This window comes from Harpia harpyja, chromosome Z, assembly GCF_026419915.1.
Source record: "Harpia harpyja isolate bHarHar1 chromosome Z, bHarHar1 primary haplotype, whole genome shotgun sequence".
In the NCBI taxonomy this organism is placed as follows: domain Eukaryota; kingdom Metazoa; phylum Chordata; class Aves; order Accipitriformes; family Accipitridae; genus Harpia; species Harpia harpyja.
The window spans coordinates 68,067,638-68,211,816 of record NC_068969.1 but is presented as its reverse complement, the minus strand read 5'-3'; the positions used below and the strand labels follow the sequence as shown (position 1 = coordinate 68,211,816).

At 40.5% G+C, this 144,179-nt stretch overlaps 2 protein-coding genes and 2 long non-coding RNA genes across 12 annotated transcripts in view; 3 read left to right on the top strand and 1 right to left on the bottom strand.

The window, feature by feature from the left end:
- Window positions 1-61,501: 61,501 nt before the first annotated feature.
- On the bottom strand, window positions 61,502-72,942 carry LOC128137493 (uncharacterized). Its single transcript, XR_008233702.1, has 3 exons — window positions 72,675-72,942; window positions 70,545-70,654; window positions 61,502-62,788 (listed from the first exon to the last, which is right to left on the bottom strand). It is a non-coding gene; the product is annotated as an uncharacterized LOC128137493 (long non-coding RNA).
- SPIN1 (spindlin 1) lies at window positions 72,869-128,746 on the top strand. 9 transcript variants are annotated; one of them, XM_052778479.1, is made up of 7 exons: window positions 73,026-73,116; window positions 73,361-73,578; window positions 106,083-106,308; window positions 115,314-115,362; window positions 120,730-120,983; window positions 121,939-122,172; window positions 125,028-128,746. In XM_052778479.1, exons 3-7 carry the CDS (start codon window positions 106,257-106,259, stop codon window positions 125,225-125,227), a joined length of 789 nt encoding a protein of 262 aa, XP_052634439.1. In that variant the 5' UTR covers window positions 73,026-73,116; window positions 73,361-73,578; window positions 106,083-106,256; the 3' UTR covers window positions 125,228-128,746. The 9 variants fall into 9 exon arrangements, with proteins under 9 accessions (XP_052634445.1, XP_052634442.1, XP_052634439.1 ...); XM_052778485.1 differs by lacking the exons at window positions 73,026-73,116; window positions 73,361-73,578 and adding an exon at window positions 72,869-72,888; XM_052778482.1 differs by lacking the exon at window positions 73,361-73,578 and having other exon boundaries at window positions 73,014-73,116.
- A 2,486-nt stretch (window positions 128,747-131,232) lies between these two features.
- On the top strand, window positions 131,233-137,785 carry LOC128137494 (uncharacterized). Its single transcript, XR_008233703.1, has 2 exons — window positions 131,233-133,076; window positions 133,546-137,785. It is a non-coding gene; the product is annotated as an uncharacterized LOC128137494 (long non-coding RNA).
- Window positions 137,786-142,652: 4,867 nt separating this feature from the next.
- NXNL2 (nucleoredoxin like 2) overlaps window positions 142,653-144,179 on the top strand; it is a 9,981-nt gene continuing 8,454 nt past the window's right edge. Inside the window, exon 1 of the mRNA XM_052778489.1 lies at window positions 142,653-143,044. Coding sequence (XP_052634449.1) covers window positions 142,743-143,044 — 302 coding nt within the window. The 5' untranslated portion in view covers window positions 142,653-142,742. The remainder of the gene's footprint in view (window positions 143,045-144,179) is intronic.

The following is a 144,179-nucleotide window of genomic DNA, read 5'->3' as shown; positions in this document are numbered from 1 at the left end:
CCAGACCATAGTAGATGTGCAAATATAGAACAAAAATCCTCTGTGCTGGGGAAACTACAGATTTAAAATCCCCCAGACAGACTGGAGATCACAAGGACTTAACGGAACTATAACTTTATGCCCTCCTCTATGGAGGGCATAATTGCAACCTAACAGCTCTCCTTTGAGAATTAAAAGCTTGCTTCTGGTATCACCACCATCCAATCAGTAGGAATAATGAACAAAAATGGAAAATAGTATCCTTAAGACAGGACAGATTCAGCATTTACAAGCTCTCAAAACGAAAGGCGCTGTTTTCAAGGAAAATGTTGACGAAGTTCTTTACACTTTGCAGGCATTGGTTGCAACCAAACTGACACCTTTCCCTAACCCAGAGGAAAGCTCACAGTTTACTTTGGCTGCCAGAAAGAAGTTCCTGACATTTTCAGACAATGGATGGCAGCAGAGGGTAGCGAGGAGCTTTCCTGGGCAATGACAGATCAGGGTAAACCAGGAAGATCAAACCTCCAAAAAACAGCATGCCTTTTGCTGCTGGCTGGCTGCCGTTAGAATCCACATCTTATCTATCCTCAGACTGTGCTATATGTTCAACAAGGCTGAAACAAAATACAAAATAGGGGAGGACCACAATCCAAAGAAATCAAACAAAATAGATATTATCTTGCTGCAGGAAGACTCAATGATTTCATTCCTTCTAGGAAAAGGAAAATACCTTGCTGTAAGAAAGTAAAAAGAGTTCCAATTTGTTGTCAGCAACTGATTATGAAACAGTAAAATGTAATCCTAACAGCTTAGTAACTAAACAGCTACTTAAAAAACTGCTTACCTTCTTAAACAAATCCTTGTGTAAAAAACAGTGTAAGTAAGTGGTGAGCTAAGACTGCAGCAAACTTTGTTACAGGGTTGGGTTTTTTTTCAACAAACGTGGATTTTGAATAAAATATTGGTCTTTGTGGGTGTAAAAGTATATTGCTTTTTGGACTGAGCAGGCCAGAAGGCTGCCCTCCCGAGCGTGAGTCAGACTACAGCTATTCCGAAGTTATCATAGCTTCTAACTGAGGAAAAGCTTCACATAACTGTGAGTTTCAGAAACTTGGTTATGCCATATATCAGACCCTATTTACAGTTTGACTGCTCTTTGTAAGGTTTTTTTATTACTATCCGTGTTGTTCCCTTCAGACAAAGTATAATCATAGACGACAATTGGCAGCCAGCTGCTCTGTAGGGCTCCACTTAAATCTGGCCTAGTGACCCTGGTCAGCTTTGCTTCAGGTCTGTATAGTCACATTTATTATCTCTTCTTCCTTGTTTTGTGGGATTGGTCAGCCCGATGACTCAGAAATTAACACACACCCATGCTCCACCCCTTTTCTCACTGTGAAAGGCTTTTCTATAAGCTTTCTGGTTCCTGCTCATGGCTATGAAAAAGTTATTTTTTTTACACTGGAAAAATGAAGTAGAAATAGTTTCCTCTTAGTATTTTGAACCTTGTAACTAAGGCTGTTCTTACTACCATGATAATTAGCAGAATCTCTCAGGAGTTGGATTTAACCTCAGTTAGCTACAGTTAAGGCTGAAACAATTGCTTCTTTTTACTATAATTCTGTGTCGCAATAACTGCCTTTATAGTAACGCATGCTTTTAAAAATGAACTTGTAGCTACAAACTATTTTGTTCTCAGCAAGTGAGTGCATTCGTAGCTTAGCTACTTCTGTTTTTTAAAGAAAACTTGTATTTCTAATATGCCTGACCTCCATTGTAGGTGGTTTCTTATCATGCTGGCAGCACTGTGGGTCCACTGATGTTAGTGACAATGAGAACAACAGATCAAGTCTACAGGAGACAATGTGGTGGGTTGACTTTGACTGACTGCCAGACTCCCACCCAACCATTCTCTCGCTCCCCCTCCTCAACAGGAAGGGGGACAAAATAAGATTAAAAAGCCCATGAGTTGAGATAAGGACAGAGAGAACGCTCACCAATTACCAACACAGGCAGAACAGACTCGACTTCGGGAAAATTAATTTTATTTATTGCCAGTTAAAAATAAGAGTAGGATAGCAAGAAATAAAAACAAAACTAAAAACACCTTCCCCTACCTCCCCCTTCTTCTCACTCTCATCTTCACTCCTTCATTCCTGACTCCTCTACTCCTACACATACACGCACACCCCCCAAGTGGTGTAGGGGGTGGGGAATAGGGGTTGTGGACTGTTCATAATGCTTTGTCTCTGCCAATCCTTCCTCCCCACACTCTTCCTTTGGTCCACCGTGAGGTCCCTCCCACGGGATACAGTCCTTCACAAACTTCTCCAACATGGGTCCTTCCCACGGGCTGCAGTTCTTAAAGAACTGCTCCAGCATGGGTCCCTTCCACAGGGTGCAGTCCTTCAGGCACAGACTGCTCCAGCGTGGGTCCCCCGCGGGATCACAAGTCCTGCCAGAAAACCCACTCCAGCGTGGGCTCCTCTCTCCATGGGGCCACAGGTCCTGCCAGGAGCCTGCTCCAGTGTGGTCTCTCCACAGGCTGCAGCTTCCTTCAGGGCATGTCCATTTGCTGCAGTGTGGGGTCCTCCATGGGCTGCAGTGTGAATACCTGCTCCAGTGTGGTCCTCCACGAGCTGCAGGGGGACAACCTGCTCCACCATGGTCTTCCCCAGGGGCTGCAGGGGAATCTCTGCTCCAGTGCCTGGAGCACCTCCTCCCCCTCCTTTTTCACTGGCCTTGTTGTCTGCAGGGCTGTTCCTCTCACGTTCTCACTTCTCTCTCTCACAGCTGCTGTGCATCATTTTTTACTCTTTCTTAAAAATGTTATCACAGAGGTGCCACAAGTGTTGTTGACGGGCTTAGCTTTAGGCAGCTGTGGGTCCATTTTGGACCCAGCTGGAGCTCAGTGTGCAACACAGGGGCAGCCCCTGGTCTCCTCTCACAAAGGCCACCCCTGCAGCCTCCCTGCTGCCAACACCTTGCCACGTAAACCCAATAGAGACAGTATCTAACTGCATTATTCTTGTTTCAGCCACTGAAACCACCAGGTGCTACCAAAGTTACTCTAGGGTAGTTCTTTAAAATAATCAGAATAGCTAAGGACTTAGCCTAACTTTTTACTACATAAAATCTAGTGGCAAGTTTCTTAATTTCTCTGATAATAGTGTGTATCCCTGAAATATCAAACATCAGAAGGATGTTAATGACTTCTTAAGGCAAAGTCATTAAAATCAATATAACAGTATAGCAAGGGGGTTGGTTTGATATCTGAAAAAAAGTCTTTTACTGAAAGTGCTTTTATACAGTCTATCAGCTATGTGATATTTCTTCAGCTTTCAGATTTCCCTTATATTTCCTTTATATCATTAGGGTGTAAAGGAGATTGATACATCAGGCCAGTTTTAATCTTCAAAAGAAAACTATACTAAAGTGAAATTGACCAACAATACACATTGCCAATGGCTAGCTTTTATTTGGTCTCTGTCATTACTACTGTGTATTTGAAGTTAGTTCTTAATAATCTTGTCTGAAATCAGCTGTGAGGAGCTGATGCCATTCTGATAGCACTGATGGCTGTAGTTCTCCATTGTATTAGTCACTAAGGTCCAGCTTATTGGGCTTGAGAGCCCCTTGAAGAAGAGGAAAGAAGCTGAAACCAAAAGGGGGCAACAACTTTCATCCCTATTTCATGCCTTCGGTGTTCTTATGCTCCTTTGTCCCTCTGGTGCAAAAATAAAAAGGGGGATCTCATCTTCACCCAGGATTGTTCACGTGATTTCAGGGCCTGGATCACATCAGGCAGCTTTCCTGCTTATTTCACAGGATTTTTCCGTTTTCCCTGCTTGTTCAGCATCCATGATGCTCATCTCCCAGTTCTTCTACCTGAACTGTTGTTCAGGTGTATATCTGCACCCTGGTTGTGCAACTGTATCACAAGTTGGCATTGGTCTCTCTGTGGTTTAATATTATTTACGTATTGATGCTTCACGGCGTTAAAAAATGCTCACAGGTTGTTATCAGTTATGTTATTAGCAATATTACATTGTTACAAAATGCTTACATATTGTTGTCACTTACACCATTTTGGTGTGTTTATGCCTAGGTTCAAGGCATGCAAATACTAATTACACTCTATTTAGTGTAATTCTGCTTTATGGGAAGCAGCAGTCCTCTGCTTTCACTACAATTTATTTCATATTAAACATTTGGCTTCCTTGCATTTAAAAATCAACAAAGGCAAAAGACCTCTGTTTCCTGATTTCCACATGAATTTGACTCTTAGAGATAATGAAACTTTGAACATAGGAGTATACCAGAGAAACACTGTCAGGCACTTGTGCTGTTATTGTTAAATGGGGATCTTTAACTGCAATAGCATCTTGCTGTGTTGAAGCCCTTGTTCATGCCTCAAGGCCATCCAAAATACTAGTGTTTCATTTATTGGCAGTTGTTATTATGCAGTGTAAAGCACTATAAACAGCAGATCCAAGTGGTATAATACAGCATAGTGATTCTTTCTGCAGGGCCTTCCCCAGTAACTATTTTTCAACTCCCATTATTTTTAGATATGATCTGTATTCACTTGTGTTCACAGCAGACAAGAAGTTCCCACCATGCATGTTTATTTTAACAGCACCTTGACTAGTCTCTGTAATAGCCAGGACATTTCAAAACAAAGTCTTCTACTGGAAGTGTTTTAACACAGTCTACCAGCTATGTGATATTCCTTTGGCTTTTATATTTCCTTTATATTTCCTTTATATTATTAGGGTGTATAGGAGATGAATACCTCATCGGCATTACCATTTCTCATTATTCAGATGGAAATGATGTTATCCGATACAACTGAATTCTGATTTCAACTGCAAATGTATAATAAAGACTTATATATATATAATTATTAGGACTGATTAGCTTCAGCATTTCCACCATTACAATTGACCTGGCTTGTAAACATTAAAGTATTATTTATGTATTTATTTATTTATTTTTATATACCCATAGCCAGCATCTTGTCTTGAAACTGAAAGTACCTGGCAATTTCTTTATTGTACTGTTTGAAAAACAGCCACCAACGCTTTCCAGCTGTAGCTTGAGAGATGCCTCAACTGTAGAGGTATCTACAGTCACAAGTAACTTCTGAGCATCTAAATCTGAAGGCCTCTCAGAAATTCAAGCAATTGATCCATGCATATAAGGATCATGACACAAATTTCAGGCCATCCCCACCAAAGTCCTGTTCCACATGACAAAAGTACACTAAGAAATACAGGAAAGTTAATGGTCAGATCCAGGTGACAGGTTGTCCCTATTCAGTCAAGATGTTGTCATTCTGCAGAGGCTGCACAGTGTGGAAAATGGCTAATCTCATGCATCCTTAGTTGTCTTACTTCCAAAAGAAGGGTGGAGATGCTGAAGGTTTGTGAGATGGGAAATAACTTTCCATCATTCTCTTAAAACACCTGGAGCATGGGATTCGATGCTTGTACCCATGTTTCTGCTTTCATTGGGGAACAGTTCTAGGCAGCAGCTGCTTGCTGCCCAGCAAGTAATAAATATGACAGTCTCTGGTGATCACAGGTAAAAAATACAGGTAAATAAAAGCTTGTAGGTTATTCATCTGATCATGAAAAATATCTTCAAAATGGTTCAAATGACAGAATTTGTGTTGTCACTGCAAACTGTTGGCAGACCTGAATGCTGATTTACCCAGGTTTCCAAGGCTTTTATATTTCACCAGAAAGCAAGCAATGTCAAAACCCCTTATGCCTGAACTACTCCTCCCTAATGCAATAAGTTCTGTAGGAACATGGAAACTATAACCACTGAATTTAGCCTAATGTGCCTAAATCTGGGGGTGGAGTTGTGATTATATGTCATAGTACACAAAGCATCTTATTTTGTAAGTCTGTTTATCAACTGCATGTGATATGTGGTCTTCTAAAATAGCTGCATTTTTTACTATGAGCAACTGCCTCTACCACTAAAGTGTTAAGCATTATGATTGGCATATTACAGCAGAAACCGTGAGATAACAACACAAGCCCATAATACGTTGGCAAGCAATTGGCTGATGGGTCAGGCTCAAAGAATTTTAGTAAATGGGGTTACATCAGGCTGGTGGCCAGTCACTAGTGGGGTTCCCCAGGGCTCAATTTTAGGGCCAGTGCTCTTTAATGTTTTTATAAATGATCTGGATGTAGGAGTCAAACGTACATTAAGTAAGTTTGCCAATGATACTAAATTAGAAGTAGCTGTGTACTCCCTCGAAGGTAGAGAGGCCTTACAGAGAGACCTGGATAGACTAGGGAACTGGGCAATCACCAACTGTATGAAATTTAACAAGAGCAACTGCTGGATTCTGCACCTGGGATGAGGTAATCCTGCCTATACATACAAACTGGGGGGCAAGAGGCTTGAGAGCAGCCCTGCAGAAAGAGATCTGGGGGTTTGGGTTGATGGCAAGTTGAATATGAGTCAACAGTGTGTCCTGGCAGCCAAAAGGGCCAGCCGTGTCCTGGGGTGCATCAAGCACAGCACAGCTAGCCAGTCGAGGGAGGAGGTTGCCCCACTCCACACTGCGCTGCTGCGGTCCCACCTCGAGTCTTGTGTGCAGTTGTGGGCACCTCAATGTAAGAAGGACATCAAACTATTAGAGTATGACCAGAGGAGGGTGACCGAGATGATGAAAGGTCTCGAGGGCAAGACTTACAAGAAGCAGCTGGGGTCACTGGGTTTGCTCAGCTTGGAGAAGAGAAGGCTGAGGGGTGACCTCATGGCAGTCTGCAGCTGCCTCAAGGGGAGCAGCGGAGGAGGAGGCGCTGATCTCCTCTCTCTGGTGACCAGCAATAGGACACAAGGAGTTGGAACGAAGCTGTGTCAGGGGAAGTTCAGACTGGACATTAGGAAAAGGTTCTTCAATGAGACACTGGAACAGGCTCCCCAGGGAAGTGATCATGGCACCAAGCCTATCAGAGCATCTGTGTCTGGATGACACACTTAGTCATACGGTTTAGTGCTAAGTAGTCCTGTGAAGAGCAGGGAGTTGGACTCAGTGATCCTTATGCATCCCTTCCAACTCAGGATATGCTGTGATTCTAGGATTCTATAACCTTCTCATGGGTTGTTCAAATTTAAACCCTGGAAGACTGATACTTCTTTTCAAACTCAATCTTGATTTTGAAAAAGGAGGATGTGACTTGACTCTTACCAATTTAAGCTCCCTTAAATTTGGCCTTATGTTTATCACTATTGCAATCACTACTGTTTCAGAAAAGACATTGGTCAATACCACGCTGCTGTGTTTAAATATGTTTCTACCTACAGATCAACAGCTTCTTACAAAAAGCCTGAGAAAGCTGCTGCAGATGATAAAAGCCACCAAAATGCAGGTGAGAAATCTTTTGAACTGATAGGTGAGAGCAGCATTAGTTTTAATGAGTAATCTCCTGCTGCTCAAGCCAAAGCTCTATTGTTATCCAAAGAAGAATCCTCCAATCTGTATTGCTAGGAGATAAATTTGAACAGGATGGAATAATTGTTATTATTTCATGACAACCTAATACAGTGCATCAACTCATTTCTATTGCAAATTTTGGTCCCACATCAAGCCTGAGGGTTCCATTAAGAGGTGGCTGAATTTTTTCAGAAGAATATTTCTCGAAGAAGTGGTTTTTCAGCTAAAATACTTTTTTTCCACAGGAAAAAAGAGATCACTTGAGGTGAATTTTTTTTTGGATGATTACCTATGGAAACTACACTTCTGCCACTAGTCTGTATCCTTGTTTACATGTCCATCTGTGTACCTTGTTACCCCAAATAAGTTTTGGAGCTGCTGGCTTATAAAAGTTAAATTATTATTTAAATTAAAAAACTACAGTTCCTAAAAATTCTGTGAAAGGTACAGTTGGAAAGAGCATAAAAAATTTACTAGTACTCATTAGCCCAAATAAGAAGACTACACCACATTAAAGAACAAAGAATGCACAGGGACCAGTCTCCTGTCCCGACAATGAGAGAAACTCCAGTCAGAGCTCCTACTTATCTGCATGTGCAAACAAAAGACACACATCCATTCATCAGACACCATTCTTTTAAGTAGTAACAAAAATGCCTATTTTTTTGTATTAGATTATTTTAAAGTACATAAAAGCTTATTTTCATTTTTGGTTGAAAAAATCCAACTTTCCGTCTTTTTTACCAATAAAGAGAAAAAATGTTGAAGGATAGGAGCATAAAAGACTATGGGGTTTGTTTCTGATGCTTTTATCAAAAATAATTTCATTTTTATGAAGTAGATAGTTCTTATTTGTACTGTCAGAACTGTACTTGCAGATTTTGTTTCTGTGTTTCTTACGAATACTGAGACATATAATGAGCTTATGTTTCTGCAGTTAACAAAGGGCCTTAATACAGCCAACGTAAAGACTAATTTAGTTCTCATAGGATTAATTAGGCTGATTTGAAGGAGCAGCAAATTGTGTTTTGTTTAACTTAGATTGCTGAAATGAGGCTAATAATATAAATGAGGATTCTCTTCACTAACTAATTTATTTACTTACGTGGGGAAAAATAAAAAATTACAGAAGAGGAAAAAAATGAAGTTCAAATAACTACAACCTCTTTGTCAAGCAGTGAAGAGTTTGCATTGTAAATACATACAAATTCAGTATAGTGAAGTAACACCAGTTCTGTGTCATGAATTTATGCCCTAATTTTGTTTCTGTCACATCACTCTAGGTTCCATTCCTCCTGGTTTAGCCAGTTTTGTGTGTATGGGTCAAACATTTTGGTCAAAATAAAAGCACAAAGAGAAAACAACAAATGGAGAAAAAAGGAAAAAAAACAAAAGCAAAGTACATCAAGGGAAAGAGAGCTAGAAAGAAGGTTTCTACAGGTGAGAGCAAATATCCAATTTGGATGAGATGCCTGTTACCTAGAAGGTACTTAACACTTTGGCTGTTAGGTCAGCCAAATAAACTCTGCCAAAGTTTGTCCCTGGCATTGATAGAGTCCTCCAGTATACGCCTTTGGCTACAAATACTGCTTGAAAGAACCACACTCTTGATGAGCTGGCAAGCTTCCAAAATGCTGGACAACCTCTCAAAGCACAGTTCTAGGAAGTGATTTTTAAGAGGTTATTTATTGTTATAGTAATCTTCCTGCCTATGTCTAGTTAAAACAGTCTACTCTTTTGATCACATGTTGATCCTCCAAGCCATGCCATTGCTCCTCGGTATGCCACTGTTCTTTGCTAAATGCTCCTCCTTACCTTACCCTGTCTTTTGTACCTTGGTTGCTCACACTCCTTGTGGACTGTTTAGATCTACAAATCACTCACACAGAATGTCAGGAAGTGAGAAAAATAACAGAAATAAATGGAGGGAAAAGTTCCTGGGGAAATTGGAAGCTGATTTACCATTTCTTTAATTTGAGATTACTTGGAACATGAAAGGCAGATACAATGACAATTTTCTGCAGAGTAAGAAGACATCAAATGATGTCTGCATTTGCATCTTTGCATTTGTGTAAAGCTATGGTTTAAGTTGAAACTACAAGAGGTCTCAAAGGGAGTAAGTCTCCTGCCCAAATTCTCTCCCCCAAATTCAATACAAATCTGTTCAGAGCTAGATATGTAGATACTGAGTTTTACTGGCCAATGGTCACAGATCCAGAGGAAGCAGAACCTTGAGAAAAATCTTAGAGAGTGAACAGATCAGCCAGTAAATTAAATAAGCTTTGGAAGAGCAACCTCCTCCCAGCATTTAATTCCTCTCATATTCAGAGAAAGAGACTTTAGATAATATTTGTAAATAGATAATTTTGTATCAAAGACACCTTACTGTGTTTTCAGTCTCTGACATCATTTTCCCCCATACTTGTGAGGACTTGAATATCTGACCAGCCACTTTGGTCAAAAGGGATTGTACAGCGGTTAGGATCACCATCCATTTTCAGTTCCTGAGCAAGTATCATTTTCTACATTTTCCATTTACACTGACATATTTTGACATGGATCACATTCTATGTGTTGCCTCTGAAAACTTCAAGGCAAATGTTTATTCATCTTGAAAACGTAGGCACGTTATCAGTTTCCAAATTCTGCCATCTAGTGTACTGCAATATATTTGGAGCAACTGCTGATAGAGATAGTTACTACAGGTTTGTCCTTGTTGTAGGTCTCCAGTCCCAGACTGCTGACAATAATGGGACTGATAAAACTCCCACTGACTACAGTGGTGCAGGATTCAGTACTAGCTGAAGATGTTAGATTGATTTAATATTTGCAAACTTAGTGTGAAATTTTACTTGCCACCTGAAATTTTGAAATTCTCTTTAATCCTTGAACTGTATGACAGACAGCTATAATCCTGATATATCACTTATGTATCAGTAGTCATCAGCTGTATTTAGCTCTTTTTACTTCTGTTCACACTGATCTTTACAGTCACATTTCATCCACGAATTAGAAAATAAAAAAAGAAGGAATGCATGTGCATACACTGCTATTGCTTTTCAGAAAACAGTCATGATCTCCAGTTGTTTCACAGGAAGAGCCGCAGACCCTTCCCTGTCTGGGAGCATGACTAATCAGGGAAGAATTCTCAGGAATTAAGTGGGATTATGTTGGTGTCCTGGTTTCAGCTGGGATAGAGTTAACTGTCTTCCTAGTAGCTGGTACAGTGCTATGTTTTGAGTTCAGAGCGAAGAATGTTGATAACACTGATGTTTTCAGTTGTTGCTCAGTAGTGTTTAGACTAATGTCAAGGATTTTTCAGCTTCTCATGCCCAGCCAGTAAGAAAGCTGGAGGGGCACAAGAAGTTGGCACAGGACACAGCCAGGGCACCTGACCCAAACTGGCCAACGGTGTATTCCATACCATGTGACGTCCCATCCAGTACAGAAACGGGGAAGTGGGGGGCAGGGATTCGCCGCTCGGGGGACTGGCTGGGTGTCGGTCGGCGGGTGGTGAGCAATTGCACTGCGTATCATTTGTACATTCCAATCCTTTCATTATTGCTGTTGTCATTTTATTAGTGTTATCATTATCATTATTAGTTTCTTCTTTTCTGTTCTATTAAACCGTTCTTATCTCAACCCACGGGTTTTGCTTCTTCTCCCGATTTTCTCCCCCATCCCACTGGGTGGGGGGGAGTGAGTGAGCGGCTGCGTGGTGTTTAGTTGCTGGCTGGGGTTAAACCACGACAGTCCTTTTTGGCGCCCAACGTGGGGCACGAAGGGTTGAGATAACGACAAACCTGACCAGAGCTTGTTAAAACAAATTTGTTATAAGCATTCATTATATCGGTCTAATAGTTGCTGGTCATTATGTTGATTTATGTGTTCTTAGAGTTGTCGCTCTGGTTTTTAAAGTTCTGTTATGTATCACCTCGCTTGCTGTATGTAGTCCCTCTTCTGCTGCTTATCATCCGTGGGAGGTGGATTAAGGTTTTCGCTTTGATGTATTGTATAACACTGGTTTATGGTATGATAAAGTCGTCGGCTGTGGGATTAATCCGGTACTTGCACCCAGCATTGTCACCTTTATACTGTGGAAGCCATCTGTGGGAAACTATTAATAATTATACCATTTACCTTTCCTCCTTGGAAAACCAGTCTATGGGTGGGATACCTTTCTTCCCCTCTCCTTTCTCCTTCAGTCCAGTTACAAAGGTGTTTGAGAATTTTGAAAAATTTGAATACTCTTGGGATGTTGGGACCAGCACGGTCCTAGCCCTACTGCTAGGAATTAGCATGCTTCTGAATGTGGTTCAGCTCTCATTTAAGGTTAAACAACTATTTAAGAAAATCACCCAGAGATCTGCCCCAAGGCTGGATAATTATGAGTGGCAGGGTGTGTGGGGTAGTATGGGCAAGTACCTAGAAAAGTGGGCACCTCCAGTGTTTTGGAAATTCACCCCTGAACAAGTGCAGAATCCAGAAGAACTAGTAAAATATTTGGAAAAGGTATGCTGTCACCCCGGCAGCTCCAGAGAGATACAAATTACTGCAACGTGCTGGGGCCTGGCCCATGCCTATCGAGCCCTGTTCGACACCACTCAGTACCCTCAAGGGGAAGAGAAGGTCTCTGGACCTAACAACAAAACGATGAGCACTGTGGCTATCCAAACCTCAGCGACAGGCACTGCAGCCCCTCCAGCCTCGGCAATGAGCACGGCAGCTACCCAAACCTCGGCAACGGGCACTGAGGTCCCTCCAGCCCCAGCAACGAGCACAGCAGCTACCCAAACCTTGGCAACAGACACTGCGGTTATCCAAGACCCGGCGAGCGGTACTGCAACTGAACCAGTGGACCAACCTGCACCAGTATCAGTTGCCCCCGTACAGAAAAAGAAATATACAAAAAAATCAGTTCGCTTAGCGAAGGATGAAGGCGAACCAGGGTCATCACGGGAACAGGAGGAAGAGGCAGAACCAGAGGTAATAACCCGGTCCCTATCCTTGAGTGAGCTGCGGGATATGCGAAAAGATTTTGGCCGCCGTATAGGTGAGCATATTATCACCTGGCTCCTCCGATGCTGGGACAATGGGGCTAATAGCTTGGAATTAGAAGGTAGGGAAGCCAAGCAGCTGGGATCGCTTGCCAGGGAAGGTGGCATTGACAAGGCAATTGGAAAAGGGACACAAGCCATCAGCCTCTGGAGGCGACTCCTGTCAAGTGTGAAGGAAAGGTACCCCTTTAAGGAAGATGTTATATGTCAATCAAGCAAGTGGACAACCATGGAAAAAGGTATCCAATATCTGAGGGAATTAGCTGTGCTAGAGACAATTCATCATGATCCGGACAACCCACAATTACCCAAAGATCCAGACGAAGTCCAATGCACACGACCCATGTGGCGGAAGTTTGTACGGAGCGCACCATCGTCCTATGCCAACTCACTGGCAATAATGACCTGGAAAGACGAAGAGGCACCGACAGTGGATGAAGTGGCTCGCCAACTCCGTCAATACGAAGAGAATCTCTCCTCCTCCCTACAAGCCTGCATTTCGGCTGTGGAGAAGCTGTCCGAGGATTTCCAGCAATTCAAAGAGGAGATGTCCTGTTGCCCACCTGTAAGGACCAATGTCTCAGCTATTAGGAGTGAGCGCTCCTCTGCCCAAGAGAAAGAATATAGAAGGTACACACCGCGAGGTGCCCTGTGGTTTTACTTATGTGATCATGGAGAGGACATGAGGAAATGGGATGGAAAACCTACCTCGGTCCTAAATGCACGGGTACGTGAGCTGCGAGGAAAAAACACCACAAAAGGGGATTCTACCAGGAAAAATGCCGCTCCGGTTTCCAAACAGAGTAGAAGGGCTGATCTTATTTCTGATCCTCTTGAAGGGACTTCTGAGCCAATTTTACGAGAAGTGAATACTGGATACTCTGACCAGAATTAGAGGGGCCCTGCCTCCAGCCAGGTGGAGGAAAGGGATAACCGGGTCTATTGGACTGTGTGGATTCGATGGCCTGGCACGTTAGACCCACAGGAGTATAAGGCTCTAGTAGACACCGGCGCACAGTGTACTTTAATGCCATCAAGTTATGAAGGGGCAGAACCCATTTCTATTTCTGGTGTGACAGGGGGATCCCAAGAGTTAACTGTATTGGAAGCTGAAGTAAGCCTAACTGGGAATGAATGGCAGAAACACCCCATTGTGACTGGTCCAGAGGCTCCGTGCATCCTTGGCATAGACTATCTCAGGAGAGGGTATTTTAAGGACCCAAAGGGGTATCGATGGGCTTTTGGTATAGCTGCCTTGGAGACGGAGGGCACGGAACAGCTGTCTACCCTGCCTGGTCTCTCTCAAGACCCTTCGATTGTGGGGTTGCTGAGGGTTGAAGAACAACAAGTACCAATTGCTACCACGACGGTGCACCGGCGGCAATATCGCACCAACCGAGACTCTCTGATTCCCATCCACAAGTTGATTCGCCAACTGGAGAGCCAAGGAGTGATCAGCAAAACTCGCTCACCTTTTAATAGTCCCATATGGCCCGTGCGAAAGTCTAATGGGGAGTGGAGACTAACAGTTGACTATCGCGGCCTGAATGAAGTTACGCCACCGCTGAGTGCTGCCGTTCCAGATATGCTAGAACTTCAATACGAACTAGAGTCAAAGGCAGCCAAGTGGTATGCTACAATTGACATTGCTAATGCGTTTTTCTCAATCCCTCTGGCAGCAGAGTGTCGTCCACAATTTGCCTTTACTTGGAGGGGTGTCCAGTACACTTGGAATCGACTGCCCCAGGGGTGGAAACACAGCCCCACCATTTGCCATGGACTAATCCAGACTGCACTGGAAAAAGGTGAAGCTCCGGAACACCTGCAATACATTGATGACATCATCGTATGGGGCAACACGGCAGAAGAAGTCTTTGAGAAAGGGAAGAAAATAATCCAAATCCTTCTGAAAGCCGGTTTTGCCATAAAAGAAGGTAAGGTCAAGGGACCTGCACGGGAGATCCAGTTTTTAGGAATAAAATGGCAAGATGGGCGTCGTCAGATCCCAATGGATGTGATTAACAAAATAGCAGCTATGTCTCCACCAACTAATAAAAAGGAAACACAGGCCTTCTTAGGTGTCGTGGGGTTTTGGAGAATGCATATTCCAAATTACAGTCTGATTATAAGCCCTCTCTATCAAGTGACCCGAAAGAAGAATGATTTTCAATGGGGCCCTGAGCAACAACAAGCCTTTGAACAAATTAAACGGGAGATTGTTCACGCAGTAGCCCTTGGACCAGTCCGGACAGGACAAGATGTTAAAAATGTGCTCTATACTGCAGCTGGGGAGAATGGCCCTACCTGGAGCCTCTGGCAGAAAGCACCTGGGGAGACCCGAGGCCGACCCCTGGGGTTTTGGAGTCGGGGATACAGAGGATCCGAGGCTCGCTATACTCCAACTGAAAAGGAGATATTGGCAGCATATGAAGGAGTTCAAGCTGCCTCAGAAGTTGTTGGTACTGAAACACAGCTCCTCTTAGCACCCCGACTGCCAGTGCTGGGCTGGATGTTCAAAGGGAGGGTCTCCTCTACACATCACGCGACTGATGCCACGTGGAGTAAGTGGATTGCACTGATCACACAACGGGCTCGCATAGGAAACCCCAGTCGCCCAGGAATTTTGGAAGTGATCACGGACTGGCCAGAAGGCAAAGATTTTGGAATGTCGCCAGAGGAGGAGGTGGCACGTGCTGAAGAGGCCCCGCTGTATAATAAACTGCCAGACAATGAGAGGCAATATGCCCTGTTCACTGACGGATCCTGTCGCATCGTGGGAAAGCATCGGAGGTGGAAAGCTGCCGTATGGAGTCCTACACGACAAGTTGCAGAAACTGCTGAAGGAGAAGGTGAATCGAGTCAGTTTGCAGAGGTGAAAGCCATCCAGCTAGCATTAGATATTGCTGAAAGAGAAAAGTGGCCAGTGCTCTATCTCTATACTGACTCATGGATGGTGGCAAATGCCCTGTGGGGGTGGCTACAGCAATGGAAGCAGAGCAACTGGCAGCGCAGAGGTAAACCCATCTGGGCTGCCGCACTGTGGCAAGATATTGCATCCCGGCTAGAGAATCTGGTTGTAAAAGTACGTCATGTAGATGCTCACATACCCAAGAGTCAGGCCACTGAAGAACATCAAAACAACCAACAGGTGGATCAGGCTGCCAAGATTGAAGTGGCTCAGGTGGACCTGGACTGGCAACATAAGGGTGAGCTATTTATGGCTCGGTGGGCCCATGATGCTTCAGGCCATCAGGGAAGAGATGCAACATATAGATGGGCTCGTGACCGAGGGGTGGACTTGACCATGGACACTATTGTACAGGTTATCCATGAATGTGAAACATGTGCTGCAATTAAGCAAGCCAAGCGGTTAAAGCCCCTGTGGTATGGAGGGCGATGGCTGAAATATAAATATGGAGAAGCCTGGCAGATTGACTATATCACACTCCCACAAACTCGCCAAGGCAAGCGCTATGTGCTCACGATGGTGGAAGCAACCACTGGATGGCTGGAAACATATTCTGTGCCCCATGCCACCGCCCGGAACACTATCCTGGGCCTAGAAAAGCAAGTCTTGTGGCGACATGGCACCCCAGAACGAATTGAGTCAGACAACGGGACTCATTTCCGAAACAACCTCATAGACACCTGGGCCAAAGAGCATGGCATTGAGTGGGTGTATCATATCCCCTATCATGCACCAGCCTCTGGGAAAATTGAGTGATACAATGGACTGTTAAAGACTACATTGAGAGCAATGGGGGGTGGAACTTTCAAACATTGGGATACACATTTAGCAAAAGCCACCTGGTTAGTCAACACCACAGGATCTGCCAATCGGGGTGGCCCTGCCCAGTCGGAATTTTTACATACTGTAGAAGGGGATAAAGTCCCTGTAGTGCACATAAAAAATATGTTAGGGAAGACAGTCTGGGTTACTCCTGCCTCAGGCAAAGGTAAACCCATTCGTGGGATTGCTTTTGCTCAAGGGCCTGGGTGCACTTGGTGGGTGATGCGAAAAGATGGGGAAGTCCGATGTGTGCCTCAAGGGGATTTAATTTTAGGTGAGAACAGCCAGAATTAAACTGTATATTAGTTGCTATATAACCCTGCTACTGTATATTATCCTTACTATAATTATGTGCTATATCCATAGTACTATAGTAAGAATCACTTAGATCAAGCAAGAAAAGAACTGTGATAAAACTGAGCAAAGCGCAGTAGTGATGGAACCAGAACTGACTCCAGCATGCAACAATCCAACGGTGCACACCATCCTCCTGCTGCGCCAAATGTCACCTGCTTGTCACACTGCACTGAAGCCCAATTCTGCTCTACCGACTGAGAGGACTTTGCACCATCCCTCCTGCCCAGAAAGACTGGTATGACAGATGGAGCCCAGAGTCGGAAACTAAATGAACTCAATGAACATTTTATGAACATGACCCATGAACTAAAGGAATGATATCTCTGTGTGTGTATACATATATATATATATATCATTGCTCATATGTCTTAAAGGGATGGAAAAGTGATGATTGATCAGGATGTAACTAAAGGTATGGGAACTGTGCATGACGTCAATGGTATAGAATAAGGGGTGGATACTGTCCTGGTTTCAGCTGGGATAGAGTTAACTGTCTTCCTAGTAGCTGGTACAGTGCTATGTTTTGAGTTCAGAGCGAAGAATGTTGATAACACTGATGTTTTCAGTTGTTGCTCAGTAGTGTTTAGACTAATGTCAAGGATTTTTCAGCTTCTCATGCCCAGCCAGTAAGAAAGCTGGAGGGGCACAAGAAGTTGGCACAGGACACAGCCAGGGCACCTGACCCAAACTGGCCAACGGTGTATTCCATACCATGTGACGTCCCATCCAGTACAGAAACGGGGAAGTGGGGGGCAGGGATTCGCCGCTCGGGGGACTGGCTGGGTGTCGGTCGGCGGGTGGTGAGCAATTGCACTGCGTATCATTTGTACATTCCAATCCTTTCATTATTGCTGTTGTCATTTTATTAGTGTTATCATTATCATTATTAGTTTCTTCTTTTCTGTTCTATTAAACCGTTCTTATCTCAACCCACGGGTTTTGCTTCTTCTCCCGATTTTCTCCCCCATCCCACTGGGTGGGGGGGAGTGAGTGAGCGGCTGCGTGGTGTTTAGTTGCTGGCTGGGGTTAAACCACGACAGTTGGGCTCTCATCTCTCCCCACCCCCCACAGAAAATGACCATGAAACAAAACATCCTTTCCAGAAGTCTCTCACCTTCCTCTTCTCAGCCATCCCTGTCTTAAAATAAAAATCCTCCTCTTTCTCAACAGATGTTGTCAGTTTGGGACAGGGATTTGGTACAAAGTGGAGCTATGTAGTTTGAAAACCCCAAACTGAGATTTATGGATTCATGGTAATAACTTCACCATGTTCTTGTTTCCATTTAAAGCCCAGTTTTCCAGGCTCTGTCTAATTCAAGTTTTCTGTTTAAAGGCAAGATTTCCAGGCTTCCTCTAATCCAAATGCATTTGTCCTAGAACCATTCCCAAACTAGAGTGGCCAGTGTTTTGTCCATGAAACCCTCTTCCTTGGCTCACAGTGACAGAAAGCCATCTCCACTGTGGACAAGATGCGAGGCACCATGTTGCTCAGTATTGTCACCCATGAATCAACCAAACTCTAAAAAAAACCCCTCAGCCCGCAGAAAACCCCACTGGGGTGTACAGGAATTATGCACTCTCTTTGGAATCTCAGATCCCCTGCTGGCCTCCACTTAGTTCGCAGCTCTCTTTCTGAGGCTCCCAGATGCGGTGCCAGAGCAGCAGAGTGCATAGAGAAAGAGCTCAGCTCTTTGTTTTGCATATTTTTAGCAAACACTTTCATGCAGACCCCACTGTGTCTGTGTTTTCCTTCCTGTTTTATTTTTTGTGTAACGAACAGCAACATGGCACTCACTCACACACTAAAAAATCAGAATTAATTAATCACCAATTAGGCTGACTCACTGAACAAAGCAAGCCACAGGCTTCACCTAGTGAGTCCTGCACCTAATCTTCTAATAAGCTGTGTTTTCATGTCTTCAGGTGATGTGTGATTTCTCATATTTGTTGCAGTGTTTAATTATATGTCCTGTTAAAAAAGCAGTTCCTGCATGAACTTTCCTGATATCATCTGATAGCCACTGGATCTCATTACACCTTCACCTCCAAAATGGAAGAGCTTTCTGGCATAGCTGCAGTTGTGAGAGTCAGTGGCACTCTTGTCCTCTGAGGTTTCTTTGTTCAAAGGACTGCAGCATTCCTGCAAAGGCATTTGTTGCTGAATGTTGCTGCCATGCTCTTGCAGAAGTGACACTGTATTTCCTTGTATTTGCATGACTAATTAAATTTACACACAGAAGACGTGTAGGAGGAAAAATTACTGTTGTGTGTAAGTAACTTTGCCTCTGCCTAATGAGATCATTTTTCAATCAGGTATGCTCCTCAAGTATCCTGGGTGCCTGTTGCCATTATATCCATTTGTAGTTTTACTTTTCAAGGTTGCAAATTTTCCTACTTTTGCTGTAATGAGACACAGCCTTTACTGCTGCTATCTGTGAAGAGGCTGTTCCACAGAGGCATGTTGATTGCTGACACTACACACTGGCTTTTCCTTGCAGTGTTCTCCTGTTCTTCTTTCATAAACCTGGATCGTTTCTATGCCAAGCAACTCAGAGCGATATGTTACTGGTACAACTTTGTCTGCCTCTCTCATTGCTTTTCAGCTTTTCTTCCTTTAGTTCTCCAGCACCCTCTTTCAGAATTTGAGCTTTATCAGTGCGATAATCTCATACATCACAAAAAGCATATACTTTTCTGATGGTGCACAGTCTCTCTGGGCTACTTTCCAAGCACCACTGTTCTTTATCTTATAAAAGTCACAGACAATTTATAAATGAAAGACATGAGAAAAATATATAAATGGATATGAACAATTAGCAAATCTATGTATTTATTCAAGACACTACTAATGTCTCTGAGTCAAGGGTCAGGCTTGTTTAATAGGCAATTTTTACTTCTCTTCGGGTTTTTCCATATAGCTAAAGGATGGAAAGTGAAATAATTTTCCAGCTAACAAATGACTACTACTAACAAGACCTTCTCATAAAAGTAAGCAGAAGATAAAAGAAACATTTAAACAGACTTCTGAGCTTGGACAGTTCCTTGCATGCTAATTATTAATTAGCCAAATTTAGTGTAGTGATTTCTAGAATATGTTAATTTTTTAAAAGAATGCTCATTAATTCTGTGTGAGATCATGAACGTGCTGTGTGTGTATGCTCTTCATTACTGTATGCTCCACATGGGAAACACAGCTGATTTTTCTAGTCTTCATTTCTTTTTTTTTTGTTTTCCAGGTTGTGCTGCTACTCAGGGGAGTAGAGACCCAGTGTAAAAATGAAGAATCATTAAGCATGAAGATCCTCTCCCACAACAAGGATGCTGTAAGCGCAGGTTGTCCTCCAGCTGGGACAACTGATTTAATGGCATAAGGTCACCTAGCAACTAAGTCACCAGGCAAGCAGGGGTGTGGATCAAGTCACCCCACGCACACTGTGTTGTGCCCGTGTAGACACCAGGTAAAATGAGGGCTGTCTGCAGAGCTCAGGCGTCTGTCCACGATGCATTTGAGAGGGAACGTGAGTCAGAGCTGAAAAGTCTTCAGCTTACTGGCTGGTTTACAAGTAATCTATATTTAACTGCTCCCAATCTAGTAAGTAAAAGGCAATTGTCTTTGTAAAGGTCTGTAAATCCTATTTCAGCAATGGAACCTATGCCTGGGGCATGGTCTTGGAAAGACAAGAGTGGAAATCATGAGAATTACATTGATGGCAGAATACTAAGCTGGGAGAAAAATTCTATGAGAGACAGCACTACCTTCAGACAAAAGGATTAAGGGTCATCCTGTACTAATTCGGCACTTGAAATGCTTGCTAAGAGGTCCAAACAAAGGCAAGGTGTAATATGAGAATGCTCTACAGAGGTGAAAGCATGCGCTATCTCACTCAAGAGTCTCTAACAAGGAAAAATCAAACAGGTCACTTGCACCAACACATTAACATTCTAGTATTTCTACTCAGGGGCCTGTATTCCCATCGTACTGCTGAGGGAGTTGGCCAAGCTGGAACTGGCATCTCCTTTTCCTCTTTTATGGGCCTCATATATGGATACAAGGGCTTCCACCTCTTTAGTGTCCTGTCTTGACAAGACAGAGAAAGTGGTCTCCTTTTCTTCCTAATACTTCCCAGCTCATTAGGAACTCTTGGGACTGAAGTAAACTGGAATTGTTCCAGGAACTTAAATTCTCTTCTTTGCCAAAGATTAAACAACTTTTTTAAGGATCACTGAATCATCATGAATACAAATAAATCAATCTTTCTCTGACATCTTTATATTGAAGGATAATGGCACACTGTCAAAACAATATCAGATTAAAAAAATAAACTCTTGGAGCAATAAGAATCTGAAGGAACAGTGTATCAGGGAAGAAAATTCATGTGTTCTGCTCATGTTCTCATCATCCTGCAGTTAGTAGCCATCTCATGTGTCACACAGAGGGACAAGGACAATTCACTCACATTGAAAAGAACAGTCTTATAATAGGCAGATTATTTAAATAAATAACTTTCCAGGGCTTGATAGCCCTGTCCTCAAGCACAAATATCTATCCATGAAGACAAAAATAACTAAGTAGGATACTCCTATTCATGTATGCACAGGCTTTACTCAGCAATGGTATTCTTGAACAAAATGGGTAGTTATCAGAATTTCTGCTCCACTTCCTTTCAATATTAATCCTTCTTCAATCTCCAGATGCACACCACACTTGAAACAAGCTGCTGCCATAGAAAGTCAACAATCTCAGTGTACCTTGATTTTCCCACCTATAAAATAGGTATAAATTTAAAGCTTCATTAAAAATATTAAATCATGTTGACAAACATTGATAGTTGTCAATATACATGAAGTCCATAGCCATGTGAATTTATACGTATGCTGAATATGAGTATAAATTTTCTTTCCCTTCTTTCTTTACATTTAATCTTCTTTCCCTTTTTCTTCTACCATTGAATGCAAATAGTGAAATCCTGGCCTTATTAAAATTTTTGGCAAAATTCCCAAGTCTGAAATGGAGCGAGGATTTTACTCAGTAAATCTGGTTGACTGCTTTATGTATTTTAATAGTATTATATCGTATCATCTTTTATTTCTTGTGTTGTTTTCGTGCTATACACCTCTATAAAAGCTTGTATTTGAATTAACTAGCATGCAACTGTGAGCATGTGTTTATAGAAAAAAACTCTGAATGTTATTTTGCCAGGTTTAAAATAGAGTACTTGTGAGCTGCAGTCCTTTGTGCTCCTGATGGATATTCAAAAGCATCTGAAATGTCTTTTGATTTCTCACAACAATTCGAAACGTCTATTACTTTCAGCGTATTTCATACAAAATGTCCTCAGCATTTTCCAGCTAAATTCTGTGCCTTACTTTCATTTATGAGGATGACTCTTTTGTTAGGTCTTTTCAACTTCTCTACAATCCCAAGACATGCTTTGATCACTTTGGAGTTAGTAACAGGTATACTCAAACTCTTCTCATGTAAAAGAACAGGCATGGTAGTAACTAAAGCTAAAGAAAAGTCAGCACAAAAGCATTGGTAGAGTTATTCTGTTCAAAAGCATGTATATACCACATAAAAGGCAGAGCAGCAGTAGGATCAGTGAAGCAAACAGGAACAATTTAAAATTTTAAACAGGTTTTAAAAAGAGAAAGATGTTATTGGATCAAAGAACAGGTAGTTCAGATTAGCTTGTCTCTTACTTAATAAACTTAGAGATGGGCCTCCTTCTAGCCTAATTTTTCCATTCTTCTCACTAGAAGGACATGGAGAAACAAACATATTTTCACAGTTTTAGTCCACCTACAAATGGATTCTCAGAACTAGTAATGTTTGATACGGGGTTTTATGCCAAGCTGAGCTGTGTACTTAAAGCATCTTCCGTTAGAGCTATGTGACCAACCGCCACCATCCTCCCAAGGAAAGAGACATAGTGAATTCAGGGCTTTTAGTCATGCTTTTATCTCTATTTGACAGGTGAGGAAAGGGGAATAGAGTTTATATTTTATCAACGTGTTCAAGAACTCTTTCACACACACACATATATATATATATTCAAAGAGACAGTTACAAGTAACCCAGACAAACAAACAAACAAACCTATTTTGCAATATGGCCTGGCAAGTGATAAGATTGTCATGATCCCTAGATCCCTTGCACATTCATTTCACAGTGATAAGCCAGCTGCCAAGTAGGTCTAGATGATCTTCATCTTTCTTGCATGCCAAGGTATTCCATAAAGCCAGAAGCGTTAAACTCTCAGCCATTATTTTCACCATGGCGTTTCACACAGTCTTTTGAGTATCCTGTACTTGGGCAATGGAGGCAACTAGAAGAAAAAGACCATGTCTTTGAATTGGGCTGGGAATCGATCCTACAGGAAAACAGTGCAGACATTGAACAATTCCTCCTGATATGCTGTTGCTGAGGAAACATTGCATGCCGCTCTGTACTAGCTGGAGTTTCCTAAGTACTAATCGTGTCTAGGTATACTGGCATGCTGTGGTTTAGCTGAAAGATAGTGAGGTTTTCAATATGGTGAGACTGTTCCATCACCTACCAAGAAGAGTTGCCCAACTAACCAGCTAATACAACAGGGATGGAGAATAGGAGGTGGAGTTTCCCATCCCTATTCAATGGGATCTTCCCTCCAGGAGGGGCTTGAACTGTTTAGTAAATTGAGATGGACCCTGCCATCTACTTAAAGCTACACAGTTTTGTGCTTTAGTTTTGTTGTACCTCACATTTGAGATCCATCTTCACTAGAACAAAGCACTGCTTGACTCATTGCTCTAATGAGCTCAAACTTCCCTTCCCAATAGTCATGTATTTATTCTGTAGGTTTCTAAGAAAGCGAATAACTGGAAGAACTGCATGTTGTGAAATCTAACTGCCATGGATACATTCTAAAAAATAATTATTGGTACAACTGTGGCTGGCCATTTGATCCCACTCTAAAATGCTCTTTTAAGGAAAAGTTTTATTGTCAGAACCAACCATAATACCCTGATACTGAAGTTTAGTGGAGGAATCCAATTCTTTCCCATGCTACGAGGCACTGTGTAACATATGAACAAAACTTTGCCATTCCTGACTATCTGAACCGCTTTTTTCTTGTTCTGTACTTAGAGGGGAAAAAAAATCCAAGTAGTATTTGATATAGGAATATTTTACCCTACCTCATTTACTGTGCTGCTTTAGCTGCTCTGTGGCATGTCCTCCACAAAAAATGATCTGATTTCATTCATAAGAGGACTGAATTTTTATTTTCTTTTATTAATAACTTCAGAGAAAAAGATGTTTAACTTTCTGCTAAACTTTACGATTTATTATAAATTCATTCCATTTAACACCCATTCTTTTTCTAAGCAATTTGATTTTAAGAGTATATGTATATGTGTGTATATACATGTGTCTCTGGTGGATTTCCAGATTTAATGAGTGTATATTAAGACTAGAATAACATTTGAATGAAGGATTGGCAGTTTAGTCTTTATGCTGCATGTTTTTGCAGAACAAATCTGGCTTCAAGTGGTAAATGTTGCTTCTCTTCAAACTTAATGATGGTATTGTCTTCAACCATTCCTGCTGGCTGATGTTCTGAGGGGAAGGAATATATTCAGGTTCTTTTCTTCTGTTCCTTTCCCCTCCAAACTAATGTTTGTGCAAAAAATTACAAGGATTTTCATTTTTATATTAGGCCCTCCCTTTTTTTAAACAGCTGTCTGTCTTTCCAGCATGTTAATTGAACTACCATTTAGAAGACATATAAAAGACGAGAATAAAATATAATTTCTTCTGGCATTCGAGGCCTGTGATATATCCATTCCTGATTAAGTCAATGGTAGTACTGAGACAAGGGGAGTCAAAAGAATCTCAGTAGACATAATAAAGGGGGATGAGAGATGATGTTTAGTGCTTACATTGTTGAAATTAGCTGAGGCAGAGACAGTCTTTGATAAGAAGAGCTGGTCCCAAGGACCAGCCAATGAGGTAGAGACAGTTCCTGATAAGAAGCAGCAGCAGGCCCCAAGAGCCAGCTAAGACCGGTCTTGCAGCTTGGTTGAATACCAAGAAACCACTGAGCCTGCGCAAGAAAAAAGGTTACTAGCGGTGACAAAGAGGGGTCATCTATCTTCATCTCTGCGACCACCAGATGACCACCATAAAGAGGCACCGCGCAAGCGCAGTTGAGAGGAGACTATGGCAATGACCTCTCAGAGCTAAATTTAATATGAAGCGGGGATAGGTCATGCATATGTATAGGCATATTGTGAATATGTAACACTTGACTATATAAACTTGAGACAAACTGCCGAGTCGGGCGCCCACGACTTTGGTGGGACTACCCCCTGTGCTGCCAGCGCTGAATGAACATACCTACTTTACAATCTCACTGATTGTGGAGTCTGTTTCCGCACGTCAGTACCACACAGCACAGTGAGACAAGGCAACTTTTTGATTCAATTTCAGTGTCTGTTTTGAATAATTTGTTCAAGATGGGAATTATTTCAAGGCTGTCGAATAAAACTTGCTGGAAATACTTCATGATGATGTATACTTTTGTAGTCAAGGCATAATACCTGTAGATATTCCTGAGTGAATCATGGTGAAGGCTGTCAAATATTTAAACAAACAAATCCCCTTCCACATATTACAAGGAATAGGGGCAGGGGAGGCTCACAAAAGTTCTCTTCAGTGACAAGCCTGACAGTGGAAATCTGCCTGACAATCGCCTAGAGTGGAAACCAGCCTGATCTTTCTTGTCTGTCCCTTTACGATGTCCTTCATGCCATTTCAGAATGGTCTAAAATACTCTGCAGTAACACTTTGTCAGATAGTTAAAATCACTTGCATCACTTTTCTCTAGTGTTACAACAGTAAAGTTTTTCCCTATTTTTCAAAATGCTTTTCACTGAACTGTAGAAAATTTGGCTGGGAGAAAACTTGACGCTGTACCTACCTTGTTCTTGGCAGATGCATTTTTCTTTTGCAACCTTCTTCAGTGTTTATGTGATTCCACCACCTTCTTAAAAAACTTATTCCTGTGCTTACCTATATTTAAGTTTTTGCTAGTCTCCAAATGATACCTCATCTGCTGCAGTCTAAATTAATTACATCTTGTTTTTTCTACAGTGGTCACATAGATTCGATTGTTTTACCCCTCACTGCAGCAGGCTTCTGCATATTGGAAGATTGTTAAGTCTCCCTGTCTTCACACCTTTAAACTAAATACACTCAGCTCCCTAAAAATCCTGTTTTCTGGACCTCATATCCCTTAATTTCCAGGAATTTTCTCTCGGTTGGTCAGTTCCCCTGATTTATGGTATTGGTAGCATGTTTTAGCAAAAAAAAAAAAAAGCATACTGTTAAAAGAGGATACTGTCACGACCCAGACTGGAAAGACCAGGGAGTGGTGTTTAATTCAAAATTCCCTCAAGCTAAATTAAGGTGAAACCGACACCAAATGGTCAGTTAAAGGTTTTATTTATGACAGACGCAAACTGAACTGGGGAGGCGTGGTAGTAGGTAGCAGGGTTTCTCACAACAGAAATTGGCATAAGATTACTTCTGTAAACTGTGCAACCCAGGGTAACCATCTACATCAATTCAGGGAATAAAGAGATCCCTACCGTTGAGTCACGAGGTTCAGAGCAGACCCCCTTGCTTTCTAGACTCCTCCTCAGAGAAGGGCCTGGGGGTGGCTGGATCCTCTCTTAGTCTCAGACTTGGTCAACGGTTTGTATCTTGAAACGTATGAGGTGTAGGGATTGTGGAAAAGGAAAAGGAAAGAGAGAAGAAGACAGAGAGAGAAAGGAAGAGAGAAAGATTTCACCGGTCCTGGGTCCAGCGTTGGTTCAGTCAGCCGAGGTGTCCAGTCAGCTGAGGGATCCAGTCCCGGTGGGCTTGCGCGCCCAGGGCTTCAGTTTGCGTCTTTTTATCATCCTTGCCCCTCCTTCAGGCGGGCACCTGAACTCGTCAGGTTAATGAGCATTTTGTGAGCCTTTGGGCTTGGGGGTTGTTTGTGGAGTAACTTCTTCCTGCAGACACGGCCATTCTTAGATCTTTGTATCAGAACAGCGTATCAGAACAGCATATCAGAACAGGGAGCTGTGCAACCTCCAGCACGCTTTCCCCCTCCTGTTGCTGATGTCTGACCTGATGGGCTTTTCACCTTGGTTCCTTGCTGTGCAGGGTTTGTCTTTAAGCAGAACTTGCCCCACCACAATGTTTGGGACATTAACTGTTTCAGTCTCTCACAGATACTTTTTTAGTTAATTGATTAAAAAGGGGTGCTGTCTGGAAAAAAAAATATAGAACATATGAACTTAATGCTACAATCCATAAATTTGAATACATTTGAAATATGAATATTTGGAGATGAGATAACCAGTAAAAAGAAGTTTGTTAATTTAGTACTTCGCTGTCTTCACTACTTTTAAGACTTTTTCAATAGTCCATAACATATTCATCTTTAGAAGTGTTTGCTAAACATACATTTCATTTCATAGGTAGATCTTTAATTAGATTTAGCTCCCCATTGAGATCACTGATAATAGACTATTATAATTTATAATGATCATTTATGGTTTGGGGTTTTCCTTTCAAATTACTCCTCCTCACACAGATTTTTGTCAGTTTGGGGAGGCTTCTACTGTCACAGTAGGGCAAAGCTTTTGTTACTTCTCAGCTAGCTACAGAGAGAGATGTCCTGTCTAACCTTCTGCTCCCTTCAAAGAGTACTTACCAAATCATGTTACTGCTTATGTGAGCCTGAAGAGAGAATATCAAAAATTATTCCTGTCCTAGATCATATCAACTTTTTCAAAAAAACCCCAAATCCCACCACAACTAACTTAGCCATGGGACAGACATGCCGCTATACAGGAAAATCAGCAGCCCTGTGGCATTTAGAGGTCCTGTCATCTTGACAAGAACATTGGTAAGAAACCTCTGATCTTTGGTCATCCCAACTTTTATAAAAGGCTCCTAGTTACTAAGAATCAGTACAAGATAGTAGCCTTCAACCTGCTAAGGCTTATTATTTGTGATGCGAGAATGCTGAGCACCATTAAAATGGGCCACAAGATCAGAAAATGAGGGGAAAAAATAGGATAGCATGAACATATAACCTCTGCCAAAGATGTTTTCTGGACTGTAACAAGTTCTTCTCTGATGTAAGATGAGATAAGAACAATCGAATCTGAAGTCAGTGGTACATAAAATTTTAACATTTTCATTAGATTTTTTTTTAAGAAAGAGATGAAGTGTTTTGTTTTTTAATTTCTTCAGCCTCATATGTGTTCAGAGGATTTTGCAGACAAAGAATAAAAAAGTGACCCAAAGTCTACAGACCTGGATTTCAGTCTGACAGCCATGAGACCACAGAATCCTGGAATCATAGCATATCTTGAGTTGGAAGGGATGCATAAGGATCACTGAGTCCAACTCCCTGCTCTTCACAGGACTACTTAGCACTAAACCGTATGACTGTGTCATCCAGACACTCCTTGAAGATGCTCTGACAGGCTTGGTGCCATGATCACTTCCCTGGGGAGCCTGTTCCAGTGTCTCATTGAAGAACCTTTTCCTAATGTCCAGTCTGAACTTCCCCTGACACAGCTTCGTTCCAACTCCTTGTGTCCTATTGCTGGTCACCAGAGAGAGGAGATCAGCGCCTCCTCCTCCGCTGCTCCCCTTGAGGCAGCTGCAGACTGCCATGAGGTCACCCCTCAGCCTTCTCTTCTCCAAGCTGAGCAAACCCAGTGACCCCAGCTGCTTCTTGTAAGTCTTGCCCTCGAGACCTTTCATCATCTCGGTCACCCTCCTCTGGTCATACTCTAATAGTTTGATGTCCTTCTTACATTGAGGTGCCCACAACTGCACACAAGACTCGAGGTGGGACCGCAGCAGCGCAGTGTGGAGTGGGGCAACCTCCTCCCTCGACTGGCTAGCTGTGCTGTGCTTGATGCACCCCAGGACACGGCTGGCCCTTTTGGCTGCCAGGACACACTGTTGACTCATATTCAACTTGCCATCAACCCAAACCCCCAGATCTCTTTCTGCAGGGCTGCTCTCAAGCCTCTTGCCCCCCAGTTTGTATGTATAGGCAGGATTACCTCATCCCAGGTGCAGAATCCAGCAGTTGCTCTTGTTAAATTTCATACAGTTGGTGATTGCCCAGTTCCCTAGTCTATCCAGGTCTCTCTGTAAGGCCTCTCTACCTTCGAGGGAGTACACAGCTACTTCTAATTTAGTATCATTGGCAAACTTACTTAATGTACGTTTGACTCCTACATCCAGATCATTTATAAAAACATTAAAGAGCACTGGCCCTAAAATTGAGCCCTGGGGAACCCCACTAGTGACTGGCCACCAGCCTGATGTAACCCCATTTACTTGATCTAGGTTTACACCCAAAAATATAGCTCCAATAAAACAAGGCTATCTGTGACCAGTATTGGGAGTCAAAATACACTTCATCTGCATAAACCTGTATCTTTTTCTTACCACCAGAAGCCCAGTGTGCTCAAGCGTTTGGTCTTCATGGACAAAAATGCTCCATTTTGTTCCTTACAACTTTCCCAGGAAAATTATGTAAGTAAGTTCTCACCTTCTGCAGATATGATAGGAAGGCCCCTGAGCCTCTGACTTTCATCCTTATATCACAGAGATTCAACCCTGATACTGCACGAGTGAATGGAATGACTCTCCTCTACTCCAGCAGTATAAAATCAAAAAAGGTGGTGCTTTATTCTGCAGCCACATTACCTCCAACCAGAGGCAGAGACTCCTGCTTCAGTCTTCTCATTCCCTAGGAAGCTAAGAAAATGCACTTTGCCTTTCTGGCCCTTTGGCAAGACCATTCAAACTGGAATTTACATTTATATATCTACGTAAGCATTAAGACATAACTAACCTGTCCATCATCCTAAGCTGCACTTAGCTTTGCTCATTATTTCTGTTGAATTTCCTATCTTGTTTCTCAAGAGTTAGAAATGGAATGAAACAGAGCTTTGCTTCCAACATGCTTGACTGGAGCAGGAAAAGCAGTATGTGGCACAGAGAGTGTGCAATATGAATAGCTGAATTTTGCAAATTAATCTTCAGATGTGGTTTTCATTTTCATGGAAAGGTGAATGTATTAGTAATAATGTAGGAGAAGGCTGCCATAGCAATGGAGGAAAGAAATCGACAAGTTTTAGCCCTGAATAACAGAATATTATGTTCACAGAATCAGCTATGATTTCATGGACGTCTTATAGTCTGACGCTATGAAGCGTATCATTATTCTATCATTTTTGCCTGTCAGTTGTTTAAATATATTCAAACTACACTGCAAAGTAAATTTCTCAACACCAGATATGCATTATGTAAGCATCCTGCTCACATAAACATATCCTATGCAGAATAAAGAAAAGTCACATGGTAAGTAGTCTATTTTTAGAGAAAAGTTGGTCCTTCAGCTGGAAAAGAGACCGGGACGTTGAGACTTCTTGGATGTGTACATTTCTGAATGTAACTTACTTGATAAAGCTGGGTTGTTCATCCTGCCTTTGATGTCACGCATCTATCTGTAAAACCAAAAGACTTACTACCTTGCATACCTGTGAGAAAACTGTATTTATGGACTCTTTTAAAACACATACTTTCTAAAATATACAAGATAAAATTATATATACCGAATAACAATAACATATTCCAAATCAAACCTGGTCTAAGTAGATACTCAAAATACAGGACAAAAGAAAACTATAGAGTACATCTCTACTAAGTCTGGCTGGGATGGAGTTAACTTTCCTCATAGCAGCCCATATAGTGCTGTGCTTTGCATTTGTGGCTGGAACAGTATTGACAACACAGCAGTCTTTTGGCTATTGCTGAGCACTGCTTGCACAGCATCAAGGCTTTTTCTCCAACAGCCCTCACTACCACCAAAGGCAAGTAGGCTGGGGGTGGGCAAGAATTTGGGAGGGGACAGAGCCAGGACAGCCGACCCCAACTGACCAAAGATATTCTGTACCATGCAATGCTGTGTTCAGCAATAAAAGCTGGTGAAAAGGAGAAGGAGGGGGTGACATTTGTGGTTGTGGTGCTGGTCTTCCAAAGAAACCACTACACGTGGTGAGGCCTTGCTTCCCAGGGGATGGATAGACATCTGCCTGCCGATGGTTAAGTAGAGAATACGTTCCTCTTATTGCTTTGTTTCCATGAGCAGCTTTGGCTTTTCTAGTTAAACAGCCTTTATCTCAGCCCACAAGCTCTTCCATCTTATTTTCTCCTGCTTTCCTGTTGAGGAGGGGGAGTGAGAGAGCAGCTCGGTGGGCATCCGGCAGCTAGCCAAGGTCAATCCACCAGAGTGTATTACCATTTGATCCCATTTATCCTTTTTCTGCACTTCTTGGAAGAGAGATGGTATTCGTAACTCTTAACACTAATGTTGTATTAAAAAACTAGTGTACCATGCTGAACACAATACCATTGGGAGAACAAACTTAGGATAAAGGAGCAAGAGATTTGATACATAGATTATCACATCACCTTAACGGCTATTTATTTTCTGGGTCATTAAAGTAATTATACATTAGTAGCAGTCCTTGACAGTTTTCAAGGTAGGAGGATGGGAATGTAGTAGAACAGGATTTATTTGAAAGTTTCTGAATCTTTCACTTTGAACAATGAATTAATTTGAACTGACAAAATATAAACATAAGTTTTGCAGTAAAGGCAAATCCTACCATCTTGATGGATTTCAGTATGATTGTAAAATCTGTTCCCAGGTAATTATGTATGTAGGTTCTTAATTTACTGTTGCTGAAATATGTATGACTTGACCTAAATATAATTGCACAACAGTAATAGTATTTAGATTAGATTAGACCATGCAGTATTGATGTGTTTGGTAAGTTAAATACGCAAGTAAATCAATATTTCAACATTGTATACTTTTCCTTTACATGATGTTTTTTTAAGTGCAACAGTAGAAAACATCAAAACCAGGTACTTTTGTATTGAGAATTATATAATTTCCTAGAATCTTGCCAGAAGCAGCTATATTTTAGATTTTTTTTATATATTATTTGCAACATTAAAAAGAGAAGTGATGGTGATAATGAGATTGTCCATTATTTCCAAAATAGATATAATTGCACCTAAGTAGAGGTGACTATATCTTGGAGCAAATAGTTGCAAATTATGCATATCAACTTCACAATTATGTTAAATGTATAAAAGCTAATTAACAATCTATTCATTACAGATAAACAAGACTAATCCAATCCAAGAAAAAGGTATGTCTAGTTTTGTGACCATCTTGCATTCCTCTCTTAAGCATCCTACCTGGAGTGAACTGATCATAATTAGGTCAAGATACTTAATGTTTTTTGCAGTGCTACATGCTCTTACAAATATTTGCTCTGGGATGCAAGCATTTGTTCTTTCCTTTAAATTCAGCATAGTGTAATAGAAGACATGATGGTGAATGTATATTTATCCAAAATATTGACCAAAAAGCTCTTTTTTTCATTCTTCACTTCATGCAGTTTTGGAGTTAAATGAACCAGATGCAGAACTGATGTCATAGAATCATAGAATCATAGAATCATTTCAGTTGGAAAAGACCTTCAAGATCATCGAGTCCAACCATTAACCATGCCCCCTAAACCATGCCCTGGAGTACCCTGTCCACTCGCTTTTTGAATACCTCCAGGGATGGTGACTCAACCACTTCCCTGGGCAGCTTGTTCCAATGCCTGACAACCCTTTCAGTAAAGAAATTTTTCCTAATATCTAACCTAAATCTCCCTTGCCTCAACTTGAGGCCATTTCCTCTTGTCCTATCTCCAGACACCTGACAGAAGAGACCAACACCCACCTCACTACAAACCCCCTTTAGGTAGTTGTAGAGAGCGATAAGATCTCCCCTCAGCCTCCTCTTTTCTAGACTGAACAACCCCAGATCCCTCAGCCACTCCTCATAAGACTTGTGCTCCAGGCCCCTCACCAACTTGGTTGCTCTCCTCTGGACACGCTCTAGCAGCTCAATATCTTTCCTGTAGTGAGGGGCCCAAAACTGAACACAGTACTCGAGGTGCAACCTCACCAGTGCTGAGTACAGGGGAACAATCACCTCCCTGCTCCTGCTGGCCACGCTATTTCTGATACAGGCCAGGATGCCGTTGGCCTTCTTGGCCACCTGGGCACACTGCTGGCTCATATTCAGCTGGCTGTCGACCAGCACCCCCAGTCTTTTTCCACCAGGCAGCTTTCCAGCCACTCTACGCCAAGCCTCTAGCATTGCATGGGGTTGTTGTGACCTAAGTGCAGGACCTGGCACCGAGCCTTGTTGAACCTCATACAATTGGCCTCGGCCCATCGATCCAGCCTGTCCAGTTCCCCCCGTAGAGCCTTCCCACCCTCAAGCAGATCAACACTCCCACCCAACTTGCTGTTGTCTGCAAACTCAGTGAGGGTGCACTCAATCCCCTCGTCCAGATCACTGATAAAGATATCAAACAAAACTGGCCCCAGTACTGAGCCCTGGGAACACCACTTGTGACCCACCGCCAACTGGATTTCACCCCATTCACCACTACCCTCTGGGCTCGGCCATCCAGCCAGTTTTTCACCCAGTGAATAGTGCACTTATCCAGGCCACGAGACACCAGCTTCTCAAGGAGTATGCCATGAGAGACAGTGTCAAAGGCCTTGCTGAAGTCTAGGAAAATAACATCGACAGCCTTTCCCTCATCCACTAGGCGGGTCACCTGGTCATAGAAGGAGATCAGGTTGGTCAAGCAGGACCTGCCTTTCGTAAACCCATGTTGACTGGGCCTGATCCCCCTCTTATCCTGGACTTGCCATGTGAGTGCTTTCAAGACAAACCGTTCCATAATCTTCCCCGGTACCGAGGTCAGGCTGACAGGCCTGTAGTTCCCCGGATCCTCCCTCCAACCCTTCTTATAAATGGGCGTCACATTGGCAAGCCTCCAGTCCTCTGGGACCTTCCCTGTTGACCAGGAACGCTGATAGATGATAGAGAGTGGCTTGGCAAGGACCTCTGCCAGTTCCCTCAGTACTCTTGGATGGATCCCATCAGGTCCCGTAGATTTGTGAGTGTCCAGATGGCGTAGTAGGTCCTTAACTAATTCCTCCTGGATTAAGGGGGGTATGTTATGCTCTTCATCCTTACCTTCCAGCTCATGGGGTAGAGTACCCTGAGGATGACTGGACTCACTACTAAAGACTGAGGCAAAGAAGGCATTAAGTACCTCGGCCTTTTCCTCATCACTGGTTGCTACATTCCCTTCTGTATCCATTAAAGGAAAGATATTCTCCTTGGGATTCTTTTTACTGTTAACATATTTGTAAAAACATTTTTTGTTGTCCCTTACGATAGCGGCCAGATTTAGTTCTAGCTGAGCTTTTGCCTTTCTAATTTTCTCTCTGTATGATCTAACAAGACCCCTGTACTCCTCCCAAGTTGCCTGCCCTTTCCTCCAGAGATGGTAAACTCTCCTTTTTTTCTTAAGTCCTAGCAAAAGCTCCCCATTCAGCTAGGCCGGTCGTTTTCCTCGGCGGTTTGACTTGCGGCACATGGGAATAGCCTGGTCCTGAGCCACTGAGATATCCTTTTTAAAGAATGTCCATCCCTCCTGGACCCCTTTGCCCTTCAGGACCGTCTCCCAAGGGACTCTCTCAACCAGTGCCTTGAAGAGGCCAAAGTTAGCCCTCCAGAATTCCATAGTGGTAGTTTTGCTGACCACCTTCTTTGCCTCACCAAGAATTGAAAATTCTCATTTCATGGTCACTAAGCCCAAGACGGCCTCCGACCATCACACCTCCCACCAATCCTTCCCTGTTCGTAAACAGTAGATCTAGCAAGGCTCCTCCCCTGGTTGGCTCACCCACCAGCTGTGTCAAGAAGTTATCTTCCACACACTCCAGGAACCTCCTAGATTGTTTACTCACTGCTGTGTTGTATTTCCAGCAGATGTCTGGAAACTTAAAGTCCCCCACAAGGACAAGGGCACACGATTCTGAGACTACTGCCAGCCACTTGTAGAATGATTCATCCGTCTCTTCAACCTGGTCGGGCGGTCTATAACAGACTCCCAGCACAATATCTGTCTTATTGGCTTTCCCTCTCATCCTCACCCATAAGCACTCAAAAAGAGCGGTCCAACCATTTTTTTTTCTTCTTATACCCCCCTTTCCAGTATGCTGATCCAAATAAAAAAATCCCATTTTGTATTTTGTACAGATACGTTTTCAATGGAAAGGCAGCTCCAACTCACCACACAACTTCATTGTCACTAGAGACAACACAGTGTAATCAGTAGGAGTGCATATCAAAAGGGCAAAAGAAGGCAGGACCAGTTGGCAACAGCACAGCTTCAGCTTAATTTGAACCAGTCATGAAGCATCCCCAGAGAATGAAAGACGTGAATAGGATACTTCCCACTCTTTTTTAAATTCCTTTCAAGCTCAGATTAATTTTTGACTGCCTACCAAAGCCTATAGACTTGTCATGTCTACTGAGTTTACAGATAGTGCCTGGACATCCTGAGTGCAGGAGTTCCCGTGATTCCACTAGTCATGAACCATGGCTGTTGTGCAAGCACTTTACAGGCCTTTGGGCTCTTCCTGAGAAAATGGAGTATGAGCTGAATCCAAACACCTCTCCAGTCCTCCTCGCTGCATTTTCACAAAGTTACTGAAATTATTACTTTTCTTTATAGGTTTCTTTATCATGTTATCATTAGACAACTGTTGTATCCAAAAATGGAATTCAAGTAGCAGTATTGAGACCTTGTTTTTTCACATAAACCCTACTTGTCAGACCTGCCTGTATTATAGGTAGATTGTTCCTTAGAATTACTCCTATCTTGATGGTTGATTCACAAAATTAACTCTCCAAGATTCAATAGCAGTGCATGATCCTACAATTATTTTACTTTGAAAAAGAGGCACAAAAAATAACTGTGAACTGACCCAATTATTTCTCATTAACCCATTTATTTCCATAAACCAGTTCTCTATTCGAAGTTGTGAAGATTACTTTTCTGCAACATACAAATTTGTTGACTACATTAAAACTTGCAATTTTGCAAACTGAAAGTTATTAAATTCCTAAAAGACATGTTCATATAAAAGTTGCATTACTTTGAAAAGGAGGTAGGGGTACAGGATTCCAGCCATAGAAATAGCATATCTTCTTGCTATTGGGGTAAAAATGCACTAAACCTTGCCAGACATTCGTGTGTCAGTTTGATGTGTCCAACAATGAGGTGATGAGGATATTTTTGCAACGAGTGCTATTCTGACTCAATTAATGATGCTGTCTTGTGCCAACACCTACTTTTGAGAAAATATTTGCAAGATGAAGCTTTGATTTGCTCTTGATGGGAAGGGATTGAATTCTACTGTTAACTGATAAAGTATCCTATTAACTACATAGTATAGATTACAAATTATATGTAACTGATGTAAGTTTAGGAGATAGAAGTGTTTGAGGACTTTGTTTTTAAAGCTGTCTCCAAAGATATGATCTCTCATCTATAATTTAGAATCATAGAGTCATTTAGGTTGGAAAAGACCCTTAAGATCATGGACTCCAACCATCAACCTAACACTGCCAAGTCCACCACTAAACCATGTCCCTAAGCGCCACATCTACACGTCTTTTAAACACCTCCAGGGATAGTGACACCACCACTTCCCTCGGCAGCCCGTTCCAATGCCTGACAACCCTTTCAGTAAAGAAATTTTTCCTAATATCCAATCTGAACCGCCCCTGGCACAACTTGAGGCCATTTCCTCTTGTCCTATCACTAGTTACTTGATAGAAGAGACCAGCACCTACCTCACTACAGCCTCCTTTCAGGTAGTTGTAGAGAGCAATAAGGTCTCCCCTCAGCCTCCTTTTCTCCAGACTAAGCAACCCCAGTTCCCTCAGCCGCTCCTCATAAGACTTGTTCTCTAGACCCTTCACCAGCTTCATTGCTCTTCTTTGGATGTTATCTAGCACCTCAATATCTTTCTTGTAGTGAGGGGCCCAAAACTGAACACAGTACTCGAGGTGCAACCTCACCAGTGCTGAGTACAGGGGAACAATCACCTCCCTGCTCCTGCTGGCCACGCTATTTCTGATACAGGCCAGGATGCCGTTGGCCTTCTTGGCCACCTGGGCACACTGCTGGCTCATATTCAGCTGGCTGTCGACCAGCACCCCCAGTCTTTTTCCACCAGGCAGCTTTCCAGCCACTCTACGCCAAGCCTCTAGCATTGCATGGGGTTGTTGTGACCTAAGTGCAGGACCTGGCACCGAGCCTTGTTGAACCTCATACAATTGGCCTCGGCCCATCGATCCAGCCTGTCCAGTTCCCCCCGTAGAGCCTTCCCACCCTCAAGCAGATCAACACTCCCACCCAACTTGCTGTTGTCTGCAAACTCAGTGAGGGTGCACTCAATCCCCTCGTCCAGATCACTGATAAAGATATCAAACAAAACTGGCCCCAGTACTGAGCCCTGGGAACACCACTTGTGACTGGCTGCCAGCTGGATTTAACTCCATTCACCACAACTTTTTGGGCCTGGCCATCCAGCCAGTTTTTTACCCAGGGAAGAGTACACCCACCCAAGCCATGAGCAGCCAGTTTCTCCAGGAGAATGCTGTGGGAAACAGTGTCAGAGGCTTTACTAAAGTCCAGGTAAACAAAATCCACAGCCTTTCCATTGTCCACTAAGCAGGTCACCTTGTCATTGAAGGAGATCTCATTAGTCATTTAGTTTGTTCTTGCCAAGTCAAAGTTCTCTCTTGCTGTAACTGTGAGTTCTAGGATGGTTAAGGCACCTAAAAAATCACCTCAGCTTATTTCACAGGTATTAGTATATTTGTTATATACATGTATTTATATGTAGGTGAACTACATAGCTATGATACAAAGATTATATACTATCATCAGATGTATCAGTTCATGTTAGATAATACAAGATATCTATTTCTAATGTGCTGTGAAGTTCAGCAAAACTTTAGACTGTATAGCTATAGTTTGTCTTTATTTAGGCTAATTGGAAGTAGGAGGGGCAGAAGATACTGGAGAGGAAAAAAAAAAAAGAGAAGTGACCTGAGATTTTCCGAAAACAAGAGTCAGAAGGCAACTTCAATATAAAAAAAAAAAAGAAAAAAAATGTTTGCCTTACACAGATTATTAACTTGCTATTAATGTCCACTTACATTATACAGTTTAGATAATTTTACGTTAATAATAAACAGATAAAAGGTATTGGGATGATGCTTCTCTTTCACTGAACTCTGTTCTTGCAGAGGTTTTCATCTGCAAATGCCCCAAGTTTTCTTTAGAATTTATTCTTGCAATTTAAGTATACCCAGTGGAGTTTCCTCCCCAATAGGCTGACTCACTGTCACAGAATCACAGAATAATTCAGGCTAGAAGAGTCCCCAAGGTAAGTTCACAATCTTAAAGGTACAATTTTAAGTGTTGAGTTTATATATTTATTTCACATTGTATATAGTAAAAGGCTTTCTACTGCTGTTATATGTGACTTTTATATGTTTTCATAGCAGCTAATGATTCTTTATTTACACACTGTTCCTCAGATGTGAAGTAAAAAAAAAATATAGTTTATGTAGGGTAGCCTTCTTAAACTGCTATAAGTCTCACCCTATGTCCAACAATCAGTAGGAAATTACTAAAACTTTTTGTTAGTTAGCTTAAAATTAGATATTACCAAGAAAAAAATGTTAACTTTTAATTTTGTTTATTTCTGATGCACAAACATGTGATATTCCCAACTGTAATGTGACTGTTTAACTGATAAGTTTTATTGAACAATCAGCATATTTCATACCATCTCACAATTAGATTAATGGCTGTGGATCCACCTGTAAACATCAGATAATATGAATATGAAGTGAACAAACTCAAAATTTTTGCATTATTTCATCTGAAATCACTTCAGGAATGATTCAAACCAGCCCACAATTCAAGATTTCTTAGCACAAATCTTGAATTAATAGTTGTCAAAAACTTTCAGCTGCTCACATTATGGACAAATTCAGTTAATGTAAGTCACAAAGTATTTCTTTTTTATCTTTCTAACAGGAATCTGATACTAGCAGGGGGGAAAAAAACAACAAAAAAAACCCCAAAAACCCAAACAAAAAAAAAATGGGGAGGCTGTGGTGTGAAAGAGGAAGAGAATCTAAATAATCCCAGGTCTATGATGTCTCGTATCACTTTCACAGTCAAGAATGCAAGCATATCCTGGAAGCTGATGACAACACATACAGCATATGAGTCTATTAATTCATTTCTGATCAGGACTGCAATTCAAATGTTAGCTCTGTAGCAACGTACAGTATAACACACAGTTGCGTGAAGATCAGTCCTTCTAAGACCATACCCTCATGAGACTGGCATGCCCATATGACAGTCACATGTCTGTTGGGGATACCAACAGACTAGCCAACCAGCTTAACTATGTCCTAAATTTTTTCTGTAGCAACTAATGTAACAAATTGAATGTGAGACAGTAGAGTAGGTGATTTTTATTTTAAACAAAACTGATTTCACTCAGTTATTTTTATCCTTTCATACTCAATTTTCATACTCAAAAGCCACAGGATGTGTACATCCATCCAGTTAGTCTGGCCAAAGTTTCTTGTGTGTAACCCAGAAGAAAAGGGATGGTTGCTCTCAAGTCCTTCTCATGTATCCTGGGTTACCATGTGTCCCGGTTTCAGCTGGGATAGAGTTAATTTTCTTCTTACAGTACAGTGTACCTAGTTGCTGGCTGAGCTTAAAGCAGAACACCGTAACTGATAATAAGCAAGTGGTTTTCAGACATGCTTTTGGTACCTACCCACTAGGATATGAAAAAATTAGATGTTCTTACCTCTTCACCCCATCTCATCTGCTGTGAGTCAGTCGGCCACCTTGCCAATGTACTTATTTTTTGTCTTGTTTGTCCGGGATTCTTAACACTCCAGCTCTGCTCTTCATCTTCCTTCCATCTTTTCTCAATGGCTTCAGTCTGTCTTTGTTTTCCTGATCTTGAGAAATGTTTCTACCACGTGCTTTGATCTTGATGACCTGCTTCTCTAGGTGCTATTGATACTTACCATTTTCCTAACCTTTCTTCAGCCATTTCTTCTTGTGCTTTCACAAAATTATGTTCACACTTTATTCATACAAATGTTAATATTCCTAATGAAAAGTCCTATACTCTCAAACAGCTTCTAGAGGATACACCAAACCACACTTTTTATGAGTAAGGGACTCCTTCTCCTGCAGAATATGGACTCATCACATCTAAGGAAGAAATCTAGTCAACTACTTTTAAACCAGGAAGATTCACGTCCACAAAAAATATTTTCTTAGTCTAGGTTATATCTAATATACATATTCATACCACTCCCTCTGATTCTGAGTTTTGTAGAGCTTAAAGAAAGACCAGTCACAGGTTTTCATAGTTCCAATAAAGGTACATTGCATAAGGTCTGGGTGACTTTAGAGGACCAAAGCTGGTTTTGACAGTCCAAAGAACTACTGGTAGAAGTAGTCTAGTAGGACATTAGAGCTGAGGCTGAATTCCATCTGAAACTTCATCCCAAATATTTTGGACTGTGTCTTTAAAGCAACTAGAACCATCTGTAAGCTGTATAAGTGCTAATTTAGCAGCAATTCAGACTGCTAGAGTCTAGATTACTAGTCTCTGTTCTGATGACATCTGTTTTTCTTGTTCCATCAAATAGTTCATAGTGAGTCCTAAAAATTATCTTAAGTATTTTCACTCATGAGCCAGATTACCATAACACAGCAGACAAAATCTGCTATTATTCATTAATGGAACCACTCTTTCAACCAATCACTAATAAATTGTTCATTACACCATCTAACAGTGAGTATTTCATTTCTAGATTCAATTAATTCAGCAAAGAATAAATAAGAAACAACCATTTATGGCAAATCCTCCTTTTGTTTTCATTGTAAAGACAGTAAAAAAGTGAGACCTGCCCTACATTTATGTCACTAGTAGTATCATAGTTCATTGTTACTCAGAATGAATCTTTACTCATATAAAGACTTAATTCAGAGTCGAGACACTGTGCTGTATACCTCAGGGTCCGGAGAGAAAAATAATTATTTCCATAGAATGCAATCAGTTCAAAAATCACCTGACACACTTGGTTGCAGAAGATTCAAAGGAAAATTATTTTTGCCTCAGATTTTCAAAATGGACTGCTGGTTGTAAATGGCAATGTATGATACTAATTCAGTGATTTATTCAAATATTCCTGGAGCTTATTCACTACAGATGCAAATTAGATTGACACATGCTTCAGTAGAATTTCCTTAACTGAAACACACTGAACAGCCACACTGAGTCCATTCATGTATTTCCTGTGAGTCCTGAGGAATGGCATCAGACGAGACCCTCAGATTTGTTCAAAAAATGCCATGTGGAGCAAATGATAAGCCACTTACCAAGTTTAGGATTCAGTCATAAGAATAAAAAGGTACACGTACAGTAAAAGTGGCTCTTACAGATGGTTTTTATTCATGACTCCCATAACTTGACAAGCTTCTCCACAGTTTGGAGTCTTATCATCTGAATTACAGGTGGAGATAGAGCTTACAGGCAAGCTAAAGAGCTTTTGGTTGCTCTCATCTGTATGCCAAAAGAGCTCATGCAAGAGACTGGCAAGATGCAGACTAAGCACAAGGGGCATTTTCATACTCCTTTGCCATAGCCATATGTCCTGAAGGAGAACATGACAGCTAAAGATCTTAAAGACATGCAGTCACTATAAAAGCAATTTGCTTTTATAGTCATACTTATCTCCCTTTAAATGTTGCCCTCCTAAGAGGCAATTAAAGTAGTTCATTAAGAAATTCAGGTCTTTTGGTGGTGGTGGTTTTATTAATAGATGCTGCTTCATGAATCTTGGAAAACTGAAATCAGACTTGCCTGCTTTGCTTCCTCAGGCTCTAGTAACACCTTATTGCTGTAAAAGAGCACTGTAAAAGAACATAAAAGCAAAGAGAAATAACAAAAACTTTCTTGTATGAAAGTGCTCTTGTCATAAAGCCTTTGTAGTAGATTAAGTTTTGAGAAATCCATTGCTGCTTTTTCTTGTTTTCTTTTCCTCTCTGTTCATTCCTTGGGCTACTTAAGGGCTCTGGGGATCCTCTGCAAGTTCTCTGCCTGGGGTGGACTTTTATCCACAGAATCAATTTTTAAGACAGTAGTATCAGGGACATTTTTTGTTCTGCCATTTCTTGGAAATCACCCAAATACATCTATAAGATTGTTGATTTCCATAGTGTTACAGTTGTGTGAGGTGAACAAAAAACACTGTGGTTTTCAATATTACAGCTGTGACAACTTAGTACTATTTTGTTTCACACAAGGGGAATATGATTCTCTCAGGTTTTCTTTGTAACAAATGTCTGTGTGAACCAGCAATAAAATTTCAGCTGTTCCTAATCAGACAGGACTTCCTTCATTCTTGACCCAAATTTTCCAGACCCACAAAACTACTATTTTCCTCTGTTGTTGCAAGTAACAAACATTTGAGGTGTTAATTTCAAATCCTTAAAAAAATAATGCCTGTATCATGAGTCATGGAAAAACATGTCTCACTGCAAACAAGAAAAAAACTTTTTCATTGAAGACAAGATTTACCCCTTAAAGTATGATTGCTTGAACTCTGTATTGGAGACCTAGCTAGTATTAGAGAAAAGCACAGAGGGACTAGTTAATGTGGGCAGGGGGAATCAGCGCCTGATCTTGCTTTCAGGAAAAACGTCCAAAGTCAACAAGAGTTTCTTGCAGCAAGCATATAGTATTGGTCCGCATAAAATTACAGCGCCCAATCCTCCACCATTTTCTTTACTGTTCATACCAAGCCTCCACCAATGGTTCCCCCCTTCCTCCTTCTTCTAACACCATCATATCTATTTTGTAAGATTGATTCCAAACTATTTTTATTGCAGTATCACAAACCTGCTTTCTGCAACACTGAAGTATTTAATAGTGTGATATTAGTTTAACAATGTTAGCTATATTACATATTTTAATTCCTGCATACTCTGGTTGTATAAGCAAAAAGGTAAAGCGTGCAAACTTTCAGCCTCTTTGCTTTACAAGAGTTTTCAAATTTGGTGACGGGTACACTGGAAGTCTGTGGCACCCACTTTTTGTTCCTCATCAGTAAATTCCCTGTTTAAACTTGTCATGCACCTCCTAACACACTTTACATTGGATGGTTCTTGGTTTTACATTAATCTTATTGTAATAAGACGGCACACAGAACTGCTCTTCTTTTACTTCACCTTCTGAATCACTTTAAGTAGTAGTCCTGGTTATCGAGACAGCAAATCCATGTGAATACCCATTTATTCATGGAAATGGATCTGCTAATTACTATGCTTCCAAAGGTGCTTCTTTGATTGTGCTCTTCAGTTTGTCTTTTTTATACAGAAAAGTATTTGATTTTTCAAAGTAGACATAAATATTAATAGCTTCTGTTTATTACCACCTGGCCTAATTTCCTCATAACACTACCCAAGTTACAAGAAACAGCAAACAGAGGGTGGAGTGGTTGTAGAATAAAACACTAAAGCCATAGTAATTTTGTTTTGTATCTATCAATCAACAACATTTTGCTTAAGCATACAGGTCATTGGCTGCATTGTTTCCACTCCCTCTTTTTTTTTTTCTCATCCCATTTAATCAGCAATACAAATAACTATAGATTCAATCAGGTCCTTGATTATTGTTGATAGAAAGCTCTGAAAAAGTCACACCACCATGTAAAACAAGGGCATGTCTTACACCGCAAATATCAAAGTCATGGTACTGTAGACACAAAATTTAGTCAGGAAAGACTTTAAAAAGACTTTTAAAAAGTTTTATCTGGTTTGCTCTATAGTAAAAACTTCTAAACTGTACTGCATCTAAACTAATAGTGTCAATTTTATCATTTGAAAACCAAACTTTTAAACATCCAACAATACCTAATTATAAAGCTTATGTCCTTTGCTGGTTTCAGTTTTGGTAAGAGAGAGGAAAAGAGAGAGACCCACAGCTGTCCATCTAAGAACCGTTAAGGATACAGTAAGTTACCACTCCTAATTAACAATACAGATTTGCAAAATCGGTTCTCTGTACAGGGAACATGAGAAGGCAGACGAGAGGCAGCTGTAGGCTCTTTTGGCCCCATCCTCAGGCTGCCAGACATTTCACAGACAAAATCAGTAATTCTTAATGTCAAGGCATGGAAGAATGTAGTGACAACCACATCTCCAAAGAGGTTATTTTTTCATTAAAGATCTCTGGAGCATAAACTCTATCCACCCCCAGATTTAGAAGACTACTTCCTAGGCAAGCCACTTGAAAAGACAGCAAAGGCATTGTGTATGGCCATTGTAAATCTGTTCCCAGTGTTTAAATACACAGCAGATGCACTTTGTAGACCATTCTACAGTTCTTGTTCAGTTGTCATCCAGACCGCTGGAGATATGAAAATATAGCTGGCTTCCTCCTGCCCATCTACACAGAGTTGCACTGCAAAAGAATCCAGGGTACGCAGAAGGATCCCCTCAGGTTTCATTCAGTTGGGATGTAGCCTGGACCCAGTGAAATGCTTTAAGGTTCCCCCATCTGGATGTACTCAGTGCCCTTCAAATCTATTCACTCACATCCTTTAAGTGATATCCTTCTCCAGCATCAGTCACACCTGCTTATTTGATGCTTGAAAGATTTTTATCCATTAACCCTGTGCGTATGTGTATGTGTGTCTGTATGTAAAAAGTGTTTCTTTTCAGGTTGATACTCAAGAGACATTACAATCCAGTTTTACTACCAGCATACGTCCTTCTTTTCTGTAAGATAATAGGTGTATCATGTTATACTGAGCATAACAAAGAAGCAAATGCATGTTACCTCTTGATTGTATTCATGGGAGAGTCCAGTTTAATCCTCTTAATTATTTCTGGACAAGATATTTGGTACACATTAGCTAATTATAGTGTAGATAAGTGTAGATAACAGCTCCTGTCTTTTTACTCTTTTTTTTAACATTAGCACTGTTCTGACTTTACTAGAAAATTGGAGAGTGACATTCCCCTGACATTTCTTGATTTATAGGGAAATAGTGTTTCTCTCCCATAAGTTTATATGAGCAGTTTTCAAAATTTGTTTAGGAAAGCTCAGAATTGTCTCCACGGAGAAGGATGCTCAGGCCTGAAGCAGGATGAAGAGATTAAAGAACCTGGATTTTCTTAACAGGACCACAGAAAAAATTAGGTTGGAAGGGACCTCTGAAGGTCATGTAGACCAATTACCTGCTCAAAGCAGAGCTAACTTCAGAGTTAGATGGGGTTGCTCAGGGACTTGTTCAGCTACGTTTTGAAAATCTCTGAAGATGGGAATTCCACACTATCTCTGGGCAGCTCATTCCAGGACCTGGCCCCTTGCACCAGGAGCAAGTTGTTCTTTATATCCAGCCAGAATTTTCACTGCTGTATTTATGGCTGCTGCCTCCTGTCCTGTTGCTGTGCACCTCTGAGAAGTGTTTGACTGGTTAAAGCTACAGCATGCCCATCCACTTTGAAGAAAATGCTTACTGGGATGTAAAGCACAAGTTTAGATATCATGTAATTAAAACAATGCATATACAGATGGCAAAAAAAAGACCACACTTGTGAAGGAAAAGAGTAAGTGCCCTGTAAATCATGTTGAATTTATCTCACCTGTGTCACATCCCAAGGTTGGAGTGACTCAGGTTCATGGATTTCCTTTGTCAGAATTAAGGTGAAAACGACACCAGGGGAGTTCAAACAACAATGAACATTTATTCAACCAAGCTAACCTTGCCCAAGTACAAGTGAACTTATCAATATGAACCTTGCATCATGTCATTAAGCCGCCATTTGGAAAGAGAAGGGAGCTGTAGAAAAAGAAGCAGGAAAAGGAACATGACACTGTGTCAGTGAACTGTACAACACGTGCTAACCATATGTAAGCCTTACTTATCTGGGGATCAATTCAAAGAATATAAGGAGATCCCTCCCATTGAGTCGCGACGTTCAGAGCAGACGCCCTTGCTTTCTAGACTCCTTCTCAGAGGAGCCCAGGAGTGGCTGGATCCACTCCTAGTCCCAGACTTGGTCAACAGTTTATGTTTAAAAGGTTGAGATGTAGGGACTGTGGGGAAAAAGAGAGAGAGAGAGGAAGAAAGAGAGAAGAGAAGGATTTCACCAGTCCTGGGTCCAGTGTTGGTCCAGCCAGTCTAAAGATCCAGTTGCATGCTAAGAACTCGCCCTTCCTTCTTTTATACCTAAAGGGTCCGCCCCCATAGGCGGGAGTTTGCCACCATTGAGCAAGCACAGTGTGAGCTCAGGAGTGTTCCAGAAATGAGTCGGTGGTCTTGACATGCGCAGTTCACGTTCCTGGGATTCTCTGGAAATTGGTCGGTGGGCTTGGGAGGTCATCAGGGAGTTGCTTCTCTCTCCCTGCAGGCATGACTGCTATCTGGACTTTCCTTCAGGTGCATTCGTTGTGCTTCTTCTCATGGTCACTTAAGATAAGGAATTGTGGCTTTGGAGAAGCGCGGTCCCACCCGCCATGGTGCCTTCTCCTCCAGCCACATTCTCCTGTTCACACAACTCCAGCGCTTTTACAGAGGCCGTCTTCTCCACCAAAGTTCTTTAATGAATGTTTGAGACATTGGCTATAATTTTTCAGCCCATCACAGCCTGCCAAAAGCGACTCTTCATAATATAGTTGTTCTCACATATTTTGCATTTCCATTATGATCAGCTAAATCAAGTTTTCAAGAAGCTGGTTACACTGTGATAGGCACATATTGGTATAAAAAATTTGACAACTCATCAGAGGCCTTATCTAAAGCACATGGATATCATGTGGCTAGATTATGTGATCTACCTCTGCCTCTGGTGAAATGAGTCTTTAACCACATCCCTTTTGTGCTCAGTAAGCACCCCCTTTTTAACACTGTTTTTGGTTAGACAAGTTTTATTAACTATCATGCTAGAACATGTATTTCTGTGCAATTTCACTTAATGGAGGAGCCTTAAGAGAGCTGTGTTCCAGTCAAGCAAGTAACAGACATCCTCATAAGAGAGGCGCCCAATTTATTTACTTACAGCCTTGCTTCCTCTTATGTTCTTCCAGTTTCCAACGTTCCCGTTGCTACATAGATCTCTATATAGGAAATAATACTGCAACACTGGCAGCAAAGCTCAAAATGAGACCTTATAGGAAGGAAAGGTGGTTTTATTTTACAGTAAAATTGATTTCACCCACACTGTCATAACCACATACTCACAAGCACCAAGAAGTGTGTATCCAAGAGGCCTGTCAAGCATCAGATGCCACTAAGTGTGCAGCCAGGTGTCTTTCCAGGATTCAGACTTCCTCAATGATGGAAGGGACAAGGTACGCAAACTATCGATCCTCAACATTTCTCCTAGGTCCCTTTCTAGGTGACTGGTGAAATGCTGATTTTGGACGTACCTTTTTTTTCCTCTTAGGAGATGATAATGGTTAGTCCCTTTATCTTGTCCCACCTCTCTGAATCACTGGGATTTACCAACTGTCTTTTGACTCCCAATCTGCGTGCCCTGCGAAGATGCACACAGGCTTCATAGGATCTTGATGATCTCCTAATCTAGGTGTCATCAACATATTCCATGCCTGCATCTTCTCTGCTGCTGTTCGTTGCCCTGGTGCTTCCACATCCAGACATTCCCATTAATACCATCCTAAACCTTTCTATTACATTTCTCTACATCTACCTAATCAAAGAGTCATTTGTCAAGACTTTTCAGCAGTGGTGTTAGTTCACACAGTTGCTGGCCCCAAACTTCTCCAGTATGTATGTATGCATGCATGCATGCTCATCTGTGCGTAACCTGCAGCAGTCCTAACGCTATTCACAAACTGCTGTGCAAATACTGTGTATGAGGTGGTGAGAAGGTGAAAACAACCTGCAAAGGGAGAGGGAGCAATAGCAAAAGCCCTACTGCTGACAAACATGCAGATGTGACCTAAATCCCCATTTGGCATTCCCTCCTCCCACTCAGGGTGGGTGTTGATGTTGCTACTTGGCCAGTCCATGTTACTTGTCTCCTCTGATTCATTAGTTGTCTACACAAGAAAGATTTATTTTCTGTCTACCTGATATAAAAGATACCTTTGGATTCTCTGGAACCACAGGTAGAAAATTTCAAGGATCACCTTCCTCACTCCTTCTACAGTATACAACTACGTCTTAAAACCTATAATATTCAGATACTATCCTGTTGCAAAGACTGATGATTTCTGCAAGCAGTTAAGACTTCATTGCATGGTAAGTTTTTTTGTGGGTTAATTCTAAACATCTCCTAACAGCAGGAACTTATAATTTATTTTGCTTTCCTAATGAAAACAAATCCACTCCAGATCAAATATTAATAGTAACAATTTGCCTCAGTATTTTTCAAACAATTTTCTTTCTGTAGTATCTTTGCTGGGAGGCTGGTTAGCTTATTTCAGATTCATTTGATTCATTAAAAAGTCAAGCCAGAACTGTTTGAGGCAACTTTCTTGTATTTTTCAATATTGATTTAATTTCCATGGGCTATTATTTATTCTTCCCAATGATCACCTGATTTCAGATTATATACTTTTTTATCACTGTAGAAGAGAGTTAAAATAAAACTTTCACAAAAAAATTTGAAGTGAAATACTAGTTCTGCTTAGACAGAAGTACGTTTTCCTCAATGAAACACTTAAATGAAAATCCTTCCGGTTTGTTTAAAACATGATAAATTGTTTTGTAACCACCTGTATTATAGGGTCTGCAGGGTGTAGAAAATAGTATAAAAGAGTAAACTAATCAACTCTGTGTCATGAGATGTGTGCCCAGATTACAAATTCATGTTAGAGCTGAAACTGCACACTGAAGTCTTGTTGATCATTGGTCAGTACAGGCCAAAAATATATGTTCACAGAAGACTGTGAGAAAATGCATTTTAGAGCCATCCACTTACCTGTGAGATGTTCATGTGAATTTTTATTTAAAAAATATACAGTACATGGAAACATTTAAGATGTTTAAAATGCAAAGGTAACCCATGAGAAGAATGGAAGAAACTGTTGATCTGCAATTATAATGAACACTAGATACTATCACTTGAAGTTTGGGGTGAACATTAACAATCTGCTTTCTTGAATTGAAACCTAAATGCTAGTTATATTTCTCCTTTGAATTAAGAAAGAAAGAAAAGATTTAACATACGGGTGCTGAGAATCTCCACATCAAGATTTACAACGTGATCTTTATATTGCATATTAACTGTATATCAGAAATATATGTTGTCTGGCTGCTATGTGTTGGCTCCAGACTGTGGAAAAGTGCTCAGACTGACTACTCCAATAGTGTTATTAAATATAAACAGACTGAAAAGACTTATTTTTAGACTGTAGATTACAGAATTTCATTACATGAATAGTCAATATGTGTGGTAGTCTAGTTAAGTCTGGCACAAGAAGCATGGGAAAACCTTAACAGTCTTCACTAGACACTTATGTCCACAAGAATATTCAGTCACAGTAACAGGTTGTCATGGTTTAACCCCAGTCAGCAACTAAGCACCACACAGCCGCTCGCTCCCCACCCCATTTCTGTTACTGCATCTACCAACATAACAGGGAGTTGGAGGAGAAACCAAACCAGATGAACTTTTAAGTTCTTTTGAGAAATCAAACAGAAATAGCACACATCAAGCTAAGAACATTTATTTACTCTAAATTTAACTGAATTGTACTAATCAACATAAAAAACTAGAAAAAAAACAATGCTCTGCTCCAAGGGTCCGGCAAACATTAGCAAGGGATACAGTCGAAGTGAGTGCCAGTAGTGAATATCTGCAGTGAAATTTTAGATCATGCATATAGAAAGAAACATGTCAAAATCCACTATTTTTATTAAATTTAGTTAGGGATTTTTAGTCCCCTTGTGTGAATGTTTGCTCCCAAGTTTGTTTTCAAAGGTATTTTTTTTAATCTCCCCACAAGAAAAAGATGAAGTCACAAAGGATAGTTATTTTGAGACAAATACACTACTATTAAACAGGTATCTCCTTCCTTCATTGATCAGTTCAATGTTGATGAACAGTGTTTTTTCAGTTTAACCTACACTGTTTCCACAAAGACATACGATGGATGAAATGGAGTGTATCACATTCCGCTAGGTGCATATATAGAATTCCTATACTTTGAATGGTTCAGCTGTGGAAGGCACCTATTGAAATGATTGTGAAGATCTGCAGGCAAGTCTTTTATCCATTGTTCTGGTGCAATCTGGTTCCATTTGTTGTACAGTCTTTGGGAAGCCTGGCCCTGATGAGTCCCATTGGGCTGTGGGGAAATGGGGTTTATGTGACATCCAAACCTTCTTTAAATATATTTAATGAATTCTCATAGAATTTTCAAAACAGAGTGGTATGAAATAACTGTACGAGTTATCACTTCATATTGTATTAATTCTATATAGGGGTTTTTTTCTTTTTCTTGCAGTGCTCAGCCTCTCAGACTGTATTTTCTCTGTGTTGCCCTTATTTTGTGAATTCCTTTTAAGGTTGTGTTGCAAGTGCAGCTGTGTATAAAGTAATTGAGGCTTTTATGCAAGCATATGCTTTAGACAGTTGCTGGGTTTATGAAGGCGGATGTGTTAAAGTGTGAGTTTAAGTGCACCTAGTAATCCACAGGTTGCTATTTCTTTTTATGTTCATCATCCTACCAGAAGCTTACTAGATAAATATCACTACAAAAGCAGCCTACTTTGTGTCCTTAGATCATCACAGCTGAGACCACTAAAATACAGGAAATCATTCCACCAAGTCATGTACATACTCTGCCTTCAGTATCAACGCAGAACAGAGTAAAACTTAATTTTCTTTTTACACAACCCATGCATAAGAACTAGCAAATGCATCTAAACTGGAAGTGACATGACTGTAATTAAAGCAAAAAAAGTAATTAAGATATTATACATAAAAAGTGAATGAACAACAAATGAAAATAATAAATACAAACTAAAAGTTATGTAAATACTATGGATAATCGAAACAGAATGAAGCATTATGCTCATTATGTAAATTTAAAATAGCCTGTAATATTTGCTAATTAATACAACATTACTGGAAGCAAAATTGTACAAGATTATCTACATCGTATTTTCCATCTTGTATGGAAATAAACTTGGCTTCCTTAAAAAACAGATCAGCATTTCATAATTTTTTTCTCTCCTCTCAGTACTAAATCTTTGAAAGAACAGAGTTTTCCTATCATCTTCTTCAAAAGCTATTAATAAGTTGGGATGCCATGCCTTTTTTCCCAAGATTTCTCGCAGTGGCATTTTCCTCCTGCTGTGTACTTTTTCGATTATTCTTTGGTTTGATATAGAGAACGAACTGCTTATTCCTTAATGATTGTCTCTCTGTAACTTTACATACCAAGGACTGGTGTTTGTCAAGGATTAAGCCTGTCAGAGACTGGCACTTGGGAGTGATGAGCAAGAAGGAACCATGAGCGATCACAAAACTTAATTAAATGTTTGATGAACTTACAATCTTGTTAAGAAGGCACAAGTAGAGGCCTTGCTTGAATAGATAGGGCCGGAAAAGATAACAACTTCTGCCTTTGTTCTCGTCCTTGTAGATAATTTAGCTTAAACTAGCCATATGGTTCTAAACTACTAATGAAAACTTAGATAATAGGAGCACTAACAAACACTGAGGTATCAAAACATGTAAAGGACTATACTGCGCAGAATCACCTGAGGAGGGTCAAATAGCGGACAAGTGAGGAAGACTATGGAAGACCACCAGAGGACTCCTGAAGACCACCAGAGACCTTCAATGCGCCTGCGTAAAGGACATTTGCATATGCTAATAGTTTCCCAGAAAACTAATGAATATGTATAACATTTCTTGGAAATCTAGTGAATATGTATGTAGAACATGTACTTAACCTGCACAATTAGGCCCAACGGTGTGCACGATAGGTGGAACGATCCCCCGTGCATCCAGCGCTGCCAATAAAGAATACCTACTTAATAGTTAATCAAACTATTGAGTTAGTTCCTTTGAATCAGGTTCCCCTGGAAAGCTTTAAAGCACATTTCACAGACAGCACATGAGTCTCAAATGCTTCTGGACCTCCTTTAAAGCAAAAGCTCTCAGGATGGATATGAATGTCATGTATTTGCAAATTAAGCTGCTCATCCAGCTTCTCATGTTTCAAAGTCCATATAAAGGAAATAATGAAGAAAAGGTATATTTTTGAGTACGTATATTCCTTGTCTGTCATAGACATTTCCTCTACCTACATGGAAATTATGAGGGGAAAAAACTGCTATACTTTGTCTACCGAAAGGTTGAGGACTACTGCCTTCGTGTATGTGAAAGGGAGGAGGGAAGATACAAGAGTGGGAGGAAACGGGTTTAAATTTCTGCAATAGTAGTATGATTCATTTGGTATTCTCTCTTGCGGTGACCAAAGCAAGTCTGTGAAGAAGGGTCTCATCTCACATGACAGAAAGTCGTATCTGTTTTAAAGGAATGTCAGGTTAGTATCTGTGACTCTTCTCTCCAAGCACATTTATTAGACTCTTTTTCCCCTTCAGTAGTTTATCATTCCATGACACATAGTAATAGATCATTTACTTACAAAAGGGATGTAACTACACTGGTAAAAATGAAGCCTTTTGTTGATAGGAAGAAAAATCTAATCATCAACTGAGACTGAGCTATGAAAAAAATAATTAATTTTGCCACAAAAACTTCCCCATCAATCCTCTAAAACCTGTTAGGTTTTGGATTTTGCTCAAATTGAAGTACTGATTTAATTTATTTTAAACACAGTTTTTTCATTACTTTTTACATATGTTTCAATTCTAAGCAGATTCATTGTAAGCCTGCTCCTAGAAGTTAAATACATTGATCAGAAGCCACTCTCTGAGAGCAGAAGGTAGAAATATCTGATAGATTTTTAGTTTGGTAGTAGTTGGATCATTTCCCTTAAAAGCTGAGCTTTATTCGCCACTTCCTGCTGTATGCAAAGATTCACTTTAAAAAAGGCAAATTTTAATGTAGATCCCCTAAATTTGAAGCTTATTGCTGTTTTACTTAAATTGTTAAAAGACAGATATTTGGTTTCTGTAGGCATGACATTTCATAAATGTTGCAACCATGCCATTCAGTAAACAGATTGGAAGTGTTGAAAATATTTTGATAAAGAAATTAAAATCTAATTATATAAAAGAGTTCGGTTTGATGAAGAAGTAAAAAATTGTGAAGCATAGGTATGGGAGTGTTAAGTTTGAAATGTAGTCATAGGAACTTAGGAACTTTAGAAAATGTACTATGTGTGACTATAAGAATTCAAGTATTGTCTAAAATCAGTTAACCACAGAAACTTTGACAAAGATTTGTTGGTTTGTAGTGTTTTGTTTCAGGAGACTAGGGAAACCATTATGGACACCAGTTTGCTGCCTGGAAACCCCTTACCCTTCCCACCTCGATCTAATTATCGAGGATTCCAATCAGTAGAGTTAAGTGAGATTAACCAATGATTGTTTTAACATAAGAATATTAATAAGATGGTGTGACTGAAGGACCAATTATTAGAAAGGTTAAATTTAAGAATAGACATAGTATGCATTTTTATGTAAACTAATATAGATGATGGTGAGAATCGTACTGCACAGAATCACCTAAGAGAGGTCAAGAAGCGGACAAATGAGGAAGACTATGGAAGACCACCAGAGGGCTTCTGAAGACCACCAGAGACCTTCACTGCGCTTGCGTAAAGGACACTTACATATGTTAATAGTTTCCCGGAAAACTAATGATTATGTATAACACTTCTCAGAAATCTAGTGAATATGTATAACAGGTGTGCATTTAACCTGCATAGTTAAACCAGACAGAGGCACACGATAGGTGGAGCGATCCCCCGTGTGCCCAGCGCTGCAATAAAGGAGTGCCTGCTTCTTAACTTCTCATTGTTGTCAAGGAGTTTTATTCTGGATTTCGGCAACAGTTTTGGCGACCCAGATGGGACCTTGCGAGTGAGACTGGACGAGATCGAGTGGTGATCGAACTCCAGCTGGCACCGAGGGATTCTCGGGGGGGAACCATCGCTCTCAACTCACAAAGCTCCTCGCAACGTTCCCTGGAGAAAGGGTAAGGCACTTCTTCTTTGGAATTTGTTTGGATAGTCTGCCCCTAAGGCGCGGCGAAAGCTTCGCAGGGTTGGGGCTCAGAGGGTACCCGTTTGCATTGGAAGCCTAGGCGTCTGCCCGTAAGTCATAAGCAAAAGCTATTGCTGGGTTGGACATTTGTGTATTTGGGACAATTGTCATTTGCATTTGTTTGGTATTTGGTATTTGATACTCGATACTTGATATTTGGCATTTGATATTTGGTTATTAATATTTGGAACTTTGATATTTGATATTTGGTGCATTTGGTATTTGATATATAAGTATAATGGCATTAGCCAAATTATTTAAGAGTAAGAGTATGGGAAATATAACCACTGATGAAAAGATACCGAAAACATCACCATTGGGATGTTTATTGGCACATTGCAGTGAATTACATGATGATTTACGTAAAAGTCAAATGACTGAATATTATAATCATTGGTGGCCTTTGTATGTTTTGGAAGATCAGGAAAAATGGCCAACAAATGGAACTTTAAGTTATAATAGTATATTACAGTTAATGTTATTTTGTAGGAGAGAGGGTAAATGGAGTGAAGTGCCATATGTGGATCTGTTCTTTTATTTGAGGCAGAGAATGGATTGGCAAAAAGAATGCAAGTTAATTAGTCGAGACAATTTGGTGATGACATTAACTTCAGAAAATAAGAAAGCTGAGTTGTTGTTCGGCTTGTGATATTGGAAGGAGGTGCATTAGATGTACAGTACCAAAAGAAGATGAAATGGAACTAGAATTAGAAATAGCCCCACCAAGGGAGAAGCAGGATCTCTCTCCCTCACATTCACGGGAAAGGAGTATTGAGTCAGGGAGAATAATTTATTGGATAGTACTGAAAAACAGATGGTATTAAAAACTGGAAAAGCACAAGCAGAGGCAGCACTTATGAATGAAATGCCCTCTGGAACTTTGGAACAGAGTTTTCCTTCGGGAGATCCCCAGTGGGATCCAAATGACCCTGTACACAGGAGAAGGTTAACTCGATACCAAAAATGGGTATTGTATGAAGTAAAGCATGCAATGCCGAAAGCTTTGAATTGGTCTAAATTATATGAGATAAAGCAAGATAAAAATGAATCTCCCTCTGTGTTTTTGGAAAAATTGAAGGAAACTGCTAGAAAATACACTGATTTGAAATTGGAGACAGAGGCAGAACAACAACAATTGGCTTCGATTTTTATGGGGCAGTCAGCGCCTGATACAAGGCGAAAACTCCAAAAATTGGAAGGAGAGGATTCAAGAAATTTAAATAAAATGTTAGAAACAGCATGGAAAGTCTATAATAATCGAGAGAAGGAAGAAAAGCAAAGAAAATAAAAGAAAAAAAAAAAGATCAGAGACAGTAGATTAATAGCTGTCTTAACAGGGAATGCAGCAAGAGGAAGAGGACGAGCTCGGGGAAGAGGAGGTTTTAGAAACTTTGGTAACCGGGAACCTAATGCACCTCTAGGAATGAATCAGTGTGCATATTGTAAGGAGGATGGACATTGGAAAAAGGATTGCCCTAAATTGCAAACAAGTCAGCAAGAGGCTGCAAAAATGATGACTTTAAATGAATGAAGGGGACCAGAGGGGAACCCAGCTGAACCTCTGGTTACAATTAAGCTGGGAAATGATAAAGTTGAATTTTTAGTTGATACGGGAGCAGTATATTCTGTTTTGAATACTTATAAAGGGAAATTGGGAAATAAAACAGCTAACATAATTGGAGCGACTGGGAAACAGGAAAATAGACCATTCTTTCAACCCCTTGATTTAAAATTTGGAAATAAGGCAATTACACATGAATTTTTGTATGTACCAGAATGTCCGATACCCTTGTTGGGTCGAGATTTGTTATCCAAATTAAATGCACAGATAGCTTTTGAGGGAGGAGAAATTCTTTTAAAAATACCAGAATCAAAGACAGGAGAAATATTGATGATACAGGAGAAGGTTAAGATTCAGGAGATGCCACAAGAAGTTGATGATGCTGTGATCCCTACAGTTTGGAACACAGAGATACCTGGAGAATCTAAAATGGCACAGCCTGTAAAGGTAGAACCGAAGGAAAATGTGAAGCCAGTGAGATTAAAGCAGTATCCAGTTAAACCTGAGGCTAGACTGGGAATCAAGAAATTAATTGATAAATTTTTGGAATATGGAATTTGAGAGGAGTGTGAATCTGAATATAATACTCCAATTTTACCAGTGAAAAAGCCATCAGGAGAATATAGATTAGTACAGGATCTGAGGGCGATAAATCAGATAGTGAAAGATATACATCCTGTAGTGGCCAATCCATATACACTTTTAACAGCTCTAGGGGAGAATCACCAGTGGTTTACAGTGCTTGATTTGAAGGATGCTTTCTTTTGTATACCCCTGGAAGAAGGAAGTAAAAAATTATTTGCTTTCGAGTGAGAAAATCCGAAAACAGGACAAAAAACACAACTGACATGGACAAGATTGCCGCAAGGATTCAAGAACAGTCCAACAATTTTGGGGAGCCAATTAGCAAAAGAACTTGAGATGTGGAAACGAGATGGTCCCAAACCTGGACATTTGCTCCTACAGTATGTAGACGACATATTGATAGCGACAGAAGAGAGACTAGCGTGTATAAAGGTAACAATTGATCTTTTAAACTTTTTGGGGCTAAGCGGATACAAAGTCTCTAGAACTAAGGCCCAGATAGTAAAACAGACTGTGATATATCTGGGTTTTGAAATCTCACAAGGGCAAAGACAGTTGGGAACAGACCGCAAAGAAGCAATTTGCAGTATCCCGGAGCCGAGAAATACCCACGAATTGAGAACCTTTTTGGGAATGACTGGGTACTGTCGGCTATGGATAATGAACTATGGTCTGTTGGCTAAACCATTATATGAAGCTCTTAAAGGTCCACCATTTGAATGGGGTCCAGATCAGCAGAGAGCTTTCAAGAATCTAAAACAGGCCCTGATGACAGCACCAGCCCTGGGACTTCCGGATCTGACTAAAGACTTCCAGTTATTTGTACATGAGAAACAAAACATTGCACTGGGAGTGCTGACTCAGAAGATGGGAAGTTGGAAGCAACCGGTTGGATATTTTCCCAAACAATTGGACTTTGTAAGTAAGGGCTGGCCTGCTTGTTTGAGAGCAGTAGCAGCCACTGTGATGATAATACAGGAGGCTTGAAAATTGACTTTGAGAAGAATGATGGTGGTATATGTGCCACATATGGTGATATCAGTGCTGGAGCAAAAGGGGGGCCATTGGCTATCCCTGAGCAGAATGATGAAATATCAGGTAATTTTAATGGAACAAGATAATGTGATTTTGAAAACCACTAACTTAACTAATCCTGCAGTTTTTCTGAGTTCTGTACAGGAAGAAGGACAACTGGAACATGACTGCCTGACAACCATTGAATATATATATTCCAGTCGAGAGGATCTGAAGGACGTACCGATGGACAATCCGGACTGGGAATTGTACACAGATGATAGCAGTTTCGTCGAAAATGGAATCTGCTATGCAGGATATGTGGTAACAACTGAAAAATCAGTTATAGAAGCCAATGCTTTGCCAAGCACAACTTCAGCTGAGAAGGCGGAATTAGTGGCTTTGACAAGGGCTCTAGAATTGAGTGAAGAAAAGAAAGTAAATATCTGGACTGATTCGAAATATGCATTTGGTGTGGTCTATGTCCATGGGACTTTATGGAAAGAAAGAGGATTATTATCCTCTCAGGGGTCCAACATTAAATATAAAGAAGAAGTTTTGCACTTACTACAAGCAGTTCAGAAACCAACTGCAGTAGCAATCATGCACTGTAAAGCACATCAATCAGAGAATGCAAAAGAGATTGTAGGGAACAGATTAGCACATAAATCAGCTAGAGAAGCAGCCAAAAGGAATGCCTTACAAATGGCATTAATTCCTACAAAAACTATTGCATTACCAAAGGAAAAACCTAAGTATTCAGAGGAGGGTGAGAAATTGGGGAGATTATTAAATGCAAGGAAAATCTGAAAGGATGGTGGGTGACATCAAAGGTCAAGTAGTAATCCCACCATTTGTAATGAGGGAAATAGTACAGACAAAACATAAGGAATGTCATTGGGGAGCAGAAGCATTAGTAACCCTTTTGAAAAGGCAAGCGGTATCAATAAAAATGCTAGAAATAGCTAAAATGACAACTGCAAAATGTGAGATGTGTTTAAAAAAACAAAACAAAACAAAACAAAACAAAACAAAACAATCCAGTTGTAAAGAAGAAGGTTCAAATGGGAATATTGAAATCAGGAATGGAACCAGGGGATTATTGGCAAATAGATTTTTCAGAGTTACCTCGACAAAATGGTTATCGATACATTCTGGTGGGGGTTGATACTTTTACAGGATGGCCAGAAGCTTTTCCCTGTCAGACCAATCAAGCAAAGGAGGTCATTAAATGGTTATTACAAGAAATTATCCCGCGATTTGGAGTACCAATTGGAATCTCTTCTGATAGAGGTTCCCATTTTGTTGCAGAAGTGGTCCAGGGTGTTACTAGAATTTTGAGAATTATATGGGACTTACATACCCCTTGGAGACCACAATCTAGTGGGAAGGTGGAAAGAATGAATCAAACATTGAAAAGACAAATTAATAAAATAAGTCAGGAAACTAATTTGAAATGGCCTCAGGCACTCCCACTTGCCCTTTTACGAATTTGGGTTCAGCCAAAGAGTGGGACATTAATCAGTCCCTATGAGCTACTACATGGTAAACCTTATGAATCTCCTGAACCAAATTTGAGCATACATTTAAAAGGAAAACAAGATATATATAACTATCTGCTTTCTTTAGGAAAAACTTTAACTGCACTTCGGAGTGCAGTTGTTTGGAACAGACCTCTATCTTTGGAAAATCCAGTACATGATTTCCAACTAGGTGATCATGTCTATATGAAGACATGGACTTCTGAACCTCTTCAGGAACGCTGGAAAGGACCCTTTCAAATATTGTTGACTACTTTCACCGCTGTCAAGATTGCTGAATCAGATGCATGGATCCATTATACTCGGGTGAAGAAAGCTCCATCATCTTGGAAAGTTGTATATAGAGACCCTAGAACCTTAAAACTGACTTTGAAGCATGTCTAATCTTCCATATCATTTTGGAATCTGGGAGAAATGGATTTTGATTTGGAAAATAATATTGGTGGGAGTCTGGTCTGAGATTGTGGCTAAACAACAAGTAACAGTGAACTATGGAGGTACTTTGGGATTGGGATGTAATTTTACTCAGATTCCAGAATTTAATCCTGACAAATTAGAAATTAGTTAGATGAGAGATAAGGGAAAAGGCGAGTATCTAACAGGACAAACTGAACTGAAGAAAAAGACAAAAAATAAGAGACAAGCTGAACAATTAATTTACCTCCCAAAGAACTCCACCTTTAGCAGCAGCCGTGAAGTATGGCTGCTTGTGTAGAGGACTTAAAAATGATCTCCAATTGACTGAAACCTTTAAACCTAAAAGAGGAACAATATTTAGTTGTGGAAAAACTATTATTCAGAGTCCAGGACACTTAGTTTGGGCAATGAGTGATGGAACCTGGACAACCCATCTGCCTCTTGATGGGAAGGTAAAACAAATCACTTTGGGAATGCCAACATTATGCCTAATTTGGAAAAAGTCTCCTTGTAAAGGATTGTTAGAAAATTTGAAATGGGAACGGATGAAAAGGTCAGAAATAGATGATGAATAGAATGAACCCTCCACCGGAGTTAGAATTAGTTAAACCCTAGAATCTCTACTAACCCCTTTGGCAATATATAGGAATCGAGACTGGCTGTACCAACTAACAGGACAGGTAGAGAAACTGGCCAATGTGACCAGAAAAGGATTTAGAGATCTAAATATACAATTACAGACCACTTCCAAAATGACTCTACAAAATAGAATGGCTTCAGATATGTTTCTACTCAAAGAACACGGAGTGTGTGGATATTTAAAAGACAGAATGGACCATTGTTGTATACACATTCCGAATGTAAGTCAGAATGTAGAACATGATTTGGAATTATTGGAAAAAAATTGAGAAAGACACACATGAGTTGCAACAAGATATGCAAGAGAGTTGGATACACAAGATCTTTAAGAGATTAGGTTGGAATCTAAGTTTTTGGATTAAAGCATTGATTAATACAGTATCAACTTTGTTGATAATTTTTGTAATGATCATTTTGATTTATTATTTTTTTGAAAAAGCAAATTACTCGTAAAACTTCTTTTAATCGCATGATCATCCAAGCTGTTGCAAGACAGCAAGATGGACAAACAATCCCAGAGTTTCCTCCAGCATATAGTGAATGATTAGTAAAATTATAGTGAAAGTACTGAAATGATTTTCAAAACTTTCAAAGGGGGGAATGTTGAAAATATTTTGATAAAGAAATTAAAATCTAATTATATAAAAGAGTTCGGTTTGATGAAGAAGTAAAAAATTGTGAAGCATAGGTATGGGAGTGTTAAGTTTGAAATGTAGTCATAGGAACTTAGGAACTTTAGAAAATGTACTATGTGTGACTATAAGAATTCAAGTATTGTCTAAAATCAGTTAACCACAGAAACTTTGACAAAGATTTGTTGGTTTGTAGTGTTTTGTTTCAGGAGACTAGGGAAACCATTATGGACACCAGTTTGCTGCCTGGAAACCCCTTACCCTTCCCACCTCGATCTAATTATCGAGGATTCCAATCAGTAGAGTTAAGTGAGATTAACCAATGATTGTTTTAACATAAGAATATTAATAAGATGGTGTGACTGAAGGACCAATTATTAGAAAGGTTAAATTTAAGAATAGACATAGTATGCATTTTTATGTAAACTAATATAGATGATGGTGAGAATCGTACTGCACAGAATCACCTAAGAGAGGTCAAGAAGCGGACAAATGAGGAAGACTATGGAAGACCACCAGAGGGCTTCTGAAGACCACCAGAGACCTTCACTGCGCTTGCGTAAAGGACACTTACATATGTTAATAGTTTCCCGGAAAACTAATGATTATGTATAACACTTCTCAGAAATCTAGTGAATATGTATAACAGGTGTGCATTTAACCTGCATAGTTAAACCAGACAGAGGCACATGATAGGTGGAGCGATCCCCCGTGTGCCCAGCGCTGCAATAAAGGAGTGCCTGCTTCTTAACTTCTCATTGTTGTTAAGGAGTTTTATTTCGGCAACAGAAGGATGTTTCTCTTAATTTTAAATAATTTCTGTACCCGCTTTATACAACTTGCTTGGAAAAGACAAACTGGCTGGGGACCCAATTAAAGTTACCCTTTAATAAAGTCCCCTTACTTATTGCCTTAAAGCAGAGTTAAAGCAGAACTGGCTGACTGATCCCAACATTTAAAGGTGTTGGTTGAAAATTGGGCTCAGAGGCAAGATGTCATTCCTTCTTCAAATTCAGTCTTCCCACTTGGATTCTGAGGGTCCTTGATTCTACCAACAAGTCAAGAGGGCTCTGATTCTTCAGCAGTTAAGGCTGATTCTTCTTAGGCTGGCAGGATGTCGGAAAAGAAAAGCTTTTTATAACTGGAGGGAACCTGGTTCCTACCCAAAGCATCCCAATAGCCTTCAAAGCTCACGGAAAAGTTTAGCCATTCTGTTCCCAGAAAAACTAGGTAGCACTTAAAGCATTCCAAAATTCTAGGAAGTTTATGTACAACACTCTTTTTTTTTTTTTAAACATTGGAAAATTAAAAGACAGTTTGCAGGATATTAATTACGTTAAGTTGCATTTTGATTTCAGAATATGATGGCCTCCAGTCAAACTCTTCTTGACTCTTAAGGTACAGGAAGCGAAATGAAGAGTGTTTTATGGCTGTCTTTGTGCATTAAAGTTTTTTTGTCTTACAATGTTGTAACAGAAAAAGCCGTATCATGTCACAACTATACTTGCCAAGCTCTAATGAAAGGCTTGCCAGCCTAATGGAAGCTAAAAGCTAGGAGCACGGAGGACAGTCCACCAAGTCCATCACGACTGTGTAAAGAACTTGTAACCAGTGTTTTTTTTCAGCAGGGATTTTTGAAGTGTTTCCCCACCCTCTTGTCTCCTTGTTCCATAGATGACAAGGACACAATTTTAAAGGAATCCTTTTGAAGGAACTACTCTTCCATCCCAAGAAATAATGCTGGCTCTCTTCCATAAAGAAGACAATTTAGCGGAAAATGCGGTCTTTGGTTTTGCTTTTGTCAACATCTGAGGGCCTCTATTACTTACAAACACTTTGCCTAGTCATGTGAAATGCTAGTTAGCTGTCAGGTAGCTGCACACTCTTGGGTTTCTCTGTACCAATAGGAGCACCTACACTTCCTCAGATAACCTGAATGAATATCATTTGGAGGTAGTGTAATGCAGAGCTCCAAGCTTGTGCTCAGGCAATCCACTGACTCACATAGTCAGGCTGAAGCAGAAGGTCAGATCCAAAGCTGCAAGGGTTACACAGTTAGGTTTGCCCTGCCATGCCTACAGGCAAGTCAGGCAGGAGTTGTTAGCAATTCAGAAGAAAGAACAAATGGCCTTGATGGGCAGTCAATCTCAAAGGTTTTTCAATCAACTGAACGCTCTCCCATGCCCACTCAGGGGCCATCACAGCTGTGATGGGCATGGGATGGGAATGCATGATCATGCATTTCCCCTTCCAGGCATGAAAATGCAGTCTCCTTTCATGGCCAATTCCCAGTACCCACAGAGAACTAGGAAGAGTGGTTAGCTCTTGAAAGAGCACTTGATGATCCTGCTCTGGGAAGGTTTTCCAAAGTAATGGCTCTCTGGAACCTCCCTTTGTTCCTAGGAGAAGAAGACATCAACAACTACCCTGGCGCAGCCCAGGATTAACAGTAGTTAATATTCCCCTTTTAAGTTGCCCTCCCCCTAACAGCATAAAGGAACTACACTGCAAGTAGTGTGTGTAGGACTGAATGCAGTCCTTGCTCCTGGGTGCAGATATCTCTCCAGAAATTACTCTTTGTTGATTTCACATTTGGTCTGATGACTTCAGGAACAAGACAACACCTGGTTGGACTCAAACAGTATTTCATTCAAGAAACAGCCACATCACATTTTTGTTCTGTGACCCACAAACTGAGAGACAAGCCCTGCAGTAAATCTGGAAGGCTTATAAGTGAGGGTGGTAACTGCAGTTACCGGCAGTGCACATTTTGGTCTGGCTCTCTGGATGCTCAGATGCAACTGAACTTTGAAGAAGAGTGTATCTGGAATTGGTTCTTACAGAAAACAATGTAATTGTAACAGGCTTGTAATTTAGCTTCGGTGTTTCTGTAAAGGCAGTATGGGTAGTGCACAAGATAAAACAGACCATGCAGGTTGTGCTAAAAAATATGTTAAGGAGAAAAAGGATGTTGTCAACCTCTACAAGTGCGTGACTAAACAAAGCAAATAGCCTTGGAGCATTGGCTGTTTTAAAGCAGCAGATCCCATCTTTGCTGCCTGTGAAACATACATTAGTCATTGCAAATAGGCAAAACTGAAAGGCAGTAAAAACAAAGCTTGAGTCGTTTGGACCCTTTTGTATGCCTTATATCACGCATGGGATCTCCCAAGAGAAAAATTTGAGGAGGTAAAGAAGTTTGAAAAAGAAATCCAGAAACTGAAGGAGGATGAAATTCCCAAATTAACAGAACAAAACACTACCTTAATCGAAAGAGAGGAACACCTTACATCTTGTTTACAAACTAAACAACTAGAGTTACATGTTGGAAAAGTGCAAGATTAGAAACAAGAAGGTTCAGAAAATGATCTAGAAAAAGCTAGAGCAGCAGCTCAGTTTCCAGCAGAGCAATGTAAACTCATCCAAACAATGCATCAGTGCAATGCAATCATTGAAGATCTAACAGAAAACATTTCTTTGCATGACTGGTTCATAGCTGTTGTGAGGGCAGAAGACATTCCTGTTATTTTCCTAACCCCTGAAACTTCTTGCCCAGGAATTTATTCTGAAACTTGGGAACTCTCTCCCAAAGACTCACTACCATGAGCTCCTTCCAGCCCTGAGCTGGAGGTACTCCATCCCATTAACCCTACAGTAACCTGAAAGGTTGGAGCATGTATCCACATTTAAATAGAGAAGATGTAAGCCAGCTGGCTCATGGAAGTCTGTCTAATACAGACGCATGTATGTTTAGGGAAGATTTAAGCATTTTAGTCAATCCAGACGCAAACTTTTAACAGGTGGATAAGAGGGTTTAGCCCCATTTTTCCCAGGGAAGTCTTAATACTCATTTGAGAGTGACTGCACTGTTGCAGGATGCTGGGACCATCAGGAGGCCCAGTCAGTTGCAAGGGAAGATATTGCAAGGGAAGATATCCTGTGAAGCCCATTCAAACTGTGATTTATTCTAAGCATGGCCCTCACTCCGCTTCAGGCAGAATAGCAGAAAACCTCACAACTCCCAAATTTCAGTGTTTCTTCATGGACTAGTCTAACCTTTAGCCAGAGGTGACCACCTTTTAATCAAAGCCACTTGGAATAAAGAAAACCAAGGCCATCCAGAGGTGCAATTCAACTCATTGCCTACTCACAATCCCTGCCCAAAACTTCCTGAATTCACGCTAGATCCATTCAGAAATCAACTCTGGAAGGAACTACATGATCTTTGAGAAGATATGACAATCTACCATAATCAAATCTACTGATACTTTTATAGAGGCTCTGTGGATAGAGCTGCAAAGATAGAAGCAGGGACTACAGCAACTTCTCTGTCCCCTCAGTGAATCGATATCAAGGTCTGTAAAGTGAGTTTGGCCAACTCAACCGTGAGTCCTAGACAACGTCTGTAGGTTCTGCTAGGGAGGCCCAGGTTCCTGTGGGCTGGCACCAGAGATCCTTGCACCTTTGCCAGTGGATTCCTGGGGACAACCCTCAGTTGAAATGGTCACTGGGAACTCAGAAAAAGTTGCCCCAATTATTAACAGACACAGGAGCATCCATGAACATTCTCAAGATGTCTATGGTAAACTCAGGCAGAAAAACCAAGTGCAGGTCACTTTAAGTAGTTAGGGTGGAGCCCACCAGCATGCCCCAGCTTGGGAAAATGTCCCCATACAACTAGGGTAATTAAACAGAGTAATGCACAGCACAGTCAGGAAGAGCCCAGAAGGAGGAATTTTCAGTGTACCATTTCTAAAGGAAAATTGTCCTCCAGTGGATTTGGCAAAGAAAAATTTACAACATTTTGAGGGAAGACCCTCAGTCATTTCTGCTGTGCATAGTTGGGCTGCTCTCATGGTACCAGACCATGACTGATGGTGCTCAGGCAGGAAATCCATGAAAGCTTGGGCACAGAATGAGACCAAATCTGGTAGGATTGAAGCAGATATGATGATCTTGCAAATGAAGGTGCTCTCACAGAGATGCTGTCTATCCATAAGGCTCCCCTGCAGCCTGTGAGCAAACCAGATCAGACTTGGAGGCTTACAGTGGACTACAGAGCTTTGAATGCTGGTACAACCCCGGAAGCACTTGTGATGATTGCCAAATACAAGGAAGTTGTGACAGCAGCTGCACCAGGGTCATACAGTGTGACAGATGTGGTCAATGGTTGTCTTCTGTACCACTGAATCAAGCTTCCTGGTACAAATTTGCTTTTTCCTTTTTGGGAACTCACTTTGCTTTCACTTGGACCCCCAAGGTTACCACTCTTCCCCCACTATTTATCACACGCACATATCACATATGCCAGAAAAATTGTAACCAGAGTCCAGAAAGCATGTGATCATAAGTGGATGACATTTTAATCCACTCTCCCACCCAGGAAAGAAAAAAAAGAAGTCATGGAAGAAGTATTGCCTTTCCTAATTGAAACAGGACTTAAACCCAGTAGGTAAAAGGCTCAGCTAGTTCAAAACCAAGTCTAATACTTATACATGTCCTTGGATAAAAATGGCTCAATCCCTGCATGTTCAGATTGGGAACACTGTAAAATTCCAGCCCCAACCAATGCTCACCCATTATGGTAATTTTTAAGCTTAATTATTTTTCCCCAAGACTTTATCAAATCCTTTGCAAAAAAACACAAGCCTCTGTATTGGCTACTCAAGAAAAAATGTAAATGGATGTGAGGAAAGGAACAGTGTGAAGCACTCAAAAAGATTTACAGAGGGCCACTGCATTAGCCCACCCAAGCCCTTTCTCCTCCCTTTTACTTTCAGTTAGCTGGTTACCCTGAAAGCACAGGAGCCACCCTTTTTCAAATTCAAACAGGGAAACCAAGGGTTATTGCATATGCATCCAGGCTTTTGGATGTAAGTGAAAAGTTCAGCCCACACGAAAGGGTTTGCCTTGCCCTAGTATGGAGCCTGAAGAACCGGGATTATGTAATTGGAAGGTCCAAAGGGATTATGCAAACTGCACACTCCTCTCTCAGATAATTTCAGGTAAAGTGAAGGACAGTCAAGTTAGCAACCCCAGCATTGCACAGCGGGCTCCAGCTTTAGTAAATCAGGGTGTCAGCTTCAAAGCTGCACCCCAAGAACCTGTAGCCCCATATGAGCTGTTGGTGGAGAGAGAAGTATGCGCTTTTCCCTTCCCCAAGTTAGAGAAAGTCTCTGGCCTGGAAAATGCAGTGAATCACAAGAGGAAGCTCTAATAAAGGGGTTTTCCACCTTCTACACAAATGGGTCCTCCTTTTATGACAAAGCTATTACCAAAACAGGATACAAAGCAGTTATGTGCTAGATGGTAGAATACTGCCTGGTCCAGCATGTCCTCAATCTGCACAAACTTCAGAGCTGCAGGCAGTGTTGGAGGTTTTGAGATTTGAATAGCCAAATGTTCTTCCGGCAGTTTACATGGACTCAGACTGGACCACATCTGGCAACAGTCCGGCCTTCTGTTTGGTTAGCAAGAAATCTAGTCTTCAGATGGCAAACCAGCAGCACGCAATGCTAAATGGCAACAAATACCTAATATAACCTAGAACACAAAATGAGTAATCCGGATCACACACACTGCTGCCCATAGTGAACAGCAAATGGCAGCAGCATACTGTAATAACCAATATGGCTGATAACATGGCCAAGCAAGCTGTATACAAGTCTGAGCCCAGCACAGAGCACAATCCCGGTTGCAGCTGTCATAACTCAGGCTCAGGGCAGAACTGGAAGAGTCATCTCAGATTTAAATACCTTCCAGGAGGGATATGCAGAGATTAAAGTATTGGCTGAAGCAGGAAAAGATCAATCAGGTCAATTCACCACAGTGTGGGAAAGGAATAGCTACTGGGCTGCAGATGCAGAAGACAGTAAGCACTGTTTTTTGTCTCAGAATATGCAATGCCTAAGCCAATTCATACATTAGCAAGGCCATAGAGCTAAGGCACACACTCTGAGCAGAGTGAAGGACACTGGCTGGTGGCTTAATAGGAAGGATGTAGATAGCTGGTGTGAGAACCACCTTTCTTTGTGCACAACCAATGCAGATTATGCTGGTATAAATGCCCCAATCCCGCAGCAATGTATTAAATGCCCACGAGTATGACTGCAGATTGACTTTGTGAGACATCTGTCAGTGACAGCTCAAAACAATAAATACATCTTGGTAGCATTATATCTTTTCAGAAAAAACAACACTGCAGCCATGACAGCAAAGTTGTGACTTAAAATCTTTTCATGATGGGGTACGCCCCATTGCATAGGTTCTGATCTCGACAGCTGCTCTGTCTGAACAGTTAGGCACGAGCTCTGCCAAGCCCTAGGAATAAAGCGGAGGTTCCACACTGCACGGCACCCCACATCTTCACATTTACTGGAACACATAAACCACACAGTTAAGGAAGCTTTAAGAAAATGGTGCAAAGCTAATTGCAAGAATTGGGATGAGAAACTCTCTATTAATTTCATGGCATTGTGCGGATCTAAAGCAACTCATGGTTATGCTCCCTTCCAAGTTATCACACAGTGGCAAATGAGAATGCTTGAGTCCTGCTGGTTTGGGGTAGAGCTACCCAGCCCTTGGGAACACACAGTAGTTACAGACGAGTGGGTAGAAGCATTACTGGAAGAAACAGCCAAGGCTCACCAAGATGTATGAAGACAACTGGGGAGAGCCCAAGTGGATATGGACAAAATGTTAAAGTGTGATAGCAAACCAGTCACATGGGGTGTAGACCAGCTAGTAATGTATAGGAAATTCCCTGTGAACAAATATTCTCTGATACATCAGTGGGATGGACCAGCCAATATTATGGATAAGGTTAGTCCTGCTGTTTATCAAGTTGAAATTTCACAGAGCAAGCATGGCAACCCACAAAGAAAATACTTCCATGCTTCTCAACTGAAGGAATAGAAAGCTGAACCGTCAGCTGCCACAGACAGGTGAATTCCCAGAGTGGACTTGAGTAACACTAATTCCATCCTTTCATGGTGTGGTAACAGGTGTTTGAACATAAACAGTTCCAAATGCTTTAATTACAACTTTATCCTTTACCAGGGAGTGAGGGTGGGGAGGGGGTTGGCAGTAACATCCTTCTCTAGTTCAATTCTTCACGGGAAACGTGCAGTCATATCTATGCATCTGGTTGTTATATGCAATGAGAGCAATAACAGTCAAGACCATTCAATCTATTGATAAGCAACTGAGACCTGTGCCTCTAACAGTTTGGAGCTGGTAAATGAAGCAGTACCATGTTGGACTGTCATATGCAATGGTTCAATGGTCACAAAAGTGAAACATACCAAAGCCTCCGTATTTTGCATACACTGAGATGGACCAAAAGCATCCAGCATCCCTCTGAAGATTTGCTATGCTTTTGTTATAGCACACATCCTTTAGTAGGTGATCAAAAGGGAATTATTGTGGCTTGCAGAATTACGCAGGGAAAAACCCAGATGCCAGCATCACCCGTCATGTTTATACTGAGACTTGTGAGGTGGTGCTGTTAGCTACTGCCTAGGCTCCAAGTTCTCCAGGGTCTCAAGTCTTAAAAGAGCCAAAGAAATTAACTGTACCTGGGTTTGATCAACCCTACCAGTCTGAAGATCATGAAAGTCATTGCAGTATGAACTCCCCAAAATTGGACAATTAAAGGCAGAGATTTGAGTAAGAAAGTTCCTGGACTGGCTCATCCCACTGAGTGGAACTACATCCAGTGAAGCTATCTCAGTTAACCACTTCAAAAACTTTGGGAAAGTGTCATTTAATGTTAGGGAGGATCTGGAAGGGAATTATACATTGGTTTGGGAAAGAAAGAATCAACCAATGCATGTGTTTTATTCTTTCATCATTAATGAAACATCCCTCTGTGACTTAAAATATCCACTATTCATCCCCATGTACTTAAAACTAGATCAACCTACTAAAATCCTCAGAAACTCAAAAACTCCTCTTAAAGAAGTCCAGATGCAACTAGATGGCTTGAACATCTCCATAACCATATGCCAGTGTGCTTCCTACTTGAAAATAAGCCAACAGGGATGGATGAGATGGACTAACCCAGAGCACTCAGAAGCACCCAAATCCAAGTTTAAAAGAGGTTGGAAGGTCTAGCTAGGTCCTAATGGAGGTTTGTCTCCTATTAATGCTGCAGAATTAAGTCATTGCTAATAAGCTTTCTTATGCTACCAAAAAGTAGGAAAACTTGATGCACCCCATGACAATTCTGTTCACCAACTGGGCACTAGACAGCAAGACATCAGTAAAAATCGTTCAATGTGGGAAAATATTATAGAAAATTACGAATAACTCATGCTTACGAGTATTCAGTATCTTGAATCAGGCTATAGCATATATGCAAGCAGACTATAATCATTGGCATGATTAGACAAGCTAGAATGGGTAACATTCTTACAGAGGTAGTATCGTTGATCAAAACTCCACGAACCATGAATAAATTTTCTCTAATTGAATGCAGCAAATTGGTAAGTGCTACTTACCACCCACACATATATCAACCGATTATTAATTATCCTAATTTCAGATGCTGAGATACATATTGAATGTCTATCCTGTGATCCACTTGGCTTTGCAAGCACAGTAGCATTTAGTAACGTATTCTAGGGAGATGAACCACTATGATACAGAGAGAGAAACAGCTTTAAAACTGTGACTGTTGAAGGTTGTCACAAACGTGACTCTTGGATCAAAGGTTAAAGAGTCATAATCCTTGTTTGTCGCCACAGCCCACTGATTCTTCCTCCTGTACATTTGATTTAGTCAGGAATAACTCCTCTATTGTTTACGTTGGTACAGGTCATTTGTGTGTCAGAACTGCTTGTACTCATGTTTTTACTTCTCTGGACAAGCTCAAGAAGTGGGCCCATGTGAACCTCAGGAGTTTCAACAAGGCCAAGTGCAAGGTCCTGCACCTGGGTCGGGGCAATCCCCGGGATCAATACAGGCTGGGGGATGAAGGGATTGAGAGCAGTCCTGGGGAGGACTTGGGGGTACCGGTGGATGAAAAACTGGACATGACCCGGCAACGTGTGCTTGCAGCCCAGAAAGCCAACCGTATCATGGGCTGCATCAAAAGAAGTGTGGCGAGCAGGCTGAAGAAGGCGACACTGATCCTCTGCTCTGGTGAGACCTCACCTAGGGTACTGCATCCAGCTCTGGAGTCCTCAGCACAGGAAAGACATGGACCTGTTGGAGCAGGTCCGGAGGAGGGCCACAAAAATGGTCAGAGGGATGGAACATCTCTCCTACGAAGAAAGGCTGAGTTTGTGTTGTTCAACCTGGAGAACAGAAGGCTCTGTGGACACCTTACTGTAACCTTTCATTACTTAAGGAGGGCTTATAAGAAAGATGGGGACAGACTTTTTAGTATGGCCTGTTACAACAGGACAAGGAATAATGGTTTTAAACTAGAAGAGGACAGATTCAGACTAGATATAAGGAAAAAATTCTTTATGGTGAGGGTGTGAAACACTAGAACAAGTTGCTCAGAGAGGTGGTAGATGTCCCATCCCTGCAAACATTCAAGGTCAAGTTGGATGGGGCTCTGAGCAACCTGATCTAGTTGAAGATGTCCCTGCTCGCTGCAGGGTGGTTGGACTAGATCCCTAGATTAAAGGTCCCCTCTAACCCAAACTATTCTATGATCCTATGATTCTTTTAATTTCAGGAAAATTCAACCAACGGTTGCTTATCTCAACAGCTGCCTTGTAGTAGTATCTCAGTGATATACATGTGTTGTGGATTTTATAACCCTGATTGGACAGTACAGCATTATTAAGTTGTACCCTCATCTTTACCAATCTTTATCCCCCATTTCATGCTTTCTCACTCTCTCTTTCCCTAATGCTTTTGGAAATATCTCTCTTCAGTTAATCACTCTTGTCCTACGTTTCTTTAAATTGTAAACGGATAATCTCCCATATTCTGGGGAACCCCCTTGTCAGAGGAATTACTGGGGATACGGTCCCTCTTTGATGAAATTGAGTTGTGAAATTAACAAAGTGCTGACTAAAGATACAATTCTTTGTCCTCCTGTTTTGCCAGTAACAATTTTAAGAGAAACACGTATGCCTGTACATTCATGTTCCTGTTATTTTCTGTCAAAGACTCTGAATGTATGAATGACATCATCCCTGAGTGTGAACTGGGTATTTGGATCTCACCCTGTGTATTTGCTACTGTTGAACTAAGAAATCCCGAATGTGTACCCATCCTTTGAACCAAAGCCTCCTTTCCCCAAATCAATTTCATTTCTTGGACTCTGAATGTACATGGGGCTCTTAGCCACATGCAAAAGCCTACACGTAACAGTACTTTAGTTCCCTTAATCAATGGAAGTTTGTCTCACGATGTTGTAACAGTAACAGTTGTATCATGTCACGATACACCTGCCAAGCTCTACTTCAAAGAAAGTACCCATTTGATTTGTTAAGGCAGACTGGGCCTCAACTGTTCACCTGTTTTCACTGTTAAACAAATCACTTTTAATGTATCAGAGGAAAACATAATCTTACTTATTGATGTTTCCCATTTTGTTGTCAGTCTGAAGCTATTCATGGCTCTTGAAAGTCTATGCTTGAATGATGTACCAAACTGATGGACTAGGATTTGATGACACTGCATCGTATTTTCATCAGAACGTCTACAGGTGATTTTACTTTTTTCTTTCCTATGATGCAGGGCTTACACACAGTTTCATCGGAAAATTCCTGGTATGGCTTACTGAATTTCCTCGTGTTCAACTCCCTCTAGATCACGCATATTTCATTAATTAGAAAGTGCTCTCCATGACAAAGTTAAGATGCTTGCTGCTTCTCTTCTAGATGTCCTGAGATTTACCACTAGTGCTTCAGAAGATGACACTTATCTGTGGTCTGGCAATTGCTGAACAACTGTCTTGACTACTTGCAGGTTTTCCATCAACTGCCCTCTCGGGTATTGTCTGTCAGCCTACTGGAAGCCAAAAGCTGGGAGGACCCAGGACAGCCCATCAAGACTGTGTAAAGAACTTGTAACCAATGCTTTTGTTCAGCTGGGATTTTTGAAGTGTTCCCCCACCTCCTTTTTAGTTTCCCTGTTCCAAAGAAAACAAGAACAACATGTTTTTAAAGGAATCCTTTAAGTTCTGAAGGAACCGCTCCTTCTCCATCCCAGTAATGTTGCCTCTCTTGCAACAAGAGGACAACGCAGTGCAAAATGCAGTCTTTTGCTTTTCTTTCAGCGATCACGCTGTACTCAACACACCCGAGAGCCTCTATTACTTACAAGCACTTTAGCTAGTCAGCTGAAACGCTAGTCAGCCTACAGGCACCTGCACGCTCTCAGGCTCCTCTGTACAAACACGACCACCAACACTTCCCAGATCACCTGAACACTGTCTGAGGGCTGGAAGATGACCAGGGACACAGCAGAAACCCGCTGGAAAATGCTGGGCACGACGAAAACCCGTGAGGCGGCCAGGCAGGGCCCCGGGCCAGAGGTAGGCCGCGGCCCCAAGGCCTGCCCGGGGAGGAGCCGCTGCTGGTGAGCGGCACGGCCGCCACGGACCGCTGCGGCCCGCCCGTGAGGCGGCGCCGGGCGCGCTGCGGAGAGCGGGCGGGGCGGGGCGAGGGCCGCCCGCCGCGCCAGGGCCGGGGAGGCCGCGTTCCGAGGCGGCCCGGCAGCACGGCCGCCCGCCGGAGGGCTCCGGGAGGGGTCCGCGGCACCGGTGAGCAGCGCGCAGGGGCGAAGCGGCGGCAGCAGAGCGGCTGCCAGCGGCCGCGGCGGCGCAGGCGCGCTGGGATCGGCGACGGCGGGCGGGGCGGGGGAGCGCTTCCTCCGCTCCTGTCGCAGTTTGGGAGGCGCAGTGCGCCTGCGCAACGGCGGGGGGGGGGGGAGCGAGGCGGGGGAGGAGGGCGGGGCCCGGCCCTGTGTTTTGAACGGCTCGATGCGGACGGCTCACTATTTGGCAGGAAGGTGAGGAGGCCTCTATCCTGGTGGCGGAGCTCGCGTAGGGAGAGGGGGATCCAAATGTGGCAGAGGCGAGCAGGAGGCAGCGGCGACGGAGGGGGGCAAACGAGACAAGGGGAGCGGCCGTCCCCGCTGCCGCCGCGGAGGAGCTGAGCGTCCTGGCAGGGCAGGGGGCTGCGGCTGTAGCGCCGGCACCCCCGGGCGCCCGTCCCGCCGGCAGGTGAGCGAGCGGGGAAGGCGGGGGAGGGGAGGGGAGGGAAGGCGAGGGCGGGGGGGGGGGGAAGCGCAGCCCGTCGCGCCGCCCTTGGCCTGGCCCGGCCCAGTACCGGGCAGAGCCGGAGGGAGTCGCTGTGGGGGGAGCTGGAGCCGGAGCTCCCAGCCCAGCCCAGCCTCGCCTCGCCTCGCCTCCCCTCCCTCGGGGCTGACATTATGTGTCCACCCGCGGCGTCCCGGCCCCGTGGCCTTTCCTCCGCCAGGGTCCGCTGCCCGCCTCGGCGGCCCGCCCGGAAGCCGCGGGAGGCGGGCAGCAGCGGGGGCGGCGGGCTTGTGTCGCCGTCTCTGCACTCCCTTCCCCTGCAGCGCCCCGGCTGCCTAGCAACCCCCACCCTTCCGGGCTCCGTGGGGGCTGCCGCCTTCCCCTGGCACGGACCCCGCTCCGCACGCACCCTCCGTCCCAGGCCGGAGGGGAGGGGTCGGGGCCGCCCGCCCCCCCGCCTTCCCCCTCTGCGGAGCTATTGTATGTGGGCTGGGGCCCGCCGAGGGGCTGCCGGCAGAGAAGCCTCCCCCTCGATAGCACACGCCGGGGGAGGCGGAGGCGCGGGGGGGGTTGGGAAGCGTCCCCCAGCTGCCCCCCCCCCCCCCCCCCCGCCCCAGGCCTCGGGCAAGCGGGGCGAAGGGGGCGTGAGTGCGGTGGCTGCGGGGCCGGGCCGGGCCGGGCCGCGGCAGCCGGCGGGGGAGCCGCCGCCCCGGGCTGGCAGCGGCAGGGTTGCGGGCAGCGCTGGCGCGGTGTGAGGCGCCCCGAGCGCGCGCCCGTGTGAGGGCGAGTGTGTGTGTGTGCGCGAGTGTGTGCGCGCTCGGCTGGGGCTGCGCTGGGATCCTTTGTCTGCTGCTGCCGCTTTTCTCCTCCTCCCGCCCTCCCTTCCCTCTCTCTCCGTGCCTGCCTCTCCTCCCTCCTCGCCTTTCTCTCTCCCTCCCTTCGTTCCCCTCTCTCCCAGACTCCAAGCGCTGCTGCAGCTGCAGGTTTGTAAATACTGGACCAACACACACACAACATGGCTGACGCTCGCCCTGCTCCTCCACCAGGGTCTCCGCCTTCTCCCTCTGTCTCCGCCGCTTAGCCTCTCCTCCGTTTAGGCTTTTGTTTCTTCCCCCTCCCCCCTCATCTCCCATCCAAAAAAAAAGAGGAAAAACAATTCACCCTTCTTATTGCGCGCATGGCGGGATTTCAAGGGTAAGGATCCTCGCTTTGGAAGCTTTCTCCTTTCGTTTTGCTGTTTACAACAAAATGAAACCTAAAATCAAAGGGGATTTGGGAACCTGGTGAGGCCTGGGGCGAGGGAGGAAGGAAGGGAGGGAGGGAGGGGGGAGCTGGGTGAGCCCCGCTGCGAGAGGCTTGATTGGAATGTGCGTATCTTTTTCTATTTTTTGCGTGGGGGGAGGCTGATGCACCAAAGTGCTGGCGGAGATGAAATACTGTGTTACACTTGCCGAATGATCTAGGGCCATTTCTTTCATTTCAGGACGTAGTTCGGTATAAGGTATCAACTCAGCACAGTCACATTAAAAAGACCTGAACTAGTTATGTCAGAATCGGCATTGTGTAGGTAAAAACCGTAGCATAGGCTTTTTGGATTTCTTTGCGTTCCCTGTATCCCCTTGTCAGTATCTTAAACAGCTCGCAAATCATGGGATACAGAACTGGAATTAACACTTGCCAGGTCTTTGTGTTGCTAGTTTTCTGTCACAGATTAATTTGCCCTTGCGATGACAATAGCACAAACCGAAGCATTTCCTTTTTGCTAAAATGAGCGTTCCTGCTTTTCAGGTTCCTTTTTTTGTAAAAAAGGCATGGCATCGTGAACTTAAGTGAGCTCCTAAACTAAAACAAGACAGCATGCTTCTGACCTCTCCTAACACAAGGCAAATGCTCAGTTCAGTACCCCCCACCTCAGTTATTCAGAGCACCCCCTTCTGGCTTTGATGAATATGGCTTATTTTTTTGCTTGCTTATGACGTAAAACCAAAATAACGTTTGAAGGTAGTTTGTTGAGCATATCTAAAGTGATCTGCCATGGAACAGATTGATATCTAGGTTGTAACTTAAGGGAGAATGCTGAAGGTGCTAAGACATGATGGTTTATATTGCTTGCTAGACATGTTACTGTAATTCATAGAAAATGTTTCATTTTTCAAAGATATTTAAAGACACAGTCTTTATTCAGTCATATACACATGGATAGCCATGGCTTCTGTTCATATCTGAGCACTGCCCTAAAGTAACGAATGTCCTAGCTCTGTTGTCTTTGTCTACTTTGCTTTGGAAGCTTCTAGTGGAGAAGCACTGGCATGGCATAATCATACTGCTTTTACCAAGATAGAAATAAATACTACACTTCAATGCTGGAGTTATTGTATCTTAATACTTTTTTTTTCCTGCTGCTTTTTCCATCCCTGTTAACAAGTGTTGATTAAACAGAGGTGAGGAGGAAACAATTTATAATGATGAGTTTACAACAATGTAAAATTTGAGTGGAGTCATCCAAGTTACAAGATCATTCTGGACTGTGTATCTACGTCATGGCTCCTGAGCCAACTGTACTACTTCTAGATGGAAGAGTCCTAGCAAAAGTCTGTAACTTGGTATATCAGTAGATTCCTGCAGCAGTCAGTTACTCTTCTTTTTTTTTTTTTTTTTTTTTACATTTAACAAGCTGAAAGCAATATTGGTAAAGCCACTGGAATAGTTCACCAGTTGTAGCTAATTATTCATTCATTACGGTAGCCACCAAATTTTGAAATTACTGCTCTCATAATAAAAGTGTGAAATGTGTTCAGGTATGCAGCTCCTCCCTCAGAATAGGCCTTTGGATGCTTAAGCTGAGTCTTAGGCTGAAGAGCAAAATAAACAAAATAAAAATAGGCCATCTGCGACATGTCTGGTTAAATAATGGATCACTTAAAAATAGTCATGTTTGTTAACTCTGGTACATTGTAGTTTTGTTTCTAGAACTGAATTTATAAAATTCAGCTCTGGTTCATTAGCTTTGTGAAGTTTCTTGTCTGTAACATCTTTGCTACAGCTTGCAATTGTGTTCTTTTCTATGACACCTAGAAGATTTTTCTTTCTGTCTTGGTTGTGTTGATTTGGTCAAAAATCAATATTGTGGGTCTTCATATCCCATGAGGAGCTGATCTAGTTGAAGAACTTGCCAAATATTTGTCTTTGGTACCACTAAGTGAAGACAATCCAGTGTTTTTGTCATTGTGGGTAATGCTGGGCTGTGTTTAACCAGGTTAAAAACCCAGTACTAGTAAAATCTTCTTTTCCAAAACTGTTTACTTTTTCACATTGGGAAGTGAGACTGAGGAAAAAGAAGACTGCAAGAAATGCATGCAGTCTCAGTGATCAGCTTGAATACCTTTTGTATATTTTCTTGGTCTGAGTAATATTGTTCCATCGACTTATTACCCTGTATCTTTCCTTGGTATCTGTTGCCAAGCTGCACTCTGACATGTTCAGATCTGTAAACATCACGCTGATGCAATAGCTGTTGTAAAGTGTTTTTTAATTAATGCATAATTTGCTTAATGTTTGACAAATGAAAGATTTTCAGTAAAAATCTATTTTCTGAAGAAACAGCTGTTTTTTTCTTTTTTTTTTTTTTTAAAGAATGAAGCCTATTGCTGTAAACTTCTTATGCTTTCATTTTGGTTTTCCTTGCCTCCTTTCCTTTCTTTCCCCAGGTATTAGAAAGACCAAACTTGGCTTCTTGGTGGTATGGCATGAGAATGTGTTTTTGTAGATGGCTAAAACTGATTCAACAAAGCTATTTAAAAATCATCTTTCCAAAGCTGTTCACTGAAGTTGAACCAAGAGAGAGAATCACTACTATGGAAAGTTATTTCCTGTTGTATGGTTAGATAGCTTGTTTCTCATACCAGGCGTGAGAGGTGGGTTTGGTTTGTTGTTTCTCTCATTTTCCTTCTCTTTCCTACTCTTCGGAGTTCGGTGGTTTTATGATCAGAAGGTGAATGCTGATCTTTCTTGACACTGGTTTTCCTAATGAGTACTTTGTGTATATCGGGATGTGTCCCATTCGCTATCCAGATACTACCTAGATGTTGGCATACCACATGACTTAAAAGAATGGGGAATGTGACCTTCCTTTTATAAATCTGCAGACTGCATCCATCCACATCTCTATGACATGGACAAGTGTAGTTGAAACAGTGTAGTTAACTGATTTGTATTTATCTATGAACAGTTGATTCTAGAGACAAAGGGGCCTCATCACTGATCCATTTCAAAGGATGGTGAAATAATTTAATTCAGACTTAGTGCTTTCACCATGTGGTGGTTGCATTTAACTTTCCGTTGTAGTGTGAAATGTGAATTTGCTGATGGCATGTGGAATTCAGGAGGTGAATTGATTTGGCTCTCAGGTTGTGGAGAATGGTTCTACAAATCCAGGTTACCTTTTAATGTTTCTTTTCTGTAATGTATGTTGTGAAACTGCTGTAAATCTATGCTATATGAGGTCTTGTTTGACTTGCTTACTTGGAAACTTTATTGAAATTGTTCCACAAAATGCTGAAATATATGGAAATTGTTGTCATTACCTGTGGTGACTGTTAGCCTTAACTATTACCTAATCATATTCTAATCTTTGCAGTTATTGCAAGGTGGTTGAGATGTTGAAATATCTTCTGATGATTTTTTTTTTGAGATGTGCTTGCAGGTTAAGAGTTACTGACAGTACACTGTAAACACTTACAAGTAGGTTTTTATAGTCTTTTTGATAAGACTATAAAGCTTATAAACCCCTAAGAGCTGATTAGCTCTTGGTTTGGTGGTTTGGGGGGGGGATGTTTGTTTGCTTGGTTGGTTTGTTTGGGCTTTTTTAATGTTATTGTTGAATGTTCCAATATGGTATTAGAGGTCTTCACCAATAAGTACTGGTGAGAGTAGATAGTTATTTCAAGAGTAATTCTGTGGATTTCAGTGATTTAGTAAATGCTTAACTTAACAGAATGACTGCTGAACTTTAGACCTTCAATTCCATATGGTAGTTTGAACAAAATGGAATTTTACCATTTTAATTACTCCTTTTGTTGTTGTGTTTTCCATTAGTTTTCCAGTTCTCGCATTGTTGACTTATGGTGGCCTTGGATAGGGAGAGCGTTTTTATGATGGTGACCAACTCTTGAGTCCACTTGCTGTCTTTGAAGTCATCTCTTCATTTTCACTTCACCACTTCAGGCCTAGCTGTACACAGGTTTTATTCTCTGACTGTATTGTAGCTGGTAGTCCCCTTCTAACAGTGCCAGCTACCTCAGCTGAAGGGCCCTGGGCTCAATCACTACAGCTGCCTTTCTTGACTCATCGGTGGTGTGTGGTAACCTAACTATTCTTAATGCTGGTTTCCAGAGTTGTTTTAGTGTCAAAGTGTTCTTGAGCCTGTCTGGTGAAGTCTAAGACTGCTTTTATCTGCAAGTTTGCAAGTGTGTTAGAATTAAAGTGCTCCAATAAAATGTGTTGCTTTCTTTAAAGTCACTGGTGGATCTTCCATCCTTTTGTTTTCAGAGAGTCTTCCTGATGGTTCACAGGTAGTCTTGAATCCTGAGATCCCAGTCTTGGCAAAGTAACTATGTAACTTTGGGAGCAGCCTCTTAAGATGACAATTCCCTGTGAATGTGTGCCTCGGAGGCTTTTTTTTTTTTTTTCTTCCTGTCCATTGTGTTGCTTTGTTTTCTCTTCTAGATTCCTGTTAGAGCAGAAGGATTAATGAATACAGGGGATGTTAAGATTACTATGCTAACTAGGTTGTAAAGTGTAACATTACGTGGCAACTTAATGTCCACCACTGATGCTGCTTGTTAGATTGATACTACTCTACCCACATGTGGCCAGTCATATATAAAATGAAAAAGGAACAAACTTGAATTTTTCCCAGTAATGTTCTTTGACTTGTTCTAAAGCATAGTAAGCTCTTCTAGCTGGTCTATGCCATCATGCTGAGGTCTGTAAAATTTCACCTATGTAGACTTTAATTTGACTCCCTTTCAAAAAAACCCCTTTTTTTTCCTGTGAACTTGTATTAATCCAATTAAATGTAAAAATGAACTTTGCTAGATCATAACCTCTTACCCTAGGTAGGTAAGAACTGAAAGATTTATTAGGTGTCAGACTTCTGGTCGGGTGTTTATTAAAATCAAATAATTATTTCTGTTGCAAAACTAATTTTCCTGATTTAGTATTTATGTTTGCTGTGCAGAATTCTTCCCTAGCATGCAGAACAAAGGTAGCTTAAGTCCAGCATATAATCTTGTGTTTGCTGTTGAGATTAAATACTGAAATTTCCAGCTTTCTAGATTTAATTGGTGTGAGCTGAGTAGCATAGAAGGCGGCATGTTCTAGGATAGTTCCCTGGTGACATTTCTGTTAAGTTTTCTTGGTAACCTTTTCCAAATGCCTTGACAAACATAATGTCTGCTAAAATTTACTACAGTGCTTAGGCTTCTAGTATGCAAAGGCTAAGTACCTATCATATACTGGCCAGTATTGTGTCTGTTCTGTTCTTCTGCATGTCTGTAACTTATCTCTGGTCTTCAACTTGAACTGTAAAAATGTTTGCATATTAGACTGTCTTTATTCAATTTTCTAGGAATGATAAATCAAAATAATGCTTGGAGGATATAGGTCATGTAACTCATAATTATACATGTCTGTATGACTCTGGGCAATTGCTTGTCTGTCCTGTTTCATAACTACATGTGTTTTAAGCAATGATCCAAACACCAAAGTGAAATCAGAATGGGAGCAGATATGTTGGAGATTAATTTACTACTTCCTTCTCAGAACCTTCCAGTTGCAGAGAGCTTTATTAAATGGACATAATGGCTTTTTTCTTCATTAATCCCTGTCGTGGTTTCGGCTGGGATAGAGTTAATTTTCTTTCTAGTAGCTGGCATAGTGTTATGTCTTGGATTTAGTATGAGAATAATGTTGCTATTACACTGGTTTTAGTTGTTGCTAAGTAGTGTTTATACCAAGTCAGGGATTTTTCAGCTTCTCATACCCAGCCAGCAAGAAGACTGGAGGGGCACAAGAAGTTGGGAGGGGACACAGCCAGGACAGCTGACCCAAACTGGCCAAAGGAATGTTCCATACCATGTGTCATCATGCCGAGTATATAAACTGGGGGGAGTTGGCCTGGGGGGCAACTGCTTTGGAACTAACTGGGCATCGGTCAGCGAGTGGCGAGCAATTGAATTGTGCATCACTTGTTTTCTGTGGTCCAATTCTTTTATTATTATTTTCTTCCTTTTCTGATCACTTAAACTGTTCTTATCTCAACCCACAAGTTTCACTTTTTTTTTTTTCCTGATTCTCTCCCCTACGAAGTGAGTGAGCGGCTATGTGGTACTTAATTGCTGGCTGGGGTTAAACCGTGACAATCCCCTTCAGAATTTCTTTGTCTGAATGGTGAAAGATAATATTAGTGGTTGTTTTGTGGTCAGTGGAACTGCAATTTTGAGATATGATTGGCCAAAATCCATGCTCTGATGAGAGTATATTAAAAAAATAGCTTAACAGTAAATTCTGCCTTTCATGGGACTTCATAGAAATCTAACTCTTAAAGTGCTTTTAGGGTTAAGGAATATGCAGGTGTTTGACATACTGGGAAACCACTGGTGGATACTTTGGATACTTGCATGGCATGGTCACCAATTCCCTCCCTCTCTGCTCCCCCCATCTTTAACAGAAACCATAAGCACCTTGCTACAGCAAATGCTTAACTCCAAAAGATGGAAATCTACTCTTTGACAGAACTTTGCCTGTGGTTTGCTTTCGGGTCACAGCTGTAAGTAATTGCACATGGGTAAAGCAGCTCTATAAAAGCTGACTTCAGGACAGAGCCAGCTGAGGATCTCACTAGTGTGCTGACATCCTCCTGGCCAGGGATGCTTGACTGTATGACACTGGCAGTTGCCTTAATTGCAATCATGAGTGTTACCTGTATCATCATTGCTCTTGTTACTATTAAGTTCATATATGCTTTTATCAGTGAATATTTGAATAGAGTTAGATCTGTTAGATCTAATATAGCAAGCATTAGCGAGTATTTAGATGCTTAATAAAGCATACATATATTGGTAATTCTGATGTTTGATTGGTTTAATTCTCTTCCTAGTGGAGCCCAGTGGGTACTTTCTTTTATCTCCTATTTTCAAACATCATTCTATGGACATTGGTCTGGTATTGTACATATACCCACTTCAAACAGTTGGGTGGAAGTAAGGTGACGGGGGAGGAATCCGAGTATTGTTATCACTGGGATCTGTCCCTGACAGCCTGAACCTTTACCAATACATAACACCTCAGGGTAGTCGGCTTATGACACATGATGGACATCATGTTGGTATGGGGAGGGAACATTCACAGTGGCTGTCCTCAGGGTCATCTCTCCCTACTGCTGAAGGGAGGAAAAGGCTTCTCTAGGAGTGAATAAGGGTAGTGTGCTGGCTTTGGCTGGGATACAGTTAATTTTCTTCATAGTAGCTGGTATGGGGCTAAGTTTTATATTTGGGCTGGGAACTGTTGATAACAGGAATGTTCTCGTTACAGCTGAGCAGTGCTTACACAGAGTCAAGGCTTTTTCTGCCTCTTGCACCACCCCAGCAGCGAGTAGGCTGGGGGTGCACAAGAAATTGGGAGGGGACACAGCTGGGACAGCTGACCCCAACTGACCAAAGGGGTATTCCAGACCATATGACACTGTGCTCAGCATATAAAGCTGGGGAAAGAAGGAATGGGTGATGTTTGGAGTGATGGTGTTTTTGTCTTCCCAAGTAACCTTACGTGTGATGGAGCCCTCCTTTCCTGGAGATGGCTGAACACCTGCCTGCTGATGGGAAGTGGTGAATGAATTCCTTGTTTTGCTTTGCTTGCGTGTGCGGCTTTTGCTTTAACTATTAAACTGTCTCTATCTGAACCCACGAGTTTTCTCACTTTCACCCTTCTGATTCTCTCCCCCATCGCACCAGTGGGGGGAGTGAGTCAGCAGCTGTGTGGTGCTTAGTTGCTGGCTGGGGTTAAACCATGACAGATAGAAATCTCTTCTAGTCCCTAGACTGCAGGAGTACACCTCAGGTGAATTGCATCTCTCTGTCTGCTGCACCTCCATTTTGTCAATAAAAGCATACTTCATTGTTAGGTGTCAGCCATAAGACAGAGAGGGCAAGCAGACTCTCTTCTGGTTCATGTGCTCTCCTAACTGTTTAAGGTGGCGGGGAGATTCACTCCTACCCTCAGTTATACCTGTGTGTATACCTGTGGCTTGTATGGAGAGACATGAGACAAATATGTGTTATTTCATATCACTAGGGACATGTGGCTGTATTAATAGTGGATGAAAAGTACATTTTCCAGTAGTAATATCTTGCTGTGACCTTGGTGGGGAACCAGGGCTGAAGGAGGCATTGCATTACAGATAGTTTTAGGCTAGATGCTTGGAAGGATGGAATTTATATGGATTCATATGAGGTGAGGTTTTTGCTTTGTTTTTCCCCATATGTATAAAATTAATTGAAGCAGGATGGGGTGGGCGGAGACTTTGCTGTGAATAAACATCCTAGTTTTCAGTTATACTTAGGCCTCTAACCACATTTCTGGGAGACTTTATGTTTGGGCAGGGGTGGCACAAGGTTAAATATGAAGCAGGGATCAGCATAAAAGGCAGACATGTGGTTGTCTGTTCTTGTGTGTGCTCTGTTTATCTGTAGGACAGATGTCTAGAAAGCCTCACCTGCTTTTATGGGGAAGGATATCCTGCCTTCTGAGATCCTGTTTTCATTGGAAGATACTTTACTTTTTCCCTTTTTGAATTCTATTTCTCCCCTCCTCTGCTCCTCAGTTGAGTAGACTCAACCTTCTTTCAAGTACTACAGGACAATGTAGTCCTCTCTGCAAATAAGTATGTGCGTTTCCAAAAGGAAAAAGGCATGTGTGTTTTTGGGGGGGATTGTTGTCATTATTACCCATACCTAGATTTATGCAAAATCTCAGGAAATACAGTTAAATGTTTATGTTAGTGAATCTAGTTCAGGTCAGATATAAAGCTTTCTGGAGAGAAAATTACATTATGAAGCTAAAAAGAGAAAAGTATACCTCTACCTGTTGCTGCTGCTGAAAGTTCTCAGTCTGAAGTCCTATCTTGATTAACTTACTTTCTCATTTCATTTCCATTTGTGCTGCATGCATGGTGAAGTAATTTCAAAGCAGGGGTTTTGATCAGAGCTTGTTGTCAAAGTCTAAGAGGAAAGCGTGTCTGCTGTGGGACAAGCACGGTATGGTAGGAAGCAAGGATTACAAGGTGGTCCTTATTTTTAAAGTCTTGACTTCCTTCCTGCCATCATTTCGTCACCTTTCTGCTACTACAGAACAAGAGGAGTTCACTGTTTTAAGGCAGCAGTTTCTGAGCAAATATTGTCATATACTCAAACTCATGCAGGTGTTCTCTTAAAAGTACATTTTTCACAGTCCAGTAAATAACCTTTCCAGAGTAACTTGAAACAGTTCTTCATCCTCTTAAGTACTTCAGGATCTTCTAATTAGTTTCATGAGTATGCAGTTACCATACCAGTTTCAGAACTAGTACTTTGTGCATTTTTCTTCCATGTTTTAAAAAGCACCAGCAATATGAGGCTTGGTCTGTTCTGGTGTTTCCACTGCTTTTAGGGAAAGTCACTGGTTTCACAGCTTTATTTTTCTCTCCCTGTTGTCCTGCTCCCCCCCCAACTTGTGCAGGACGTGTGGTGTTTTCCACCAAAAATCTGAAAGACCTGTGCATAAGCAAAGAAAATACCATGTAATGTCACAATGCCAATGATTTTCATTTTTTTTATAGAAAAAAAGCCCTATGATCAGCAGTTTAATAAATTATCATTGTCCTTGCTGATGAATCCAGTGTTGACTGCAGTATTTAAATTATTAATATTGCAAATCTCTGATATTTTTTCTCTACAGCTATACTACTCTTCTGTAAGTAACAACTTTTCTTCTAAAGTACTATTCTTTCATTGATCCTCCAAATTTATGAAAAACAGTGTAGTTAGCTGTAGCCAGAGCTTGTAATACAATGCTGAATTTTGTTTTCAGTGTCTTGCCGTTACTATGTATTACAACTTTGACATCTGTTGTAGCTATTCACCTTTTAAAGTTGATCTGTTTAGGCTGAGATTAACATTGTAGACAGTGAGTGAATGCAGTTGGTCTGGAAAAACGAAGATCAGATTATTGGTTAGTAGCCATGGCAAGAGACTTGCCATTCTTAACAGCAAATGCTTTCACTTAAATCATTTATGTTTGTAGTGTAAACAGTTACTTGAATGCATTTGTATGAGAACAGCTTTAATCTAAGCAAAAATGGCTCAAGGTGAAGAAAATAGGTAAGACAAATTCAGTTCACGACTGGTTGCTCAGCTTTTTCAAGATGCAGATTAAAGGCAAGAGATCGTTTTCCCTGAGTCCTTTTTTCAGTGTTTTTTTCCCGGATCATTCCAAAGATAGGATGATAATTACAGGTGATTTAAATTGCCTAATCATGTCTATAAGCTTTTTCTTAAAATCAGGTGTGTAGAGAGAAAATTTTTTATGCTTTGAGTATGGGCTTAGGGTCTCTGTTTCAGTGTGATCATGCTTCAGTCTGCAAAATGTTACTCTTCACTCTTTCATTGCAGTAATTCCTAATAAAATTATTTGTCCATTTTCTTGTGACTAGAGGAGGCCTTAGTTTACCCAATAACTTCACTGTAATTCCTCCCCCTACTCCCAGCTGATTTGAGAGAGAGAACTCCATTTTTATCAGAGTAGAGGCAGTCAGTATTTTTGTCCAAGAGACCCAAGTCAATACCCCTGATTCATTAAACACTGTTGACTATGATTGTAGTTACTGTGTTGTTGATCATAGGAGAAGTTTAGGCATGTGTCTCAAATCCATGAATAAATGGGCTCATAGTAAAGCTTGTCATGGTTTTGGTTGGATGCAGACCTGATGTGGATAACTGAATTTTCTAACCTGGTCCCTCTTAAGTATTTTGTGGCCCTGCTTTTGTTTTTTTTTTTTTTTAGGTGCTGAATTACTACTTACTTGTAATATCCTTATTGGTTGCTTAGGCTGAGGTTCATAACAATTAAATTTTGACTATCTAATTAATGCTGTGATTCATAACTTGTCCTAATAAGAATTTTGAATGCTCATGTATTTTGTCTGCTTTTAAAACTGGTAGGTAGTTGTTATAGCTCAAGCCTTAAGTACTGATGTATAACTATTTGGCTTACTTTCCCCCCACACTGTTTTTGGTGTCTTCTGGCCCTCTCCCTCAAATTGGTGGCCTGCCACTGCTTATCTTGAAGACAAATGGTGATTATGTCATGAGTAAGTTATAAAACAGCTGCAGAAATTGGATGTAAATGGTAAGAATCAATGATCGTTAGAGCATGAACTGTCATCTCTGAATGGAGGAAATAAAAGATGTTTTTTGCTGTGGGCCTTCATGAATAAAGTTATAGAAACCTGCTGCATTAGAGAGAAAAAAAATGTTTCAACTATGTCAGCAAAATATTTGCTTGTGCAAAACTAACTGATGTCACATTCTTAAGTTTGGCTTAGGAAAATATTTTAATTATGCTTATTTTCAATTTGGTGTTGCAGTGGCATCTTCTCAGTGTAGTAGGCTCTAAAGTGTCAGAACACATATCCAAGAATAATTTGTTACTTACGATGCATAGAGTACTGGTGAGCTAAAAAACTTGAAAGTGGTCTGTCAAATGGCAGATTTTTTTCCTCTTCAAAATACATGAAAGGAAACTTTACGTTCCCTCAATGTTGGAAGGGGTGTGTAGCAGTGTTACTAGCCTGGATTGTTGAGAACTGGCTCTTGTACACTTAAAATGTCATTTAGAAAGATCAGCCAGACTCCTAAAGAGATGTGAACCCATGAGTTTGATGTGTCATGATTAATTAACCTAACAGACTTAGCTAAGTGCAGTAACTTAGCATTCCGTTACCTTCTAACAGCAGGGTTAGGTATGTTTGCCCTGGCCTTGCTCTTCCAGAATGTTTGGGTGATCCTTTTGACTTCGGAACAATGTTTCTCAGACTAACACAACAGCAATTAAACCTAGTCCTCAAACAAAGGCTGATGACATAAGTATCCCCTATGAGGAGACAAGCAGAGAACAGAAAAATGTCTTTTTCAAATAGACACTTCCCTCTCTAGTTCCCAGAGACCTGTCTATGTAACTGTTACCAAACTAAACTGAGTAAACTCACTTAAAATTATAATAAATTATTTGCATCAAGTCCATCTGTAAGAGCATGAGTAAGGACAAAATACTTGCATTATAAAATTTAAAAGTTCACTTGCATTTACCATAGAATGGTAGCAAGTATACGACTTGTCCAGTAATAAGGTGCTGCTGTCATATCCTGGGCAGTGGTTATTTTTGTGCTTATGGTTTTTGGACTCACAGGAAGAGGAGGATAGCTACCAATCCATAAGGAGAAGCTAAACTGCTTCATATTTGCCATGATGCAAAAGTGTGCAACTTAAGGCAATTGCACCGACCTGTGACAACTTGTTACCCTGGTGTCTGTGCGTGTTCTTGCCCTGTGGTTAAATGCAAGGTAATTTGCAGTAGACTGAACAATTAGGAGTGAGTTAAAATTTACCTTTGGATAAACGGATGCAGGGAAAGCTCTCCTGGCTTTGAATAAATACTAGATCTCTTCAATTTTTTTTTTAAATAAAAGCATCCTGTAAGATTTCTTTAAGCATGGAGGGTTGTGCATTTATTAAATGATCAATCGATAAGCTGGAACATACACAAGGTTTGGTCAGCAAGTAGTTTTGCATTGCCTGTAAGAGCAATTATGTGGATGCTTTAAAAAGTCATTGTGCTTCAGAGTCCTGGATATATTGTGTAAAGTCACAGGAAGAATTGTAGCAATGTGGTGAAAAGAAATGAAATCGTATCTTAATATTACTGAGTAAGTGATAAACTTTACCACTGTTTTTAAAGCTGTTTGGCTAAACTCTCATAGCTGTTTATGATGGTTCTATAGTAGAAGGACAGAAGAATACTGAAATTGAACTATGCCTTCTGTTGGCATAGGCAAATCATTCCATAATAGTTAAAAGAGTTGGTGCTTATCAGTGCTGCTTGAGGGAAGAGTAGATTAGACCTCTAAACCAACTCTTTAAAAATGTTCTGTGCCTGTGTCTCTGTTGTTGTAGTACTAAAGGTGTGCATAATATTGCAGTAATGGACAATTTTTTTTTTTTCAAGATTAGTTTTGCTGTGCTAAAGAATGACTGAAAGGTTTGTGTATAGATAAATGTTTCACTTTTTCTTCTCAGCTGTTGGAAAGGAAGTAGACTGGAAACTTTTTTTTTTTACTTAAAAACCTGTACATGAATTAATGTGGAACTTAAAATTTTTTGTTGACAAGCACATTCTGTTTTTTTAATGAAGCTGTTGCAAGCTCATTTGGCACTAGTCAATTCTATTATTCCTTCTTTAGCTTGATTTCTATTCAGTAGAACAGCCAGTGTGTGTGTTTTTAATACCAAATTTCAGATTCAATTTTCTGGACTCTTGTGTTCAATTTTTGAAATGTATTTCTGGACTAATATGGGAAACAAGGAATTTTTCAAAGGGCAAGCATATGGCAAAATGTCGCTGAGTCCCTTGGCCAACTATTACTGAATCTGGTTGTGACATTGCTGAGGTGAAAGGCAGATCAAATAAGAAACTATTACATTTAAATCAGTTTAATTTTAGACAAATGCATAATACCTAGCTTTACTTTTGATAAGCCCTAAAAACAGTCTAAACCTGCAAGGCTTTCTGGAATACATCTTTGAAGAACTTAACTTTCTTTTGTTTTCTGGGTTATTTATTTATGTATTCTTAAAGTGGCGGGCATATAGTTGTCTTTTATCCTGAAACCTGGAGGGAATTTCAGAAAGTTAATTTTACTCAGTGTGAGACTAAACTTCAAGCCTGTAATTGAAAAGAGCTTTTTTTTATTTTTTTTTTCTTACTGTATTCTGGATATGGCATGTGTATGTCATTTCCCACTCCCAACCCCTTTTACCTCAGGAATTTTGTTTTCTTTAATTATTCTGTCTCTTTGGATTTGTCAGTGCTTTTTTTTTGCCTGTACGTGTTGGTGACTAGCTCTTTTCCCTTTCAGGCAAAATCCTATGCCTACAGTTAATTGTAACCATCAGCTCATGTATTGGTAGCTTGTCTGGGTTAGTGAACATGTAGTGTTATTACTGTCACTTACTTCTAATCAGACCATATGACTTGAGGTTTAGCATTTAATGTTTAGTGCTCTTTGGATGTAAATTCCATAACCACTGATGTACGATAGTGGGTTATAGGCCTTCCCTGGCCTTTTTTCTTTCTCTGAAGAACTCCCAGAACAGAACAGCACATAATTAAACATATAATGAAGAAGGCTTTGATCAGAGGTTCCCAAACTGTTACCAGTTGCTTCAAACACCCAAACAATGGGATAAGCCTTGATCTGTGACCTACTGAGCTGGACCAGCCAAGATGATCATCTCTTGCAGGCACACCTGTCTGTTCGTCAAGGGAAGATCAAGAACTTCAAAAACCTCTGGACAAAGGTGAGCTAAATCCTACACAACAGTACTGGTCTGAATGATGTATCCACTAATGGTACTTCTTGCTTCCTTTTATATGAAAAACAAAGGATGAAAAATAGAGAAAGCGTAATAAAAGTACACCTTTCTTCTGATGAAAGCAAAGTTAGTCATCCCCTTTGTCCATCCTTGTCCATCTTTTTTTAATTCCACAAATGGAAAAACAGCTATATTTGCTAGCAGAGGGGGAAGAGGAGTCCGTTTTGTGTATCTGCACTTCCAGTTCTATTGCAAACATCACTCAGGTTATCATGTACATGCAGGTGTGACAGAGGCTGCATGGTATGCAAGTTCCTAAAGTTCAGAGAACTGTATGAATTTGCTGGTTATACCCAACACAAAACTAAGTATAAAAGTATTTTTTGTATTTCTTTCACTTCAGTGACTTCTATTCATGGTACATAAATAAGGCTGCAAGTTGAAAGATTGTCGTGGAGCTGTGCTAGAATATTTTGTGGACAATTAAACATTCACAAATTTTACTGAAGCATAATATTTCTGGTTATTTCCACAGTTTTCTGCCATGCCAAAGTGATTCTTTCTCCTGTTAGTTCAGAGTTCTTCTCTGAACAGTTTAACAACAGTATCAGTCACTAATGGGCTGGAATATTGCAAATTGGTCTACAATTATTTTATAGGGATTTCTTACTTTCTGTTGAGCTTACATTAGCTTCAAGTACCTGCCAATCTTTACCACTCTTCAGGAAACAGACTTAAAAAATTGATAGTGAATTGTTCCACATCTTGGGTTGTTTGGTCATTAGAACTAATAAGCCACATTTCATTGCTGCTTGTCTGAGGGTTGAGAGGTGTCCAGTCAATCACTGTTATTAAAAGCTTGTGAGGGCAAAACAGAGGAGTTCTTGCTGCTGAAGTTCATTGGGTTAATCTTCTTTGTCTATATTCATGGTGCAGGTATTGAGGTATACTTATGGATGCTTGTAATATGTGGTGAGTTTTCAGGTGTTTGTGTATACCAGATTGCCCATCTGGAAATTTGTCATTACCTTATTATTTACTCACATTTTTAAAACAGTTATGTATTTTTGCTCCATAAGTATCTGTAACAATGGTTATAAGAGCGTTTGTGAATTTTAAGAAAGAAAATGTGTGATTTCTTAGAACAGAATTGTTTTTCTTAAATACAGTTTTATGAGGGAATTGTATCAGAACAGAGGTTGATTTCATCAATCAGCTAGCTGCCTTCAGATGAAAATGTCACTTAACCTACTTATGGAAGCTGTAAATATAAGAAATAAATTGTAGGTGCGCACTGAGAGGTGGTTTTTGCTAGGTAGGTTAGTTTCTTCAGCTCTAGAAGATTCTTGTAGGTATAACTTGTTTACATGGTCTCCTGGGGAGTTCCGATAAACTGTGCTTGGCGTGTGCTTGAATTAGTGTTCATTCAAGTTCCATTAGTGATTTGAAAGATAAAATGGAAGCATGCTTACAAAATCTGAGAGGAGAATTTTAGGCAGTATACTTTAAGAGTAAAAATGAAAAATATAGGAGAACAGTAGTTAGAAAACACAAGACTTGGAAAATATGCTTTAGCTATAATCAGTTTAACCTACTATCAAGGAAACAGCTTAAAATAGATGATCAATTTGAGGACTTTAAGGCCTACTTGTCTAAGATGCTGTTTTATTATACACATTCAAGGGAGGGGGAAAGCACTTATTACCTGTCTTTGAAGCCTTCAGCATACAGAATAATTCAGGAGTAGTTGGAAAAGCTATAGATGAATAATGTAGACATCTTTAGGAAAACTGTTGCTTTGGTTTTGTATGAGTTGGTAACGATTTTTTTTTAGAAACTAGTAAATGCTGATAAAACTCATACAACTTGAGAGTTCAATTTAGGGGGGGGTTGTTGGGGGGGCATTTTTTTTAATGGTGTGGGGTTATATGGATCATGTTGTCTACTGTTGAGGGGGAGAAAAAAATGTTCTTCCATTGTTTTCCAAAAAAGTTAGAATAATGTTTTTCTTAAGCCATCTGAAGAGAATTGTACAGTGTGGTAAATTCATCTTGCTTTGAGAGCCGGGATTATCATACTCTAGTTGACTGGACTACCTACATATTAGTGGAATTAAGTGTTAAGGCTTGTAACAGAAGAAATAAAATACACCAACTTGTCAGTGAAGTTGTAATTTAATTGCCAGTGTCCTGGGGAATTAAGGGAAGACAAAGCAGAAAGGTTTCTTTTCAACCAAATCTTTCTCTTACAGCAGAGTCATTAGCTCAATCCCCAACTCTACCAGTGCAGAAAAGCATCGCTTTGTAATACTTTCCACAGAAACAAGATCACTTTAAATCACAATCTCTTGCCTTTTCCTGTTTAGCAGAGGAACTTGATTCCAGCTTTACAGGTGGACAGATGTTAAATGTAATATAAATGGAGAGTTTTAAAATACATGCTTGCATAAGCTGGGTGTTAAAACAGGTGAACTGGAGAACCTTTTGGTGTTGACACTTAAACCTAGAAAAGTTAGCTTTTGTTTTAGAGGACTAGCAAGACCCAGCCTTATGTATGACTATTTTGTAGGGAGGTACAAATCATATGCGTAAGGCTGAATTACAATGATTTTCCATTTAAAAAAAAAAAAAAATCAACAATGCAATGCATTGCTAGTAGAACTAGCTACCATGAGGAGTACTTGTGCTTCTGAGGGCTTTCTAGAAACAGCTATATTTGTAGAGAAGCTCAAGATGGATTTTGCAATACTTAGATCCTATTAAAAACAGCATGAGAGGGAAATGCTGAGTTGCTGAAAAATTGGGTCAAGTGTTCAGTGCATTGTTCACAGCTGGAATATTTGGCCTCTAAAAGGATATTGACAATGCCTGAAGCATTTCTAATACCAGTAGGTTTTGTTGTCACAGTTTGCATGCCATGTGCAGTAGAAAAAGTCATGTCTTAATTGTAATAAAAGATACTATTGGAAGTAAGAAGACTATAAATGAGAACTGTTCCTGCTCTGAAAACTTCTTCAGCTGTAGAAAACAGGGAAGAAACTCCTGTGTAGTTAGTAGTCATATACTTACATATCTGTTCTGTTTCAACAAAGCAATGAATAGTAAGCAGGTCAGAGAGAACAGTATTACATGATTGCCTGCTGTCCCCTGCGTACGTGGTCCCCTGCCTACATGGAACAGTAATGGATTTCCTGTAGATCTACAGCTGATAGCCTTAATTATTTTGTTGGCTTCAACAATAAAATAGGAAAACTTTTTGCTCTTTAGAAATGTTGGTTATCTTACTCATTCTGTATACCTCAAGACTGTCCCTTGCTTAATGTATGCAAAGTGTTTATCTGTCATATGTGATAATCGTATTTTGGGTTCAGCTATAGTAGGTAAAGCTCTTTCTGGGTTTAGAGCTGTTCTACCTTTTAAACCCATAATGCAAAGAGCTCACTTGAATTAACCAGACTAGTTCTTTCTCTTGCTGTACACAGTTGTGTACGGATGGATACATGTGCTTGAAATTCATTCTGACCAGTGCTTGTCTTCATTAGCTGTATTCCTAATTTTTTCCTCCTGAACAGTGAGGAAAATCAACTATTTTCAGTAGCATATTCACTCATAGAGGGAGAAAGGCTGGTGAAATTAGGGCTAGCAAAGTGTTTGGCAGGACTTTGCTGCTTAACAGTATTAACTGATTTTGGTCGATTTGCAGAATTTGATAAAATTACTTTTTTTAAACTGGAGGGAAACTTAAAAAACAGTTCCAAATCCTGTGCTGCCTCTTTTGTTCTTAAAGTTGTGGCTAGTAATATAGGATCAAGTGTATAAGCTGTTGTGTTTTATGTATTGTAAAGGAAAATACTGATCTCATTTAAAGTACAAATGCAATAGTTTGGATAGCTTAACTAATATTTTTAAAACATTTTGTCTTTTAAATATAAAATAAGAAATTGCAGTCTCCTTGCTTATATGTGCCCTGCGTTTTGCTGTTGGCTGGCTAAAACTGTTGCATACTTTAACTGAAAATGATTTATGACTTGACTTGTCAAATATCAGTTAAAGTTTTCTGACAAACGTGGTTCATTACTGAAGAGTCAGTACTTCACTGCAATGAGTGTTTGTGAACTAAGAGCTGCCAATATATTAGAAAGCATATTCACCTTTAGACTTTCATTTAGGTAGTAGCCGATGAACTGAATTTCTGCTATAAGCTTTTTATTAACTTGGATGGCCTAATGAATTTAATTGTAAATGAGAGGTCATTGGGTGAAAGATGGAAAGGGACTGCTGGTTCTAAAACTTTGTGGAGAAACATCCGTCCTCTAATAAAATGATGGAAAGGACAGTGTGTAGGAGCTGGTCAAAATACATTGGTGTAAGATTAGGGATTAAAAGTGGTTTCCTTTTATTCCATTTTGGACTGGTGGGATGATAGTGTGGTTGGGAAATGTTTCTAAAGAAGGCATTTAAGAATTCTGTGGTCCTCGGGGACTGTGGTTTTGTGAGTCTGCCCATGGTTCTGTTTATGCTGGAAGCTACGATGTTCAAATTTGGGAGGGCTTGTTTGCAATTGGTTTTGACTGCCTGAGATCAGCCATTGAGACTTGTATCTCGTATTCTGGGTGTATGCTTTAAGCTCTTTGGAGTGAACTTCTAATAAAACTTTAATCAAAATTGCTTAATTGTCTTCATTATGATGTAATTAGGAAAAATAGTTTTATTTTTTCAGCAGAAAGGAACTGTAGCCTTCTTGATCCAATACTTTAACCTTTAGATCAGAGAGGTGAAACTGAAGTGTATGAAGAGTATCTGTATCTTTGATAAGGACATAGCATTTTTTTTACTAAAAAAACTAGTGAACTACAAGTGAATTGCTAATGAAGAACTTCAAGTTTGAACAAATAAGCACTGGGCAATTTCTGTTCATGCACACTTAGCAAAGACCCCCTGGGGTTTGGCAGCAGAGCTACTTAAGTCCCAGTGTTACGTTCTCTTTGTATCCAGCATTGTGTGGGCCGGATAGGATGGCAACCGTAGGTAGCACGTTGTTTGTTGTGCTGCTGAAGGTGACCAGTGAGACTTTTTCTGTTTGTATTCCGTGTTCTGCTTTATGCTTTTTTTTAAATGGTTTTGTTATTGACTGAAATGCAGAGTTTTTCAGAGGTGTTGGATAAAAGTTTTATTTGTGACAAGTAGCCCTCAGTGAGAAACCAGAAACCACGGAGAAGCGTGTGCTGCAGCTAGTTTTGCAAACAGGCTAGGACTGAAAAAAATGCTACAGTGATCCCAAGAGAGTATTGGTATGAGGAACTATGTAAAAAAAGCTGAGCAGCTGATTGAACTGGTCATTGTCAGATGACTGGCGGAATTTTTCTATAAAGCAATGGTAAAATTACTTGTGTAAACACAAGGAAGACTGGAGGTTGAAGTTCAGGGAGAAGGATAATGCAGAAAGAGTATAAGGCAGTGCTTGGGAAGTAAGGTCTTCAAAGTTTAGAAAGAAGTGAAAGACTTCTTGGTTTGCTTTAATTCAGTTTTCTGGAGTGGCAGATAGCTTCAGAAACTATGGTAGATTGACAAGTATTTTGACAGGTAAAGAGACCTAGCCAATCTGGAAGGGTAACTGATGTGTAATAAATGTGGGCAGAGCCAGGCAAGCTAGGTGCTGACAGTGCCACAGACTTCTTAACCTGATAGCCTCAACAGAAGTGCTTGAATGTATGTATGCAGTATAAACAGTCAGTTCTGTTGTGTGCTCGTTAAGGCTTATCTCACCTCTCAAACAGTTATTTTCCATGTGCTTAAAATGTTGTGAAATATGAGAAGAGCAGAGCTCTAAAGAACATGGAAAGAATTAATTGTGTTTTTATAAAGAAAGCCGTATGTAATTAGAGCGAAGCAAATGTGATGGGTGCACGACTTGGCCTTTAATATTTGTTTAACTCCTATTAAATAGCAATGCATTGTGGTAAGTTCCAAGGATCCAACTAGGGAAAAAAAGTTCATAATGATTTACATGCTTTATAATAAGAGAAAAAATTTCCAGATTTCTGTGGAGTCTTTAAAAAAAAAAATTAAAAACTTATCAAGCAGTGTCTGTATGCAAAAAAGTTGAATTTAACATTGATATTTCCAGGGTTTGATTTCAGAATTGTACCTTTTTAGCTAAGGTTCAAATGTTTTCAGGATGCACTGCGTTGTATGCCGCTTCTTTGCTTTGTGTTCAGTTTACACATTCTTTGAGCAGATTTTTTTTTTTATTGGTCTGAAATAAGACATCAAACTAAAATCTAAACATTAGTTACATTGTTATCTTGGAGTTTCAACAGCTTGGGCTACAACAGTTCATATTGCAGTTCTGTAATTTGATAGTAAGCTGTGTTTTACAGCGTTCTTAGCACAGAATTTGCTGAAATAAGATCAAGGGAAAACTGTCTCATAGTTTTAACATACATGTTGTGAAGCAAGCTTCTCTATCAGATTTCATTGATTAAAAATCTATGTATTGGGGTTCTTGTTCCCGCTCTTTCATTTAACAGCCCTTACTCAAAAGAATCTGAAGTCAGAGTTCTAGGCAATTTTGAATGTATGAAGTGATTCTGATATAACCCAAGTGATGAAGTTTCATTATAAAACTTTTACTTAATAATATCCATGTCAAAATTGTCGCTCTTAATTATTTGGCATTATGTTTTGCTGCTGCATGAAGTGTTGGTGACACTGAGGCATAATGTCAAGCCCCTGAGAGCCTTTATGGATCTTTGTGTTAAGTGGCAGACATCCAGCTCAATTTCATAACTTCTGGGTGGCAGTGTGTGTAGGGTAATGGCTAATTCTGTGTAGTACTTAACTTTCTTCTTAATGTCTAGTCATGGTGCTCTCTAAAAGTAGTCCTCTAAACCTTTGTGAAGCCAGCAAGAAAATAGATGTGGCTCGCTTAAAAGTACCTTAACGGTTAACAAGTTAAACTTCTGATCAATTCTATCCTTCATCCTTATCTGATGATCTTAATTTCATGCTAGAAAAGAAATCTCTTTATGGGAAGACTTTTTATGAATTGATCTCATAGCTCTGTAGACTTCTAGAATAGGGTTTCATTACCATAACTGCACATTAAAGCTTCCCACACAGTGATTTCTTGAACTACTTGGACAAATATTGGAGAGTTAATTATGGAACTTCTTACAAGTTATGTTGAGATTCCTACCTAACTTTTATATGCAGGAAACTGTAGAAGATACTTCCAGGTCTGTGATGGATCAGGCTTCAACATCTACTTTTTTTTTTTTCTTTGCTAAGAATCTTTGGACAATTTGTTGTAAGAGCTTTTATCCTGCCCCACTGAAGAATATAAAGACAAACTAGACTGGTACAACCTGGGGCTTTGTAACCCTGAAGGTAAATACCAGTTCTCTTATGAGGTGCTTATACATACTTAAAATATTAAGTCATGTGTTCCAATGCACTGAAAATACTATCACCCACATGAAAGGTTCTGCAAAGGAAGAAAGCCAGATATTCTCTCTAAGGGGTACCCGAGTGGCAGATGAAAACAATAGTATTGTGCAAACAGATAAAGATTATACGAAGATTGTTGGGAAGGAACCGAGAGCGGAAGAATTAATATGAAGGGCATACAGGCTGCACTACAGTATATGTGCCTAATTTTTGGCTGCTATTATGGTCAAAAGTTATGCTAACTATATGTAATAGCTGTAATCTAGATTGGAAAAAAAGAAGGTAAATTGAAATATATCTAAGGTACTCCTGTGCTTTCACTGTACAGATAGTCAGATAGCAATCAGGCTCTGCCAGGCTCACAGCTGACCTGCTAGTTGAGTCATCTCCAAGCAGTTTATCTTGGACAGTTTACTATTTACTCTGTGCTTCCACTTGTGGCCCACTGAGTAAAATGCTTGATATGTCTAAATGCAATGCATTTCCTGGAGAATCCCTTGGAACTGTGTTTAGGGTATGCCACTTACAGAGACTGTTGCTTTTTGAGGCCAGAATCCCACATTCATGTTGGATATAGAGTTTGTACTATATGCTGAGGGCTAGCATAAGAAATAATGTCTGAAATAATCCTTTGATTGCAGTAGGATTTAGATGCACTTCAGAAGTGCCACATTGGTATATTTCTAAAAAGTAGGAGTTTGATTCTAGATACCTAAACTTTCAAAAAAGTAGTTCTTGCTATCAGGAGAGACTTCGCCTCCTTCAAGGCTTAATTTCTACACAGCTAAACTTCAATGATCAATTTCACTGATGTGGCACTAGTCGGATCCATCGACTGATATCTTGGGTTGGAAAAGGTTTGGGAAATCTCACATTTTACAGTTGGTTTTTCACCTATAGATTTTATTTATTTTAAGAATGCAATGCATACTTCTGTGAATGTTTAAGGCAAACACCCTGCCCTTCATTGTAGGGTGCTTAGAATTAATATCTGAACTTGATCTCTCTCCCAGTAATCCAGGGCTTTTCAAGCCAGCAAAATATGTCCAAACAGGATATAGTGTGTTCTTCCTGTAATTTAGAGCAGTGTCCAGGATGGTGGTGTCGAATGTGATTTTGCTGGGTTTGGGGGTTTTGTTTGGTGTTTTTCTGTAGAAAGTGAAAAATCTTGCTTGGTTTTTTATGCGTTCCAGGCTATTGATGGATGGGTGCTCTAATGCAGACAAGAACACACTTAACTTCTGTAACTTGCATCTCTACAGTAACTATGTAAGCATAAGGGTAATGCAGACAAGGCTAAAAATTATTTATAAGCTTTTGGAGGAAATAACATCTTTTTAGCATTTAACCTGTAACAATTTTTTAAAAAATCAGAATAGGTGCATTCTGACATGGGGGCTGAGAATCCTGCACTCTCCTGCTCTCTTTACTGGTGCTTTTATTATAACTTAGAACTGTAGTGTGGGAGCTCTGAAAATTAGTCTTGCAAGATGATACTCTGATGTTGGGAAGGTGGTAATTAAGTCCCTGAAATTAAAAAAGATAAGCAAGTGTGTTTAAAATTCTGTTTTATAGTACTGGCTCTGATGAAGTTCTTACTGCTGCCTTTACAAAGTGGCTGAATTATACACTGACAGAGTTTATTTCAAATTACATCTGTTGCAAACATAAGAGTTCTTAAATGCTAAATTGGATTAAGTGAGACAGACTGCTTTAATGATGGGTGTAATGAGGAAAGTGCAGTGGAAATAAGGAATAAACTATGCTGTTGTCTCAGTAACAGCTACATTTTGCTAATTCAAGAGAAAAAAAACAAGCATAGATAGGAAACATTGGAAATTATACTTTCAGGATTTCTCTCAGTTCTCTCCTTTTATTTTTTCTTTTTTCTGTGTAAGAATTTTGAAGGCAGTCTTCGAGAGTTAACATTTGCATGTGTTCTTGTACTAATGCTTCAAGTGAACGAATTAAAAAAAAAAATAATCCACATTTCACCTGAAATACCATTTCTAACTTTAGTAGAGGTATGGTAAGGACATGTGCTGAAAGATGGTTTAGACAAAACTTGTTCAAACTGTTGCCTGAGCTAGAAGACTTCTGAAATTCTGAACCATTGGGATAATTCTTCAAAATAATATTACTGTCGATAGTTGCTCTTCTACTATAGCATTTCCAGTTTTTTTAGGATTCCTAAATTATGACAACTTCCCTGGTTTTGTGCTATAATATGAAGTTCTTGTCTTCAGAATTTATCAGCAAACCCTTTTTTGCTCTATATTATGGTAAATAGTCTGTCTATTTATTAAGGCTATAATGTTTTGATAAGTTTTGTAAATACAAAATGCAGTGTGCTGTCTTTTGCATTCTATATGGTTAACACAAAGTTAAAATATAGGAGTTTGCTGAAAGGTTAAACATTTTTATTCAGTTCCAGAATCATCATAAGGTATGATAGCCTGATCCCTAGAGTTCAAGTGTATGCATGTGCTGCTCCCTCTTTAGCAGAAACTGTACGGTATTTGCAGTCCCATTCTCAATAAAAGTCACTTGAATAGACACCGTATCAACAAGAGATAGTTTGCACAAATTTCAGATTCTTTCAATCTTCTGCTGAATAATCTGCAGTTGCATCACTATATCATTGTAGCATGAAAGTAACTTAAAGTTTTATTTATGTCTTTATCATAGAATCACAGGGTGGTTTGTATTGGAAGGGACCTTTAAAGGTCGTCTAGTCCAACCCCCCTGCCATGGGTGGGGACTTCTTTCACTAGATCAGGTTGCTCAAAGCCCTGTCCAACCATATACATGTGCATTTGCGCATGTGTATGTTTGTATATATGCACACATGGTTGCATGCCAGTGCTGCTTGTTTCTGCACAACTGTAGACAAATAACACATCTATGGTTAGAGGAAAAACTGCAGAGGCTATCGTAGGAGAGGGATAGTAGTACTTGATTTGGGATCTTTCAGCTCATAAATCCATAGTTAAAATGTATCGCTCTTCGTGCTTGTCAGCTGCAAATCACTTCTATGTTCAGAGTTTCCATGCTGTAATCTTTCTTGTCAGACATCAGATGTTACACACAAAATCCTAGTGATTGGATAAAAAAAGTTCTTAATAACCAGTATGCTTGTTGAGCCTGTAGGATGCTTCAAAACAAATTTGGAATTTGAGTGGCTGAATTCTTATATCACAGGAAAGTGTTTGGGGTTTTTTTTATCAGGGAAGGGGAAAAAAAGTGACACAAACTAAAACCGGGCATATATTTTTATTCCCCCTGTTATTTAGGAGATGTTTTAACATTAAGATTGCCTTTGGGGAGAGGGGGCACAGAAGACTTGCACAGGATGATCCTTTCCACCCATATGGTAAGAGTTAGGGAGTCTAAATAACATACATGCTTCATCCATGGTTTCAGCACTAACAACTGAAATGTACCAGCAGTTCTGAGCTGAGTTACGGAAATCAAAATACCACTTACCAAGGAATCTCTTAAGCTGATGCATTTCATTTCAGAATGACTCCTTCCACAGAAAATTAGTGTGATGTGTTGCAACATGCTGGTCGTCCACTGAAAAACTACCAGTGCAAACGCAAACTTATAACGGGGCAGTTGCATGCAGGAAAAATGTTTTAGATACCAAAGTGAAAATGCTGGAGCCCACCAGGTGGTGCCAGAAGAGCTGCTTACCGGTGGCTCTGAAAGCAGGAACAGACCTCCTGAGAAGGTGCGAGCCTGTAGTTAACATCAGAGGGTGTGTAATCTGCATTTGCAGCTCTGTATCTGAGAGATAGAAGCAACGCATGCTATTACCTTCCCTCTCCTTCCAAACTTTTACCCCTAAAGCAATGCCTCTGCAAACGTTCTGATACTGTTTCCTTCTGTGTTCATGATGGTAATTTTAGATACGCTGTTTAGGAGTGAAGCACTCGACTTCGTGGGTTTGGTGCCATTAGCATTTATTATCATAACTGTTTTTTTGTGCTACTAACATCCTTATTCCATGGATAGCAGGGTCATGAAGCTTTCACTAGAATGCAGTAGACAACATTGTGCTGTGTGTTGCAGTGAAATGCATGTAATTTGGTGGAAAAACAAGCATGAATGTTAACAAAGTTAAGCTAGAGAATTGTTTTAGGTGGTTATGTTACCTGATCAGAAAGTAACTCCCAAAACACACAAAGTATGTTTAGAGAGGAGACACTGCTTTATTCTGCGCAGGGTGCAAGGTGGAAGATTTCCACAAATCGAGCACACGTAACTGAGGTTTTCAGTCCATACTTATACACTGTAGTTAAAACACCACACCTATCTAATACATATGTTCTGCCTAACTATTGCATATTCGTTATGTTGAGCAAGCATGATGTGTTGTTCCCTTGAGCAATCATCCCAGAGTCTTTTACGCCTGTGCGCGGGGTCTCTGGTGGTCTTTGGTGGCCCTTTGGGGAAGAATACTCTTTTGTCCTTTTAAGGTCGTGCCTATATGAGGACACCAGGGTCTTTGTTTCTCTTGCCAACCCCTCCTTTCTGCAAGCCGAAAGAGCATGTATGTCCATTATTGGCAAGTCTGTGACTCTTCAAGCATCCTCTATTGTAAGCATAATCTTAAACTAGATAAGCATTACCTTGAGTACACATAATCTAAACAGTCCTTGAATAGCAAACGTACCACACTTCTCATGTTTGGGTTTTTTTTTTTCTTTAAACTTATCAACACCGCCTTACTAGTTAATCAGTCTTTTGAAGGCTTGAGGCAACAGTTACACTTATTTTCATGGTGTTAAAAGCACATATAAAAACATTTTGAAGTCTCTAAAGAACTAAGTTTATAGAGGGCGTTAAGCTGGTTCACAGTGAAAGCTGCAGTCTGTGTGTGCTGGGTTTTCCTCCGTTTGCCTTTATACTGCAAAAATAATTTTTTAACACAGCTTTATTTTTTCTGTCTTAATATTGTGTCTTCCTCCCTACTCTAATAGTATGATTGTACTATTCTTATTAAAACTGGTATGATTGACAATTTCTAGGGCTTGCATTTTTAGTCTAACATTTAACCTTCTGTGAAACACTCCACGATGTTTAGAATGCTATCAGACAAAGTAGTCATCTAACTTCTGCATTGTTTTTTGTGTAAGTGAGCTGTGATCTAGGAAGGTTTGTAAAAACAAACAAGCAAAACACCTGGGCTGGTGAGTAGCTGCAGCTGATGACAAGTGAAAAGAATGCCTGTCTTTAAGTGAAACCTGCAGCTGTGGTGCTAGTGACCTGTGCTGTCAGGTGTTGGGGAAATCGGTGCCGAACTGGTAGGCAGTGGCACTTCTCTTCTGAAAGTTACTGGCAGTCTGTAAAGACTAGTATAACTTGTTTTGGATGAGTCACTTTGGATCCAAAAAAGCTGCTTGTGTTGTTTTTGCTATATCTGCTGCTACCAACAGAATTACCCTAAAAAGTTGATTGTTTCATAAGTCATACACATCCAAACAGGGAGCTTCTACTCTTCCTTAACAGTATAGCTTATTGCTACTGCGTACATCAGAAGCATGTTTTGGGTTTGTGTTTTCCACTTTTATGTGGAACATGGCATTCTTTGAGACATGTAATAAGATTTGTTACAAAAGTTTTTGCATTTTGTGAGTTAATTTTTTCTTGATGATTTTCCATATTAAGAGTTTAAGATATTTGCCTGATGGCATTAAATGTGTTGTTTTGTTCTTCATCATATTTAATAATTCTACATTTTATGGGTTTTGGTTTATTTTTAATCAAGTGAGTGAGTTACATATACTTTAAAAGTCAAAATGTTCTCAAAGTACATCAGTTTTATTTTCAGAAAATCAGGTTTTATCCCTCCTTAATATCTTCAGAACTGTCAGTGTGCAACTGAAATGTAAATTGAATTCAGAATTCTAGTTTTAGAAAAACTCAAGTTTCATTTGCTTTTAGTGAAAATCTTTGGTGGGGTTTTGAATTAGTAACAGTTACTGGCTTAGTTTCTAGAAAATCAGTTTGAACTGCTGAATCAAGTTTTGACTTCAGTAGCCTTGTGACCTTGGGTTCAGAGAGCACAGTGAAAAACTTCATGAAGTGCTAGTGAATGAATTGTGACTTTAAAAGTATTAGAAAATAATTTTCCTTTTTAGAGGTATGACTTCAGATTTGTGGCATAGTAATGACCATAAAAAGTTAACTGGTAGAAGACCACAACTTTTGTGGTGGTTTAGTTATCTTTATAAACATAGTTACTTAACAACCAGTGAAATTAAAATATCTATATAGTACTTTATATTTTCGCCATGAATTGGAAATGATGGGTGGGGAATATATAATACATACAGGTGTTATGCAATATTTACAGCTGCTTGAATAACAGGTGAAAGGCTTATTGCAAAAGGGTATGTTAGTTTCTAAAGCTGAAGGATTTTCACAGTTTGTGGTTTTGTGGTGGTAAGTTGTTTGCTTTATGTTTTTCGGGGGTTTGAGGGGCTGTTTTGTTGGGCTTTGGTTTTGTGTTTTGGTTTTGGGGTTTTTTTAAAGTAGAATAATATAATACTAGATTACAGTTGATTCTCAACCAGTAGCTCTCCTGGAGGAAAAAATTGGATATCTCTCGTATGCATATGCTGTGACTGTGAGATTGAATATGGTAGTATATCACCGCAGTGCTTTGAATTCGGAGTTTGTTTTCATAATCAGTGGTGCTTCTGTACTAATGTATTTTAATCCATAGTAAAATATTTTTTTAGTTTAGTAGAAAAAAACAATCCTTATGTTGTGTTTTAGTAAGGTAGTTAAGCTAATTGCTTCCTATTGTATCTTCAAGTGCTTTTAAAAAGTTGACTATTGTTGCCACGGTGTCAATCAGTGTTGTTGTGTACACCAGTAGATTTCAGGAAGAGATGAAATGTGGAAAAACCAGTCAGTTCCTGTAAATGAATTTTTAACTTTAATTTCACTAATTCTTACAAATTCCTGACTCTGAATGTTTAAGTTAGCTCTTCCAAACATAGTAGGGAACTTTCTAAAAGCTGCAAACTACTGAATGTCTGTCTCCCTATTGCTGTTTTTTTCCTAGGAGTATTCATCTGTGTTGCTCTAATGTTCCTAGAAGTTAATGGGTGCGATTCGTGGAAGAATTGACAAGTGTTCTTAGATGTAAATGCATTTTTCTGCATAACAGTTCTACCATACCTCAAGGCATGTCCCTGTATGTTCCCTTATTCAGTAAGGCATGAGCATAAGGTGCACTTTTTTCCTTCAGCTGGGTCACTATTTAGGGCCATTCCTGTGTTTTTTAACCCCTGCATGACAGTTGACAGCAGCTTCCAAAACTGAAGTAAAAGAGGGAAGACCAGTGGGGATTAACAGATACAGAGAACATGATTGCAGCAATGACATTTCTTAAGGAAATGAGGCTAAAAGGATGATCTGACCTCACTGGTCTTAGCTGTGTGTAGCACTGAAGTAATGGATTAATCTGGGTAAAAATTTCCTGTCCAAAAATGTTAGTCTGAAATAAGTTAACCTGTGATTCTTCAGATTTTCAGGTGATGACAAGTGTATTGGGTTTGCACAGCAAGGTTTTGGCAGCGGCAGGGCCACAGGGGTGGCTTCTGTGAGAAGCTGGTAGAAGCTTCCCCGTGTCTGATAAAGCCAATGCCAGCCGGCTCCAAGACGGACCCGTCGCTGGCCAAGGCCGAGCCAGTTGAGGACGGTGGTAGTACTTCTGATAACAAATTTAAGAACAGGGAAAAAAACCTGCACAACAAACTGCAGCCCAAAAGAGGAGTGAGAACATGTGAGAGATATGGCCCTGCAGACACCAAGGTCAGTGAAGAAGGAGGGGGAGGAGGTGCTCCAGGCACCAGAGCAGAGATTCCCCTGCAGCCTGTGGGGAAGACCGTGGTGCGGCAGGCTGTACCCCAGAGCCCATGGACGTCCACGGTGGAGCAGGTGGATAAGCCTGAAGGAGGCTGTGACCCTGTGGGAAGCCCACGCTGGAGCAGGCTCCTGACAGGGCCTGTGGAGAGAAGAGCCCATGCTGGAGTGGGTTTTCTGGCAGGACTTGTGACCCCGTGGGGGACCTGCGCTGGAGCAGTCTGTGCCCAAAGGACTGCCTGCTGTGGAAGGGATCCATGTTGGATCAGTTCTTTAAGAACAGTAGCCCATTTGAAGGACTCATGTTGGAGAAGTTCATGGAGAACTGTCTCCTGTAGGGAGGGAGCCCATGGTGGAGCAGGGGAAAGAGTGAGGAGTCCTCCCCCTGAGGAGGAAGGAGCGGCAGAGACAAGGTGTGGCAAACTGACTGTAACCCCCATCCCCTGTCCCCCTGTGCTGCTGCGGGGGGGGGGGGGGGGGAGGTAGAGAATTTGGGAGTGAAGCTGTGCCCGGGAAGAAGGGAGGGGTGGGGGAAAGGTGTTTTAAGATCTTGTTTTATTTCCCATTACCCTACTCTGGTTTGATTGGTAATAAATTAAATTAGTTTTCCCCAAGTTGTATGTTCTGCCCGTGACGGTAATTGCTGAGTTATAACCCTCTCCTTATCTTGACCCGAGAGCCTTTCGTTACGTTTTCTCTCCCCTGTCCAGCTGAGGAGAGGCAGTGATAGAGCAGCTTTGGTGGGCACCTGGCATCCAGCCAGTGTCAACCCACCACAACAACTTTCTGTAATTCAGTCCTGAAAAAGACTTTAAAAAGTTGTCCTTACTTACCTGCCTCATGGAGAAGAATGTGATGACTAAATGTTTTAGGAATCTGATGCGTTTAGGTGTAGAGAATTCCCAAAAACTTCTGCAGATCTTCTGTGAACCAATGACTTAAATTGGTGGCTTGAGATGTCACTGCAGTGGAATCAGTGTTTTTGATACCCTTGCTGTTGGATTTTTTTTCAACAGACTTTTTTTTTTTAACTTTTATAAAGCAAAGTTATTCTGCCATGTGGGTGTATGGGTGTTTTGTTTCTAATAAATGGAAATAGTTGATTTGTCCTTTACCTCTGGCAAAGGTAGTACAGTTTCTTCTAAGCTAGTAGTCATTCTTCCCTGTACTAAGCTCAGTGGTTTTTAAGCAGTTTTCCTTCTGTAAATGGTTGACTTGCCTGTGAATATGAGGGAAAAGTAGCAGCCCTAGTATTTGTTTTGCTGTATTCTTGCCTGTATGCCCTCTGTTTGCTGAATGTTTTCAGAGTAGCAGCATATGAAGGAATTTCCTGTTGAGTACGAAAACAAGCATTAAAGTGAAACAAAGTATTTTTTATCTTAACCAAGTCAGTTAATGCTTATCTTAACCAAATCTCAAATCAAACTCCTTATACTTTACCTGTTCTGTTTTTCAGACTACTGTAGTTGAAAGGGCATCTTCTACATTTGAGGAAGGACAAATTCATGATTGAATGGTGGATTAATAAGTAGCTGTCTTATTCTAAGAGTAAGAAGATATCCTGGGAGTTGGGAAGAACTGGATTTTCACCCTAGTACAGCAGCTTTGCTGCTCACTTAAACACAGATGAATGAAGACCCCATTTGGAAAATCACCAGGTCAGAGGTCCAGAGCTGATGCAGGTGAGGTGCTTTTCTGGGTGGATTGATGGTTTTAGTGGGTAAAAAGTGTGTTTATTTATAGATTTTTTTTTTTAAATATGTTAATAGTTTTATGAAGGTGATATCATTCCTGTCTTAAAAGAACATTTACTTTTGTTACAGAAGCTGATGAATTGAAAAGGCATACGTAAATTTAATTCGGCAGTATGGATGTACATATAAGCAGTGTTTAATATAGTCTATAATATCAAAGTTTTATTAAAACTGTAAGTTGCATAAAATTCTAAAAAGGAACAAGATCAATGTTGTAGGATTACATTGCCATATTAAGGGGAGAATTTCTCTTGTTCATCTTGGAAGTGCTGGAACATACAGAAATTTATTCACCATATATTTATAACTTAGTGTAAAACTCTATAGTTTTAAAGAAGCTGATCAGCTCGTAATTGTAAAAGAGAATCTCTTGAACTCACTAAAAAAATGCAAATACTGTTGCTACTGTGTGTGTTCTCTAAACTGAAATAGGTTAGAATATTTTAAAGCAACTTTTTATTCAGAGAAATGCAAAATGTGAGTAAGCATTCATATTCTTATGACTAGTTAGGCTTATTCAAAGTTTTGCAGCTTAAAAGACTAATGAATCTCAGTCAGTCCTCAGCAATGTCAGTCTCCTCAATCATCAGCGATGATGCAAAAAAAGCATCAAGTGACTAATGAAGAGTTGTTCTGTAGGTTGATACTTGGTCCTGTATAAATTAAGCTAGACTCTGCTTCAGCTGTACATTCTACCTCAACTAGTGTGGTACAGGGACTAGAAGTTACTGTTTGCAAATTAGGAATTCTACAGGCCAGCAGTTTGAGAATTAAAAGGTTACAGATGAATGTTGTTCATTCCTCTGTTAAATTATTTCCTTTTTAGTTTAACTTATTTAGGTAATGTAAATTGTTTTGTATATTTAGTCATTTTTTTTCTGTCATGAAATTACTTTCTGGGGTTTTGGGGGGGGGGGTGCCCTTCCTATTCTGTGCTGCAGCAAAAGTTATTAGTCAGTGACCTGTGTGGGGAAAGATTTTGTAGACATATGATGCAGCATATTTTCCATCACCATTGTGAATTGGTGCTTTTATAAAAATCTTAAGAAACCAAGCAACTGTCATCTGTAATTGGGAAAGCTCAGTTAACTTTTAAAATATCCAAGCAATAGTCCATTCTGGTGCTTTCAAACACTCATCCAATTCATTGAGAACTGAAGCAACTGATACTGGAAAATTTCTCTGAAACCCTTTGGAAAGTTTCAAAACTGTGTTTACCTGCGACTACCTTATATTAATGTTAATTTGCTGTCACAAAACATCTATTGATTTCAAATGTAACTTCAGCAAATATTTTTAATAAATGTTTCAAAGGAGAGACTCAGTACAAAGGCTTAAGCACTTGGTTCAGTGAGTTTTCATTCTGTCAACGGATGAGTTGTCCTTCCCCTTGACACTAGTGGAATACCTGTGGGAGTAGAATTGTATTTGTAAGAGAAAAGAAAGGAGAGCAGGCTTTGACCTGGTACTTAATTTCAGTCTTGTTGACTTCTAAGTATTAACTGGGCACTGTGCCCAAGTTCAAAGAATTCAGACACTAGGTTTTTAAGGGAACTGTTAGAAGAATTTTATCTAATGACTTCAATGTGACATACAATGACCAACAAAACTGCAGCACAGATTTCAAGTGTTGTAACTCAAAACTTTAGAGAGTGATTATGTGGCTAGCTTTTTTTTTTTTTCTAAAAACCAAACAAGTTAAGCTAGGATATTTTACTTTGATGTGTTGAGAAGAAAATTTTGCTACCTATTTGTTCTTTTGGCTCTTAAAAGATAATAAATTCATAGATGTATTTTGAAGAGTCACATTTTCTATTATTTGTTCATTATAGTTTGTCCTATAGCTGTCACCGTGCCAGACTGTCATTAAAATTGACACACAGATTTCTTTGGATGCCATTTTTGCATTTTAATATCCTTGTACAACAGTTACAATTTGTCTATACTTTTCTCTGTGAAGTTTTTTAATCATAACTGAGAAGTCCTTAACTTATATTAATTTGATTAATGTAGTATCACTGTTGCTTAAATACAACCCATAAATCATGCACATTTGGTCTCCTTCAACTGTTGGCATAGTTGTGGCCTAGGCTTGGGTGTTGCTGGCTTTCAGTCTCTGGCTATTATATTCTTGAGGAAGGCAGCTGCTGACCTCCTTGCTGTTGTTGCTTCTCCTCCTTATCATATATGGTGGGCTGAGGCTAGATAGCTTTTACTGCTTTTGGGGGGGGGCAGCATGTGGAATTATGTGCTGTTTATTTCTTGATTATGGATGTGCATTAGAAAAGAGTGCAGTAGGCAGCTGCCATTAGGAGACTGCATAGCTCACTCTGCAATGAAGATTGGGCATGGGACTCCTAAAGGCAGCTAGAAAGAACGTCTGTTTATCACAGTGGTAGTTTCACTGATAGTGGTCAAATTCTTCCTTTGAAAAGAATAGCAAATGCAGTAATTGAGTTCATCAGAGATTATAATATTATTTGATGGCTGAAAGAGAGGCCTTGCAGTGTGATATAAATGAAGATTATAGCAAGTTAGTTGTTTGGGGTGGGGGTTATTTTGGTTTTTTTTTAAAAAGTGTCTCTAGGAGATAAAGTTATTAAAAGCGCAACCAGGTACAGTGACAGAGTGGTTTAGGTGGCAACTCCCCCTCTTCTTTTTAGAAGGGAGAATTTGGTTATGAACAGGGAAGGAGATAGTCTTCCTCAGTTTTAGGTTAGAAGTTTATTTGCTAGGGAAGAAAGACTTTTAGTCCTGCAGTTGTGGCAGTGTTCTGCACATTAGGATTAACTACATGTCAGTGATCCTTGTGACTTTTTATAGACTTTTAAAGTAGTCATGGTGATCTTTTGGGGTGGGCTTGGGGTTTTTTTTTCCTTACTTGGGAATGTTAAGGATTTAGCCTACTTAAGTGATTATTGAACTTGACAGTTACTTTATTTGAAATAATTAGCAATGACAATAACAATGGGGGTGAGTATGACATCTATTACCTACATAATGGGAGAAGTATGGGTTTGGTGGATTGGCTGGATGGCTGCATCTAAAGAGTTACAGTCAACAGTTCAATATCCAACTGGAAACTAGTAACAAGTGCTGTCCCTCAGGGGTCCATACTGGGACCAGTACTATTTAGTATCTTCGTCAATGCCATGGACAGTGGGATTTAGTGCACCCTCAGCAAATTTGCAAATTATACCAAGATGAGAGGTGCAGTTGATTAACTAGAGGGAAAGTATGTCATCCAGAGGGACCTTGGCAGGCTTGAGGAGTGGGCCTGTGCGAACCACATGAAGTTCAACAAGGCCAAGTGCAAGGTCCTGTACCTGGGTTGGGGCAATCCCCAATATCTATACAGATGGGGAGATGAATGGTTTGGGAGCAGCCCTGCAGAGAAGGACTTGTGTGCTGGTGGATGAAAAGTTGGACATGAGCCAGCAATGTGCACTTACAGCCCAAAAAGCTGATTGTATCCTCGGCTGCACAAAAAGAAGTGTGGCCAGCAGGTTGAGGGAGGTGATTCTCCCCCTCTACTCTGCTCTTGTGAGACCCCACGTGGAGTATTGCATACAGCTCTGGGGCCCCCAGTACAAGAAAGACGTGGACCTGTTGGAGCAGGTCCACAGAAGGGCCATGAAAGTGGCTAAAGGGCTGGAACAACTCTCCTGTGAAGAAAGGCTGAGAAAGTTGGGATTGTTCAGCCCACAGAAGAGAAGGCTCTGGGGACACCTTACTGCAGCCTTTCAATACTTAAGGGGGTCTTATAAGAAAGATGGAGAAAGGCTTTTTACTGAGGCCTGTGGTGACAGGACAAGGGGTAATGGCCTTAAACAAAAGAGGGTAGATTCAGATTGAATATAAGGAAGAAATTTTGTACAATGAAGGTGGTGAGACACTGGAACATGTTGCCCAAAAGTTGTGGATGCCCCATCACTGGAAGCGTTCAAGGTCAGGTTAGGGACTTTGAGCAACCTGATCTAGAGAAAAGTCCCTTCCTGTAGCAGTGGGGTTGGACTAGGTGCTCTTGGGAGGCTTGCTCTTGGGAAGCTCGCTGATTTGCTAGAAGAACTGTAAAAACAGTCTTGCACATTTAACAAGTAACTTTAACAAGATTTTTGCTGTGCTTTACAGCATTATTGATGCAAATATCTTATTTTAACATTTATTGCCTTCCTTATTTAAAGACAATTGCCACTTCCAAGAAACTATCTGAACATGTAGTGTTTCAGAACAGCTAGATACTTCAAGTGGAAAATTTAAGTCCTGTCTATAAAATTGCTGTTATCTGGGAGTAGATAATATAGCATTAGTATAGTCTGTCTCTTATTCATTCTTCCTCCTGATTAAAAGATATGGTGAAAACATGGAAATAGTGTACAAGCTTTATATTTGATCTGTTAATCATGTAAAAATCATAAAATCGTGGGATTCTAGGAGACTCTTGGATCATGTACAGGCTATAAAAAACTATCTGGAGGTATAGATAAACTAGTGTTTGTGTCAGGTATTCATATAGGGCAAAATTTAATGCGTTACCAAAGCTTTTTGCAGCTGACTGATTTCATCCTATTGTAGAGACTAATCAATCAGTGACATTACAGGTGTAGTGGCTTCTTTGAAAAAGCCAATTTTCATTTGTCCTGTCTGTCTGCCTACAAAGGAAATGTATTTATTTGCTGTAAGTAGGTGTAAAGGAAGAGGTACTTTTGATAAAAATTTGTAGGCTTTTGAAATCTATCTCTACTGCACCACATACTTCATAGTTCCATCTTGAGAAATAAAGGGTAGGATTGAAGATGGAGAAAAGAAGGAAAGCTAAACACTTTTTCACAACAGTAGGTAGGGTACGTAGCTACAGCGTCTATGAGTTTGTCACAGTATAGAGTTGCTTTCAAGGGCATAGTTTCAGTAGATCAGCCAACTGTTCCTGTGCATGGCATGTGCCTGTCTCTAGTTAAGTGTATGGTGTCTCCAATATAGGGGAATACAGATTATTTTTCTTTTTAATTAATGTTACATAGTATAATTGATTGTAAAATAAGTTGTGTTTACCCTTGTGTTTACACTTATATTTGGCCTTTTTTTAGTCTAGTGATCATCTGTTTAATGCCGTATAAGTGAAAGGCATGGTCTTCTGGAGTCCTTCCTAGCAGTTATCTCCCAGAAGTACAGAATCCCACCAAACTGCATGATGGTCAGGAACAATTGTCATGCCTTTACTGGATTGTTTGAAAATGTAAAGTAATTTCTTCTTAAAGAAAAGAACTAGGACGCATTAAGTCATATACAAACTTTTGTAGTTTTTCCCCATTTAAAAGCAAGTGTAAATTGTTTCAGTACTGTCTTTGTGAACTAAGAAAAGAGATCCCACTCCTAGATGTGCTTAGGATTGCAGTGAAATCTTTTGGCAGAGTCAGAATTCCTTTTATCTCTGTACTTCTTCTGGTCTACTTCAATTAAAAGCACTCTCTTCCTTCCCCAAACTCTTTTTAAATTGAGGTTGGGCAATACTAGGTGCTAGTAAGCATGTCAAAGTATTTCCTAGGTCCCTGAAAGTAATTCCGAAATAGCCTCCAGATACAGAATAATTCCTGTGGGATTACTTGTCTTACCACAGGAGATTCTGAGACACAACTTAAAAACATCTAGCTTTTGCTGCTTTTTGTAAACACAGGGGATATTGAGAGAAGTAAGATATCGGTGGTGTGTTTTGAACAGCCTATCTTATTTTCATGGATTGAATGGAGGGTGCTGTCTGATGTGAATAAAAACATTGAAAGTAGCTTTCTCTGATCCTTCTCCCTATTCTCTCCTCCTATAATCCCCAGTTGAAATTACATGTATACTTCCCTTGGAGTCAACATCCTGAAAGAATGTTTGTTTTAGTGTGCCTTGTCTTCTCCTTTGTCTAGAGCAAAGTAGAAGTATTCAGGAACATGGTTTCTAGTTTTGCTGTTGAATTTTAAGGATCTATTATAAGGACCTGTTATGAGCCTCAGAAAACACACAGACCACCTGACAAATGCTTAATTCTGTTGCTCTTGTCTGGAGTTGGAGTTTGTGTTCACTTTCTGTTATAAAAAATGTGTTTCTGTGCTCTTATATAAGTGGCTGAGACATAAACATTTTCTCCTTCCTCTGACTCATCAAAGTTTGAGTCTTTACTGGTTATTTCAAAGAAGACTAAAACTAATCCATTTACTTCATTTTTTGTTCAGTATTTATTTTTCCATTTTTATGTTAAAGGGCAATTTAGTTTTAGAGAGTATTTTGAGTGTTACCTAAAATATGGAATTTCATGGAGTGTTCTACCAAGAACTTGTCTTTCCATAGTTAAAAGGAGGTAAAGAATGTGGATTTAAACCCAGTCAATGGCATTCATGCTGTATAGAATGTGGTAACTCTCCTTTATTGTTCTCTGATTAGTATTAACATCTTTGAAGTGACTTTGCCGCTTGTGACCAAACTTTGCTTTACTGCAAAACACTTGGTACACAGATGTTTTTTTTCTCTTGAAAGATTTGCATGAAGATACTGCCCTTGAAATGTTTGGGATTTTTTAAATGCTTTTCTGCTTTGAACTGGACACAAGACAGAAAAACTAATGCTAATTAGGTTTCTGTCCAAAGCTGTTTCAGGAGAATTTATATAAGCGAGGTTACTGCTTTGTTACGTTCCGCAATGATTAGGTGAAGGAGATGATCAGCAATATATGTGTATGTTAAAAGTTAATTAAAAAAATTATTTTCTCTCAAAAACATTTTAAGTCATTAAGATATAGCAATATGACATCATAGGCATCACTCATTAAAATGTCATGCATCTTTTTAGTGTAAGCTCGTATTAGGGAAATGGTCTTTCACATGCTGCTGTTAAAAACATAGAGGAGTTGTTTTGGGTTTGTGTGGTGGGGTTTTAGTAGTGGGGCAGGGGGCTGCAAGGGTGTCTCCTGTGAGAAGCTGCTGGAAACTTCCCTGGTTCCAAGTCAGACCTGCCAGTGGCCAAGGCTGAGCCCATCAGCGACCTTGGCCGAGCACATCAGTGATGGTGGTAGTGCCTCTGGGAGAACAGATTTAAGAAGTGGAACCTGCAGCGGGGGAGGAGATTGGAATGTGAGAAACCCCTCTCCGGACAGCAAGGTCAGTGAAGGAGGAGGTGCTCTGGAGGAGGGGATGCCCCTGCAGCCCGTGGTGAGACAGCAGGCTGTCCCCCCCCAGTCCATGGAGGGGAGCGGGGGAGCAGATGCCCACCTGCAGCCTGGGGAGGACCCCACGCCGGAGCTGGGGGATGCCCCCCAAGATGGCTGTGACTCCATGGGAAAGCCCGCGCTGGAGCCGTCTGTGACTGAAGATCGGCCCGTGGAAAGGACCCATGCTGGACAAAAAAACAAAGCTGTTTTTGTTCATTGTTTGTTTTCTATGTACTCTGTTAGGCTGAGATGTGTATATACTTCCCCAGTGCTGGTCTGGCTAGCTCAAAGATGTTTATTTGTACCCTTTTGATTAATGCAAGGATGAAAAGTTACACAGCCAGTTGATTGACTTAACTGTTGTAGCTGATTGATCATCGCAACTGTTACAGCCGTTTTCCTAGAACACAGACCACACAGGCCCCTGTTGTGTTAAGTTCAGCTTTCTTTTTAATAGTTGTGGTCACTCCTTGTGTTTATCCCTGAGCTTCTGTATTAGGTTTGCATGGCAAGGTTTTGTGAGAAGCTGCTGGAAGCTTCTCCCTGTCCGACAGAGCCAATGCCAGCCGGCTCCAAGTCAGACCCATCGCTGGCCAAGGCCGAACCAATCAGCGACTGGTGGCGCCTCTGGGAGAACAGATTTAAGACGGGAGAAGTTGCTGCACAGCAAGTGCAGCCGGAGAAGGGGGTAGCGAGAACGGTGAGAGATACGGCCCTGCAGACACCAAGGTCAGTGAAGAAGGAGGGAGGGAGGAGGTGCTCCAGGCACCAGAGCAGAGATTGCCCTGCAGCCCGTGGGGAAGACGGTGGTGAGGCAGGCTGTCCTGCTGCAGCCTGTGGAGGACTCCACACCGGAGCAAGTGGAAGCCCAAAGGAGGAAGCCCGTACTGGAGCAGGATCCTGACAGGACCTGTGGACCATGGAGAGAAGAGCCCGTGCTAAAGCAGGTTTGCTGTCAGGATTCATGACCCCATCGGGGACCCACGCTGGAGCAGTCTGTGCCCAAAGGACTGCCTGCTGTGGAAGGGACCCATGCTGGATCAGTTCTTTAAGAACAGTAGCCCATTTGAAGGACTCATGTTGGAGAAGTTCATGGAGAACTGTCTCCTGTAGGGAGGGAGCCCATGGTGGAGCAGGGGAAAGAGTGAGGAGTCCTCCCCCTGAGGAGGAAGGAGCGGCAGAGACAAGGTGTGGCAAACTGACTGTAACCCCCATCCCCTGTCCCCCTGTGCTGCTGGGGGGGGGTGGTGGTGTAGAGAATTTGGGAGTGAAGCTGTGCCTGGGAAGAAGGGAGGGGTGGGGGAAAGGTGTTTTAAGATCTTGTTTTATTTCCCATTACCCTACTCTGGTTTGATTGGTAATAAATTAAATTAGTTTTCCCCAAGTTGTATGTTCTGCCCGTGACGGTAATTGCTGAGTTATAACCCTCTCCTTATCTTGACCCGAGAGCCTTTCGTTACGTTTTCTCTCCCCTGTCCAGCTGAGGAGAGGCAGTGATAGAGCAGCTTTGGTGGGCACCTGGCATCCAGCCAGTGTCAACCCACCACAGCTTCATAAACATGTAGCCTGTGTCTGTCTCTGCAGAGCCTTTTCCTGTTGTAGCAGTTCATTGATCAGTCATATATGAAGTGTTTGGATTCTTTACATTTTCACATTCAAAAGGAAAACTTTTGTTTCAGGTGGCTTTTTTGGCATTGTATACACACTTTATTTTTCAGTAATTCCAACATAATTTATATTGTAGGTCATGCAGGAGTGTCTGCCAGCATAATGAAGAAAAGAACTTCCCACAAGTAAGTTGTTAATATTTTTACTAAAGTATAGCTCTCAATAACTGGAAGTACTGTTCTAGAAATGCATCTGTATTGTTCCACTCGCTTTGTTCTTGAAAATCATGTAGAGTAATATTCAGTCTGTATATATGTGTAGAATCAGACTTTCGATTCTTTCAGGAGGGTGGTAGGAAAGAATGCCCCACAAATAAAGTTTTAAACATCATTTTGACTGTTAATATGCAATTATCCTTGAATACAATTTTGTAATTCTTTCTGGAATTCAGAGGGGAGTTGCAAGCCAGAAATTAGCCATGTGTACTGTAGGATCTCTGTTCTCTGGCACGGAGTTCATGCATTGTCACCAGGCCAATAAAAACTGCAAAGCATGCTTACTGATAACGCAGTCTGGAAGTAATCTTAGAAATATCTAATCTTGTATTGACTACAACTGTAGTTTTGAAAAGGATTTTTCACTTTTCTAAAATAAAGAATATACTGAAATACTTCTGTAAGGAAGCTGCTATTTGTGTGTGAAGGATACCTGCTTATCCTACACATTCATGGCATGTATTTTTCCCTCTACAACATTTTAAAATAGTAGCGGCTGAACCTTGGCGAGTACCTGTATGAAAATAGAGGTAATGTTCTGCACATAACTGGTCTTACTGTCAAACAGCAAGATGTAATATCTGGCTACATCTCTGGTGGGAGAAATCTAAGCTGCATATGTGTGAAACTTACTAAAATGTTACTAGTTGCATTTTAAGTGTAAAGTCCTGTAGTGGTGCATCAATTGAAAGCAATTTGTTTGGCAGGTGTATTTTCCATGATTAACATAGTTAATCACTGCTAACAGTGTTAACTGTTTCCCAGAGACAACACCTGATGTAAAACTACTCTAATCCCTTCTACCAGCTCATCATTATCCATTCTTGTCTATCTTCATAGAAGGCAAAGAGAAACATTTATTTGTCTAGGGGCAGGTAGAGTTGGTTAAAACTTAATTTCTCTTGTTCTCTTTCAACCGCTCAGAGAAAGGAGTGTATGATGGGAAGACTATCAGAGGTGGGTTGCCTTTTGTACTTGAGGGTGGCTAGATTTGTCTTTATTGTTGTGTTGATATACACTTATTTAAATACCTAAATAGGCTGTGAATTTGTTAGCGTAAAGGCTTTTATGGGGCATAAGAAGTTTTGATCCTAAGTGACATGATTTTGAGGCATTTAACTTAAGCATCCAGCTTAGTTTCATGTTAATTTAGCCAGGTTCAATTGTTTATTAATTATTTAGTAAAGGTTTTTTGCGCCAACCAAGATGATTTCTTGTGTGCTGCTCACTGACTTGTCTGAGAATGAGGTAGAGTAGTAGAGAATTGTTTATATTTGTAGTTTACCATAAATGAGTAGGATATGAATGACCATGTAACAATATATGCCAATGCTACTCTGAGCCATGACGGTAGACCATGAGTTAGTAATGCATACTTTGTCACTGATTTAGTTTTTTATTTAGTTATTCCTCATTTAAAAAAAAAAAAATAAAAGGAACAAGCCTACTGGCACTCAAAGGCCATCAAGGAGCTTTTAAACTAGCTTCAGAAAGTTTGTGGCAGAGGAAGGAGCCAAGAGGATGAAACAGGGCATGACTCAGTAATTGAGGATGTGACAGAATGAGCAGTGTGGTTGAGTCTTCTGAACTTTTCTTCACTAAATGGTAGTTAACTGTAACCTTTTGAAAACAGTTCCTGTGGTTATAGGGCAGTTCTTCCAAGTGCTCTGTCAATGGGTAGTGGTGATCTCTGCCAATATGAAGCTGACCTCACTGGCATCAGATAAGTCAGTAATCTCCCAGATCTCATTCTTTCCACCCTTGGTGCATAAGGAAAGAGTACAAGAAGTAGTATAAAACAATCCTTTCTTCTTAGGCTCTTCAGATTTCATGTAGTTGGCAATTCAAGGACTTTCAAGGTGCAGGTTATATACCTGCAATTTAGCTGCAAGTGTACTTGAACATTTTGAAATTCTGATCCCACTTTAAGCTAACTTGTAATCTTGGTTCCTGCAGCACCTGAAGATGAAAATCACAACTGAATGATGGCTTTTGATGGAGTACAGAAAGTACTTTAAAACTTTTGCCTCAACTAATGTGCCTCATAGTCTGAATATTGTGAAAAGTAGTTAATAACAGTTCTCTCATCACCATTCTGCTCTTAATAGTAGTCTGTAATAAGATCACAATTGTACTAAGTTTTGGGTCCTATTTTTAATAACTTTCTGCTTAGCACCATGAAAGACTTGAAATTTTACTGAGCATTGCTGCTGTACTGCATTTATACTGGTCTATAGTTTTCCTTCCTGTTTTTCACAATTGTGTCTTTTTTGCACATCAGAGGGGTTTGGTTTTCTTTCACCCTTCTGTTTTTTTCCTCAGTTCTACCCTGTGGTGTTTTTCTGAGATGAGGTGACCAGAAAAAGAAAAAAAAACAACAACCAAATCTAAATGGTTAACTGTACTTGATAGGTTATTGGGAATTGCCATTCTCCATTTTATAAATGCTAGTTTCTCTTTTAAGCACAACCCTGAAGTAGTGGTTGATTTTTCTGCTACCAGTCCTATGCAGTTCTGCACTACATTGGTTTCCCTGGTAGCAGCTGCCAAAGAAAAGTTTGTGTGAGGACCATATAAATAAAATTTTAAAATCTGGGAAGATTTCTTTCTGCCTGTGCAGTTTTTAGAAAGTTTCTAAAGTATCTGGTTCCAATAATGAAACTTTTCCACATAACTAGGTTTTACTTACCAGTTTACTGCCTTCAAGATAAGGAAGAGGATCTGAAACTTTTGGGGATTGAAGGGCCATTTACAATGAGGATGTGTCTGTGTCAAGAGCTATTTCTAGGACTTGCTGTTTTCTGGTTTTCCTGGCTCCATGTTTTACATGTCTTAAGAAAATTGTTATCCAATCTTCAAAAGCAAATCTTTGTGGAATTCTAAAGATAATTCTAATGAAACAGAAGGAAAAAAAATGTGTTGGGCCTTCTGGATATAGCATCATAGAAGATTGTGTACATTTGTATTATTTGGTATATCACAGAAATAACACACTGTTAAGGAGAGGAGAGGTTTTAGTTGGTTATTTGGTTGTCTTACATGGAAGTATATTCATAGCTATTATTTATTGATAGTTAGAAACCTATGCTTGCTTTCTTACCACATATTCTGATGCAAGAAGAAGTAGGTATTCCTTGGTAATTTACTAGTTTGAAAATCTCGTTTCTTACAGTATTAACCACTGCAAATGAGAGTGAATGGCTGTTGAGTAGTACAACCTTCAAACAGAAATTTGAACTGCAAGTACACCTGGAGAGTACTTGACTTGTAATGAAATTTGCAATGCTTTTTGTTCTCTGAGGCATTTTAAAGGTAGTTACCCATTTGAACTCAGTTATGTAGTCTTTTAAAAAACATGGAAAAATGAGTGTGAAGCTTTTCACTTAATTGTTCCCACTTTAATGTTTAAGTGGGTCGTGCCTTACAGGCAGAAAGTAAAATTGACTGTGAGATTGAACATGAATAGTGTTACTTACACCTTTTTTCAATGAGATGATTAGCAGTATAGACAAACTGCTTAAAACTGACATTGTTTTATCTATTTTAAATCCTTTATCTTCAGTTGGGTTTATTCTGCTTTAAAATGGAACTATGATTCATTAGAACTAAATATAAATTGCATGCAAAACAAACTTATTTTTATTGTGCTGAGAGCCATATCTCTGATCTCATTTTTTTTAGTAGTAAACTATTACTGAGACTATTACAATTTAAAAAAAAATGCATTTAAGCAAGAACTAGAATTTGAAAGCATGTTCTAGTTCCTGCATAAAATTAGAACCAGCTTTGTTGGGACAGTGTCTCAACTGGAAGAGGTTGGAGTTCCTATAATAATCTGTCCTATCAAAGTCAGGAGTACAAAAACTGCAGTTTGATCTTGCTGAAAAGCTCAAATGATAACAAAAGCGAAATTTGGCAAAACCCCCTGCTAAGATCTTCATGGTGAATTAAAGTCTGGAGGTGGGACAAGCTGCTGAAGGAATTGTACATCGTGGTTTTAATATTTATGATACATCTTCAGCATTAAGCATTCCAATGTCATATAGTGAGTGCACTATTCTGAAAGACTACTTCCAGGATTTCATTGGTATGATTATTTGTCTTTTTTGGATCATATAGGGACTTTTCTGAGAGCTTTCATTGTTCCTGGAGACGTAACTATCTCTAATCTAAGGAAGAGTATTGTTTTCTGCAACTGATACTCTTCTGGGTGTTGCTTTTAAGCATGCTAGTGGTATGCATATTTTGCTGCCATTTAAATGAAGTGTGCTACAAGTAGTAACCCAAAAATTTATTTTACAACTAGTTGACATTCATGAGAATTTTGATCAAGCAACCCTCTAATCTTTTAGGAATGAATATGTGGATTGTAACATGCTAAAATAGATATGATACTCATTTCTTATCACCAATATACTGTCATAGTGTTCCTTAGTGTCTTCCGTTTGTATTCAAAATTGTCAATTCATGTTTTTAATAACTGGGTAGAACAAAACTTGTGTAACAGTTTCAGTAATTTGAAACTGTCAAACAGGTTGCATGGCTGTTGATCAAAACAACTGTTATTCACCAGAGGGAATTTCCATGCAACTTCCATGAAAATAAAGGACAAAATAGTATATTTAATCTATTTTCCACATTAAGGAGTATCCCTTCTATTGCCATTACCATTACATATCATTTTCCTTTTGCTGTACTAAAAAGGAATGCTAGAGAAGTGTTGTTGCTACCATGTGTCTTCAAAAATATTTAGGAGTCAAAAATGTTTGTAAATGGAGAAGGAAGCTAAATTTCCTTCAGGTGAAAACACAGGTTATGGAAAACAAATACCTTCGAAGAATCTTAGCCACTGGTAATGTTTCCACTGACTTCTTCCTCCTGGGACAGGAGTTGTGTTTACTATTCTGCAGAGAGCAACAAGGTAGTAAAGTTTATAATACTGCCAGGTAACCTTGTGCTTTGAGACCTGACCTGGTGAGTTTTATTTTTAACATTCGGTGTAGCAAGGGCTAAAATAGTTATTTTGGCTTAAGCAAACTAGTTTTAGAAATGACCATTAAGAAACTGACCTTATAAAGTACATTAAAAAAAAAAAAGTTTCAGTACTTTTCAGTGTGGTTCTCTTTTTTCCAATACAGCATAATATGCTTTATACCTTAATTTGAATAAGGTGCACTAAGCTATAAAATATATTGCCATCTTAAAGCGTACAGCTCTTGTCTGGAGTAGAATTTTTAATATGTACTTGTTTAATGTTATGTTTGTATCTGTGTACAGAAAGCATAGAAACAATGTGGGACCAAGCAAACCTATTTCTCAGCCACGAAGAAATATTGTAGGCTGCAGAATACAGCATGGATGGAAAGAAGGGAGTGGACCTGTAACACAGTGGAAGGGCACAGTTCTTGATCAAGTTCCTGTAAATCCCTCCCTCTATCTTATAAAGTATGATGGATTTGACTGTGTGTATGGACTAGAACTGCACAAAGATGAAAGAGTTTCAGCACTTGAAGTTCTTCCAGACAGAGTTGGTAAGTTTGGGGGTTTTCTCTTAAATTTGCATACATATAAGCTGACATTTACTATTAAATGTTCTCCACTAATCTCTCCAGACTTCCCCCAAGATAATATCTGACCACGTAAATGTTACTAGTCAGTTTCTTTTTTGTCACATGGCAGGTAATCTAAATGCTTTATTTAAATTTTCTTGATTCCACAAAGATTTGGTGATACCAGTGAGTCCAGTGCAGTCTTCTGTCTTTAAGTAGTATGCAGTACTTTCTGGAGTTTTTGTTTAGAGTCTTATCCTTAAGAACAACATGTAAAGTTAACATTGATATTTCTGTTAAAATTTAAACTCTAAGCCAACTTGGCTGTGTTGTCTGTTGTGTGTGTCTGACAGTAATAATGTCATGTTTTTCCTCATGTACTTCCCCTAAGTACTTTTAATAATGAGGGGAAAAGGCATTTTCTAAGTGAAATAACTTGATTAGTAACAAGGCTTTTTGATTTTCAGAATTAGCACTGGATTGTTAAACTGCAGGTTTTTCAAACTGCAAAGTTCAGTATTTACCCAAGTAATTACTAGTTTTTAAACAGAACAAACTGTTCCTTCTTCGGACTGCTAAGCAATTGGTAGCAGTCTCTAGAGCGGCATTAGGGGGAGCCAAACCCCAGAGTTTCATTAGTCACTTCATAGAGTAGTTCTGTGATTGGCATCTCTTCCTCTTCTTCCCTGCCTGCCTCTTTCTGTCCAGTGATCTCCCTTTACCTTGCATTATGATTGTTTAATCGTAGGGAGTACAATGAAGTATTGTTATTTTAACAACATTCTGCAGTTCTGCAGTTCTTCAGTAGTAACCTCTGTGAAATGGACAGTGTTTTGTGTATGAAATTACTAACTTCCAATCAAATTGGTTTACGAATCAGATTGTTTTTCACAAGACATACATCTCTGCTTTTGACTGAATTATGCTGTCATTTCAGCTTCGTCTCGAATTAGTGATGCCCACCTGGCAGACACAATGATTGGTAAAGCTGTGGAACATATGTTTGAGACAGAGGATGGCTCAAAAGATGAATGGAGGGGGATGGTTTTGGCTCGAGCTCCTATTATGAACACATGGTTTTATATTACCTACGAGAAAGATCCCGTCTTGTACATGTACCAACTCTTAGATGATTATAAAGAAGGTGACCTTCGCATTATGCCTGATTCGAGTAAGTAGGCTGGTTACTGTTTTCTTCTGGAAAGTGGCAGCTTTGTATATTAATGTTTGGCTGTGTTTTATTTATGGACAGACAAAGATCTTGTTAATCCCCTTTATTTATTTTAAAGTATCACAACTAACAAAGGTTATAGCACAACAAAGAACATCTGTGTTAACTGTTGAAATATTTTACTTTTATCAGCAGTGACATATGCAGGAAAAGCATTTTCCATAATTATTCCTAATTCTGCTGAAAGTACGTACATACTACTGTGGAAGAGTTTATGCTTGGATTTTTTTAATGGAAACTGACAATCCAGAAGTTTTCCGCTGTTATTTTCTTATAGAAGTCTTACAGCTTTTTGAAATGGCTCTTGAATTGTGTTTCTGAAGCAGTTCTTGTGGGAATAGTATTTTGGGACCGGGTCAGATTAATTTCATTAGGGTAGGTATCTTCAGTGTGAAAAAATTCTGAGTATTTTCTTGGGGCAGAGGAGTACTGATCCTCTGAAAATTTGTTTTCTCTCACATGTTGCAACACGCTAGCAAGAAAAATACTTCAGATGAGGAAGGATTTTTTTTTTTACTCCTTTCTTGAAGTGAAAGTCATTGGGACTTTTCCTATTAATTTAGAGGGATTTTCATAGAATCAATATTGTTCAAGAGATTTGGATAGCCAGTACAAAAAAAAAAAGGAAAAAAGGCTTGTCAACAATACTTTTTTATTTCTCTCATGTACCTAAAACACATTTCTCTGACAGAGGCAGTCTGGGCTTTAAAGAAAATTAGTAATTGGATAACTACAGTGGTTAGCTACGTGGTGCTTTACATAAGTATTAGTTGTAATTAATTTGTTGAGTTTGAGACTGTCTTCCTTCAGATCTAGCACTGATAACAGTCTGCTGGCTAATAAACTAGTGGCACTTATTTGCATAATAATGTCTGTAGTAATCATCTGTGTTTAGATACTCCCCCCCTTACCACCCCAACAAAAAGCAACATATCTGCTGTTTGTAAAGAGTGAGCCACAAATGTTAATGGAAGAAAGTGACCTTCCTCTTCCTAAAGAAATAAAGCAAACTCTTTCAGATTTGAACCTTCAAATAATTTGTTCTTTGTCTTAACTATTAAAAAGGAATTGGAATGTCTTTTTTAAGTCTGCTTTGCCTTCTTCCACCTTTGGGGGTAAGGGTAGGGAAAGAGCTTACATACTTTCTTTCCATTTAAGAGCTAAGTGGTTTTAGTGCGCTTTTTCCGTCATGCTCACCACGAGACTATCTACTGCTTACCTGTGTCCAAAACACTTCTAAGTATTTGCTACTTTCCCTGAACCTGAATGTTTTCCAGATCTTTTGAACTGTGTCCTTAAATCAATGATTGGATATTGAGAGTAGTATTTTTCAAATCATATTTTAGAATACCTGAAATTTAAGTTCTTCCACAAACTTTTTAAGTTTGTGGAAGAATCTGAAGTGTAAGTACAAGCCCATCTATTCATTCCCTGTTGGGTTTTTTTTTTTTGTATGTCTGTAAATTTGGTGGAACTTGCATAGTGTCGTAACTAAAATTTCCAGGGAACTTTCTCTTCTCAAAGACAGGCTTTGCATATGTGAGGGGACCAAAATTTACATAATTTCTTTTAAGCTTTTTTTGGTGAGGGGAAAATGTATTGCTGGATCTGATACTAAAACTTTATCAACACTTCATAATTCCCTCTAAATAAAATCTAAGAGTTTAACTTGCATCTCTGCCAAGGAAGACTCTTTAAATAAAACTGATATTAAGAGGATAATAACTGTGTATGACAGTGCATTTATAAAGGAACTGAAACAAAAATTGAAGGAGAAACTTTTTAAGTTTGTGGAAGAATCTGAAGTGTAAGTACAAGCCCATCTAGTCATTCCCTGTTTTGTTTTGGTTTTTTTTCCTTCTTTGGCAATTCTTTCACAACTTGCAGAACTGAAAAGAAAATGGGTGAACTCTGTAAGGGATTCTTAATGCAAACTTAGAACAAAGACATTAATTTAAAAGCTTAGGATTTCCACAATAAAAGACACATCAGGTGTGACCATTACTAAGGAAATTTTTCACTGGAATACAAAACACAAGTTTATCTGAACTAGTGAAAAAGACAAGCTGAGAAAGAAGGTGTGGTTAGCTTCCAGTTCTCCAGTACAGTGCTTTTACCTTTTATCACATTTGTTCTGTGATTGGCTTGTAACTAACCCCTTGGCAATTGGCGTGTTACAAATCACACCTTTTTGTATCCAAATTTAGCATAGACATCATCTAAAATATAAGGATATTTCTGGCTAGGTTTTGCTAGACAAGAAAATAGCATGGTTGGACTTTACCAACAGCATTATTCCAATATGGAGTCAAAAGCCCCTTTTAATAGGGAGTTTACACTTTCTAACATTTTAGAAGAGGTGTTTTAGTGCCTGCATGCCACTGCAACAGAAACTTTGAATAACGTCTGTGGGAAGAGGGAGACTTAGGTTGGCTGTCTTTCTGCTAAGGGGACCCAGTGCCGCCTTCTGCTGATGGCTTAAATTCAATTATCCACAGACGTTTTCTATAACCTGTGTGTAAACCTTCATGTCAAAAGGTACACTTCTCCTACTAATCAGAGTGCTATTTTTGTCTTAATAAAACTGAAGAGAGTATTGAAAACTTTTATGCAACTGTACTTTCCAGAAGCATGGCAATCGTTAGGTGCTTGTCTGAACAAAACTCATTTTCTATATACTCTGTATTTAAAACTTCTGATTATTTCATATGAGTTTTAAAGAAGACTCTGTAGTTGTCTTCCATACTGAAAAATCCCATTAATGTCTACCAAAGTACACTGGTTTTGTGTTACAGATGATTCACCTCCTGCAGAACGGGAACCAGGTGAAGTTGTGGACAGCCTGGTAGGCAAACAAGTGGAATATGCCAAAGAAGATGGCTCAAAAAGGACTGGCATGGTCATTCATCAGGTTGAAGCCAAACCATCTGTCTATTTCATCAAGTTTGATGATGATTTCCATATTTATGTCTACGATTTGGTGAAGACATCCTAGACATCGTTGTGAACTTCTGCCAAATTTGTGGAACTATTAAATGTAAGATTTGTAGACACAAAGACTTGACTGCTTTCCAATTTAATGAAAGCTTACATGTCCCTGCGAACCCACAATCTCTGCCAGCAAAACTGTTTTGTTCTGAATAATATAAACAAACGTGACACATTTTGTGTAAGAGAACTTCTCTTGAAGGAAGTCAATATATTTGGGCAGGAGGGAGTTAAAAGCAAAGAACAGCTGCAAATTCAAGCTGTGTAAAGTTGATCTAGTATTGTAATCATTAATCTAAATTTTTTCATAGATTTTAACTTTTTCTTCAACCTTGCACTCACTTGTTCAACTGCCACATGCAAGTGTAGTTTGATATTTTGATATGCCTTCTTTTGTAACATTAAATTTAATTTCTTGGCTATTGGCAGTCCTTGTTTTCAGGGTTGGGACAGAGGTGCCTACTGAAAGGTTTAAACAGTTTGTGCAGCATGGAGGAGTGCCTAACCCAAGTAACATCAATCTGCTGTGTTTCTACACTTTATTTCAGATTTAGCTTTTTAAGAACCTGCAGTACATGGAGATACTTGTGCATTTTTACTAGTCACAGGGCAGTAGGATATCAAGTGTTTGACTTATGCACCTTTCAGTGAAAAGGCTTTAAACTATAAAAAATATATTTAATCTGTATAATCAGTTAATTAGAAAATGCAGGTTAATGGCCCATATTCACAAGTTGTAGGAACCAGTAAAATACATGCAACAAGGCTGCCTTCAATCCTAAATGTTGTACTTCTTTCTTTCTTTTGTTATACACACTTCTTAGCAAAACCCAAGTGCTTGGTGCCACAACTTTAACAGTATATATGCTACTTCAGAAGACTTTAGACTACGCATTGGCAGTCAGTAGTCTCTCATTTAATATCAAAACCTAGCAACCTGAATGTTTGTGTGTGGACTTAGAAGCCTAACTAGTTAATATTTTACATGGTAAATACAATCTTATGCAGGGGGGTGGGAGGGGTGTCATTTTACATTGAAGATTTACTTTAGAGAAGAAGCATTTGTTGCTTTCTGCTCAGTCTGTTGCATTCCTGTTTGTTTGGTTTGGTTTTAACCATTTTGGTTCAAGAAGGCATCTTCCCCATTTATTCTTTTTCTGGCTTTTCCACATAAGGAGTGTCCGGACAAATCTACAGCTTAAACCTGTTGTTGCCTTTTGTGGTGTACATTGTACTTGCTTTGAGGTATGCTGTTAATGTGAATTTCATTCTATGAACACTAGAGTTCTGCATGCCAGTGGAGTACTATCTAATGGAAGCTATAGGCAGTCTCAGTGGTTCAGTCATCTGCATTAGATTGTGGATGTAAATAGCAGCCCACAACAGCAAAATCCTTTCACAGTTTTACTCTTGCAAGATAGTTGTAAATGAAAATTAGGGTTTTTTAAGTGTGGAAGCTTTTAAAAGTATCAGAATTGCAACAACAATAGCACAGCAACAAAATTGTCATGTTACATTAAGGCAGAGCTCTGCAAGTTTCAAAGAACTGCTTCACAGAAATACAGTATGTGAAGGCAGTCAACACTGTTGATGGAAGGAACAAATACTTCAATATCCAACCGTATGCCGTTAGTGGAGGGATGCAGGAGAGGTGCTGTTAATCAGAAATCAGAGGTCCAGATGACCTCTATTGTGGGTATTCTTGATATTGAAGACTCAGTGGTTTAAGCCCCTTTCTGTCCATTGTTTTGCCTGATTTCATATTTTAGCCTTAAGGCTTGTGCCTCATTATGCTGTTGAATGGTAATAAATACTCTCCATATAAATATGATACCTTAATTCTTTGTCCATTGCTACTATATTGCATTATGTCCGGTATTTCATCATGGGCAACCAAAGGCAGGCTATTGTCTTTCAGTGAATAGCTTCTCAATGCAGTCCTTAAGCACTAATATCTGAGTGTTCCTTGTGTTTTGAACAAAGTGAGCAGATTTGCAACAGAGTGTTTTCATCCTGCAGATCTGTTATGTGTTTTCTATTGACTCTTAAGAGTCCTGCATGTAAATCTCAAAGCTGAGCCTGGCTCCATGAGCCCAAGTTGATATTTGTGGCACAAGAATGAGTGAGTGTATTGATTATACACAAGATACACGAAGAACCAAGTACACTGAACTTTGGGCTATATATCTGAGGAATACAAGGTTTGTTTTGAAATATCTGAGGTTTAGGTCTACTGGAACATTTTTAGCATTAGGCTTGCATTTGTGGGTTTTCTGCAAGCCTCTTGAATACACCAATGTATTCTGCCAGTTAGAGAATAATCTATTAACTGTAAATTTTATGATTGTTTTTAGATGTCCCCATTGTCTGTTGCGTGTTTATTTTCATCGGGTTTTTTTCCTCTTTCCTTTTTTTTAATTTTGGTAGCTTAAACCACCTTTTTGAGGCTTGAGGCTAATTCTACTCCCTGCCCATCTGCTTTGGGCTTTGTTTTAGGCTCATGTTTCAGATCTGCATGCAGTGCTTGCGTTACCCTGGTAACTAAATGTTGGTTCCTTGTTATAGGGGTTCAACATTACTTCCAAAATCACATAGGGCTTGTGATGGCACAAGCCATGGATCTTTGTATAAAAGTTATTCGCCTTTCACATTTACCTGCTGTAGTATTGTTGTATATTGTGTGTGTGCGTGTGTGTGATGTCAGGCTGCCATGTAAAATTTTTTAAAAGGGAAAAAAAAAAAACCTTAAATGCAGACCATCCTTTTTTGCATGCTTAGAGGGTTAGAACATTCAATGTAACAAACTAAAGTTGCATGTTAAAATGTTTAGGTTTTTGTTTTGTTCTCTTTTTATTTTGTGTTCAGTTTTTTGTGAATTTGCTTATTGTGCTGTTTTAATGGTTGTTAGTAGGATTAAATGCACCGGTGAGACAAGCATAGTGCCAACGGAAGGTAATTTTCCAGTTGTATGTGTCATACAGCATTTGAAGGGACCATGTATTCTGTTAAAGAAAAAATAAAATTGCAGTTGATTAGCAAAACACTACACTTTTCTTCTTTCTTTTGAGTGCCAAACCCTAAACTATGTTGGAGTATGGGGAAAACCCTTCTTATTGCAACAGGTGGAAGCCTTCTTTAAGTGAATTATTTAAAAATTGAGGCTTTATCTTCAGATAGAATTGACTAGTTGCTTCAGGGAAAAGAATTATGATAAAAACAGTTTCTGGTTCCTTGAAAATGCTGTGCTTTTTGTATTTTACATCATTAGTGCAATTTGGATGGTTCTTGGTATGTGTATAGTTCAAAGGTCTTCGTGTTCACATTTTAAAATTAGGTAGTGACTTCATCTTTAGAGCTTGGTTTCATTATTTTTATTTTATTTCGAACAATGTAGACAGTTCCCTGTTCTCTGCATTTAGAAGTATAAACACTTTAAATCTGTTACTTAATTCTGTAAGTAATTTTTATAATTATGATGTAACTCTATCCTTAAAACATTTAAAATAAACCCTTTATGTGCAACTTATGACTGTAAACTTTGTTCTCATGAGCAAAACATAGTGATGTGATTTCAGATTGTAAAGAAGCAGTTTCTTCAGTTTTCTAATTAAAAAGGAAATACTATTTTAATGCTGAGCTATATATGCTGGTATAATACTTGCCCTATTAAGTAAGTTTGCTTGCAAACTTTTATTCTTTTTCCAAGTAAGTATAAATGCTGATAAGATGGAACTTGGCTAAGGTGAAGCATACTGCTTAAATTGTACTTTACCAAACACAGAAAAACTCCCCTCCAGGGGATTATGCAACTCTGTGAAGGAGTCTCTATTTCCAGAGGGGACAAAATATTTCAGCAGTGGGGAACAACAGAAGCATTTGGTAGTGTTTAGGTGATACATTTATATGCTTTGAATTAATAAAATTCAAAATTCAATCAAGCACGTTTTACTGATGATAAAAAAGCAAAGTTGATCCAAATTGAAGGTGATGAGCAGGGAAGATAATATCACCATGCTGCAGATTTTTTTAAGTCATACAAGTTGTTATGATTAATGCATGAAGACTTAATTATTTCTTGTAGTTAAATTAATAAGGCAGACTTTCAATAGTGAACAGATTTTCTTTATTCCTACGTCTTTTCTGATAGTAAAGGGGAAAGTGTTATATGGATACCCCCAAATACATTTTTTGGCACCAAGCTCATTAGATGTATACTGAAGATCTTGGAGCATGCCAGCATGCAGTTGGGATGAATACCCAAGCCTCTTCAGTTCCCTTAGTTCAGTGTCCTGTTTATTGTATCCTGTTGCCTCACAGGCTGGTCCCAGTGAAGATCTATATTGTGTACATTTGCCGATTAGGGAGAGTCTAAGACTTTGCTTTAGCAAGAGTATTGCATCCAAAAAGCAGGTGTTAATCTGTGTGAGCTGGCTACATTAAAGTATAGTTAAAAGTAGATAGACTAACATGTTATGACTAATGCCTGAACCTGTTCTGTATTACACCTGATAAACCAGCCTTAGTTTTGTAGCATCTCTTTTCTCTTCATAGAGGAAAGAGCCTTAAAAAAAACAAAGATATTTTTATTCTCTATTACTGCAGTAATGAAACTGCCCCTGAAAGCTGGTTACTTATGAGCTCATTTACAAGCAACTCAGATGTCAATGCTGTGAAGACGGTCATGTCCCATGAATTTAGGAGGGTGGGGGTGGGAGTCCTACCCAGAGCTGCAGCTTTAATACTACTGTACTCTACTTTCACATGTGTCAGGTTCCTCCTTGTTCATGTGAACAGGTTATATTTTCAGAAAAAAATAGTTTCTCTCTCTGTTCTCGGTGAATTATTTATTTTGAAATTAATAATTTTTTAATTATTCATGCTGTAAGCAGTTGATCCACTGGTAACTTCAGTGGACTCCATTGTTTTTCAGAAAGGATAAGCTTTAGTAAGGATATTTTGGAGCAGGCTGTGCTGCTGCAATTTAAGATCATTAAGATCTAAAAGGAGAAGTAAGAATAGGTCAAGGAAATGGCAGGTATGTTCTTTCATCTTCAAGCACTGGATAATAAAAGATTTTCCCTTTTTTTGCACACTTAGAAGCATTTTTTTCCAATCTAACTCTAGGGTTTTTTTCAGTAGTTCCTGCTGTGGCGTGTTACATCACTTAACTCTTTTGTCTGCCAATATCAATACCTTACTATTTTAATTCATTTCAGGATTGGCAGCCTGGGAAAGTTATCAGGCTACTAAGCATTTTTTTCAGGCTCTGCTCTTCCCATTTTAATCGTTTACTGCCCTGTGAATTCCTTGATTTTTCTTCAAAATTCAGAGTGCAGAGCTGTCTATGCACAATATACAGCTGTCTATGCACAATAGAAAGCAGCTGGGGTTTCAGCAGTGTAAGTAAGGTGTTGTCTACTTAACATTTCCCTATTCTACTTAGATGCTAATTACAGGTTTCTGCACATTATTTTTCTGAAATCAGTTACAATTTGTATAATTTCACTTGTACACAATTTGGGTAAATCATTTTGCAGCCTGACAGTTAAAAAAACCTATATGCTTTGGCACAGGTTCCACCCACCACACTCCCATGCAATTAATCCTTATATTTACTTGTATTCAATGGAGTATGACTTTTACAAATCCTTTTTGAACATTTTGATGCATTTTGGTGCCATGTTGTTCCTCAGGTTTCTGCACTAAGACTGACCTGTTCAAAGCTGACTTTGGTAATGAACATAGACATCTGCACATTTACTTTGATTTGAGCAAACTTCTTTGGTTTCTATTTAAGAATATTCCATCCAGAACTGACATGAGGGGCATATTTTTGTTAATAAATGAAAATAACACAACTTTATACTACTTCAAATGCACATTCATGTTAATCAAAGTGAATTCATGTAAACAGCCATGGTTCTGAGAGGGGAGAGGTCTGGGTGTCTCGGGTTTTTGTTTGGGTTTCTGGGGTTGGTTGTTTTTGGTTTTGGTTTGGTTTGGGGTTTTTTTTACATTTTTATGGAAGATTGCTCAGTGACAGGGCAGGTAGTCCTTCAAGTATGAGAAAGGAAAGGTAAGATCCTTACACATTTCACTCAACTGGATTTTGGGCTAATGATTTTTAGACCTGCTGCACTAACTAGCTACACATGGTATATACTCACCTTTGAACTGGACTGTGGGATGACTTCTTAAATTAGCCTCACAAAGACTTTTACCACTGGCATCATGTACTGGGAACACTGGTTGTCCTGCTTTCCATAAAAGTTCTAATTAATTTGATTTTAACAACACTGTTTACTAACTCCTAGCCATTTTTAACTTATAGAAGCAGATGTTTAACTTAAGCTGTCATGAATTTAATGAATTAAAAAACAACCATTTAAGCTGTAAGACCAAAATAAATCAACACTAATAGCAGAAGCATTAGAGAGGAAATCTATAATGATTCAAAGGTTATTCTCAAAAGTGTAAAAAGGATAGCAACAGCAAGTTTTATAAGTAACATTTTGCTACATTACCACACATTTAGTTATGGAAGGTTGAAACTGTGTCTTGCTGGGAATCCTCATTAATCTTAGGCTTTGTTCACTCATTTTCAGTTTTCTGCCCTAAAAGGGTACGCATTCTGCCGGACACAAAATTCTCTTCCATTGTTAGTGAGGCTCGGTGTATTGTCTGCTCAAAAGCTGGCAGATAGAAAGAATAAAATGAAAAAAACGGAGTTATGGTGCAGTTTTCTGAAAAAGTGAGGTAGAAAAGCTATGTACTCTGATTCAGAATTTCTGATGGCAGGGAAAAAAAATAATAGACCCAGTATCTACTGATCATGAACTGAGGATAAAAGTTGCTTCCAAAAGAATGAAAGTGAAGACTAACGAAGATGCTTATTATATAAAATAAACACAATGTATGAGGTTTTACTGAGGAGAAAATAAAATTAATTATTGCCTAGGATGGACAATACTTTCTAATGCTGTAAATCCAAACATCATTATCCTGGTCTTTAACATGATATTACAAGGCTAGCAGTGTACATGGGAGAAGATTCATAGCATTTTGGCTTCCACAGAATTAGTTTAACACATGGAAATTCTCATATTTAAACCATAACCAAATTATGCAGGCAAGTGGCCCAAATTAACATCATATGTGCTCCAAATTCTGAATTTTTAGTTCAATAAATAACACTCTTGCAGATTACAAAATTACAACTACCTAAAATTACTACTAATTATTACTAACCAATCATACTCTTAGAGATAATCTGGAATTATGAAAAGGGAGATCTGAATTGCTTGAGACTTTTATGGAATAGTTGTGTGTGGAAGGAAAATGCTTGAAGAGTGCTAAAAATCTCACTGCAGAAAACCTGTGATGCATGCGGTCATAGCCCTGAAAACCATTTTTTACTTCATGCTTTGTGTTGAGATGCTCCTTTGTGGAGTAAAATCCTTTTTTTGCACTTGACATAGGTTCTAGATTGTGAAGATAAGTGATGCTGATGATTTTGTCCACTTGAGTCAATAAATAACAAAGGAAAGTATGCACTGTGCTGCTGAAGACAGAAATTTGAATTCTGTAGATACCCGCTTTTCCATAAACTATCTGATTATATCACTGGCAAGCATCTTAGAAATAACTAATCCTATTTCAAGGTTTGTTTTTGTTTGTGTTGTTTTGTTTTTCTTTACTGGGATTAGTCATTAATCTTGAATGGCTACTTGGCAGGGTAAAGGTGCAGAATAACCAGTGGAGAAAACGGTGCAGTGGAGTGAAGAAGTCGCTGGGCCAACGTACTGAAATCCTGAACTGCCCTTTGGGATGGCAGTGAGGCAGCAGGCTCTGGCAAGGTACAGCAGCAACTGTACCACTTTTTTTACTGGGCTCTTTACCGTAGCTATAAGGATATAAATACTTACTTCTAAAGCAATAATCCTTTAATCACTGGGCCAGATTAAGGTTGGTCCCGTCCCACACTGTAGTGCTCTCTTTGCAAGGTGATTAACAACAGGTAAGGAAGGCTCTGTCTTGATGCTCTGGAACAGGGGCAGTCCTGTCCCATTCTAAGTCTGTTACTTGTTTTCAAGGGCCAAGTCCACCTCACAGGAAGAATTTGTGCCACAGCCAGTCGGAGATGCAGAATGTGATGTGGTTTCACTGTGAACATTGAAGACTTATGCTCTGACGATTCTTTGAAACTTAACTCCCTATCTATGCAGACAACAGATCTGACCTTCTAGCAGCAAATGACCTGTACAGCTTCCAGCCCCTTGCATCCTGGGCCTGACTTTCTGCCTCTTCACTGTGTCCCATTTGCAGTGATCTGTTCCTGTGGCTTAGCCCCAGAACCGTCCCTGGAGCAGCCAGTTTTCAGAGTTAACAGCCTTCCAATTTTTGGATATAAAGAAGATAGATGACTGAGTTCAAATAATTCCTCCTCTGAATTGTTTCAGCCATAGAACAAGTTTTGAGATGAAGTTACTCTTGGGAGGCAAGAATTGAAAATAGCTGTGCTGGGTGTACATGGCAAGATGTTGGCAGTGGGGAGGCTGTAGTGGTGGCCTCTGTGAGAAGAGGCCAGCAGCTGCCTCTGTGTTGGACACAGCCAGCCCCAATGGACCCACTGCTGGACAGGACTGAGCCCATCAGCCAAGCCGGTGGTGCCTCTGGAAAGTGTATTAGAGAAAGGGTACAAAATGCTGCACAGAAGCTGCGAGAGAGGAGTGAGAAGAACATGTAAGAGAAACAGCTCTGCAGACAGCAAGGTCAGTGACTAAGGAGGGGGAGGAGGTGCTCCAGGCGCTAGAGCAGAGATTCCCGTGCAGCCTGTGGTGAAGACCATGGTGAGGCAGGCTGTCCGCCTGCAGCCCATGGAGGTCCACGGTGGAGCAGAGGTCCACCTGCAGCCTGTGGAGGACCCCACGCCGGAGCAGGTGGGCATGTCTTGAGGAAGCTGCAGCCTGTGGAGAGCCTGTGCTAGTGCAGGCTCCTGGCAGGACCTGTGGCCTGTGGAGAGGAGCCCACGCCAGAGCAGGTTTTCTGGCAAGAACTGCAGCCTATGGGGTACTCGCACTGGAGCAGTCTCTCCTTGAAGAACTGCAGCCCATGGGGAGGACTCACGTTGGAGCAGGGGAAAAGTGTGAGGAGGAAGGAGCAGCAGAGATGGAGTGTTATGAACTGATCACAACCCCCTTTCCCCAGCTCCTTCAACTGCTCAGGGTGGGGTGGAGGAGGTAGAAGATTAAGGAGGGAAGTTGAGCCTGGGAAGAAGAGAGGGGTGGGAGGAAGGTATTTTTGGTTTTGTCTTTTGTTTGTCACCATCCTACTCCATTTTTAATTGGCAATAAATTGATTTTCCCGAGGTTAAGTCTGTCTTGCCTGTGTTGGTAATCGGTAAGCAACCTTCCTGACTTTCTCAATTGATGAACTTTCTCATCATACGTTCTCCCCCAGTTCTGTTGAAGAGGGGGACTGAGAGACCAGCTGGGTGGGCATTTGGCAGCCAGGCAAGGTTAACCCACCACAATAGCATAAGGATATATTCTATTCAACAGCCTTGTGTATATTTTTTTCTTCCCTTGGCTAGCATAATTTTGTATGCAATTGAAAATTATGTGATTATATGAAAATCAAAGTTCACAAGGCAGAGAGACTAGCAAGTGACACCTGAGTCTTTGACATCTTTCATTCTCCCAAGTTAAATGTCATTTCAGAGCTCTAAGAACAGTCTCTGTTTTCTGAACCCATGTTCAACCAAAGGAACAGGTCGTCTTTTCCTAGGCTTTTTGTTTTTGTAGTGGAGCTTTCAATCTATGCCAATTTTCTGGTGATGTTTCTTTCTCAGTGCAAAAACCACACCATGTTTTAACTGTCTTACCTCCTAATTATTTCTCTGTTTCTAATGGTTTTAAAATTAGAAAGCATGAGAATAAAGGCATGGGGACGTTATGTATTCTGGGTATGTCTGTGCAAGGGGAAGGTCTTTGGGATTTTATAGTGGTTAGACAAAGCATGTACAATATAAATGACAGTAAATCTCAGCCTTAAAATAACATTCCCTTTACGCAAACAGCACAACCAGAGATTTCCTATGAAAATGACCATGCTAGACAGAAGACTCTCTCTGGAGACTATCTGCAAACCCCTGAGACAAGTGACTGGAGTGGGGTCAATGTTTTCTGCCAAAACTCCAATTAGGAGCGCCTACTAGCAACATAGGTGCATTGGCAGCTTGCTTATTTGCAGAAAAGCATTCTAGCTTTCAGCCCTGTAACACTTACATCGGCTTGGCTTTTTTTTTTTTTTCCCCAGGACCTGTTCCTTTATTTGCTAATGAAGGAAGGTACACGGTGGGAAACTGTAATGGGGGCAATACAAAACAAGGCTGAGTACTCAAAGCATGCTCTGTGTTGGTCTTACACGTGAATCTGTAATGAACATAATAATCTAATGAATCAATAGGTCATTTCAAGTATCTCTTTTAAAGGTGAAGCTGGAAAAAATATTAGGCTGAAATGATGCCATTATACATGACAGGCTTTTTAGTAGTGCCATCTGCCCTTCTATAAATAAGAAGAACATAATCCTTTTATTCTTTAAAATACAACTCTTTCAACTTACCAGAACTAATATTGTGAATGAACACTTTGAAATGCTTGGATTAATTAAATTGTTCAATCTAGCTAGAATAGAGGCTGCTAACAAGATTAGCAGGAGTAGATGCAGACTGTCTTCTCCATGACTGAAGCCTCTTATTCAAGTTTTGCCAGAAGAGGATATGTTTATATAGCGGAGGCCATTTACTTTTATATATGCCTACCAAATTACTTACACAAAGCAACTGAAACTACTACCAAAACTCTGGAGTCCCTCTTTGTGAGAGATTCATTGTGACAATCAGGTCTCCCTCTTCCATCAGAAGCTCTGGGAACAAATAGGATTAGATGGTGGTTGCTAGTGACTACAGAGGACTAAGCTGGATTCTGCAGGAAGTCTCACACAGCCTTACACTTCTCATAAGGCATAGCGTAGGTATGCAAGATCTAATGTTGGATGATTCTGACCCTGGAAGGGATGGACCTACTCTGAGGTCTCATCACAAAAAATGTCTACTTAACTACATTAAACTGCTGAAAGGCTAAAGAGTGAAGTGGAAAGAGTGTCTGAACTCAAATGAACTTGAGCAGAATTTTATTACAGCATTTTTCCACTGCTGCAGGGACAAATGTGCCATGTTGCCATGCTGCTGCTGCTGTATTAGATGACTCTGAATTGCTTCCCTGTTTGGAAGTCAGAAATGCTACAGCACTGATATTTAGACTATCTAATGCTATTTGGCAATTTGATACACACTAGCCAGGATAAAGTTAGACGCAAAGGGTCGTTGAATCACGCTTTTCATGCTGCAAGGAGAAATTCATAGACCTTTGCTATTTTCCCAATGTTCAGCACTGCTGTAATTTCAAACCCAGGGAACAATGTGAAGAATGTAGCCCTAGTTGTTGCACTTTTTGTAATAAATTTCTTGCTTAGTTAGACTCTATTAATAGGTTTGAGTATTTCCTAAATAAAAGAAAAAAATACTCCTTGCAGTCTCTCAAATACAGCTAATTTATAAGTCTTTGTAATGGTATTCTTTCCTCCTTGCTGTATGTGTTATTGTTTATTTTGGTCAAGAACGCATATTAAGCGGGGACCCAGGGGTATGTTCCAAATGTTGGTATAACAATTGTAAAGTATAAGAATTATTACCTGTTATTTGTAACAATCTGTTGCTTAAAAAAGGGGGATATTCCTTACCTAAACAGTATCTTCTGTACTAAAACATTTTGGTTAACTGGTAGCTGTTACAGCTCTCATTCAGTCCTGACTTGATGTTGGATGTCTTTGTGGTAAGAATGATAAGCTGCGTCCCAGTATCTCTCTTATCCAGGGAAAGCAAGATTCCCTCACAGCTAGCCTTTGATGTCTGTTGTTAGGCATTAGACAGTTTGAGTAACAGTAATAAAATTGTAATTTAAAGAACCTATGCACTACTTAATTGGTTAATTTTCCTACCTGAAAAAAAGATACTGTTATTTTTTTGTGTGTAGGTTACATAGGGGAAGTAGATCCAAGAACAGTCATGAAGGAACATTCACAAAGTACTTGTATTACTGCTGACTGTGTAATAATGACCCATGTGTTTGGGTCTCCTGATGCCAGCTGAGGAAACAGTGTACCAAATGTGGCAGCTCTAAGAAGTGCTATGAATATCCAGTAACTATTTTAGTTGGCAGATTGTGTATGGTAAAATTGAAAATTTTTTGGCTCAGTATTTCTTTGTGCACTGGTTTCTTTTCACAGCTCATTGGTTAATGTATTGGGTTGAGACTAAGAAGATTTCTTTCACTTTTTTTTCACTGTGTACACTGTGGAGAGTAATTTTACCTGTTTTCTCATTAATAACTCAGATTATAAAAACCCTTTCCTGTAAAGCATATTGATATGTACTGTGAAAGTGAATTAAAAAAAAAAAAATCTAGTTGTGTCAATGACTGCTATATATTTAACTCTTTAATCCACCGGTATGTTTCCTTTTTTCTGTGTGTTCCTTCTCTTGATGTCTCCTTTGGGCTCTGATTTTCCGACTGGCTAGTATTCACACACAATAGGATTCTCCAAGGTCAGTTTCTAACCTGACTTCTTCAGGGATTGCATTCCGTAAACTTTGGTTGGGCAAAACTATATCTTGATTAGGTTTGTCACTTCTATTTTTTTACTTAGAGTATAATTAAGTACACAGTGTGCTAAGGGTTAAATTGAACACGGGTCCAACAAGCCTTCATCCAGGTAACACATTCCTTTGAGTAAATTTAGCCAGATTCTGCCTTATGGTGTATGTATGACTTGTCAATGTCAATTGTGTTATATAGATATGCATTTCCTACAGAACGCTTAAGAATTATAAGCAGATTGAAACCTTATGTTTTATACCTTTTCACTTAAAAATCCAGCATCATGCATATACCGCAAGTTACAAGGGACTGCTTATTGCAAATGTTTATTGGATCAAATCCTTTATTACTCAGAACAGTGCCAGCTATGGAAAATGTGCATGAAGGAGAGAGTGAAGAGTGTGTTTATTAAAGACCTGGACAGGCTTTCAGAACCTTCTCCTAGTTTAACTTGTATATAGCCTATAGAGACATTAGCTCTGCCACCAGAGGTGTATGGAATTACACTACCTTGAGCGTATATTATGCTACATAGGAGTTAGCAAGTTTGAACATTTTTTACTTCCATTTCATTTCTTCCGTGTCTCTTTCTCAGCATGCTGCCCTATATCATGGAAAATATGACTTTATTGATGCAAGGTCCTAATATATTTTTTAAAATTCTCATTTGCTTGTCAGAACCTGGATATATAATTAACTTCAATGTAAACTGAAGAAAACACAGAAGGGAAATACGATCATCTTTGCAATGTGAGCACAAATAAACTGAAAGCCTTGCTTTTAGATTAAAAGACAGAACTAAATGCAGGTACATTAAAATAATATAGTAAATTCAATAATAAAATGCTTGTTTTCTAGCAAAATCAGAAATGCAGTATTTTGTGGTGGGAAGTTTTTATCTCAATTACTTTACCCTGGAATTCCCCAGAGGCTTCTATTGGATGAGCATTGGTTACAAGCTTTCCGAAAGTGTTGTCTCAGAGCTAATACACTCCCTTGAGAAAGGACCACAGGTTCTGTATAAAAAGCTACATTATTATCAGTCCAAGTGGAGATTCGCGAGTGGAGATTCGGGAATGGAATAAATCACAATATTGTTAACAACTTTAATGAGAATATTCCCAGAAAACATTTGTAGCTGAAACAGGCTCTAGCCTCCTTGGTATAAATCATAAAGTGAAACTTGTATTGCTCCATGCCAGTGTCATAGAGAAGTGTCTCGGTGGTCAAACCAAAGGCAGGTGCAAGATTAGACTTTCTGTGATATGCAGCATTTTCAGTGAATCTGTGATGTCCTGACAGAGTTGATCACCTTAAACTTCCTGAGGAAGGTATCTGGTTTCTCAATGCTTAGTAGCTATTCCTTAAATAAAGAACTTTAACATCACTGTCATTGAGACTTATGAGCTGGAGCACATCAGCCAATAATTTATAATTTTCTTCATAAGCTAGTGTGTGTGCATATGCCTGCCTTCTGTGTAGACAGGGTGTGAGGCTCAAGCCATACAGTCTTCTGCACACATTTTAAACTTTTATCCTGTCTTCCATTGTTTGTATGCTTAGGGAAGGGGGAAGCCTACCCAAACTAAAACAATTTACAGAAGGTGGTACAGTTATCTTTTCACATACAAGATCATGCTTTTTACCAGCTACAGGAATAACCAGAGGTAAAAAATGGCAGTTGTTTTGCATGCAGACAGGCTTTCAGCAAGTTACACATACAGGAAGCAGCAAAGCACTGTACTAGTCACAGCTATACTCCCTGTCAGCTTGGACTCCCTTCTTTTCTTGCTACATTTGTCAGCAAGTTTAGTACAGACAACTGTAAGCTCAAACCTTGTGTACCTTGTAACCCAGCTCTTTCTCCCTGTGGAGTTGTAGGTAGCTGGGAACCTTTCCCTGTGTGCCCAGGGACCTCGAAGACGAACCTCGATATGTCTTTTTTCCATGGAATAGTACCGTATCTGGCTAACCAGCTTTCTAACCTGTAGAGGTGGGATGGTTGCAAGTTCCTTGGGTCATTGCTTCAGTTCATAATATCTGAGAAAATATGCTTTTACTGGTTGAAGGAGAAATTGGTAGGAATATCGGTAATGAACCTATGGTAGCCTGAACTTATATGGCAACTTTTTTTCCATTTTCCTGTGACTCTACAGGCTCCAAAGGCTCTGACTCCATCCTGTTTCCCAAGTGGTCTCACAGAGGCAGACAGTATGGCAAATCAAAGGCTCAGGTGAGCTGAATTTCCCTTCTGTGCTATTTTAAGAACAGGCAACCTTTCACTGCTCCTTTTATCTTCTACTTCTGTTATCAGACGGAAGTCTGAAGGGGGGAACTGCACAAAACAGCATTCAAAACTTGGAGAAAGGACTGATGGGAGATATGAGAGATGGGAGGACCACGTTGTTTTAAATGTCACTTCTGTGTTGGAAGCAGATACATGGATTTGAAAACAATGTAGCTCAACAGTCCATGAAAATGGAGAAATACTGCATTTGAATTAAAAACACCTAAGCAATTCTTTTTTTTTTCCCCATAAAATATCAGAATAGTAATTACAAATTAGTCACATATACTAGGACATAAATAAAAAGGCCTAACTCGTAAAGATTAATTTGCATATAAACAAATCTCTTAAAAAATAATAATAATGGCTGAACTCTTATGCTTTTTTAAAGATGTGTGATCTTTGGCACAAGAAGAAAGCAGTCTTTTAATTAGCAGTATATCTGCATAATAAAAGGAAAAAGGGGTAAGAGAAAAGGCAGGTGAGTGCATCTACCAAACCAAACTGATCCTACAACCAGGCAGTTACTTTTGGTGAAGCCTACCGAAAAAAAACATTGCTGTGTTATTTCTGTGGTGCTTTTTCAGGCTTTCTCTCACATGGTCAAATTTTTAAAATGATACCTTGTTTCTTTCACTCTGGACGGAAAGTGGCAGTAGATAACCAAAAATTTTAGGTCAAGCCAATGGAAATAAAAAAGACATTTCAAAAAGATCTCAAAAGGAATGGTACGTGTGTGGGAGGACACCTGTACTAAGTTTATTCCTATACAAAATTAAGTTTGAATTTTTGACTTCAGTTATTGCAGTTCTTGCAATGCATGCTATAAGGTCAGTAGATGGTCAGATGTAGAAATTGGACTTAATTTCACTATTAACTTAGCTGCAGTTTACTTAACTGAGCAGTCATCATGATTAACATTAGTTCCATTCTAGTGTTCACTGTTTGAATCACAGTACATACTTGTCACAGCTCTGTCTTTTCCAAAAGTAACATTGACAGATTTGGGGAGGGGCTGCAGCTTAAAAAAGAGGACCAAGCAAAGAGTAAAAGCCTAGAATGCATTTGGACACACAGTTTTAATGTAAAATATTTTCTACGGTATGTCCATGATTAGACACTTGAAGTGTCCAGTATAAATACCAGAATTTGTTTTGGGGGATATGAATAATTTTTTGTTTAAGATAAATTCTCTTTTAATTGGGTATTGTGCAATTAATGAAAATGAGACAATGTACCAGGTGTGGTTATCACCCTATCATGACCCTTTAATTAAACTGTAATTTGAGTCTCCCACAGCGAAATCATCTTTCATTTCCATTTGCAGGTTGATTTAGGCAGAGAAGAGATTGCATATATGTAATACAATGCCATTTTTATTGATTTCTAACTCAGTATCAGCTGGAGGAAAAAAATAGCATTATTCAACCCAAACACATGATACATGCACTGGAATAAAATGATAATTCCCCCCCTGCTTGGACAGAGAATAGACAAGCCCCTTTTATAACCAGAATTCAGATGATTTTCCATGCTAGAAAAAAAATCAGTGCTGTATGTCGGACAAAAAAAAAAAAAAAGCGCACTGCCGAAGCCAACCAAACCTTGTGATGTGACCGTCCGGGGAGAGAAGGTGAAATCCACGACAAGGTGAAGAGGTCTGTCTGACTTTGGCGTGCAGGTGACTCCTGCTTAAACTTATCAAAAGTTCGGTATCTTCAGTAAGGTTAGTAAGCCTTGAAACGTATTCGCCTTCTCAAAAGGGCGACTCGGCACTTCGAGGAGCAAGAGAAAAACCGCCTGTAGATCAAACCTCTGGTTCTGCGACAACAGCCGAGCGAGGCAACAACGTAGGCCGGGCTGAGAAGCGATGAGCGCGCCTTGCCTTCCCCTCTCGAGAGATACCGGGTACCCGCCTGCCGCCCCCCCCCCCCCCCCCCCGGCCAGCACCCCCCCGACCCTGCGCCCTTCGCCGGCGCCTTAGGTCACCGCCGCCGTGCTGCCTGCCGGGGCGGTCGTGGGGTAAGGCTGAGCAGGGGAGGACCTCCGGGCGCAACCTGTGCCCCCAGAAACTCTTAGCCAAAAACCAAAACCAGCCGTGTTTTCCTGGGCTACCACGGGGGCGGCGGAGCGGGCGGCCCGGCGTTCCCCCCGACAGCTGACACCGACCGCCGCACCGCTGACCCTGCCGCCGCCAGCACCCCGAAACCGCCCGCCGCCGCAGGCACAGGCGGGGGCGGGGCGGGCCACGACGTCCTGCGGCGGCCATTGGCCAGCGCCGCTGTCAGTCAGCGGCGGGCAGACCCCGGGCGGCGGCGGCGGCGGACGAGGGCGCGGGAGCGTAGTGCGGCGGCGGGCCGCCGAGCCGTTGCTCCGGGTGGGCTGAGTGGCGCGGCCGGGGCGGGAGGAAGGTCCTCGCGCGGGGGTGCCGCGGTCCTCCGCGGGCTCGCAGCCCCCCGTGCCAGCCTTCGGTCTGCTGCGTCCCGCGGGGGCCGGCCGGCGGCGGCGGCGGCATGGTGGATGTGTTCAGCGGGCGGCTCCTGGTCAGCAGGGGCGGCCGCAGCGTGGACCCCGAGGAGGCCCTGCAGAACAAGGTGGTGGGCTTGTACTTCTCGGCCGGCTGGTGCTCGCCGTGCCGCGACTTTACCCCCGTCCTCTGCGACTTCTACACGGAGCTGGTGGAGGAGACCCAGCCCCCCGCCCCCTTCGAGGTCGTCTTCATCTCCTCCGACCACAGCGCCGAGGAGATGGCGGGCTACATGCACGCCATGCACGGGGACTGGCTGGCCCTGCCCTTCCACGACCCCTACAAGCAGTGAGTACCAGCGGCGGCGGCCCCCGGCCCCGCCCGGCCCTTCCCGCGGCGGGCGCCCGGGCCGGGGCCGGGGCCGCCTGGCAGGCCGCGACGGGCGGGGTGGCCCGCTCGCCCACCGTCGGCCTCTGCCGGCACACCTCCTGCGGAGTACGGGAGAGGGCGGGCGGCGCGGGCGCTTTCGCAGCGGTGTAACCTGACAACGAAGCCCTTGAGGGAGAAGCTCCCCGGGGCCTCCGCCTGCCCTCTTGGCCCGCTCCTTCCCTTCCCCCTGAAATCCGGGTTGCAGCCTCTTCCCTCGGGTGAAGCGCCCGCTGCAGCGTCCCCTCAGTCCAGGCTGAGCAGCGGCTGCTGCCGGCCCGGTCTCCCTGCGTCCCCGCGGGCAAACGAACGGGAAACCAGCAGCGTACTTTCTTCAGAGGAGTAACGTGGCTGTAGCCCGTTACACCCGTGAAGGACGCGATGAAGGAAAACTGGGTTTGCGCACCGAATTTAGGCTTTAAAAGGTCTTCGAAGAGGGGTGGATAAAGACCCCAAGTATTAGGGAGGTGACGGGAACAGCGAGTCGAAAACAAACTAATGGCAAATGAGGATCCAGGGATTGTTTTTCAGCACAGCGGTAGCTATTATTGAGGTAGTTCTGGGTTGTGTAGCTTATTAATGCTCTGGAGAAAAGGCAAATGAAGAAGCAGCAAAACTGATGGCAGAACAACTTAGAGGAAAGCCGGGCAAACTATGAAGATTCAGACAGATACAAGTAAGCTACCTGAAAAAGAAAGGTAGTAGCAGCTGGAGTTCAGCTGTGGCAAACGCACGGTGGTAACTGGGATGCAAAATTCTTGTGCCAGTTGCTTTCTGGGGGGGCATTCCTGCAGGCAGCTTGCTCAGTAAAACAGCAGAAGGAAAGGACGTGACCGTGTGTAGGTAACAGGGTGAAGGATGATACCAAGAACTGTTTTGACAACGTAAGTCATTTGGATGACGTGAAACGTGATTTAGGCTCATACCAAGAAGTACAGATTGGGATTACAGGGGTACAGGTAGGGTGTTTAGGGCCACTGAGATGCCTATAACTGGAGACTTAACATATGTGTAAATACTGGTAAAGGGATTTTTTTTTTCCCCTTTAAGTAACGTG

Coding starts and splice junctions, on each gene's coding strand:
- SPIN1 (XM_052778485.1), top strand. CDS start 106,257: ATGAAGACCCCATTTGGAAAATCACCAGGTCAGAGGTCCAGAGCTGAT. Junction 115,363..120,729: donor AAGAAAAGAACTTCCCACAA/GTAAGTTGTTAA, acceptor ATCTGTGTACAG/AAAGCATAGAAACAATGTGG. Junction 120,984..121,938: donor AGTTCTTCCAGACAGAGTTG/GTAAGTTTGGGG, acceptor CTGTCATTTCAG/CTTCGTCTCGAATTAGTGAT.